Source organism: Zingiber officinale, chromosome 7A, assembly GCF_018446385.1.
Source record: "Zingiber officinale cultivar Zhangliang chromosome 7A, Zo_v1.1, whole genome shotgun sequence".
NCBI classification, from domain to species: Eukaryota; Viridiplantae; Streptophyta; class Magnoliopsida; order Zingiberales; family Zingiberaceae; genus Zingiber; species Zingiber officinale.
The window spans coordinates 20870822-21014322 of record NC_055998.1 but is presented as its reverse complement, the minus strand read 5'-3'; the positions used below and the strand labels follow the sequence as shown (position 1 = coordinate 21014322).

The 143501-nt window shown below is 40.8% G+C and overlaps 9 protein-coding genes across 17 annotated transcripts; 6 read left to right on the top strand and 3 right to left on the bottom strand.

The window, feature by feature from the left end:
* The first annotated feature begins 27582 nt into the window (after window positions 1–27582).
* Window positions 27583–28475, top strand: LOC122001130 (oil body-associated protein 2A-like). Its single transcript, XM_042555724.1, has 2 exons — window positions 27583–27864; window positions 27936–28475. Exons 1-2 carry the CDS (start codon window positions 27615–27617, stop codon window positions 28391–28393), a joined length of 708 nt encoding a protein of 235 aa, XP_042411658.1. The 5' UTR covers window positions 27583–27614; the 3' UTR covers window positions 28394–28475.
* Window positions 28476–28766: 291 nt separating this feature from the next.
* On the top strand, window positions 28767–48420 carry LOC121999261 (integrin-linked protein kinase 1-like). Its single transcript, XM_042553961.1, has 14 exons — window positions 28767–29197; window positions 30363–30437; window positions 30550–30645; window positions 32530–32615; window positions 32962–33082; window positions 33605–33684; window positions 33854–33916; window positions 34022–34140; window positions 35273–35358; window positions 35869–35990; window positions 38780–38888; window positions 39378–39466; window positions 42246–42349; window positions 48035–48420. Exons 1-13 carry the CDS (start codon window positions 28832–28834, stop codon window positions 42322–42324), a joined length of 1491 nt encoding a protein of 496 aa, XP_042409895.1. The 5' UTR covers window positions 28767–28831; the 3' UTR covers window positions 42325–42349; window positions 48035–48420.
* Window positions 39935–41663, bottom strand: LOC122001128 (GDSL esterase/lipase At5g45670-like). The gene is made up of 5 exons (XM_042555716.1): window positions 41402–41663; window positions 41113–41237; window positions 40759–41004; window positions 40386–40638; window positions 39935–40307 (listed from the first exon to the last, which is right to left on the bottom strand). The coding sequence occupies exons 1-5, from the start codon at window positions 41661–41663 to the stop codon at window positions 40084–40086; spliced, it is 1110 nt and encodes a 369-aa protein (XP_042411650.1). The 3' UTR covers window positions 39935–40083.
* On the bottom strand, window positions 41512–49195 carry LOC122001129. 7 transcript variants are annotated; one of them, XM_042555723.1, is made up of 3 exons: window positions 48681–49195; window positions 48416–48602; window positions 41512–41686 (listed from the first exon to the last, which is right to left on the bottom strand). In XM_042555723.1, the coding sequence occupies exons 1-2, from the start codon at window positions 49143–49145 to the stop codon at window positions 48438–48440; spliced, it is 630 nt and encodes a 209-aa protein (XP_042411657.1). In that variant the 5' UTR covers window positions 49146–49195; the 3' UTR covers window positions 41512–41686; window positions 48416–48437. The 7 variants fall into 7 exon arrangements, with proteins under 7 accessions (XP_042411657.1, XP_042411651.1, XP_042411654.1 ...); XM_042555717.1 differs by lacking the exon at window positions 41512–41686 and adding an exon at window positions 43276–43676; XM_042555720.1 differs by lacking the exon at window positions 41512–41686 and adding an exon at window positions 43276–43673.
* Window positions 49196–66647: 17452 nt separating this feature from the next.
* LOC122001123 (subtilisin-like protease SBT5.6) lies at window positions 66648–70390 on the top strand. The gene is made up of 10 exons (XM_042555708.1): window positions 66648–66765; window positions 66840–66934; window positions 67009–67106; window positions 67194–67358; window positions 67452–67563; window positions 68119–68683; window positions 68774–68874; window positions 68951–69308; window positions 69436–69649; window positions 69737–70390. The coding sequence occupies exons 1-10, from the start codon at window positions 66649–66651 to the stop codon at window positions 70258–70260; spliced, it is 2349 nt and encodes a 782-aa protein (XP_042411642.1). The 5' UTR covers window position 66648; the 3' UTR covers window positions 70261–70390.
* A 231-nt stretch (window positions 70391–70621) lies between these two features.
* LOC122001125 (MADS-box transcription factor 32-like) lies at window positions 70622–72934 on the top strand. Its single transcript, XM_042555712.1, has 8 exons — window positions 70622–71114; window positions 71190–71452; window positions 71597–71663; window positions 71761–71822; window positions 71897–72038; window positions 72132–72173; window positions 72567–72645; window positions 72742–72934. Exons 1-8 carry the CDS (start codon window positions 71061–71063, stop codon window positions 72750–72752), a joined length of 720 nt encoding a protein of 239 aa, XP_042411646.1. The 5' UTR covers window positions 70622–71060; the 3' UTR covers window positions 72753–72934.
* Window positions 72935–73075: 141 nt separating this feature from the next.
* LOC122001126 (VQ motif-containing protein 4-like) lies at window positions 73076–73882 on the top strand. Its single transcript, XM_042555713.1, has one exon. It carries the CDS (start codon window positions 73078–73080, stop codon window positions 73729–73731), a length of 654 nt encoding a protein of 217 aa, XP_042411647.1. The 5' UTR covers window positions 73076–73077; the 3' UTR covers window positions 73732–73882.
* A 360-nt stretch (window positions 73883–74242) lies between these two features.
* On the top strand, window positions 74243–78685 carry LOC122001124 (serine/threonine/tyrosine-protein kinase HT1-like). Of its 3 annotated transcripts, none has more exons than XM_042555711.1 (4): window positions 74243–74439; window positions 74607–75719; window positions 77067–77522; window positions 78194–78685. In XM_042555711.1, exons 2-4 carry the CDS (start codon window positions 74742–74744, stop codon window positions 78467–78469), a joined length of 1710 nt encoding a protein of 569 aa, XP_042411645.1. In that variant the 5' UTR covers window positions 74243–74439; window positions 74607–74741; the 3' UTR covers window positions 78470–78685. The 3 variants fall into 3 exon arrangements, with proteins under 3 accessions (XP_042411645.1, XP_042411643.1, XP_042411644.1); XM_042555709.1 differs by having other exon boundaries at window positions 74243–74443; XM_042555710.1 differs by having other exon boundaries at window positions 74243–74451.
* Window positions 78686–80582: 1897 nt separating this feature from the next.
* LOC121999260 lies at window positions 80583–83357 on the bottom strand. Its single transcript, XM_042553960.1, has 4 exons — window positions 82980–83357; window positions 82044–82778; window positions 81455–81980; window positions 80583–81100 (listed from the first exon to the last, which is right to left on the bottom strand). Exons 1-4 carry the CDS (start codon window positions 83355–83357, stop codon window positions 80583–80585), a joined length of 2157 nt encoding a protein of 718 aa, XP_042409894.1.
* Between the last annotated feature and the right edge of the window lie 60144 nt (window positions 83358–143501).

The following is a 143501-nucleotide window of genomic DNA, read 5'->3' as shown; positions in this document are numbered from 1 at the left end:
ACTGGAGACCGATCAGAAAGCGATCAGTGCGCCTCTGTGAGCTTACTGATCGGTCTGGGGACCGATCAGCATAGAGCCTGATCGGTCCCCACGACCGATCAGATCAGCCCCAGACCGATCAGGGTGATGCCTGATCGGTCTGGCCCTAGCCATTGAGAGACAACGGCTAGATTCTTCTGCTGTCTTTGGCCACTGTTCTTCTCGCAGGTGGATGCAGACTATAAAAGGGCTGAGGGCTTCTACAGTGGAGTCTCTCTCTTAGAGACTTCTTCTTCCTCCTCTGCACTGAGCTGCTGTTCTGTGCTCTTGAGCTTTGCTGAGCTCTGTTAGAGTGTATACTAAAAGTCTAGCTTTTGGTATAAACATTTATCTAGAAATAAGAATCACATTGGTCAAATGTCTACATTTATGATAAATGTAGTTATTCAATTAATTTATATTGTAGATAACATGGTGTGTGGTGTCACACACAGAGGATCATATTATCAGTATCTTATAAATTATAAACAGTAGCTCACGACCATAATGGAAAGGAACAAACCATTGGAAGGTCGTAGTGTAATTAGGTATCAGTTTATCTTGACTGTATAATTACACTAGTACACTCAGAGTGTATTGAGTAGGACCATTTGAGGTCGTTTCTTTTATACTGACTTTATAAAGAAACAAAGACCTCGGTTATTATGGAAGTGTGTGCTCTTAATCCTAATATAATAACAAGCACATATATTTGATATTTATTTCTTTAATTTATCAATGGGTGAGATTTAGTTCGATAAATCAATAAGCCCGATAAGTTGGGAAATTGTATCACTTATAGTGTGTGTTGTTGATTATAAAAGGAAACTGTGTCCTAGAGATACTAGGTTGATAATGTCCTCAAGAGGAGCTCATAAGGATTGTCATGTTAAACCTTGCAGGTGGACTTAGTCCGACATGATAATAAGGTTGAGTGGTACTACTCTTGGACTAAGATATTAATTAAATGAGTTGTCAGTAACTCACTTAATTAGTGGACATTCGATATCTTAAACACAGGGAGACTAACACACTCATAATAAGAAGGAGCCCAAAAATGTAATTTGGGATTGGTGCGGTAGTTCAATAATAGTTCTCTAGTGGAATGAATTATTGATAAAATTAAGTTGTGTGCGAACACGGGATGCTTAATTTTATCGGAGACCAAAACCAATTCCTCCTCTCGGTCCCTATCATAGCCTCTTATTTATAGAGTACTATACCCACCTATACCCACCTTCATACCCATGAGAAAGGGGCCGGCCAAGCTAGCTTGTGGTTCAAGCTAGGGCCGACCAAGCCTTGGTTCATGGGTGGCCGGCCCTAGCTTGAACCCAAGCTTAGGTGGCCGGCCCCCATTAAATTAAAAAGAATTTTAATTTTAATTTTTATTATGTGGAAGATATAATTTATTACAGAGAATTAAAATTAAAATATCTCTCTTTAAAAAGATCTACAAAAAGATTAAAAGAAAGAGATTAGATCTCTTTCCTTATTTGTAGATTGGAAAGATATTTTATTTTTTCTCTCTGAAAAATTATTCACATGTTGAAAATTAAAATTATAGAAATTTCTTTTTATCAACCATGAAGGGATTTTAAAAGGAAATTTTATTTTTTAAAATTTCCAAAGACAAAAAAGGAAGTTTTAATTGTTGATTAAAATTATCCTATTTGCTCTACATGAGGTGGCCGGTCACATACAATTAATTAGGAAAATTTATTTAATTTTTTCTTAATTAATTGTTGTCAAGGAAAGTTAAGGAAATTTTATAAATTTCCTTATTAGCCAAAGCCAAGGAATATAAAAGAAGGGGTAGGGGTGCCTTCATGGTGAACAACCTCTATTATTTTTCTCCCTCTTTTCTTTGGTGTGGTGGCCGGCCCTTTCCTTTCTCTCTTCTCCTCTTGTTGGCCGAAACCTATCTTCTTGGTGGAGCTTTTGTTTGTGGCCGGATCAAGGAAGGAGAAGAAGGAGAGAAAGCAAGTCTCATCTCTAGCATCCCTTGGAGCATTGGTGGTGGCCGAAATTATTCATCCTTGAAGAAAATTATTGTGGCCGGCCATCCTCTTCCTTTCTTCCTCTTTTGTGGTGGCCGAAACTTATCTCTTGCTTGGAGTTCTTGTGGTGGCCGGATACTACTTGGAGAAGAAGAAGAAGAAGGAGAGAAAGCTTGTATCCCTTGGAGCTTGGTTGGTGTTTTGTTCTTCGTCCTTGGTGAAGCTTCTTTGTGTTGGCCGAACCTAGCTAGGAGAAGAAGAAGGTGCTTGGTGGTTTCTCATCTCGGAAGATCGTTGCCCACACAACGTCCGAGGTTAGAAGAGGAATACGGTAGAAGATCAAGAGGTTTTTCTACAAGGTATAACTAGTAATTTTTCTTTCCGCATCATACTAGTTATTTATGGAAATAATACCAAATACAAGAGGCTTACGATTCTAGAATTTCGAATATGTTTTTCGATGTTGTGTTCTTTTGTTTTTTCTTTTCCTTGTGATTTGATTGTTCTTTTCGGTTAACCTAAAGTTATTTTAGGAAATTAAATATTAGCTTTCTATAAAAGGTTTTGTCTAGTCGGTGGTGGTTGCTCCCATATCCAAGAAGGTCGCGTGCCTCGCCACGTCAGTACTGGGAACCAATTATGGAAATTAATATTTAATGGAATTAATAACTTAAGGTGATTTGGGTCGAACGTGTTAAGTTCCGCAGGAGATCCAAGTCAAAACCTAAAAGAACAAATAGATTAAGTTTTGGATCAAACGTGTTAAGTTCCGCAGGCGATCCAAAATTTAATTTAAAAGAACACATGGTAGCTAGGAAAAGGTTCAGACCTTTGTACAAAATTTTTGTACAGTGGAACCTCTAGGTTTTCCGAGTAGCAACCAACAAGCTCCGAAGCTTCGGGTGAGCTTCTTCGACTGAGTTGCTTGTTGGCATTCGTCCGTGAAGTTGGTGCTTCATCCGGGACTTCAGTCGACGAGAAGGCAAGCGAGTATTTGTACATTCATTGTGTATTTTGTTCTTGCTCTTCTTTGTATTTCCATATTGCTGTTGCAAGCTATTGTGGCGAGGTTTCTCCACCCAGAAGGAGTTCTTATTAGCCGATTTTCCGGGGACTCATCTACCGACGGATTGATAGGCTTCGTCCACCTTACGGACACGCCGAGGAGTAGGAGTTTCATCTCCGAACCTCGTTACATCGTCGAGTTCGAGTTTGAGGTTTGATCTTTCCTTTTTGCGTTTCTATTTAGTTATTTCCGCTGCGCTAACCCTAATCGTAGGAAGAAACGAGCAATTTGGGGTCGGCTATTCACACCCCCTCTCTCTAGCCGAGTACGACGATCCTAACAAGTGGTATCAGAGCGTGGTCGCTCTTCGTCGGATCAACACCCGGGAGAGCATGAGCTAGAGAATGGATCGTTTTGGAGAAGACATCACGATCCCGCCCTTCTATGATCGCGACGACTTCGCGTTTTGGAAGGTAAGAATGAAATATTTTCTTATGACTAATCTTGAAAATTGGAGTTGTGTCCAAGTAGGTTTCGCTCCTCCAATGGATAAAGAAGGAAAACATATCGAGAAGAAAAAGTGGACGAAGGAGCAAATCCACCAATCAACCATCAATGATGAGGTAACGAAAATCATTGAATTTTCTTTACCTAATGATGTTTTGTGTAGGATAGGTGGATATAACGATGCCAAGGAGTTGTGGAATAACTTGGCAAAGTTCCATGAGGAGAACTCCACTTCAAGTCATGAAGAGGAGTCAAGTGAGCCAAGTAGCTCACATCATGGAGGAGAGGAATTAGAAGTTGAGGGCTACTCAACATCTAAGGAAGAAGAGGAGGAGAGTTCTTCTTCAAGAATGGAGCAAGAGGAAGAAGCTTCTACCTCCGGAAGGAATGAAGAAGAAAGTCTTCATCCATCCTCAACCCTAGGTAACTCAAGCATTTCAATTTCAAATAAATTACACATAATGTGCTTTGAGTGTAGGGAGTATGGACATTACAAGAGTAAGTGTCCAAGGAGGATTAGGAAGACTCCACCGGCACCAAAAGTCAAGGAAGCCGGAGTCCCGATATGCAAGGGCAAGGAGCACGTGGTGTGCTTCCAATGCAAGCGAAGGGGACACTATAGGAGCCAATGTCCGAGGGGGAGGCAACCTCACAAGGACAAGAGATCGAGCACATGTATAGGGGGAGCTAGGGCAAACCCTAAGTAATCTCTAAGGCACATTCTTGCAATTCTAGTAGGATGCATGCTAGTAGCCTTATTGCTATTGTCAAGAATGATAATCATGTTAATTATAGGAATCAATATACATGCTTAGGTGCCAAACATGTGAGCCTAGATAAGGATAACACTAGGAAAGCCAACCCTAGAATCAACCCATCTAAGGCTAAGGAAAACCTAGGTAGGAATCCCAAATCAACTAGACACATGCCTAGGAATGCCTCAAAGAAAAATGACAAATCAAGTCTTGAGGTATTAAAGAAGGAAAATCAAGTCTTGAGGTCAAGACTTGACATGTTAGAAAAGACCCTTAAAAATTTGGAAAAGTCAAATATAGGGTCTAAGGGGCAAAAACCAAAGCCCAAGGACATGAAAGGTTTGGGTCACAAACCTAAGTCTCAAGTGGTCAAACCCACTTATCACAATGTTCCATTAGATTATGGAACAAAATCTAGGGCAAGGAAGACCATCACCAAGGTCACAAGGGGAGTCACCCCTAGAGTTGATCTTGATGAGTCCCAAATGACCAAGGCTTCAAAGCCTAGGAGGGTCATTAGAAGGGTTGCTAGGGAAGTCATCCCTAGTGAATACTTAGTGAACCCAATGAGCTCAAATAGGTATTGGGTTCCTAGGAGCGTGATTTCATCACGCTAGATTAGTTAGGGTGTGCCAACCTTACTTGAATAGGTAGTTAACCTAATCATGGCAAAAGGTGGCACTTTAGGATTTTTCAAGGTATAATCAAGCCTTGAAAATGAAATTAAGAATTATTCCTAAGGTGATTAGAATGTGCCAATTAAATTTGAGGAGTTTTCTAGAGTCAATCTAATTGGCACATAGTGATCTAAAAATCTTTGGAATAAGATGCTAGGTCAATTACACTTAGGAATATAGAACCTATGGCAAAATGATCAAAATTATCAAAAATGGCAACTAAGACTAGAATTAGGTATTTTCTATACCTTTATGTGCTACTTGCCATATATTGTTTGTCATATGCCATGTCATGACATCATATTTATTTTATGATCATTTAAAATGTCATGATAATGCTTAGGTTAGTTAAATGTCATACTTTAGTTAAGTTTCATACTTTATGCCATGACATCATGACATTGGCACATGTTTCCATTTATGATACAATTATATGCCATGTCATCATTTTGTGCATTAATGATCAATGAAATTGATTTAAGGACTAAAACACAATTTGATATGGAGATCAAATTGTTATTTAGAAAAATGCATGAGAACTTAGATTAAGCTAACCTAAACCCATATCTCACATCAAAATTGACTTGGATGTGTTTGATACACCCTAGATGTGTGTGAGATATTAGGATTGTGAGTTAGGATCAAGGTGCATAGTTCTTGTACCTAGATGAGACTAATTCTAATTGGGGATCATAGGGAAAGCTTGTGTACAAGTCATGTACATTTAACCCTAAGATTGTGGTCCCAAATTAAAGGGTTTAAAATCATTTTAAAATTGATTTGAAAAACCTTGATAAAGCTTTTCTAGTGATAGCTCTCATCATTGAGCAAGTTGAAACAAAGTTGAGTTAAACTTGAACTATTTCAAAGTTTTTCGAACTTTGTATCAAGTTTTGAAAATGGAAGTTATTTTCATCGAAAATTATTTTCCCGTGATAATATATGTTATGAGGAATGTATCCTCAAAATTTTACAATTTTTAGAATTTTCTGTGATTTTCTAGAGGTTTCTGAATTTCGGAAGAAGAAATCAGAAATCAGAGGTCGTGGACCGATCAGGAGGTTCCCTGATCGGTCCAGGTCTGTGTGGATCGGTCACTGGACCGATCCAGAGGGAGCCTGATCGGTCTGGTGACTGATCAGGGCGTGCCAAATTGCTGAAATTCGACTGGTTGTCTGAAATTTCAGCTCGGGAGTTGGTATTTTGAAGGTTTGAAACTCTCCAAGACATTATTGGTGCAATGGTCAAGGGGGAGTTGACCTTTAGGGGGAATTTTACTTATTAGTCAAGGGGAGTTGACTTTTAGGAGGAGTTTTTACTCCTAAAGACTTGAGTGATATGGGATTATCACTAAGTTAAATTGTTGGACCTTAGTATCAAGGGGGAAATTAAGAGTTTCAATGAAAGGTATGGGACTTTCATTAGGAAGAAACTCTTGACCTTGATTCACTATTTTTTATGTGTGTCAAAAAGGGGGAGAGTAGAAAGGAGAATGAAGAATGTCTAGAGAATGTTCAGGGAAGAACATTGGAAAACCTAAGTTAGGTTATCGGTTTAACCTAACTTGATTATGGGTTTTGTCAAACATCAAAAAGGGGGGGATTGTTGGTGCAACCTTAGGTCAAGGTTGACCTGGTTGACCAGACTCGAGTTGACTTGACTCGAGTTGTGTTTTGATGTTTGACGAGTTATGTTTGACAATGTTTGACGTGAACAGAAAAGTTGTATCTTGATGTTTTACAAGGATACAAGCTTGGGAGATTGTGGGTGCAACCCGTGGTCAAGGTTGACCTGGTTGACCCGACCCGAGGTGAGTTGACCTGACTCGGAAAAGTCCAAGCAGGGAGCTTGGCACGGGAAAAGTCCAAGCAGGGAGCTTGGCATGGGAAAAATCCAAGTAAGGAGTTTGGCATGGTGAAAAGTCCAAGCAGGGAGCTTGGCACGAGAAAAGTCCAAGTATGGAGACTTGGCACGGAGAAGTCTAAGTATGGAAGCTTGGCACATGGGAAGTCGGAGAGGGATCGGTAGCTCGTTCTCCGGACTGTGGTCAGAGAGGGCTCGGGAGCTCGTTCTTTGGACCGGATGGAAGTCGGAGAGGGCTCGGTAGCTCATTCTCCGAACTGTGGTCAGAGAGGGCTCGGTAGCTCGTTCTCTGGACCGGATGTGGAAAGTCCTGGTGAGTGAAGCCAGGTAGTGGGAAAGTCCTGGTGAGTGAAGCCAGGCAGTTGGAAAGTCTTGGTGAGTGAAGCCGGGCATATTAGAAATCCTGGTGAGTGAAGCCAGGTGAAAACCCTAGTGAGTGAAGCTAGGTGAAAGTCCTGGTGAGTGAAGCCGGGCAAGGGAAAATCCAGATGGATCAAGGGTGATCGGACATCTGGTGTTGAGAAGGTCAAGTAGGTCAAGGGAGTGACCGGATACTTGACACGAAGAGAAAAGTCCAAGTGGGTCAAAGGGATTGACCGGACACTTGGTGGGGAGTCTTAGCAGGTCAAGGGAGTGACCGGATGCTAAGCATGATGTACCAAGAGGTCAAGGTTGACCGAATATTGGTTTGGACTTGGTTTGGGCAAAAACCAAGACCTGGATCGGTCTGGAGACCGATCAGAAAGCGATCAGTGTGCCTCTGTGAGCTTACTGATCGGTCTGGGGACCGATCAGCAGGAAGCCTGATCGGTCCTCGGGACCGATCAGGGTACGCACAGAGAGTTGGGCAACTCTCTGTGACTGCAGTCTGATCGGTCTGGGGACCGATCAGCATAGAGCCTGATCGGTCCCCACGACCGATCAGGGTGATGCCTGATCGGTCTGGCCCTAGCCGTTGAGAGACAACGGCTAGATTCTTCTGCTGTCTTTGGCCACTGTTCTTCTCGCAGGTGGATGCAGTCTATAAAAGGGCTGAGGGCTTCTACAGTGGAGTCTCTCTCTTAGAGACTTCTTCTTCCTCCTCTGCACTGAGCTGCTGTTCTGTGCTCTTGAGCTTTGCTGAGCTCCGAAGCTTCGGGTGAGCTTCTTCGACTGAGTTTCTTGTTGGCATTCGTCCGTGAAGTTGGTGCTTCATCCGGGACTTCAGTCGACGAGAAGGCAAGCGAGTATTTGTACATTCATTGTGTATTTTGTTCTTGCTCTTCTTTGTATTTCCATATTGCTGTTGCAAGCTATTGTGGCGAGGTTTCTCCACCCAGAAGGAGTTCTTATTAGCCGGTTTTCCGGGGACTCATCCACCGACGGATTGATAGGCTTCGTCCACCTTACGGGCACGCCGAGGAGTAGGAGTTTCATCTCCGAACCTCGTTACATCGTCGAGTTCGAGTTTGAGGTTTGATCTTTCCTTTTTGCGTTTCTATTTAGTTATTTCCGCTGCGCTAACCCTAATCGTAGGAAGAAACGAGCAATTTGGGGTCGGCTATTCACACCCCCCCTCTCTAGCCGAGTACGACGATCCTAACACAGACGAACCAAATGGGGTAAATTTTAATTATACTACAAAGTTTTTCAAAATAATTTCTTGCTTGAACAAAAAATTAACACAACTGAGGAACACACTAAACGTCTCCTTAAGGAAAATAACACCCTTAAGGAACAACTGAACTTAACCTCTTTAACTGATCAAGTTCAAGACAAAATTTCAACTCAAGTTACAAGACTTAGTAAGAAAACTCTGTCTTGAAAAGTCAAGTCAAAGAACTAAAAGATCAGTTGGAAAAGTTTACCTCAAGAACTAAGTATCTAAACATGATACGTGGATCCCAAAAAGCTATGTACAATAAATCTAGACTTGGATATAAGTCTAACTCTACCCTTAAATCATTTCTAACCCTAACTAAAAATAAAAACTAACTAAAGCTTGAGTTCCTAAAACTTATTTAACCAACAATGTAAGACAAAATCAATATTATGTATCTAAAGATAAAATTTATAATATTAAAAATAAACCTCAAAATAATTTAAATAAATCAAGAAATTTTTTAAGTAAACACATAAATCCAACCAAAATTACAAAACCCACAAACAAAACTATAATCAAGTTTACTATAACTATAAATCTAAACAAAAATTTAAAAAGAAAATGTATGATTCAGGGGGAGGCACCAAACTAGATGACACTTTCAAAATAATAGTTTACCTGGCAGGGTAATTAAAACTAGATAAATTAGGGGCTAATTTAATTTGACAAATAGTACTAGAAAAGTTTGGGATGATAGTAGGTTAAGGAAGCTCTGTCTATGCATATCTAGGAAGAATCATATGTGTTCGACCTGGTGCATTTATCTTAGTGGAACTAACTAAAACTACCCCTTACCAATTTAAACTGGTTAGACCAAAGTTTTATATTAAGTTCTTTGGGCAGGACTATTTGAAAAATCTTGAAGCACATGATTACTCAAATGATGTCCGTGTAACTCGCCATAACTTAGAAATTTATTCAAACAATGTATGCTTATTAACCCAAAGCTAAATTTGAATCTAACATAAGTTAAACCAACCCTTACAAATCCAAATTAACTCATCTCACAAAATGATAGATACCTTTATTTGAAAATGTAACGACCACCCTTCTTACTATACTATACTACTCTCTAAGGATGGCCGTTACTTAACCACTAACTCTACTTACTAGTGTTACTTATGCTATTATTAGCAACACTTAGATTTATCACGGCCCCAGAGAAGTTCCTACCGAAAAATTTCAGCAGAGTCTCCCCTGTACCGGCGACCATAAACATCAATACATACACAGTATACACAGCCACAGGTGGCTGGAACATATATCAAACAACTCACGCAGTAAATAATCCAAAACAAAAGAGAACTATACTAGAAATCATCACACAAGATCACAATTCATCTACTATGTCCTAATAACATCAAGATAACATATACCATCCCGAATACTTCTAACATAGCAAAAGGAAAAGAAAACTAAAAGAAACTCCTTTCTAGTCCCAAGGCTTCCATAGTCCAAGCATCGCACATCCACCACACATCTCCTTGTCGCCTTCCTTCTGACTATAGCTTCCCTTTACCTTTATCTGCAGTAGGAGGAAAAATAAATCTATAAGCGAAACGCTTAGTAAGTACTAATCTATCTCACAAAAACTCGAAAGTGCATAAGATGCAAAGGATGCTAAAACTGAAATGCTAAAAAGAAAAGCTAAACATGCTCATCTAATAGCAAAGCTCTAAAACAATCTGCATACTCATGATATACAAGAATTAATCTGCATACTGGAAATAAAGCTAATCATGCTCAATAAAACTCATAAGGAAAGCAAATGAAAACTAATACGGTATGCTTAGAATTAAAAGAGCTAAACTTTGCTAGTTCTAAACATAGGTGATACTTGTTTCATTTACTTATAGCCTTATACTTGAAATTAATATTTAACTTTCTTCTTCTCTTTCTTGGGCTCAGGCTTAGTACCATCTTATGCGCGCTCTCTAATAGAGACTGAGGTAGCGAGCTTCCAGTCCTAAGAGGATAAAGACCTCGGTCTTACCAGGGCCAAGACCTCGGAATTGGTCACCTGGATTTGTTTAACGACAACCTCGGAAGTCGGGTACTAGCCTCTTACTTTAATTTACTTGTTATCTTTTCTAACTAGACCTTGGTCTTTTTCTTACTTGTAGTTACCCATAATCCTCAAAAGGTTTAATAGGGCACTTAATCATTCCACTAAAATATATGGCTATTCATCTTATTAAAATAGCAAAAACAACTAACTATATGCTTTAGATTAAAGAGCTATTAAAAGCTAACTAACACATATATGCATATGTATCAAAACAAGAAACTAGAAACTGAACTAAAAATCAATACTGTTCATGCTATTCTAATACTGCAAGTGAAAAAGAATTAAGAACTAATACTGCTCGTGAATTTCTCATGCTTGTAAACAGCAAAACAAAGGAAACTGTTCATAACTGTAAATTAAACCATATTACACATCTCACCTAAACTGTCAATTTATCATAAGCAAGCAATGTGTCCTTTTTAGAACTTCAAACTATGCATCAACATTGAACCTATCCTAAGGAAACAATGAAACACTTGTTGTACAGAAAATCCAAGCATGGAAACAAAGCACACTAGCTGTACAGAAAATCTGAAGCATGGAAACAAAGCACACTAAAATCCGGACTGCAACAAGCTCCAAACAGGGCTGTTCTAAGCTCTAATAAAGCTGTTCGTGGTTACAAAAATGCCAACAAAACTGGGATGCTAGTTAAGGTAACAAGGAAATCTAAGTTTGATATGTTAACTTCAAAGGTTGTTCATTTCTGCAGCTCATACATTGGATCCGAAACTTCATATATATAAATTTATCACCCAACTGAATCACCACTAATCCCTCTGTCCCGTGCCACAACAAGGAAACCATAAGAAATCAAATTGCTCAACACACTTAACTTGGTCTTCTATTCCTTTCATGCTCAATAATGCGACACAAAAACTAAATTCATTTAAGGTCACGAAGAAACGTTCAAATCTGAGATGCTGATTATAAGGTCTACCGAGTGAAGCGCTAATCATAGAGCTTGCAGAAAACCACTACATGCCTGATCTAATGGCAGCATGCTTCAACATGATCTACACTGGAATTTAAACCATAAGCTTAAACTAAAACTAAATCTTTTTTTTCATGTTCAGTACCACAGCCAGAAGACAAAAAGAAACCAGTTGCTACAACAATTACTCTTCATGCTCAGAAAAAGGATTTTCTGAAATTTATCTACACGGCACAACCAATGGATCAAAACTGAGATCCGAACACTTCTAGAACTAACTATCCATTAAAACCCCTTCTCATCTTCCTATAAGAACTCACGGCAGCAAGCACCACCAACAAATCTTCACAGAAAATTCGAAAACAAGGAGAATCAAAAACCGAAAACCACTCCTACCGCAGGTGAGTAGTACTTACCACTTGTTCTTGGACTTACAACAGAAGGAAAGGCTGCTAGGGTTTTGGGAAAAGCTTGAGATTTCGGCTCTTCCTTGTACCTACGGCTTCTCCTTGACAAGAGGATCTCGGCGGTGTGAAGAGCTCACGGAAAAAGTGCTCGCCGGCCGCCGGAGACGAAGCCCTAACCGCAGCTTCGTTTCCGCCCGAGAGAATCGCCGTCGCACGCAAGAAAGAGGAGAAAAGGTTTCAGGTCGGGAGAAAAACCTAAACCCTTTTCTTATAACTAGGGTTTTTGATTAATTACTATACCTTAAATGTTATTCACTCTTTCCTTAATTAACACCGCCCGCTGGTACAGCTGGTCAGCCGAGTTTTGCTCGGGTCAAAGGCCTCGGCTTTGATCCCTCAACCGCGCACTTTTTATTTCAATCTATTTTAAACGTTCCTAACTACTGCTTATATATATTTCGTTCCATTGAACCAAACATATTAAAATTTAACATCACTTTATTAGAGCTCACGTCACTAAAGGAAACATTGAACTCAACTATGTTGAGTCCAAATCAAATCTGGCTGGCATCTTCACTAAACCACTACAAGAATATGAATTTAGTAACCTATGAAGACGACTAGAAATATACACAATAGACTAGGACTCTTATTATCAAATCAATTTTCAAGTGATTTGCAAATTCTAGGAAAATATATTACTTATGTTTTCTAAAAATTCTTATTTCCCTAATATTTTAAAATTTATTTTGGCCTTAGTCTAGGATAAATTCCTAGAAAGCATGATCCTAAGCATATTATAAATACACTAGGTCTTTCTTGATTATGTATTCAAAAAACTTAGAATGACATGAGATGCATCAACATTTTGCTTAGACTTTAGATGCTTATATTACTACATCAGCAGAAGTCTAGGCAAAAAATAAAATAGTACATCGATCAAGTTAAGTAATCCTTTTTAAGTAAATTTCTAACTAGACATTAGTAGTTAACTTGACTAACCAAGTGAATACTACTATATTTTGATAGTAAGTTAGTAACTAATAGTTAGACATTTAAGAATAATTTTTAGATGAATATTTTTAAGTAATATTAGGTTTGGGGGAGGGTATTTGAAAACTGCTTTCAAAGTATCATATTTTTTTAAAAAAAAATCCTTCTTGCTACTTTTTGCAAACTGATGGAATATCTTGAAACTTATTTAATTTTTTTATTTGTTTGAAAAAAAAATTGAATAGATATTTCAAAATTTAATTTGAAATGTTTACTTTCAAAAGTTGCACTAAAAATCAAACTTTAAAAATTACTTTACTTAATCTTTGTAAAAAATATTTTGCGAATTTTTTTAAAAACTTGCTTTGAAAAATACTCTTAAACTTTTTCAAATGTCTATTTTAAAAACTAAAAAAAAGTATTTTGAAAAATACTTTAAAAACTTTTTTGGTAGAAAATATATTGCAAAAGTATTTTATCCCTTTGAAAATTGTTTTGAAAAGTACTTTGAAAATATTTTGATAAGTTATTTTGTTTGAAAATTACTTTGAAAATAATTTTAAAAACTCCTTTTCAAAAGTTGTTTTGCAAGATCACACTTTAAAAATTACTTTTGACAAGTGTTTTAAAATTTCTCTTGAAAAATGGGTCAAAGAATTCTTACAAAATTTAGCTTTCAAAATATTTTATTTTTGCAAAATTTAATTTTTTAAATTTTAAAAACCATTTATAAATTTTGACTGTTCCTTTCAAATTACTTTAAAAAATTTTCTTATCATTAACTCCTCCTTACAATAAACCTACAAGTTTGTATGCTTACTTTGACAAATTTATTACTTGATATACTTACTTGTGTATTTTAACACTTCGTACTTTGGTATACTTATATGCATGTTTTTTTATGAATATCAAAGGAGGAGTGTTAGGATTTAAGATAGAAAATCTAAATAATTTAACTCTAAAATTGATCAAGAGAATAAAACTTGTTTTATGTTAGATTTCTCTTAAAGTCAATATCTATATATGTTTGCATATTTTTTTCTAACTTTAACTCAGGTTATCATTGCATCAAAAAGGGGAGATTGTTGGTCTAAACTTGTTTTGATGAATGACAAGCATATTAAAGTAGATGTGTTGTTGATCTAACTTTGTTACCGAGCGCATAGGGTTGACTAACTTGACGGGTCAAAAGGACCAACCATTGGGTAAGAAGTCTAGTTGAGATGTGTGATTCCTGATTGGCAAAGTTTCGATGTGGGATTTTGGAAGGAGGTTGGGATATTTGATTTTCGATGGGTTGATGCCCGAATGTACGATTTCGGTAGGAAGTCGGGATGTTCGATTCCCGATTGGCGAAGTCCGGATGTGCGATTCCGATAGGAGGTCGGGATGTTTGATTCCTGATTGGTGAAATCCGGATGTGTGATTCTGGTAGGAAGACTTGGTGCGTCATATTGGACATTAAGGAGATAACTTGACATTTGGTAAGTAGAGGTAAGTCACTAAAGGAGAGTGACTCAATGAGGATGCACCCCGTTTGAGGGGACAGTAGGCGTTGATCCAGTTTAGGTTCATTTAGGAAACCTAAACTGAGATCATGACTAGCTCTGGGTCTAGAGAACAGAATCTAATTAATAATATTTTTATTGTGCTAACTCCGTTTTACGGTCATTATTTGTTTTGGGCTAACATGAACTTGTAGGATCGAATTGTACAAAATAATGTCTCGGGTGAATAGTCCCCGAGACGCCTTCAGCCAATGGAAGGCCCCTTCAACTGGGCGATGGAAGGCACCTTCAGGGTCTTGGAAGGCGCCTTCAGTATTATAAAATTAGACTTCATTGATGATAAGAAGTGAGCTATTCGGGATATATAAAAGTTTGCCTATGGAAGGCGCCTCCAGTGCTATGCAACGTGCCTTCAACACTCAATGAAAGAAGGTTTCACCAAGGCTTCTTCACAACTCCTGCACAACTTTTCTATAAGCCTTTAAGCATTCGTTCAACACTCCGATCCCTCCAACTTCATGTTGCTGCTTTGCTAAGACGTTGTCGCGCCCGACTATTGCTGAGGAGCCAACCAACACCGAGTCTGATCTGATCATCTAAAGTGTTGGGTAACGAAAGTTTGATTTTGTACTTAAATATTATTTAAAAGGAAAGTGTAACTTATTACACTTATCCTCATCTTTTTGTACTTGATAACCCTCTTCTGGAAATTCTAAAAGAGATCATTAGTGATTATCCATCGATAGGTCCGCGAGACCTCTTGGAGTAGAAGTCGCTAAAGGCTCCGAACCAAGTAAAACTTCTTGCGTTCTTGTGCCTTCTTGTTTCTATTTTTTTTTGTTGCGTGTACTTTGTTTTTTAAAAGAAGAAAAAGAATTTTTTTAAAAAAAAACCATATGATTCACCCCTCCCCCCTCCCTCTCACATGAGTAACGATCCAACAGGAAAGACCAAGTGTGACTTGGTAAAGGTGAAGTCCAAGCATAGGAGTTTTGGCGGTGTAAGTCCAAGTTTGAGGCTTGGTCGTGTAAGTCCAAGTGTGACTTGACAAGGTGAAGACCCAGAGTGAGGGGCTCTTGGCAAGGATTGAAGTCTCAGAGCGAGAATCTCTTAGTAAGTGAAGTCTCGGGAGCGAGAAGCTTCTTGGCAAGGATGAAGACTCGGAGGTAAGAAGCCTCTTGGCAAAGGAAGACCTAATAATAAGCACAAGAACAAAGGAATCTCTTGAAGGCAAGACATGAATGATGGGGAAACATCCAAGGGATGCAAAGCTGATGGAGAAGGCTAACTAGAAAACAAGGTCAAGGTTGTGCAAGCGAGGACGAGTGCATAAGTAATTGTACTCGGGGGTAAACCCCTAAGTTAGGATTAACCAGTCGACTGGTGGTTGAAAAATAGCAATCCCAGAATGGAATTCTAAGGTTACCTATCTACTGGTCCAGTCGATTGGGAGTGAACAGAATGCTTTTGTTCACTCAGCCCATGAAGACTAGTCGACTGATCCATGGTGAGCAGTCAACTGGAATCAAGTCATTAGATTGTAATGGTCGAATTTCACAGAAGCCAATCGACTAATAAGTATAGTAGTCGACTGGTGGTGAAAACATAGCTTGGGTGTTTTCTCCCAAACTCTATATAATAGAACTCGAATTGGCTAGCTTTAGTGATGAAATTAGAGGTGGTTAACCCCTAATAAAGTCTCCAAAGCTTAGAGTAATCCAAGAATCTTGATCAAGTTTGTAGTGAGGTTTCTCTACCGACAGGGAAGATTGAGCTAGTCGAAGTTCCGGGGATTAATCAACCGACAAATTGAGGGAGCATCCACCTTACACATAGCCATAGAGTAGGAGCATCATCTCTGAACTACATAAACAAACGTGTTAAGGTTTGTTTTCTTTCTTCTTATCTCTAGGGTTAGCTTTCATATTTAGTTGTATGTATTTTCACTGCGCTAACAAGTATAGAAAGCGAATGAAATGGGTGACTATCTATTCACCCCCTCTAACCGGTGATAAAGGTCCCAACAAACCCCACATATCAAAGTGAATAATTTCTAAAGGAAAACTAAAGGTACAAGTAAAAGACACAAAAGTTAATTTATGAGATTTTGCTTTTATGCAAACTTTACATAAATAAGATGAGGAGCTAAAGAAATTGATAAACCATACTGATTAATAATATTCTAAACAAGATGTAGAGATGGATGACCAAGATATGTGTGCCAAGAGAATTTGTCAATGCGTTCTTAAACAAAAGCATTAGTATAGGTGAGTTGAAGATGATAGAGGTCGTCTTTAATGTTTTCTTAGAGTAGAATAGTTCCTATTGTGGGATCCTTCAAAAGACAATGATGAGAATGAAATCCAAAGAACACATTATTATCAAGAGCAAATTGACGTACAGAAAATAAATTTTTGATGATAGAAGGAACATGAAGAGTATTTGCATGTTGGGTCCATGATTGAAAAGATGTGTCAAGTCCATTCACTCAACCATATGAGTGAAAGGATGTGTTTCCAAGGTGAGTAATTTGCAAACCTGAGTCATTATATATTTGTACCATGTTGGGTCCATGATAAGGCGAAACTTCTATGAAAATATCATACTCCCGTGTAACATGATGAGTACTTCAGAATCTGGATGTCATCTTGGGTTCTTAGGAGTCGATGAAACTATATTAGGAGAGATAGAAAATGAGAATGTTCTATAATGAGATGACTGAGTTATAGATTGCCAAGAAGATGGTGGTTGATTTGAAGATGTAGGTTCATCTTGCGAAATAGTTGGTTGTCCTAATGCTACAGTACCACTAGTAAAATTTGAGTTAAATCTTTTAGGACATTAAATACCTATATGTCCAACTCTGAAATAAATTTGACATCTTCTCCAACTATAAGACCAATTAAATCTTCTGGAACAATGAATACCAGTATAACCAACGGTGCGACAAATATGACATCGGTCTGAACTTTATTTTTGGTCATCTTGATGTCGTTGAGTATCTGACATTGAAAATAAACAACTCGTCCCTTGATAGTAATAAACCTTGATGCAAATTAGAAAGAAAGTTGGCTTCTGCAGGCTACTACTCACAAACAGAAAAGAAGCAAATTGGCCAGAGTTAAACAGAAAAGGAAAAAAAAGTTGCCTTCTGCAGACTACCGCTCACGAATAGAAAAGGATCAAATTGGCCAATCTTACTGTCCGACGGCACACGCATGGAGATCTTCTCTCCTTGTTGATCGGCAGCGACAGCAGAACAGTAGCTACTGTTCGGTGGTTGGTCGAAAGGGTTGCTTCAGCTTCTACCTAGTCGATTGGGGAATTTCTAGTCAAAAGGTAGATTTGTATTGAGGAAGACTCAAATCACTTAATCCAGAACCAACCACTATTCAAAAGGTAGTTGATGGATGGCGGAAAAGGAAAATGAAAGAGAGAGATAAAGAAAATAAACAACAGAAAGAAAAGATAACAATCGTAGGACGTATATGATGGAAATAAGAAGAAACAAAGGAACGAAGTACATGAAAGAAATAGATGAAAGATGAGGGATAGAGGAAAAAAGAGATTAGAAGAAGTGCGATCAATGGAACAGATTAAGGATCATGACTCTGGTACTATGATAGAAATAAAGAAAATAGAGAATAATTATTTCTGAATGATTTTATTGATGAAGTCAAAATGCTTATTTATATAAATTATCTAACTAATAATGAAATTATTAAATATTAAATATGACATATAATCATAACTAGCGATCGTGCACATATGTGTAATATAATATATGAATACACGTGTGTAATATAATATATGAATACATATAAATTTTATAAAATGAATATTTTCTGTCAAGTAATTAAACAACATTATTCAATGATAATATGATTTATTCTCGAGTGTCGCATTTATATCTGTAAGAGACTCCCCTTCATAAAAAAAATTAATTTAATTCTTTATATCATATATTAAATTGATAAAAATAAATACTACACTTAATCTTAACTTAAAGGTCGCCCATAAATTGGGTAAGGTTGCCCTAGACACTTGAGAATCCCAACAGTAAGCTATTGTAACGAACTTCCCCTTATAAAAATTAATTTAATATCATACTTGATCTTAGCAAAAAAACTGAGAAAAATATACTTTCTAATGACCTGGCCCAAGGTATTTATAGAAGCTTCTCTGCTCGCAGTATTATTAATCTTAAAATGTGGGGCTAAAGAGAACTAGAGAAAATTACTCATGAGAAAAATTCTTAATAATTTAGTTTAGTTTTAAACTCTAAATCTCTGATTGATTAATGAAAAACTTTTCCAATAATACACCGCAGTTGAGGAGTCTTGAATTTTTGATCTTTGATTGATGTGTTTGTGGAAATTACTAATAAACCTTAAAATTATTTTCAGTGTAAAAAGAAAAAAATTAACATAATTTAATTTTGAGCTTCACTAAGAGTTAGTTAGTAAATGGTCTAGATTCTTAATGAAATAGTAAGATAATAATAGTAACAATGAATATAATAAATTTAGAAATATTATCTTTTACTGGTAATCTTTGATTATGATGTCAAATATGATAAATCTTGATTTATTAAAATCAATTCAAGATTATTTTTTATTTGGTTCTTATTACTTCTCACCGTCATTAGGCCTCCCAGGCTAAAGCCCGATAAACTATAACATGGCTCCGTCCTTGCAAACACTAAATATTAAAAAAAAAAATTGACCTACTAGAATAAAAATTTTGAGGAGATACATTTCAGCATAGATCATTATAAATATTGAATAAGTCTCTTCGGGGTTGTTATAACACCCGAAAAATTCTCAAAGTAATTTTAAAAATATTCTATTATTTTTATGAAATTTTAGAATATTTTTATAGAATTTTTAGAATAGCCGAAGTAGCGAAATTGAATAAAAATGTAAAATAGCCTAAGTGGGAATCGAACCCGAGACCTATTAGACTCTACGCCTTATAGATGACTCTAGTAACCAAGGGACCCCAGCAGGGGTGTACTGAAAGAGGAGGAGAATAATTATACTTAAAGTTGAGTTGGGGGTGTATTAATCACTTAATGTAAATAGGAAAATTAAGTAAAGAGTTATTATTTTGGAACGACACCTCTCCCTCAAACCCTCACTCGGCGCCTCCTTCTCTCCCGCACCCTCGCGGCACGCCAAGCCCAAGGAAAACCTAGGGTTTCATCCCTAGGGTCGTAGGAACACTTTCCGACGACAACTCCGGCACGAGAACGTTCCCCTCTGCGAGAAGGAAGCATAGACACAAGAGGATCGCCGAAACGGTCATCGTCTTCGGAAATCTAGCGATCGGATTGTAAGAATATCTAGCGCAGGATGTAAGTAACCCCTCACCTGTAGTATAAGTAGCTGATTGTATGTTTCTATGCCTTAGTTCGCATTTATGTTCTCAGTTTAGACATATGCAGAATTAGAGTACACCAAGTGCTCGATATAATGCCTAGAATAGTTAAATGCTACAGTAAGCATTTAAATAGCTCAGTTAAATGCCCTAGATGCATTTTAATTAGCAAATATAGCCTTGCTTCAGTGATATGGGACTACGGTCCAATGGGTGGGCTCCCACAGTCGCCTCTAGGTTCAGATAACCTAGTTTTGGGTTCAGATAACCTTGTAAAAAGCAAGATATGATAAATCAGTTATAAACAGTATTTTACTTTATCAGTGGCACTGTACTGGACTTCAGATGTCCTTGGGTTGGACTCCCATAGTCGCCCCTAGGTTTAGATAACCTAGTACCCTACTAGATTCGGGACTTGCTACCTCGGGCCTAGTTAGGGATGCACGCACAGCAAGTACAGTTGTCGGGCCCATCAGCAGCATGTTTAGTATTTTTTATCTATTTACGAAAATAGTTTCAACTTCACAAAACAGATAAGTGAATTCAGCTTAGCTTCAGTTCAGTTTTCTATTGATATAGTAGATAGCTTTATGTTTAGTTCTTGATTGCCATGATTTACATGCTCATGTGCCATGTTTTAGCATTTCTAGTATGATTCGCAGCTTGCATATCAGGATAGCATCTTTTAAAAAGGGCATGATTTTTGCAAATGCATGTTTTTGTGAGGTAGATGATTTCTTACTAAGCTCCCAAGCTTACAATTGCATTTTCCTTATACTGCAGATAAAGGTAAAGGGAATATGGAATAGCGGAGGCTGGAGGCAATGCGATGAAGGTGTGTGTGTGCAAGGAACTTGGAATGAAGATCTTTGGGGAAAACTAGCAAATTAAGAACTTAGTACTTCTTATAGTATTACTTTTCTGCACTTTTGGATGTTAAGTGTCTTGATTCATGAGAGTATGCACTATGTTATGCTTAGATTGTTATTTGCCATGATAGTAGATAGCTAACCATGAGTAATGGCATGCCCAGTAGTAGTGTGGTGGTTGTAGTCTAATTTCTAAAAATTCTGTATGAGGTCGGGTCTGATTTCTACGGAAATCAGAAACCCAATCGATCAGCCGATCGATTGAGCAGTCCTCAATCGATCAGCCGATCGATTGGGAGAAGTCCCCACATACAGAACGCTAGTGAGTCGATTAGCTGATCAATTGGGGAGCCCCGATCGATCGAAGTGCGATCTGTCGCGTACAGAGAGCTGATGAGTCGATCAGCTGATCGATCGGCCATGGATCGATCAGCCGATCGATCGGGAATTTAATTCAGCGAACAGAGAGCTTCTGGATCGATTGACCAGATTGGATCGATCAACCGATCGATCCAGTTTTGACCCTGTGCACAGTAGCGAGTTGAATCGATCAGTGGATCGATCAGACAACTCCAATCGATCAGCCGATCGATTGGAATGTCTGATTTCAGCCAGAAGTGCCAAAATTCAGATTTTGACCAAAAAGGAAGTTAAGTCCCCTCCTTTAGCATGTGTACAATTTTAGAAGTATACTCTAAGAATAATTTTCAGAGTTCATAGTAAATAGTAGAGACTTTTAATTAGTGCAGTCTTTTCCTTTTCCGCACAAGAATAGTTAGCATATTGTAACCCCCAGTCAGTAGGAGGTGGGGTGTTACAGTTGTTTCTGTTGGGAAGTTGAGAAGTCGAATCTGCCGGTGTGACGTATCTGAAATGTTGACCGCATCTCCATGACCTGGATGGTGGGTTGTCTTCTGTGTTGACCAAGTTGTCTGATGTCCTCTGGTCAGCACTACCTGCAGCTAGCGACCGGGTCGCCCCGGTCTCTGTACCCCGATGCTCGAGGCGGGTCCCACGAATATATAATCAGCCGAATAATAATAGCACGACTAAATAAATACAAGACGAGTACAGTGACGTACCCTGGCCCAGGGGGCAACCTCGGATGGGTCTATGAGCTGATCGCTTTGCTGATCGAGTCGTCGTGACCCTGAAAGATAGATGAACGTGCCAGCTGAGTAGCCGGATCTGATTGCTGGGAGTCACACGTGACTTGGATCCGGCAGACAACATGCCTACCGAGAGATAATAGCGGCATGCCGGTCGAAAGATAACATCATCACGCAGACCGAGATATAATATCGGCACGCAGACCGAACACACCACAGCGGCGCGCAGGCCAAAGTACAACGGTGGCTCGAAGGCCGAACACCTTATCGACTCGTAGGCCGAAGCAGATAAATACTGTGGAGGCTAAGAACTCGGGCGGCGCCTGGTCGGACGATGAAGACCGTGGATCAGGCGGCGACGACTGCCGCTAAAGGCGGCGAGGACGGTCGCTGTAGGTGGCTGTGATAGTCACTGGAGGCGACGACGACGGTGGTCGCCGAAGGCGGCAGCGACGGCGATGGCAGCAACCGCTGGACGCGGCAACGGCAACAGGAAGCGTCGGCGACCGCTGGATGAGACGGCGGCGGGCGCTGGAAGTTAGCGCGCTGGTCAGGGCGCTGGAGGTGGTGACCTCAACGCCAGAGACGACGCTCGGGTTGGCTGCCGGCAAGCGAGTAAGGAGAGGAAGAGGGAAAGGGAGCTGTGACTCACAGGCGATGAATGAGAAGGTCGTGACGGCTACGGCATGAAGAGGAGGTGGCGGCACTGGCGTGAGAGGATGGCAGCGGCGGCGACGGCGTTGACCTGGAGTGACCCAGAGGGTTGTGAGCTACCGTGTGCCAGTGGCCTTGAGCGGAGGCGGCGACGCCTATTCTAGCAGGCGATGGCGGGACCAGAACACAAAGGCCCTGCTCCTAAACCGGGCGGCCGGAGGTTTCGACCGGCAAGAGGAGAGGAGAGGAGCGGCGATGTCGAGGGTGTGGTCGGCGTGGAGAAGATCAGAGAGAGGAGAGGAGCGGGCGGCGATTTCGATGGTGCCTCCGATCATGGCATCCAGCGGGGAAGGTAAAGGAGAGACCTCGTGAGGAGCCGACGACGGAAGAGAAAACCCCTCCATCCCCCTTTGCGATAGAACCTTTCCCCTCCTTTTAGCCCTAAACAGTAAAAGGATGAAATTACCCCTCCTCCCCTTAATTCCTCTTAGATCCCTCCTGATATATCTGTATCACAAGCCTCCCCTTCAAGTCTAGTTGAAGGAGGCACAAGTCCGACTGACTAGACCAAGCCTAAAATAGAATCGCTACCGAACGCGCAATCAGATCACTGGGCTCGTCTTATCACATCGACTAAGTAGCTATGGCTTTGCCGAGCAAGTGACTCAAGTAGTATTGAACGAGCGACGAGAAATGGTGCGGTCCAGGCAACGGAGATAATGCTAATCAGGTAGAAAGACGAGTGATCGAGTCGAGCGCGCGCTCGAGAAGATGTCGATCAAGCAACCGAAAAAATATGAACCGAGTAATCGAGAGTGTCGCGCAAGAGATGTAGTGATGTCGAGCGAACTACGAGAAATAATACCAAGTCGACAACCAGACCGATGTCGAGCGAGCAGCAGAACGTTAAGCGAGCGACAAGTAAAATGATAGTCGACCGAGCGACACGCGGGATGGCGAGCAGACCGAGCGGACGGGCGATGTCGAGCGCGCGACCGCGAAGATGCTGATCGGGCGATCGGAAGGATGTCGATCAGGTGGATAAACGCCGGGCGGATGATGCTGAGTGTGCGACTGCGAAGATGTCGATCGGGCGATTGGAAAAATGACAATCGAGCCCCGAAAAATGCCGACCAGATGACTGTAAAATGTGATTGGGCGATCTCGAAATGTCGACATGGTGACCGTAAAGTGCCGACCTGACGACCACCAGGATGTCGAGTGAAACAAGCACGTGGCTAAGTGGACGATCGGGCAAAGGATCCGACGACCACCAAAGTGTCGACTGAGCGACGAAAAATAGTGTCGAGCGGCTGCCAAGCAAGTTCTCAGCCGAACGCTAAGTGAGTACATAAGCGAATACCGAGCGAGCGATGAAGCAATGTCGGAAGGAAGTGGAGCTCAAAAATGGAGCGGAAGCGTAGCCTGCAAAATCACATGCGCACAGAAATGGAAGTCGTGAGCCGAGCGGGAGCATCGCCTGCGAACTGAACGAGAGTATATCCCATTAATCGAAAGCGCACGCAAGCAAAAGTCGTTAGCTGAGCAAGTGCATCGCCCGTGAGCTAAACGGAGGTGTAGCCCGAGAATCGAAGATGCACAGAAGTAAAAGTCGTTAGCCAAGCGAGTGCATCGCCCGTGAGCTGAACGGAGGTGTAGCCTGGGAATCGAAGACGCACGGAAGCAAAAGTTGCTAGCCGAGAGAGCGCATCGCCCGTGAGATATTCTGGCCCTAAAGCAGTAGAGATACTCTTGTTCGCAGCCATTGGAGATAGCTCGACCCCGACGGAGAGAGATAAGCTGCTCTGATATGCTCCGTGACCAATGAAGACCTCTCGACCCCGAACAGGGGAGATATGAGATCCGAGGAGCTGGTCCGACACCAGTGAAGATCACTCGATCCCGAACGAGGGAGATAAGGAAATATAATATACTGATTCAAGACCGCTCGACCCCAAACGGGGGAGATAGAATATCTGATATGCTGGTCCGCGACCAGTGAAGACCGCTCGATCCCGAATGGGGGAGATAGGAGATCCAATGGTGACGATCGCTCGACCCCGAACGAGGGAGATAGAAGATCCGATGTGACTATCGCTCGACCCCGAACGAGGGAGATGAAATATTCGATAAGATGGTCTGAGACCAGTGAAGACCACTCAACTCCGAACGGTGGAGATAAGATATTCGCTAAGCTGGTCCAAGACCAATGAAGACCACTCGACCCCGAACGGGGGAGATAGCTGCTCTGATAAGCTAGTCGGTGAAGACACGGGTTTAAGATCGTCGCTCGACCGCCGGTGGAGACCTGGGTTTAACATCGCCGCTCAACGGTCTTCTAAGGCAGGGTTTAAGGTCACCGCTCGATCGTCGGTGGAGACCTGGGTTTAATGTCGCCGATCGACGATCTTCTAAGGCAGGGTTTAAGGTCATCGCTCGACCGTCGATGGAGACTTGGGTTTAACATCGTCGCTCGACGGTCTTCACATGGGTTTATAGTTGTCACTCAACTCTGGGGTTTATAGTCGCCGGTCGACTTCTAGAGCCTGTGGCTCTAATATAATTTAAACTCGGTCGATCGGCACGGGGACTTTGACAATGAGACTATGGCTCTAATATGATAGAAACTCGGCTGATTGGCACGGGGTCTTCGATAATGAGCCTGTGCCTCTAATATGATAGAAACTCGACCGATCGGCATGGGGTCTTCGACAATGAGCCTGTGGCTCTAATATGATAGAAATCCGCCCGATCGGCACGGGAGTCCGTGCTCGGAAAACTATAATAGATTCTATGACCGAAAGAGAATATAATGGAAAAACTGACCCGTCTACCGACAAAGGATCTGACTCAATTCTTCGACTCCCGAACACCAGTGGAATGAGGAGAGCAGAACATGCTCATCAAAACCCACCAAAGTCATGAGTATAACAGGATTTTCCGGTGTCGTCCATCTTCACGTTTCAGATCAGGCGAAGTTCCCACAGACAACACCAAATTTGTTCCTGTCGGGAAGCTGAGAAGACAAACTTGCCGGTGTGACGCGCCTGGAATGTTGACCGCATCTCCATGACTTGGATGGTGGGTTGTCTCCTGTGTTGACCAAGTCATCCGATGTTCTCTAGTCAACACTACCTGTAGTCAGCGGCCGGGTCGCCCCGGTCTCTGGTACCCCAATGCTCGAGGCGAGTCCCACGAATATATAGGCAACTGAATAATGATAGCATGACTAAATAAATACAAGACGAGTACAGTGACACACCCTGGCCCCGGGAGGCGCCCTCGGATGGGTCGGTGAGCTGATCTCTCTGCTGATCGAGTCGCCGTGACCCTGAAAGATAGATAAACGTGCCAGCTGAGTAGGCGGATTTGACTGCTGGGAGTCGAGCGTGACCTGGATCTGGCAGATAACATGCCGGTGGAGAGATAATAGCGGCACGCCGACTAAAAGATAACGTCAACACGCAAGCCGAACACACCACAACGGCGCGCAGGCCGAAGTACAACGGTGGCTCAAAGGCCGGAATAGCGGCATGAAGGTCGAACACCTTATCAACTCGCAGGTCGAAGCAGATAAATACTGTGGAGTCTAAGAACTCAGGCGGCGGCTGGCCAGACGACGAAGACCGTGGATGAGGCGGCGATGGCTGCCGCTGAAGGCGATGAGGACAGTCGCTGTAGGTGGCTGTGGTAGTCACTGGAGGCGATGACGACGGTGGTCGTCGGAGGCAGCAGCGACGGCGGTGACAGCAACCGCTGGAGGTGTCAGCGGCGATGGGAAGCGTCGATGACTGCTGGATGAGACGGCGGCGGGCGCTGGAAGTTAGCGCACGGGTCAGGGCGCTGGAGGTGGCGACCTCAACGCCAGAGATGACGCTCGGGCTGACAACGCTCGGGCTAGCTGCCAACAAGCGGGTAAGGAGAGGAAGAGGGAAAGGGAGCTGTGACTCACAGGCGATGAATGAGAAGGTCGTGATAGCTACGGCGTGAAGAGGAGGTGGTGGCACTGGCGTGAGAGGATGGCAGCGGCGGCGACGGCGTTGACCTGGAGCGACCTAGAGGGCTGTGAGCTACCGGTGTGCTAGTGGCCTTGGGCGGAGGCGACGACGCTTGTTCCAGCAAGCGACAGCGGGACCAGAACACAAAGGCCCTGCTCCTAAATCGGGCGATTGGAGGTTTCTGTCGGCGAGAGGAGAGGAGAGGAGCGGCAGTGTCGAGGACGTGGAGAAAATCAGAGAGAGAGGAGGAGCGACGACGACTTCGATGGTGCCTCTGATCATGGCATCCAGCGGGGAAGGTAAAGGAGAGACCTCGTGAGGAGCCGATGGCGGAAGAGAAAACCCCTCCAGCCCCCTTTGAAACAGAACATTTCCCTCTCCTTTAAGCCCTAAACAGTGGAAGGACAAAATTACCCCTCCTTCTCCCCTTAGGGGGTGTTTGGTTGATGGGTTTGGGAATGAGGGAATGGAATGATAGTAAAAGATGGTGTTTGGATTGTGAGTTTGGGAATGACAATTTGGGAATGATTTCTAGATTTATGGGAATCAACCAAACCCATATAACTAGGTGGGTTTCATTTCCATTCTCATTCCCATTCTCATTCCCATTACACCTTACTATCAAACCCATACCCATAGTCATTCCCATCATTTAACCAAACGCCCCCTTAATTTCTCTTGGATCCCTCCTGATATATCTATATCAAGGGTGATACAGTAGTTACTATAGAGTGATGGTTGAGACATGAGATGTTGTCATATGAGGTCTTGGAGTCTAAACTTGATGAGTCTAAACATGTCTTAGCCACTTATATTAATAGCTAGTAGTCACTTATGATTATCTCCTCTGTATTAATCTAAAGATGGATTGACAGACGTGATGGGCGAGAGAATCGTCTTTTACCACGTTATAAATATTGAATAATTTTTAGAAAACATTTAAATTTAATTTAATAATAAATTCTTAACTTTGTTAGATTTACATGATACCAAATATTAAATTATAGTTTTCTTATTTTTCACAGGAGTTGTTACGTGTAGCGCTGTGAATGAGACCCGTCACAGGACACATCGCCTGCATGCAGCTCGCCACGCCGACGCCGACGCCGACGACTGCAACCACCCCCTCCGCCGCTCTGCCTTTAATTATCACCAAACGCCCGCAGTTTGTTTTTACTGATCCATCAATTTCGCATCCTGCAGTGGCGAACCACAATTATCATCGCTATGGCTGATGGATGCGATATGCCGCCGGGGAAGCCGATGTCAGCCGAGAAGACGGTGATCGACAAGGGCGCGGAGATGCTGCAGTCGCTGAAGCCCTTGAAGCACTTCAAGCAGCAATTCTGCAGCTTCGCCCTCTTCTCCCACGATCCCATCCGCCAGATCGAAACCCACCACTTCTGCTCCCGCCTCAACCACGACTTCCACCAGTGCGCCGTCTACAACTCCGACTCCACCTCCGCCCAACTCATCGGTAAATCAAATCGATTACGAGCAATTCGACATTAACCGATTGGATTAGGATTAGCTAATTCACGGTCGCAGGTGTTGAGTACGTGATCTCGGAGAGTCTGTTCAAGACCCTGTCGCCGGAAGAGCGGAAGCTGTGGCACTCGCACGCGCACGAGGTGAAAACAGGGCTCCTCGCGTGCCCGCGCGTGCCGGAGAGTCTGTACAGGAAGGAGATCGCGGAGTTCGCGAAGACGTACGGCAAGTTCTGGTGCACGTGGCAGGTGGACCGTGGGGACCGCCTCCCGATGGGTCCCCCCGCGCTGATGGCGTCGCCGCAGGGGGTGAACTTGGGATGGGTGCGCCCTGACTTGGTGAAGAAGCGCGACGACAGGTACGGGATTTCGGCGGCGGAGCTGAGGGAGAAGAGAGCGGACATCGAGGAGCCCGACACGATCGAGGGATCGAACGCCGACTACTGGGTGAAGTGCGGGAAGGGGTTCTCGGTGGACGTCGTGGAAACGGCGATGAACCTCCGAGCGCCGTTCCCTTGACGGATCTCATCGCCGGTCTCTGAGTGTATAGGTTGAGGAAGGAGGGATCTCCTGTAATGATGCTTGAACCGATCAGTTTGAAAATAAGATCGTAGCCGCTCGTTACTGATTAACTGGTTATATATTCTTCGATGCATATTTATCTGAGCATACACTTAAATCTTGGACTTGAAGAGAATCTTCATTTCTTGATTAGTAAGTAAGATCTTGTTGTAATTTATCGAGGTGAAAAATAAAAAATAATGAATCCATTTTCAGTATATGAATATGGAGGGTAAATTGATAATACTAAAAATATAGAGACCTTGCTGAAAAACGAAGCTTTTAGGGGGCTAACTGAACTTAAATTTCCGCCAGACTGAACGGCCTCGAGTACGGAAGCGAGGGCGACGTCAATGGCGCTCCTCCGAGCCGGCGATCCTCTTCTTGTCCCTTTAAATGTCCCTTCCGATCCCTTTTTCAATCCTCTACGAGCCTGCAATCTACGATCGAGCAATGGATGCGGGGTTCTCCCGCGGGAAGCAGCCTTCCGTCGTCGGCAGCGAAGTGATCAGTGAGCGCGGCGGCGCCGGGCCTTCTTCCTCCATTGACCCAACTCTCGGCGTCCGTCTTTTGTTCCTCGCCTGCGAGGGTAACCTCGCCGGCATGGAGGAGATGGTTGCCGCCGGCGCCGATGTCAACTACCGGGACATGAACGGCCGGACCGCCTTGCACATTGTCGCCTGCCAGGGTTCCCTCGCCGTCCTCGATTTTCTGCTGAAAAATGGTGCTTTCGTCGACGCGGAGGATCGGTGGGGTGGTACGGTGCGTCGTAGTGCTCCTCCATTTTCTTGATAGAAATTAAAGTTCCTTTTTCGGATTAGAACCTTCCTTGCTGATGGTATATGAATCTTGATTTTCTTTTCGGATGATTTAGTGACTTAGGACCAACTCTTTAAGGGGTAATACTTCTTTTAAAGCTCTTTTGGTTTTTAAAATGGCATTTAAAAACAAGTTTGTTACAATGGGGGTAAAAAGAAGAAACTAAATAGCTTCTGTTTAAAAAATTCCATTTTAAGTAACTTTATTCTTCACAATTTGAAAATAATTTACACCAATTTCCAATAATCGTCTTAAACACGAGTATAAGCAATACTTTTTTGTAACTGTATTCAGTATTCTATTCTGTATTTCACTCTTCCCTTCATTTCAATTATACATCTATTGATATCTTTTTTTGGTGAGAATTATATTTTCAAGTAGACTTGTATTGGTTTCCTTTCCTTAAAAAAATTGAGATCTTGAAATGATGAAATGATACATTAGGCAAAACGATATCAATTCACTTAGTGTGCACAAGAATTAATTGGAAAAAGAATTAATCAATTATTCTCAATTAATTATTAATTAATTAATTGATTTTAGTTGATTAAGTAATCTATTAATGAAGTAATGTATGCATTAATCAATCAATTGATTGATTAATTAATTAAAATACTAACTAATTATAATTTATGCATATCTTGCAAAGGCGATTAATGGAAGATTTAATCATTCTCGTGACACCCCTATAAATAGATCCCTTCTCTTACTCAAATTCATAGAAGATTTAAGGTGTGAATTTTCCTTTTGAACTTTCTTCTTTTCCTCCCCACACTATAGTTTTTTAAGGTTTCGAGTATGCATTCAGAGTTATAATCTAAAGCTCTGCAAGAATATCTTTTTCAGCCAATTCTAGCTGGTCTTAACCGAACTTAGTTGATTTTGAATCTGGCTAAAATGAAAAGGCATTTGAGTTATCAAACTAAAGTGGGAAATTATTGAACAAATCTGCTCAAACCAATCTCTCTTGTCCAAAGATGGCCACCGGAAGACTTGTAATATTCATAAGTAAATTGATAATATATGGATATCAATAATCTTATTGTTTCAGTTAATTAAATACAATACAGTTAATTAAAGCCAATCTTCTCACTATTTCTCCTATCAGCCACTAGCAGAAGCATTACGTTGCCAAAATGATGAAGTAGTCAAGATTTTGAAGGAGTATGGTGCAAAGACACTGGTATATATCTAGAACTTTTTCATCTCTCTGGAAAATGAAAGTTGGGTGTTGCACCTTTTTTTCTCTCTCACAAACTTTGTCTTGATTTCTTTTTTTGTTTTTTTTAATGTAGATTGCTTCTATGAATGCATACATTGCTGCTATGGTTGCTGAATTTGAGATTGACCCCAGTGATATTGATTTAGAAAAAAGTGTTGACACAGCTGAGGTATAATTCACCTCACACCTGCAACTATGTAACAAGTTGGCCTTAAAATTCTCTTTGATAGTTTGATTTTTTTTTTTTGTTTTGTTGATTTTAGCTTAGTTGTTGCATGACAACTACTCTCATAGTTTATGCAATGTTTTGGGCCTTTTGGCAACATCTGTAGAATGCTTTGCCTAGTTAGTTATCCATTTATGCTGCTGTTGATTAATAAGATGCTACTATACTAGAGATTAATGAACCAATACAGCTTATTGGTGCTCAACCCAACTACATTATTGGTTGCATGATTTCCTTTCAACATTCGGCACTACTTAGCTTTATCCTATGTTACTTGTACTCATGTACTATTTGACATGGATATGAATCTCAATGCTTGACATTTTCTCAGAAAGTGTTTGAACGTGTTGATGCCCAAGTAGATTGGTTGCATAGAGATAAATATGGACCCATAGAAATAAGGACAAGAAAGGGTTTCAAGAATTCTATAGGAAAGATAAAGTAGACCTGATTGATCACACTTTGACTGGCAATATATTCCTCAATGGATATCACTTATGGGACTTGACTCATTCATGTGTCTAACCAAGTAGTATGATGTCAAATGCAATTTTAACATTTTGTATAATGATGCTTAAATTATTATTTTGTGTCGGAGTTTGGGTCTTCATCTGAAATGGTATTTTGTTTTTGCTACTATACTGACATTCACCTTGCTTTTGCATTTTTCAAAGTATTCCGAGATTAAATCAAATGAGTTGTAATCCTTCCGCTTGTTTACTGACAAATATAAACCAATAACAATTATAAAATCATTTGAATTAAAATTTTGAAGCAACAAGTTATAAAATTATTGCAAGCATCTCAACTAATCATCATACCTTAACAATACCACAAATGAGTGTTGTGCATCAGATGTAAACGTTAGTTTTTATAGCATGTTAGATTGACTCATAATTTTTTCAAGGTGTTTCAGAAAACAAATCTCAAGACATCTGATTTTGGATCTAACCTCGCCACACTTTATAAATATATCTCAATTAACTACTTAAAATTGAAGTTAGGTTGACACAATTGGAAATTTAAAATTGGAATAGGCATAGGTACATGATAATGAATGCATTTTAATCTGTTCAATTCTACTGTTACTCTTCTTTACTACTATTAGCTCAGATGTATACTTCCCTCCTCTTCTTTTATGGTGTTCTATTTCCTCATAATGGACACATGAAATTGAAGAATGTTATGGAAAGAGATTTTTCTTCTCTTGGCTGGTTTTGGATAGTATGTCTTAGACGGAACCAATCTTGATCAAATATACCATAAAAACTGTCAGCACAAGCAAAATAATGACATTTTTTATTGGTCAGGTCAGGTCCACAATGATACCATTCAGCCAATACCTTTGCCCAACACTTGAAATCATGTGCATAACCTTGCAGTCATTGCAACCGTGGAAATTTTTTTACAATTCATTTATGTCGTATAATATGATATGAATAGCTCTTACCAAATAACTTGCAGCTTTGTTGAAGTCAACACAGCGAGATAAATAAACCTGTTTTGAAATGATAGTGGATATCAGTTTCCGTCCAGACTTGTTTTGAAATAATTGTTGTAAAATATATATTTACTCTATCAAGTTCTTCCCTGTGTCTAATGTCTTTTCAGTTAATTTTGATGGATGTCCGTTGATGTGCACAACATATATTTACTATAACTAAAATGAAACTGACTGTTTATTTGGGCTAAAAAATTTTAAATTCTTATGTTGAAAGCTATTTATTAAAATTATTTGTTTTGTTGGTTTATAAAATCCATGTTTTTCATTATTTTAACCTGTACATAACAATCCCTTTCTTCTTCATTACCAATATTTTCTTCTAGGAAAAGACTGTACCAGCAAAATGGCGTGCACTTCCTGTCATTGTTAAAAAGTTCAGTGAAGACACAATAACTGATGTTGACAAATTGTGGGTTCCTCCTCTGTTTCTGGATAATTTTGATTTATTCATGCGTTATTACTTTCTAGACTTGTACATTTGTGCTTTGGTTAGTCGTTTCAATCCAAATCCAGTCACACTTAACTTTCTAAACACTTTGGAAGAAATTTGAAAATTTGGTCAATTGGTCTAGGTCATATGTGCTTTCATGGGTTGTCTCCATCTTTTGTTCAATTTTACTAGTCTAAATCTATCTGATTTGTATATTCAATACCTTGGGCCTATAGCTTTGTTTAACTAGTCAATTCCATCCAATTTTCAAACAAAAAGAAATTACCATTTTGTTTCTAATTTGGTGTCTTTCATATCTTTTTAGAAGGGCATTTAGAGATGAAGTTGCAGTGCTTCGACAAATACGACATCCAAATATTGTCATCTTCTTCGGTGTTGTTACTCAAAGCCATCCAATGATGATTATCACAGAATATTTGCCTAAGGTTTTCTTCTAACTGTAAAATAACCTTGGTATTTAGAAGGATTTGAAGCTTCCCATGAAACATCACAGTCACTCAAATATTTCCTTCTGCTGATCCGTTCCTCCTATGTAATTCATTGGATATGTATGATAATGTAATTATTAATGTTAAATCTGTTGAAAATACAATATCAACTTATCCATTTAGAAAACTAACTCAGCTTTTCATCCTAATCACTTACCCAAAATGCTTCACTTCAAGTTAATTTTCTCATTAATGCCTATAAGTTCCTTCATTAGCCCACAATTCCCTATGTGAGAAGACTATTTTTTGGTATTGTAATGTTTCCTATGCAAGATTTGATGTTCTTGGCAATATCCAAAATCCAACCCACAATGAAGAATCCTCTCTGGTTAGAATGGGTGCTAGAATGTTGACACCCTTGCATGATTTTGGTGTATTATATTTTTTTAAAAAAAGAGTTGGTTTACCACACTTAATTTAATGTGCATTTCAGATTATTCAGTTTTCCTCCATGTGCAGGGTGACTTGTGTGAATATCTCAGACAAAAAAAATCTATAAAACCATTATTAGCAGTTCGATTTGCACGGGATATTGCAAGGTTTGTCACCTTTTTATGCTTATTATCCTTCATTTTGCAAGGGTATTTTGGCGATGTCAATAAAGCATGCATGTTTCTAATGATGTATCCTTCATCTTACTGAACTTTTTTAGTTTTTTCTCGTTTTAAACTGAGCATAACCTAGTCCTTATTGAAAAAAAAATATCAGAGGTATGAACTACTTACATGAGCACAAACCAGAAGCTATAATCCATCGTAATCTTCAACCAGTGTAAGTTTTTGCAAATTTCATTCATTTTCTCTGTCAAACTCATGAACTTAGCCTAACATTTGCTACAGCCTTCTCTACTATCTAAATATTGTTGCACTATTTCAGAAATATTTTAAGGGATGATTCCATGCATTTGAAAGTTGCAAACTTTGGCCTCAGCAAGATGTCAAAAAGGTCCGAGACTCTAAAAGAGGAAAGACCATTTTCATCTCTAGGCATCACTTGTAAGTGCTGAAATGTTTTCTTAATCTCTTTCTCAATGTGTTAATGGAAGTTTTGTGTGCAAAAGAAAAGTACGGTCAAGTCAACTTGAACCATGAGTAATAAGTTGCATTAGTTATGCAATATCTATTCAGAAATGAGATGTTTCATATATTAGATTTTGTACTTGCTATAAAGATATCTCCCATGGTTTCAAGTGATGATCAATATTATTGCCGCCAATGCTGACATGATATTGGTGGTATCAGCTGATACTCTTTGGAATTAACTCAGACAAGAAGATTCTTTCTCATTATTCATTCTTTGATTTTGTCTGTTGATCACAAGGAGTTGCAATACTAAAAAGAGAAGGAACAGAACAATGAGATGCACTAGTGGATGACATTGACCGAGACAAGCTTGTATTTAATTCTATATAGAGGAGATAAACACTAATCAAAGAGGAGATACACCAATCAAAGAACTAATAGTAGTAAAAAAAAGTGACGCCAGAGTCAGATAAGTTATTCCATATTTAGTACCTATGCCTAATCCAGTTTCAATTGTGTTAGTCTAGTTCAACACCTGGTAGTTAACTAAAATATATATATGAATATATGGAGGAATCAATTCCAATACTAGTCCCGCGACATTATTTAATGAGACTTAGAAAATTATGGGGTTAATCATGATAGGATGCTACAAGGACCAATGCTTTAATCCAACACACAATACTCATTTAATATTAGGATTTAGGAAGGTGTAATCATTAGTCTTAATGCCTGTTATTTTTTTATGCTTTGTTGCTTTAAAATTTTTAACTTCATGTGCTTCAAAATTTCTATAGGTTTATATTTCGAGGTAAACATATTTCTATGACTCATTTGAGTTGATTTTGAAATACTTTGTTGTGTGTCAAACTTGCTAAGTATTGACATGGTACTTAAACTGGATTATTCCATTAGAAGGCCAAAACTTGGATATGGGATGGTATTTTAAACCTTGATATTACCAAATGAATACAGGCAAAAATAAATGACAGGTCTAGTTGGTTCACAACCATTAAAGGTTGGGAAAGCACCACCTTGTTGCACCATTCTACTCTTAAAATTTTGGTTTATACTTCTTTTTCATATTGTGACTTGCTACATGCAGGCAGGTATATGGCACCGGAAATTTATTTCAATGAGGAGTACAATACAAAAGTAGATGTCTTCTCATTTTCTTTGATTTTACAAGAGGTAATTTACTCACTTTCATTTCTTTAAGTTTATCTATTTGAAAGTCAATATGCCCTGTAAAGTTGCTGAACCATCACCCTTTTGAGATGCAAGTACTCAAATAAACTTTTTTTAAAAGTTGACACTTGATAATATAAATTTATTCCCACATACTATTTTTAACACACACAATTTATTTTGCCACTGTCTGTGAGATGGGGTCAATTATAAAACCTGTAAACCAAACCAGTCATCATGCCTCATTGTTCATTCATTCAACCAATTATACAGTTCTTGTTCTTCAAAAAATCTCCTCGTTCACAAGATTGTTAATAGAGGCAGGTAACCATGTGTAGTCAAATGGTATCAGAGACACACTTGTGCTTAACTGACTTTCACCACTTGAGACTATGGGTATAATTTCTGCAATTTGAGATTATGCTCTTTAACTCACTGGTTAGTTGTATCTACAGGATGTATATTCTCAAATTGCATTAATATGTTTAATTCTTTACCATTGTTCTTTTCTAGATGATTGAAGGATGCCCTCCTTTTCCTAGCAAACAAGAATTGGAAATTCCAAAAGCCTATGCAGAAAATATGAGACCACCTTTCAGAGCATCAACAAAGTTGTATGCTTATGGATTAAGAGAGTAAGACTTGTCCTCAATTTAATATTTTTTAATCAAAGTAGTCATGGATTATTGTACTTTTGCTGATAAATTGTGACTGGTAGCATTTGTTCAGCTTTTGATTGTAAAATCAGACATATCATTTAATACATTCACTTTGCTGTAGAATAATTGATAAGTTGTTCCTTCAGAGAAAATATTTCTTACTGTCTTGTACAAGAATGAATTGTAATTTGAAGGGTTATGGTAAAAATGCATTGACGTCAGCAACAATTGGCATTGCCTTTATTTCTCTTTTCATCCATTGGGATTTTGGGAGAATCTGCTCTTGAATAATCCCATTACAATAACTGATATTTCCACATAATGTGTTAGCTTTACTGCTATTGGTTTCCTCATTTATGGTTATAATAAAACTAAAAAAACCTTGGTTATGTTCTTATTTAGTTTAAACTATATTATGAATTATATGATCTACATGATTAGGTACATTATCCAATAAAACATAAAAAGAAATGAGAGAGAGAGAGAGAGAGAGAGAGAGAGAGAGAGAGAGAGCTTGATTCCCTAGAATAAGATAGCGACGACAAACAATAACAACCAAGTCTTATTCAATTAGGTGGGGTCGGCTTAACCACATAAGATAACAATCAGGAAAATTGATGGTAGTGTCTAGAACATGGTCATGGCCCATGGGTAAGTTAGAAACTTTTTTTTATGTCTAAGCTACCGGTATAGTACACAACATTTCATTCACCGGAGCTGAATTATATATTAGACATAATTTAGCTAGTAATTCAAGGAAAATCTGTAAGCTTCGTACTGATTTAATTAATGGAGAAAGTCTGTAAGCACCATTGATATGATGCAGGTTCAGTTGTGCATTGGCAATCAAGAGGGGTGACATTTCTAAGTTTGATGCATACCTCCAGAATAAATTAATCAACTATAGCAAATCATGCATTAACTTTAGTACCATAGAGGTTAGATAGTTGGCTAGCTCGAATATATTGTATGGCGATAAAGTTTTCATTAAAATGATAACTATTCTAACATTTGCTAATGTAATTGAGGCCCAATGTTTCTATACTGCTGCAACCTAAAAAAATCTTATTTAATGAGCCAGAATTGAGCAAAGATATCAAAGTTGGTGCCTTATTTGAGGAAATAGAAAGTTCAGAGGCTGATTGGAATACATTAACAAGGCAAGTGAGAGAACTTTTGCCAGGGACATGTAGTTGATCGACTCTTGCCCTGTTGCCCATCACAGTTTCAGAAACATAAGTTAGCAGTAACTTTGCACCATAGCATCTTATCCCTAGAACCAATTTTCCACCACAAATTTTGCTCCCGGGTGGTTTGTTTTATAACCTAAGTCACCTTCTGTTTGTAGCTACGTACACAAGAGCAAGGAGGAATGCATTTCAACCTGTTAGTGTGCTAAGGACCTAACAATATGGTCATTGTCTATTTAGTAATCATCCATGTAGGTAATTGAAAGACGCTTGTGCCATGAGGGAACAGCAGAAGTACAGTGTTCCGCGAGAAGATCAACCCTGCTAATGAGAAAAACCGAGCTTCCCAGAATTCACTGATTAGCATTATTAATAAGCATAAACTAGCTTGGAGAATTTGTGGAAAGAGTCAAAATCTCAGTAGGACTCGGTAAGGCCATCAAGTCCAGTGGATTTCTTCCTGTCAAGTAGGAGTATAGCAGATTGGTTGAGAGATTAGTGAGTCGAGTAATGAGTATTACTAATAGCATTCCATTGCAAGCCAACAATGGTTGTGTATCTGTCCCCATGATTGCAATTGAAGTGTGTTCCCATAGTTGCTAAAACTGATCTAGTTCTGACAATGATGTTCATTCACAATGGCATCAAAGAATTTGCTTTTATGGTCTCATAGTTTGTTCCATTAAGTTTGGCTCCAACATTTTCCCATCAATTATAGTGCCTTAACATACTTGAACATTCTCACTCTCACCAAAGATCAGCAAATATCATACCTTGAGAGGTTTTCTTATCCCCCATTTAGCTGAATCTGTTGAAGTCATTTGCAGAGAAAAGAGGGTCCTCAAATCTGAATGATGTTAAAGCTAGTCCTCATGACTTCTTAAAGTGATGAGCAGGCTCATATCTTACACATGGAAGCTGTGGTATCTCAAGATGAAGAGCAGATCACTTTAGATGTATTGAAGGTGTAAACATAAAGATTGGTTACTTTCCTAACAGCTCAAGCTTGGGATTGGTCATTAATAAATAAACTTCAACATGACATTAAAGTAGCAGATCACAATTGGTATACGTTGCTAAGAATATTGGTTAGTTCTAAAGGGCAAAAGATGGAATAGGTTGCATTTGGCTTTTTCTTTTAAAGATCGAGTGGGTGTGCTATGGATCAGAAAGGTGATAATGAAGATCCAGAGAAGCAAATTTCAAGTCTTTGAACACGAACTTGGGGGTAAAGCTATTGGACAAGAGGTGGCAGCTGTGATGGACCAGATCCAGTGCAAATTCCTCCCTTCTCCCTCTAGGAATGGTCAGGGTTGTCTTTGTTAAATATTTTGATTGTTCTTTTTTTTCTCATGTAGTTATCATCATTCTGCCTATTTTGTTGTTTGTCTGTTGTGTTTTGAACTCTCGTTTGTGGCCACTGGCCACAAAGAGACTGCATGAATTTGTACGTGTGCACAAAGAAAGAAATGTTAAAAGGTCACTTAATAAGTTGGTTTTCTGTAATACTATATAGAAATTCCTTCCTTTATCAGCAAGGATTGATTTGATGACATATATGACCTTTTCGTTTAGGTTAATTGAGCATTGTTGGAGGAGAAATCCTGCTGATAGGCCAACATTTAGAGAGATTATTCGACAGTTGACAGCTATAGAAGATAAACTTCACAGATTAAAAAATAAGGTGTTCATTAATTTTCTACTTTGCATATCAAGTTTCTTTTCTTTTAATTGACTTCTATATTTATTTGTTTTTCGGTTCATTTTGCACCTGTTGCACAAAGTAGAAACTAGAAACATGCTATTATTTTCTCTTCCACTTCATATTTTGGATAATAACTTTGCTATTCCCTTGAGGCTTGAGCTACCAAAATCTATTTTGTCTTTTCAATATGGAGCGTGGAGAAAATGCTAAAAATATTAGACACATCACCTTGCTCATAATTGTGCAAAAAATATTTTATCTTTTCATTCCATTCCATTATTACATATATTCCTAATCTTTGTCTCCATAATATAAGCATTTCATGCAAGCTTAAAATTACTCATTGTGGATTCGTATAGTTAGACATAGCTTTCCAAAATCCAATTTTGCTTACCATTTTAGTTTTATCATCCATATTTTTATTTGTATTTGCTGTAACTGTAGTCCTTCTGCCTTTTTCCTTATCAGGTAGGACTACTGAACTGTCTTCATAAATCTATCATTTGCAAGACAGATAGTGCAAGCGATTCATCCAATGCATCCAGTAGAAATTCATCGTGAGTTCTTTTCAGTTTACTTTAGAAGGTCAGAAAAAAAAAGTGAACTACAATCCCTTTCCTGAAACCACATTTACTTGTTTTTAGATCAGCTAATTACCTAAGCTTAGCTGTGATTTCTTTGTTTCTCGAGTGACAGAACTTTACTGAGAAGCAGTTTGCCATATGATCATCTTTTCAGTCAATATATACATGTTTGAGATTAGAATTTTTTTCTGCAATTTGAAGATTTATTCTTAATCAGACTAACTCGATATCACCATATGTTGGAAATATGGATTTAGCTGGGAAATCTTTCGACTGTCACACGTGCACCAACACACACACACTTTTGCCTTTGAACAACTAAAAGAGTGCATTGGAGATAATTTGAGAAGCTATGGCTGATACTTTGCTAGGTCATGGCCACCGATACAATTACAACAGTCGAAAGGCAACCAATATTTTATTGTCCAACCAACAGGGATCTAGTAAATAAAGGGTAATGTACTATCTTCAAAAGTAAACAATATCTCAAACAATTATTGATAATTATATCTTTATGGTTCCACTTAAAGTGCCAAGTTTATAGCAGAAATAGGACCATAACTCCTCTAGCATCAATAATCTAACAGGATTCATACTCGTACAAGGTGACTGATGTCCATAGGGTATGCATCAGAAGGTGATCCAGCTTTATAAGATCTCCTTCCAACGATGATATTCCCAGCTTCCGTTGGATGGAAGGCATCAAAGAACAAGTACTCCTTCCTGTTTGAGCATGGTGATTGGTAAGGCAGACATGTAATCTGCCCATTGTTCCTCCCCACCCCACAACATCCCCTGTTCGTAACAGTCAAACCTGAAACAGCAGATTTATCCCAATTAGACTAAGTAAAAAACTTTAAGTAATCTTCTTTGTTCATTATATAGGACCTACCGTAAGATCCAGCATTTTTGATAATGTCCTCAAAGATTCCATAGCCATTGATATAGATGAAATGTGCTCCGTCCATGGTGTTGAATTGGTCCACCAAGTTGATCAGCTTCCCATTGAAGATTTTGATGGCGCTGTTGATCTCCTCGACGCAGGTGACTCCATTGGGGCTGTGCTGAGCCAGCTCGTTGGGGGAGCACCCGACCTGGCCAACTCCTATCAACGCCACCTTTCTCGCTCCATAGTTGTACAGAGTCTGAAAGCACACGACAAGAATTTTAATCATTAACTGAGGGGGGATTAGTCAGGTAGATGCATAGTTGACATTCAACCCCAACATAATCTTGGCTGCTAAAGGAGACTGATTTATACTGACCCTTAGCTGTTGAGAATACTGTTGGATGAGCTCATCGGCAAATTGCTCAGGAGTGTACTGCTGGCCGGTGTTGTAGAAGGCCGGCATGAAGTAGTTGTTGAGGTAGTCATTGCTTCCCATGCCAACGGAGAAGATGCACTTGCTCAGGTAATTGGCTGCAGAGTCCTCGTCTCCCAGAATGCTCACCATTTCCTGCACTGCTGATTGGTAGTTCTGCAATTGCCCACCAAATGGTATTCTGCCACCCTGCAAACACCAAAATTTGACCGCATGAATCTCAAGGTTTAGGTTTGTAGAATTAGAGGTTTTGTTTATCATAATTTATTAGAGTCGAAGACGTGTTTAATGGTGTACCAGTTGCCGGCCAGTTTCTTCTCTGATTCCAGCAGCCGCGGAAGCGAAATTGGCGCCGGAGAGGAGCGCTCGGCCTCTTGTGGTTGCGTAGGGCGGTATTAAGTCGTTAAATCCCAGAAGTCGAGCTGCTCGGTCGAGGTTTTGATCAGAAACATCATAAACTTCTTGTTTGGAATTTTTATTATCTACTAACTAACTATTTAACATGGAAACAGAACGATGAAATGGCGACAACAGATTGAAGAATTAATAATTTACACACACACACACACAAAGTGAAAATCAGTACCGATAACGTCGACGGTGGTCAAGCCATTGGTGAACCGTCCGCTTGGACCATCGAAGTCGATGCCGTATGGCGGGTAGTTGGCGACCGCCAGCGACCCCATATCGTTGTTATTGCCATTGTCGACGAGCGAGTCGCCGAAGATGAAGTAGCACGGCACTTGCGGGTCTGCCTTCGCCGGCAACTCCAAGACCAACAGCAACACCACCACTGCCACCACCACCGCCATTGGTGCTTTGCCCGTCAGCTCGCCCGCGTGTGCCATTGCTGGGGCAGTTGGCTGAGCAGCTGAAATGAAAGGGTGGAATAAATAGGGGGAAGGAGGAGGAGATGGTGGGGGATCCGGCACATTAAAGTGCTGGCGAGGTTAACGTGGATGGCGTCATTGCCCTACTCTCACATACCAGTGCAGTCACTGCATGCTGCCTGTTTCAGTGTGAGGTAGGAATGCGCTGCCGCGCTGGTGGTTTAATGATGGTTTGTTGATATAAAATAGCATAGTTATATCTTTGGTTTCAGAGAGCAACTGGTAATTTGAATGAAAATATGCCATCTTCTATCACATTGTGGATTTAATAGGGTTCTTGTTCAATCTGCGATGAAATAAAGTTCTAGTGAAGGAGATGTGAAACTACGGTTTGCAGCTTTTACACTAAAATTTAATCGTTTCCAGAAAAAGTGCTATAGTTTTTCAGAATCCATATTGGAGTTTTGCTTTGGTCTTCTAGATACATTTTGCTGGCTAAGTTATAGTATTTTTGTTCCTTGTGAATTAAATGGAAGTTGAATCATCTATAATTGCCCTTATCGCTGAGCTCATGTGTCTTTTATAGTTCTTTTTCTTCAGTCATCAGGTTTTGGTAGATGATCTTGTTCACAGGCTGATGGTTAATCTAGAACAAGGGAGCTGGCATATCGGACTCTAAGAGGATAACTTAATCATGGATTAAGGTACATGTTGCTTTTAGTCGTTCTACTCCATCCAACGATCAATTTGCAAATAAGATTCTTGTTTATAAATTAATAGTGGTTTCCCCCATATAATTGATTGCACATTATGATTATATTTAACAAACAAATATTTTAGAATTTTGTATCCGCGTCGAATTGTTTGAAGGGTAATAAATAAGGGGGTGGGGTGCTATCCCTTCTGACCCTGTCACATTGCCTTCCCAATTTATGAGGGAAGGAATTGGGGATTGATCATCAATGGTGAGGTCCCTAGCAAACTTTTAACTCTTCGGCAAAATTGAAGAGACTGATGTTTGATTATTGTCAAATGGGCACCGTATAATTTATTGAATAGTAAATAATTTTCTTAAGTTAGTTGAATCATCTCAATCTTCTGCCTAATATTAGTGCTAGTGAAGTGAAATTATTGATTGTGCTTGCTAACAGCATGCAACCTTAAAAGCTCAACTGTACATTATTTACTACAACCATCAATTAGATCACTCGTCTGTCAAAGTTTGAAGGTTTCTTTCCAGCACAGAATTAATTTTGTTTTCACGTATGATATTTAAGATGGAACATAAATACTTTGCGTGTTAGTTTAGATTGTAAGGATTGATTTATGATAAAATTCATTGTGTAAAATATTAATTTTTAGGGAGTTATGATTAAGGAATAATTATTCTTCAATATTATAGCCATACATCTTTAAACATAAACCGATAGTTTTAAAAAAAACTGTGATAAAAAAAGATGTTCTTTCTAAAAATCTACAGAGGCATTAAGAATTTACATTCTAATTTACAAATGACAATCATTGTTGTATTTTATGAATAGTTAACACTCCATTGAATAGCTGTATTGTACATCTTTGATAATTTTAGTCATGTTTAATTGTTCTCAAATGGATCCATGGAATAACAATGTGATATGAAAGATGACACTGTCGGGTTAGAATTCAGTGTATCACAAGTAGAGACGGGGCATTTTTCTTCCCAGACAAGTCTCATGAAACCCCAATTCAGATAATGCTCTCACATGAATATTACTGAAGAAGAAACAACAACAACAACCATCATAATAAAAAACTTCCTCGAACTCTGACGCTGTCTGCCACTTCTCCATCACCAAGCCACATCCCGGCCTTGCCTCGTGCCACTCCCAACGCCCACCTAATTTTAGCAGCTCTTTATGAATAAGACCAGACCAACCAACCCAACCCTCATCAATGCGTGTTGACTCCAGCAAGGAATTAAGTCATGGAATTCATTCCATCTCCCCGACTGTCACAACAACTGCGTCAGTGGCACAAACCAAATCCCAGCTGCTGTATTCAATTCATCATTAGGGAAAGAGAAGCAAATGGGTTGTATACCACATTAATAAGTGATCTGATGAAGGAAACACAAATGTAGATAGAGAGAAGACCATCAAGGTGTTGTTGTAATGCATTTAGTTGAAATAATGGAAGTAGTAATTGCTACATCAAGGAAAGTTCAGATACAACTTCCAGAATATCTAGTTAGAGAGTTAATAGTTAGCATTAAGTGGCTCGTGAATGCCCTCCAATTCATAATGATGGTAGGCTTCTCATTTCATAATATGTAACAGATAGAGTAAATGTGAAGTGGCAAGTGACAAGGAAGGAACAAGTATGATAATTAACTTGAAATGATGCATACATGGCATGATATCTACATGTTAATGTTTATTTCTAAGTTTTCGCTGTTACCCTCTTTTTTTAATCTAAGGATAGGGCCATACTTGTATGATCATATTAACAAAATATGATAAATGTAGTGAGCTTTCTTCTACTTTAAATAAGAGACAACAAAGCTGATTCCCACCAAATTAAAATTTGATGTTGGCCAGAATTAGGAAGGTTTTTAATGAAGTGAACGAATCATTGGCCCAGCTGAAAGAATTATGAATGAAGTGGAGCTTCATAACTAGTCAATATCTCTTTTGATGAGTTGAAAGTGCCCATTGCTCGAGTAAAGCTTCTCAGAAAATGGGCCTATGAATCTTAGGGGGCGTTTGGTTCTCTCCAAGGAATCGGAATGAGAATGGGTATCATAGTATTATGGAATGGGAATAGGTATGAACTCGGGTATCATTCTTAAAAATGATGTTTGGTTGGTTAAATATTTTCAATCGGAATGAACTTAAATTTCCTTTTTTACCCTTATAGGAAAATAAGAGAAAAAATTAGATGGGAGAGAAAGTTGAATGTGAGAGAAACATATGATGAGAGAAAATGATGAGAGAGAAAGTGTATTGGTAAAAAATGAAGAGAGAGAAAGTATGTTGAGAGAAAATGAGGAAAGAGTGCATGATAGGAAAGATTGAGAAGAGAAGAAGTATGATGAGAGAGAAAATGTGATGAGAGAGAAAAAGTGATGGGAAAAAATGAAGAGAGAGAAAGTATGATGAGAGAAAAAGAGTGATGGGAAAAAATAAAGAGAGAGAAAGTGTGATGAGAGAAAATGAGAGACTGAGGAGAGAGAAAGTATACTAAGAGAGAGAGTGATGGGAAAAATGAAGAGAGAGAAAATATTACGAGAGAAAATGGAAAAACGATGAGAGAAAAAATATGATGAGAGAGAAAGTGGGTTGAGAGAGAGAGTGATGGGAAAATGAAGAGAGGGAAAGTGTGATGAGAGAAAATGAGAGACTGGGGAGAGAGAAAGTGTGATTAGAGAAAATAAAGAGAGAGTGTGATGAGAATAATGAAGAGAGAGAAAATGTGATGAGAAAAAATGAGGAGAGAGAGTATGATAAGAGAGATTGAGGAGAGAGAAAGTACAATGAGAGAGAAAGTATGATGAAAAAACAAGGAGAAAGTGTGTAATGGGAGAGAAAGTGTGATGGAAGAGAATGAAGAGAGAGAAAATGAGGAGAGAGTGTATGATGGGAGAGAATATAGAGAGAAAATGGTAGAGAATGTGTGATGAGAGAGAAAGTGTACTGATAAAATAAGGAGAAAGAAAATATTATGAGAGAGAACAAGGAGATAGTGTGAAATTAAAAAAAAATGAACAAATATACTAAGGATATTTTTGTCTAAAACTCAATTCACATTCCTATTCCATCAAAACCCAAGGGAGGGGGTGGGTTTCATCCATACCCAAATTTTTGGATTTCATTGCAAAATCTTGATTCCATTCCCATCAACCAAACACAAGGTTTGGGAATGAATCCATTCCCTCATTCCCAAACCCATAAATCAAATGCCACCTTATTCTCCATTAAGCCATCTCACTAGGGTATGAGCTTCTTAGAAGTGAGCTTATGGATATTCCACATCAAACCCTCTCACCAGAGCAAAGCTTCTCAGAAATGAGACAGTGGCTCTTATTCTTCCTTGGACCCTATTAAGAGAGAAAAGTTTCTTGGAAGGGTGGCACGTAGACTAGAGCATTTGCTCCCTCCACTTTAAGGGAATTACCTACAAACTCTTTAGGAAGCTAGAGATTTTCCTCCCTTTTGTTGGCATGGCTACCATCCCAGAATTGATACCAAGTTTTGCATATGGAACTGAGCTAGTCAAAGGAATACTAGTAACAATAAAATAGCCCCAACATGTGGTTTTATGTGATTCATATAGTCAAACTAAGGAAAGTTAGGACAATTAGGTTTCAGAACTTCTGAGAATTGGCATTTGTCTACTTTTATTTTCCTTTGGGAACACAGTACACAGTAGAGTCCTGATTGCTCACAAGCGAAGAAATGCAACAAAATAAAGCAACTTGGAAGTCTGAAGCTGAAATAAAGAACATTGTTTTAAAAAGTCAAAAGTTTCGAATTGTTTAGGTTGATGAGCTTGTGCAATGAGAGACTGCAATATGGAATATAATTTTAAAATTGCTTCAAAGTACTATTTAAGTAACACTAGAGATGCTAAAATTGCTTTGAAGAGTTTCAAGATACAAACTGAATAATAAATTACTTTTACATAATACACTTTAGTTCCGAGTAAAAAAATTCAATACACTTTTAAAACGCATTATCAAAACCACCCTATATCATCGGACTTAATATGAACATAGTGAGAGATTAAAAGGGCCACACAGAGAATATGGGGGACTGCATAGTGTTAAGCAAACTGATATCTTTCCAATTCACAATTAGAAGCTGAATTCAACTTCTACAGCATTCAACAACAATAATCTGTCATGATCTCATCCTCATCTTCCTATTCCTCCACTTCCTGTACCAATCATGAATTGAAAATTGTATATGTATGTTACCGAAACATGAACTTCAATTTTACAAGTTTGAAGAGGTTGTCCAGCTGTATCTTTTCATGGTCTGAAAGCACAACTTTGCAATGTATCTTAGTCCTTCATCCAGAATGCACACATCAATTAATCTTTCTCATAGTTATTAAAGGTACTCGTCTCGTTGTGCCTAGGCGCAGCCAAGCACTTCGTTGCCTTAAGTGTGGGCTTTGTGATAGGCAACAGGCCTGTCTTGAGTCGCTTGGTCTTGAAGAAATTGATGAAGATTTAGTTATACAAATCTGAAACATGTGGTGATGATGATAATGATATTATTGAGGAAAATGACGAAGATTTTGATGATTTAGATATATGATTTTTTTAAAAAAAATTGAATTGTGTGTAGTAAAATATTTATAGGAACAAGGATATAGTTTTGTTAGTAAAATATTTTACATAAAAATTTATACCCAAGGCACTTTACTTTGATAAGATGCGCGCCTCATCTTGCGCACTGCGCCTTGAATCTCATAGCACCTATGCGCTTTTACCCTATGTTTGGGAGGAGGTAAGTAAAGGGGAGGGAAGGGTAAACATGGGGAAAAAGAATTTTTATACTTGTTTGGGAGAGAGTGAGTCATGGAGGGGAAGGGGAGAGAAGGGTAAAGCTTCCCCTTGCATGCTCGGGAATCAGCGAAATTTCTTACACCCCAATTTGGGGTGTAAGGAAGGGGAAGAAGAAATTATTCCAATTTTATCCTTTTTTATTTTTTCACATGCAGATTTATTAAAAAAATAAGAGGATATTTTTGTAAATTTATATATTTAATCATCATTTCCATCCCTTTACTCTCAAATGAACTTTCCCTCCCTTCCAAACAAGGGTAAGATAGATATATTACTTTCCCCTTCCTTCCCCTTCCTTTCCCTCCCTTCCCCTTCCATTAATGAACCTTGCCCTACTCCATCCAAACAGAGGCTTAGGCGCATTAGGCCTTAAATAACTTGATCTTTCTAAATGAACTCAGAAAACACCAACTTTTCCATTATCTCATGGTTCTTGAAAGTAACATTTTATCTAAAAGTCACTGCTTTTCTGTCTGCTTTATGGCCTCATTTTGTTCTGGAAAGGTATATTTTTCTCCCTTTATCCATTTTGTTTTTGCCCAAACATTGGGTGGAAAAAGATGAGCCAATTACATCTGACTTAAATTTTGTAGAAAAAAGGAATATTTGTATACTTATGTCTTCAGTATAATTGTATTATTTGAATTTTTGAAACATAGAAAATAATAACATAATTATTCTATCCACCCACACATGCATCCAAAGGGATGACTAGAAAGCTGAAAATTGGTACATTGATTTTTTTTCTCTTTCTTTTTCATTGTCTGCACCTTCTTATTCATTCTTATAACCAAAAAGAAAATATCCCTTTATCTTGATCCAACAAAAGATCTAGCAGGTAGCTCATCAAAAAGCTGATAATTTGAGTCCTTTTTATACTATCGAAGAAGATAGAGAAGGCTGACAAATTGAGTAATTTTATAGTATGAAAGAGCATAGAGAGAACAGGCAAGGCTTCTTATCCACTCCACTGTAATGTTTTAACTCTGACAAGAAGTTATAGTTGCAAATGCCAAATGAAATGGGTCGACATGGCTAATAGAAGTCTGGCAAAGTTTGAACTACATTCAGTAGAACTGCTAGATATTGAAAATTCCCAACTTTATAAGCAAATTGATCATAGTCATCAGTATACTATGCAGTCCTATGCAATGCCAAAACTTCTTAGCACAAATGTTTTGTGAACTCAAAGAACAACTGAAGGGAGAAGTCAAATTACCGTGCCTTGAATGTACTTGATTCTAAAGCTCTGCTTCACTCAAATTGGAGGAGGAGGAGAACAGAAGATCCTTCGCTATTCGAAGTAAGCCTTCGAGATCTGCAGCACCAATTTCCAAACAATCCTTCAGAAGCTCCCCCTCCGCCGCCTCTTTCTGCAGTATCAAGACCATCTCCCTCAATGGCCCCTGAAAGAGTATAAAATCTAAAGCTTTATCAAAGTGTCAAACCCTATCCAATACAAATCAGCCCTAACGAGAGCATACTGATCTGGAGAAGGTTCGAAGTAGGCTTTTGAACAAAGGGTCAGCAAGTCCGACGAGCTCCCGATAATTGCGAAGCGCCCACCTCGCCCTTTCGGCTCCAGACTCAATCCTGCTCGCCTCTGCCAGAGCCTCCATCAGCCGTGCAGCGGCGCGGGAGACCTCAGCCGTCGGGATCCCTACGCCTCGCCAAGCGTAGTTCCAGGCGAAGTCCCATCCCAACGACCAGATACCTCCTCCAGAACCTCCTAAGAGGCGGAGTTTGTCAGCGATCCTACGAGCGCGTTCGGCGCCAGCGAGATCGCCCCGCGCGGCGCGAGCGTTAGAGACGCGGCTGAGGAGTGAATGGGAAAGGGAGACGAGCGTCCTCCACTGCCCTAGATAGAGGCCTTCGGAAACTGGAGAGGAGGGCAGGAGGATGACGAGGAGGAGGAGGGAGACGGCGAGAGGACGACACGGCGCCGCCATCGATGGACCTTCAGACCTTGTTTACTTCCCGGGAGAAAAAGGCTTGCGGGGAAAATGTATATGTATTTACTTCATAAATCTTTCCATTAATTTGAACTATTTTAAATTGTTTTGAGAATTCTTTAATTTTATTTTATTTTTCCCTTTCTTTTATCACAGTTTGCTCACATTTTAGAATGTATAAATGCCGTTTTAGAATGATAAATAAATTTACAGGACAATTAGTCAAAATTGATGATTTTTAAAACAATTCAAAATCACTTATATATTTTGATTTTAAAAGTAATATTATACATTAAGTGGCATGTATTTCTCTAAATTGTAAATATAAAACTAGTGTTTTTAATGAAATTTAAATTTTAATATGCATCTATGATATTAAAAAAATAAGTTTAGAGCCCGTCAAACTTAGAATTTAGATTATGCTTATATGCAGAATTTGTTGTGTGCTTGAGATGGTGCTAGACAAAGAAGATAAATAGAATAAAAAAAAAAAAAAATCCTTTCAAGAGGTCATGTATCTGCTAAGGGACCATTTGTACAGGGTGATTATTCATGAAGTTGAAACCGACGAGAGGGACTATGATTTGTGGTTCATGTATATTTTTAGCACTAGCAAGTTCTACTGTATCAATTCAACTCGCGTAAAATGTGCACTTCCGATCTCGTGTTGTATTTAGGGGTGAGCAGTCAATCCGTCAAACCGACCAACCCGTTTATACCGACCCGAATCGAATCGAAAAAAATGATCCGCCGGATATAGGGCCGGATGTAGGGTTCTAATATTGCATTATCTGATCTAGTAGGGCCGGATAGTGTTTTATCCCAATAACCGAACCAACCCGATCCGATCACCCCTACTTGTAGCAACTAATGTTGATAAGCTGTTACACGTTGTAGTAACTACTGCTGATAAGCTGCTATACGTTGTAATAGTTATTTCTGATTAACTGTTATAACGTGTAATGAGTAATGTCTATTATCATTTTAAAAAAATTTATTTTTTTTGTTATATTTATATTTATATTTTATATTTCATTGGATATAGGGTCGGATATCTAAATAACTGATAATCCGTCGGATGTCTGAAACATAAGAACCGCCGGATATAGGGCCGGATATAGGTCCCGATTTTGTATTATCTGATCTACTAAGGCCGAATAATTTTTTACCCCAATAATCGAACCAATTCGATTTATGATCACCCCTAGTTGTATTTGTAGGAGGGGTGTACCATTAGGTGCTCGGTTGGGCTTAGCCCTCCAACTAAAAAATTTAATATAGATATATTTAAATTCAATAATTAATTATCATTAAAATTTAAATCTGCACTTCAATCATTTAGTTCTTTACTTCTGTCTTCTCCAACATTCACCAGATGGTATTATCTCAGGTTCATCTTATATGCATATTTAATTACTATTCTTCTTTTTTCTTTTTATTTTTTCTTTTCCTTTTCCTTTTACACTTTTTTTTCCTTTTGATATATATTTTCATATTATTTTTTTACTTTATCTTTTTTCAAAGACAGCATTGAATGTAATGTGAATTTATATTTTATCATTTTAAGACCATATTTTGGTCGTGCATTTGTGTATATTTGTTTTATTTTTTTTAAATTTTTTTTGTTGAGGTTGATAAATTATTTTGCTCTGATTTATATTCAATTAGTGAATATGAAATAGTTGATTTTATTAAAAGAATTTGAAATTTGATTTAGACGGTAAGTAATTTTTATTTAATATTTTTTAAATTATTATGTTTATGTTTGTAATGATAGATAAAATTAAAAGGAATGTTAAAAAGGAATATCAAAAAGACAATGATGAAGTACCTGATTTCTTTGATCTATATCTCCTAAATACTAAATGTTATTGTCAATAGACAAATCATTTCATATTGGAGGAGTATTTGTGGTCCAAGGGATGTGCCACTCGTATTTGTAGTCGGATCGTGGTCACAATCCGGTCGTAAATGGTTGCGATCCTTTCTTGGGTTCACTCGCTCCTATCAGATTATAGTTTTTGTTTTGAGCAGACGACCGGAGGCTATCCGGAAGATACCCTTGCTTAGCGCCCAGTAACCTTACCACTTATCCACCACCGGAGACCTTCGGGCGGCCTCCGGCCTCCCACTCCGAACAAAAACTATAATCTGGTAGGGACGGTGAACCCAAGAAGGGATCATAACAATTTGTGATCGGATCACGACCACGATACCCTTGCTTGGCGCCCAGTAACCTTACCACTTATCCACCACCGGAGACCTTCGGACGGCCTCCGGCCTTCCACTCCGAACAAAAACTATAACCTGGTAGGGATGGTGAACCCAAGAAAGGATCATAACAATTTGCGATCAGATCACGACCATGATCCGACCGTAAATAACAGTGACACATCCCCTGAACTATAAAAAAATAGTTCAGAAGATCTGTGCTCGGTTGGACTTAGCCCTCCAACTAAAAAATTTAATATAGATATATTTAAGTTCAATAATTAATTATCATTAAAATTTAAATCTGCACTTCAATCGTTTAGTTCTTTACTTCTGTCTTCTCCAACATTCACCAAATCGTATTATCTCAGATTCATCTTATATGCGTATTTAATTACTATTTTTCTTTTTTCCTTTTACTTTTTCTTTTTCTTTTCCTTTTCCGTTTACACTTTTTTTCCTTTTGATATATATTTTCATATTATTTTTTTTTACTTTTTCTTTCTTTCAATGACAGCATTCAATGTAATTGTGAATTTATATTTTATCGTTTTAAGACCATATTTTGGTCGTGCATTTGTGTATATTTGTTTTATTTTTTTTAAAAAAATTTTGTTGAGGTTGATAAATTATTTTGCTGTGATTTATATTCAATTAGGGAATATCAAATAGTTGATGATCCGGTAGTAAGAGCGGACCCCCCTGCAAAGTCAACGCCAAGGGAAAGTCACCGGAGCAGCCGCCCATCCGGGGGAGAGTGTGGTCCGACCGGACGGACGGCCGTAAACGGCCGGTCCGACCGGACTGTCGGCCGGCTCGCACTTATGGTTGGAAGACACCCTGTCAAATCGGGGTTCCGACGCTCAGTTCAAAAGGTCATGGACCGAGCTGACCTTTTGACCGACCAAAGTCATAAAGCACCCCTGTTTATTAGTCTCCACAAAGCACAAGTAAACCACTGCGGATGTCCGGCCGGATGTTGAGGGAGCTGTCCGTCCGGACGACAAGTTTGGAGCAAGGGAAAAGGACAGGGGACTCCTTTCTCTGACAACCGGTAGGTTTCACGTGTGTGCCATGCTCCAAATCTTGTGACAGGGGATTCTGCTGTCCCATCAAGGGCATGCTTTGACTGTAGCGATATGGGTCAGGTAAGCTTTCTGACAGTCGCATACCTAGGAAAGGACAGAGGACACGTATGCACCTCGGTACAAGTGCCCAAACCCTTCACAGCTCTATATAAAGAGCCTCAGACTTCGCTGGAGGGGATTCTTTGGAAGGTATTCTGAGACTTTGGGAGCCACTTTGTTCATCGTAATTTACCTGACTTGAGCGTCGGAGGGTCGCCGTCGGGAACCCCCTTCCCGGCCCGACTTCTGTGCAGGTTAGCCGGAGCATCGCGCCACCAGTTGGAGATCTACACCAGTTGGAGATCTACATCAGCGGAGATCTACATCAGCGAGTCGGAGAGCGCCACGTGCCCAGCGTCTGTTGACTTCTGGTTCGGACAAGATCAATTTGGCGCCGTCTGTGGGAACGCACCTGCATCCGAACGGGAACAATGGACGAGGCTGGACGACAACACACGGTGACGCTTTCGACGGAAGAACTCGACGCTCTGGTCGAGATGAGGGCCGCCAAACTGGTGGAGCAAAAACAGAAAGCAGCAGCCGAGCGGCCGGAGCAACAAGCAACATCTGCGTCGGGTGGCCGAGCGGAAGCACCTCAAGCCACCGTCGCATTTCATCGGGCCTTATTTCGCACCCCTGAAGCCGTACCAGCTCGAAGAGATAGAGGATCTTCTTCAGACGAAATGCCCAGACGAGATGACAGAAAGGGGAAAGCTCCCCGAGCGGACTCATCTCCCGAGCGGATCAATCGCCAATTTTCGGAGGCTATTCTATGAGACCCTCTGCCCAAGCACTACGTGCCTCCGACGATCGGCGAGTACAATGGAACAACGGACCCGGATGATCATCTGGGTAAGTTTGATAACACAGCCACGCTCCATCAATACACCGATGGAGTAAAGTGCCGAGTCTTTCTTACCACTCTCTCGGGATCGGCCCAACAGTGGTTTCGGAGGCTGCAGGACGGATCCATCACAAGCTTCAAGGACTTCCGAACGGCCTTCCTCCACCACTTCGCCAGCAGTCGGCGTTATCAAAAGACAAGCGTCAGCTTGTTCGCCATCAAGCAAGAGCCGAGAGAATCGCTCCGAGCTTACATCCAGCGGTTCAACAAGATGGCAATGGATATTCCAACGGCTACCTCGGAGACGATGATGAATGCCTTCACGCAAGGCCTTGTGGATGGCGATTTTTTCCGATCACTCATTCGGAAACCGCCCCGAGATTATGATCACATGCTACACCGAGCCAATGAATACATCAACGTGGAAGAAGCGCAAGCGGCCAGGAAAAAAGAAACATCAACCGAACGGGCACCTCCCGCCGAGCGGAAACCCTTCTCCGCTCATCAACCGCCGAGGGGACCAAGGGCTGAAGCAATCCGCTCCCCTCGTGTAAGGTCCCAAGTACAAGAAGTAGCTGCCGCTCGAAGCAAGCCAAAGAAGAAATGGACCCCTATGTTCTGCTCCTTCCACCGGACGGATACGCACAACACAAGGGATTGTCGAAGTCTTCCCTTCGTGGCTAATCCCGTTCCCAGGAAGGCCGAAAGACGGTCTCCTTCCATCGACAGGAGGCAAAGGACCCATGAAGCCGACCGGACCCGCACCGAGAGGCGACATCAACAGACGCCCGATCGGCATCGATCTCCAAGGCAGGAGAATCGCCGAACGTCAAGAGAACGATCCCGGCCGTCCGCTCGGGAAGAGGAAAATAGAAGCAATACTTCCCGAGGCGAGATCAACGTTATTGCTGGTGGGCCGACCGGAGGAGACTCCAACCGAGCCAGAAAGGCGGGCGTCCGGCAGCTACAGATCTACGCAGTCGGTTGTAGCCAAGAACGGGCAAGTGGACCGGAAATCACTTTCGGGCCCGGAGACTTAGAAGGAGTAGAAGTGCCCCACGACGACGCTCTGCTCATTAAAGCGGTAATAGCAAATTATACTATTCACCGCATATTTGTTGACACAGGGAGCTCGGTCAACATTATATTCAAGAAGGCACTCGATCAGCTGCAAATTGATCGAGCCGAGCTGCTGCCCATGACAACGCCGCTCTACGGGTTCACGGGTAACGAAGTGCAGCCGGTCGGACAGATCCGGTTGGCTACCTCACTGGGAGAAGAGCCGCTCAGGAGGACCAGGACAATAAACTTCGTGGTGGTCGACTCTCCTTCGTCCTACAACGTCATTTTGGGACGACCGGCGCTCAGCGAATTCCGAGCAGTCGTCTCAAGATCAGCTAGCAGCTCGGCGGTGCTATATAGAGATGATCCGAGCAGAAGCCTGTTCCGCTCGGAAGGCGCCCCGGATCGAGGTACACGCCATAACCGAAAAACCTCCTGCTTTAATTTATGATGAAAAGGAGGAGGTTCAGATCCATCCGACCCGATCGGAGACCACGACTTTTATCGCCTCTGATCTGGAGGAGGAGCAGAAGGAGGAGCTGATCCAATGCCTCCAACGAAATCATAATGTCTTCGTCTGGTCGACACATGAGTTGCCCGGAATTTCGCCGAGCATAGCGCAGCATGAGTTGCATGTCCGACCGGACGCTCGGCCAGTGAAGCAGAGAAAAAGGGATTTCAGTGCCGAGCAGAATGCCATCATCCGGGCGGAAGTAGAGAAACTTTTGGAGGCCGGCCACATACGCGAGGTGCAGTTCCCGACCTGGTTGGCTAACGTAGTATTAGTCTCCAAGCCGGGCGGCAAGTGGAGAGTCTGCATCGACTTTCGGGACTTAAACAAAGCATGCCCCAAAGATTTTTATCCCCTGCCCCGGATAGATCAGCTGGTGGACTCTACGGCCGGCTGCGAGTTAATATATATGCTCGACGCCTACCAAGGCTATCATCAAGTGCCGCTCGCCCGTGAAGATCAAGAAAAAGTTAGCTTCGTGACTGCCGACGGCACATATTGCTACAATGTGATGCCGTTCGGATTGAAGAATGCCGGGGCCACCTATCAACGCTTGATGAACAAAGTGTTCAGGGAGCAGATCGGGCGGAATCTGGAAGTCTATGTGGACGACATTCTTATCAAATCAGTCCGAGCGGCCGATCTCTTCAAGGACATGGAAGAAACCTTCCGAACGCTACGCAAATATGGAGTCAAGCTAAATCCCCAGAAGTGCCTGTTCGGAGCAAAAGGAGGGCGTTTCTTGGGGTACATAGTGACCGAACGGGGTATTGAAGCAAATCCCAGCAAAGTGAAAGCTCTACAAGACATGCCGCCTCCAAGAAATACAAGGGAAGTGCAGCGGTTGACCGGTCGGATAACTGCTTTGTCCAGATTCATCTCCAAAACCGCCAACCGGAGCCTACCATTCTTCAAGATCTTGCGCAAGGCTACTAAGTTCCAGTGGGATGAAGAATGTGACCGAGCGTTCGGAGAATTGAAAACATATCTCAATTCTCTGCCTGTACTTGCCAAGCCGATCGGGGGTGAGTCACTTTATATTTATCTGTCGTCAACTGAGCATGCTGTAGGCTCAGCACTTGTGAGGGCGAGCGGCGAAGAGCAGCCGATTTATGCTGAATCTCGTTACACCGGGCTCGAGAAGTTGGCCTTTGCTTTGGTTCTAGCCGCTCGGCGCCTTCGACCATATTTCTTGGCTCACACCATCATTGTCCGGACGAACATCCCACTAGGAAGAGTGCTGTTGAATCCAGAAGCGTCCGGACGGCTCATCAAATGGACGACAGAACTAAGTGAATTTGACATCCAATACCAGCCCCGCTCGGCGATCAAAGCGCAATCCTTGGCTGATTTTGTGACCAAAGTGCAAAAGCCAGAGCCGGAAGCTCTGTGGAGAATATATGTGGATGGGTCTTCCACTCGGCTCGAAAGTGGGATTGGAATATTGCTGCTCTCGCCTCAAGAAGAAAAGATGCACTTATCCGTCCGGCTGGATTACAAAGCTACCAACAATGAAGCAGAGTATGAGGCCCTCATAGCCGGATTACAGGCAGCACGGCATGTGGGAGCTGTTCGGGTGACACTTTATTCAGATTCACAGTTGGCCGCTCAGCAACTATCTGGCACCTTTAAAATCAACAGCGCTCGGCTTAAACTCTACGCTGGGGCCTTTGACAAACTCAAAGCTAATTTCCGCGAGGTTCTTATTCAGAAGATTCCCCGAACGGAGAACCAGGCAGCCGATGAGTTGGCCAAACTAGCAAGTTCTATAACGCCGGTCATTATCCCGAAGCCAATTGAACAAGTATCTTTGGTGGCACATGTTGACCGGATGGAAGGCCTCATGTTTCCGGACGACTGGAGGACACCCATCATGGAGTTTTTGCGCTCGGGCACCACTCCTGCCGATCGGGATGAAGCCCAGCTGCTCAGGAGGAGGGCCGGTCGGTTCACACTCATCGGCGATCAGCTCTACAAGAAGGCTTTCTCTCGCCCGCTGTTGAAGTGTGTGAGCTCGGAAGACTCGGCTTATATCCTCCAAGAGGTACATCAAGGATCGTGCGGAGGACATCCGGGCGGACGATCACTAGCCAAGAAGATTTTGGTAGCTGGATACTTTTGGCCGACCTTACAAATGGACGCCGCTCGGACAGTATCTACGTGCCTTTCATGCCAGAAGTATCACAACTTCTCGCACCGACCGGCAGAGGAGATGAAGACATCAGCCGTTTCATGTCCGTTCGATCAATGGGGAATGGATATTGTGGGTCAATTTCCGATGGCGACTGGGCAGAGGAAATTTTTGCTGGTGGCGGTCAATTATTTTTTCAAGTGGGTGGAGGCCGAGCCACTAGCCAGGATCACCGAACATATGGTCAAAAAATTCATCTGGCAACACATCATCTGTAGGTTCGGTATCCCTCGCCGATTGGTTCCTACAATGGGCGGCAATTCACAGGGAAGGTGCTAGAAGATTGGTGCAAAAGCTACGGCATCGAGCAACACTTCACATCCGTGGCTTACCCCCAAAGCAACGGTCAAACCGAAGTAGCCAATCGGGAAATTCTCCGCATTCTGCGCACTCGGCTCGACCACTTGGGAGGAAGTTGGTCAGATGAAGTGCTGGACGTTTTATGGGCCATCCGGACGACTCCTAAGGAAGCAACGGGCGTCACACCTTTTCATCTGGTGTACGGCGCCGAAGCAGTCATTCCGGTTGAAGTCGGCGTCGAGTCCGTCCGGGTCCAATGTTACGATGGAAGCAACGCCGAGCGGAGGAACATGGAGCTGGATTTGGTTGATGAGGAGCGGGCCAAGGCATCCGTTCGGCTGATAGCGTACCGTCAACGGATGAAGCAAAACTACAACCGGCGCGTCATTCCCAGATCATTCCAGGTAGGCGATCTTGTCTGGAAGAAAGTCAAGCCGGTCGGCAACGTCGGCAAGCTTGAAGCTCCGTGGGCAGGCCCCTTCAAAATCATCGAAAAGCTCCGCTCGGGCGCGTATTATTTGGAGGATGAGGATGGCCGACAGCTAGATAGGCCGTGGAGCGCGAACCACCTCCAGCCTTACCGGGCGGGGTGAAAGGTGTGTCAATGTAAATCATCCTGTGTACTTTTTTCGACTGAATACTTGAAATGCAGAAATGAAAAATCAAGAGAACAAATACAAGGCGTCGTCAACGAGGAACGAAGGCCCCGCGCCGTTCGGCCGGAGGTAAATGGGTCGAGCCAAGCACTCGAGGAACGAAGGCCTCGCGCCGTTCGGCCGGAGGTAAATGGGTCGAGCCAAGCGCTCGAGGAACGAAGGCTCAGTACCGTCCGGACGGAGGTAAATTATCCGAGCCAAAATGCTCGACGAAGCAGACCCTGAGCCGTTCGGCCAGGAGTACGTTCTCCAAGCTGGGTGAAAGGGGCATATGGATTATCCGAGCCAAGCGCCCGAATAGCGAAGGCCTCCTAGCCGATTAGATTCGCAAGTAAATGACCCGTGTTGTTCGGCCGGGCATAAAAACTGTTCAAGCGCGAGATAAGTTATGAAGGCCAAGATCGCTCGACCTGGTAAGGAGTTAGTCTGGAAGACCGTCTAGCCCAGACGTTAAACCGTAGAGCCGCGCCGACCGGCTATAAATATCCGCGCCGACGAGCTCCGTCGTTAAAGATCGAGAGACGAGCCGGCGTCTATAAACCCTCCGAGCGGAAGAGCGTCGTGCCGGGACGGTGAGTAGTTGTCGGGGGCCGACGGGCTATTAATATCCGCGCCGACGAGCTCCGTCGTTAAAGATCGAGAGACGAGCCGGCGTCTATAAACCCTCCGAGCGGAAGACCGTCTAGCCCAGACGTTAAACCGTAGAGCCGCACCGACCGGCTATAAATATCCGCGCCGACGAGCTCCGTTGTTAAAGATCGAGAGACGAGCCGGCGTCTATAAACCCTCCGAGCGGAAGACCGTCTAGCCCAGACGTTAAACCGTAGAGCCGCGCCGACCGGCTATAAATATCCGCGCCGACGAGCTCCGTCGTTAAAGATCGAGAGACGAGCCGGCGTCTATAAACCCTCCGAGCGGAAGACCGTCTAGCCCAGACGTTAAACCGTAGAGCCGCGCCGACCGACTATAAATATCCGCGCCGACGAGCTCCATCGTTAAAGATCGAGAGACGAGCCGGCGTCTATAAACCCTCCGAGCGGAAGACCGTCTAGCCCAGACGTTAAACCGTAGAGCCGCGCTGACGAGCTCCGTCGTTAAAGATCGAGAGGCGAGCCGGCGTCTATAAACCCTCCGAGCGGAAGACCGTCTAGCCCAGACGTTAAACCGTAGAGCCGCGCCGACCGGCTATAAATATCCGCGCCGACGAGCTCCGTCGTTAAAGATCGAGAGACGAGCCAGCGTCTATAAACCCTCCGAGCGGAAGACCGTCTAGCCAGACGTTAAACCGTAGAGCCGCGCCGACCGGCTATAAATATCCGCGCCGACGAGCTCCGTCGTTAAAGATCGAGAGACGAGCCGGCGTCTATAAACCCTCCGAGCGGAAGACCGTCTAGCCCAGACGTTAAACCGTAGAGCCGCGCCGACCGGCTATAAATATCCGCGCCGACGAGCTCCGTCGTTAAAGATCGAGAGACGAGCCGGCGTCTATAAACCCTCCGAGCGGAAGACCGTCTAGCCCAGACGTTAAACCGTAGAGCCGCGCCGACCGGCTATAAATATCCGCGCCGACGAGCTCCGTCGTTAAAGATCGAGAGACGAGCCGGCGTCTATAAACCCTCCGAGCGGAAGACCGTCTAGCCCAGACGTTAAACCGTAGAGCCGCGCCGACCGGCTATAAATATCCGCGCCGACGAGCTCCGTCGTTAAAGATCGAGAGACGAGCCGGCGTCTATAAACCCTCCGAGCGGAAGACCGTCTAGCCCAGACGTTAAACCGTAGAGCCGCGCCGACCGGCTATAAATATCCGCGCCGACGAGCTCCGTCGTTAAAGATCGAGAGACGAGCCGGCGTCTATAAACCCGCCGAGCGGAAGACCGTCTAGCCCAGACGTTAAACCGTAGAGCCGCGCCGACCGGCTATAAATATCCGCGCCGACGAGCTCCGGCGTTAAAGATCGAGAGACGGTCCGGCGTCTATAAACCCTCCGGCCGGGAAACCGGGAGACGAGCCGGCGTCTATAAACGTCCGAGCGGAAAGCCGACGAGCCCCGTCGTTAAAAATCGAGAGCCGCGCCGACCGGCTATAAATATCCGCGCCGTCGAGCTCCGACGTTAAATATCGAGAGACGAGCCGGCGTCTATAAATGATCCGAGCGGACGAACCGACGAGCTCCGTCGTTAAAGATCGAGAGCCGCGCCGTCCGGCTATAAATATTCGCGCCGTCGAGCTCCGACGTTAAATATCGAGAGACGAGCCGACGTCTATAAATGATCCGAGCGGACGAACCGACGAGCTCCGTCGTTAAAGATCGAGAGCCTCGCCGTCCGGCTATAAATATCCGTGCCGTCGAGCTCCGACGTTATACATCGAGAGACGCATCGGCGTCTATAAATAATCCAAGCGGAATATCGTCGACACTGCAATTATCCGTATTCTCCGCCGATATTGTTAGACCGACGCTAAGTTCCGCTCAGACTCGAGGTATAAAGGTTCTGATCGGCTTATAACGAGCGATTCTTGCTAGCAACACAGAATGATATTCGGCCGAACGGAAGGGCTGGGGAAAACACTTGCAAGAATGCACCTCGAATGCCAAAGGTGTGATAGTAGACGAGCGGGCAACACAAGTATTAGCAAGGGGACAGTGCAAAAAGATAGAGTACACGAAAGAAAAGCATTTCATTGAAATTAAAACCTTAGGCCGAGTGGCCTAAGTACAAAAAGATGCATGTTCAGCCGAGCGGCGAAATTACATGAATTACTCGATGTAGTCGTAGAGGTCCCTCGGAATGTTGCTCAGGAGCTCCACCTGATCGCCGGCTGGAATATTGGTGGACTCCGGAAGAAGGCCCTTCGACTTCAGATAGGTCATAGTGGCCGTAATGGCCAAGTCGAAAGCTGAGTACATCCGCTCGCAAATTTTCTCCGAGAACTCGGGCGATCAGATATGGCTTTGTCGGAGAGCGGCAACTCGGCTCGGCTCGGCATCCTGGTATTCTTTGAAGGTCGCCTGGGAGCTTGTGAGGGCCTCATTCAGATGTTCAATCTTCTCCGCATCGGCCGAGCGGCCTGCCTTCTCCCGGTCGAGCTGCTCCGTCAGCTCCTTTATCTTCAACTCCAGGCCCCGGGCCAGTTATCTTTGTGTCAAGCGACTTGACTTGTCGCTCGGACTCGGCTAGGGCGTGGGCCTGGTCAGCTGTTTTCTTCTGCTCAGCAGCCAGCAGAGTTTGAGCTTTCTTCAGCTCTTTTTGCAGCTCGGAGTAGGAAGGGCCTTGGGAGCCGCTCGGACCGCCTGCCGCCTGCAGTTGCCTTATCTCCTCGTCCGCCATAGCCAGGCGGCTGGAAACTGCTATCTCTTCCACCCATCTCTGAAGCAAGAAGGCGCAGTTGTTAAAAGCCGAGCGGAAATATTCAGACAAAACAACAACAAACTTACCCCCGTAGCCGCTTGCATGTGGTGTTGGCTAAGTTCCGGAGGATCATTGCTACGGCGCCCGAGCGTCGGCCCACATCTCGGCGAGGGCCCTTTCAAAGTAATGGTGTGCTCGGGCACGGTTGGCTGGTCGGCTTCTGGTAGCAACTGCGGCCGTGACGAGGGATCGCCCGACCAGGATCGAAGTGGCGCAGAAAACCGCGAATGGATGGTCGAGCGTTGGATGAACGGCGAGCAGGGGGGAGAGTGTCGACCGGATTAGGCAGCTCGTCCCAGTCAGAAGGCCACGGAGGTAGCCGAGCGCAGCGGAGTCTCCACCCGGCGCCTCTTTTGCAGTGGCTGTTCCTCCTCCCGAACGGACCCTTCCTCGGGGGCCGTTGGTTCCCTAGAGGGGGTAGCTTCGCTGGCCACCTGCTGTTGAGAGGCCTGAGCGGCCGATTCAGCCTGGGTGCTGCTCTCTCCTTCTTGAGAACCGACCGGCTGAATACCCCGCGCCTCCATTTCCTTGGCCGCCGTGGCCTCCAGCGCCGCTGCCTTTCTCTTCAGAACGCCGGCCATCACCGAGTCCATGACGATGTCAGCTGCATGAAAAGAAGAAGAAATCAGTTAGCAATTAAAGCAAATGCTCAAGCAAAATTCTTACCGAAGCCGGTCGGAAGTGGGGTCCGTATAGGACTCAACCCAAAAATGTACATCACTCCCTCGTGAAGAAGTTTGTTGATGTCAAGCCGCAGACCGGCTAGTACATTGGCGACGTGAAAATAATCCGGTCAGGTCTTGAATTTCTTCAGCTCGGGAGTAGGAGGTAGATTGACCTGCCACTGGGTCGGAAAGTTTGGCTGACTGGGCATGCGGAGGTAGAAATAATAGTCCTTCCAATGTTTATTGGAAGTGGGTAGTTTATTGAAGAAGACCAGACCGGGCCGAGCTTGGAACATAAAGGTGCCCGGCTCGGCTTGCTTAGGGTAATAGAAATAAAAGAAGACCTCCGGTCGGAGGGGAATGTTGTGAATCTTAAACAAAACGACAACACCGCAGAGGAGACGGAAGGTATTTGGTACTAAACTTCCGAGCGGCACGCCAAAATAATTACAGACGTCTACTATAAAAGGATGCACGGGGAACCGCAGACCGGCGGTAAATTAGTCGCGAAAGACACAGAAACCGCCGCGCGGCGGTCTGTGTGGCCGAGCGGCGGGACCAGCTAGGCGAACTTCGAAATCCTCGGGGATTTCGAAATTGTCAGCCAAAATATCAAAATCTCGTTGTTCGAAACGGGACCCCATGGTAGTATACCATGGGCCTAGGGATTGTTCTTCGGGATGAGAAGAACTGGCCATGATCCGGACAGAAGAAATCAAAAAAGAAGTTTCAAAGACGAAGAACAGGAGTTTCAAAGACTGGAGCTAGGGGAAGAAATGCGAATTAGATACCGGAAAGGAAGAAGGAAAGATCTAAAACCTTACTGAGGGGAGAGGGATTGAGGAAAGGCGCCGAAGAGCGTCAGAGGGCAGAAACAAGATCGCCGGAGCTCCAAAGCGCAGAGGGCAACAATAGAGGTAACGGAGGCGAGTGAAGATGAGAAGGAAACGAAGAATTTATAGGGTGAGGGACGGGCGGCCTCCACCGTCAGATCCAGGTCACGGGAATCAAAGCATGCATCTAGCCGTTTATTTCGAATTGCTTCGATCACATCAAAATATCATGCCACCGCCTCCGTACTCTGATGGCATTGCTCCACGTGGCAGTCAATCATTCGGAGCATTTAATGAAGGTATGATCAACCTTGATGTCGAAGATTGGCGCAGAACGCGAAGTGATCCGGTGAAGGCCATCATTGATTCATTCAAGGATATCTCTGCGGCTGACCGGGCGCAGAGTACTAGCATGGAGGAGCCGTTCGGCTAGACTCATAGTCCAGTCAGTCGGACTATTCGCCTCCTTCGACTAGACTTGAAGGGGAGGCAAGTGATCCGGTAGTAAGAGCGACCCCCCCTGCAAAGTCAACGCCAAGGGGAAGTCACCGGAGCAGCCGCCCATCCGGGGGAGAGTGTGGTCCGACCGGACGGACGGCCGTAAACGGCCGGTCCGACCGGACTGCCGGCCGGCTCGCACTTATGGCTGGAAGGCACCCTGTCAAATCGGGGTTCCGACGCTCAGTTCAAAAGGTCATGGACCGAGCTGACCTTTTGACCGACCAAAGTCATAAAGCACCCCTGTTTATTAGTCTCCACAAAGCACAAGTAAACCACTGCGGATGTCCGGCCGGATGTTGAGGGAGCTGTCCGCCCGGACGACAAGTTTGGAGCAAGGGAAAAGGACAGGGGACTCCTTTCTCTGACAACCGATAGGTTTCACGTGTGCGCCATGCTCCAAATCTTGTGACAGGGGATTCTGCTGTCCCATCAAGGGCATGCTTTGACTGTAGCGATATGGGTCAGGTAAGCTTTCTGACAGCCGCATACCTAGGAAAGGACAGAGGACACGTATGCACCTCGGTACACGTGCCCAAACCCTTCACAGCTCTATATAAAGAGCCTCAGACTTCGCTGGAGGGGATTCTTTGGAAGGTATTCTGAGACTTTGGGAGCCACTTTGTTCATCGTAATTTACCTGACTTGAGCGTCGGAGGGTCGCCGCCGGGAACCCCCTTCCCGGCCCGACTTCTGTGCAGGTTAGCCGGAGCATCGCGCCACCAGTTGGAGATCTACACCAGTTGGAGATCTACATCAGCGAAGATCTACATCAGCGAGTCGGAGAGCGCCACGTGCCTAGCGTCTGTTGACTTCTGGTTCGGACAGGATCAGTTGATTTGATATTATTAAGAGAACTTATAATTTGATTTAGGCGGTAAGTAATTTTAATTTAATATTTTTTAAATTATTATGTTTATGTTTGTAATGATAGACAAAATTAGAAGGATATGCTAAAAAGAATATCAACGATTATTTTTCTCTAAAAGATAATGATGAAGTGCTTGGTTTCTTTGATCTATACCTCCAAGATACTAAATGTTATTGTCAATAGATAAATTATTTCACATTGGAGGAATATTATCGTTTTAATGTATTCAACATTATGGTTGATAAACAGTTGATGGAGTTGACCAACAGATTTACTGAAAAATTAATGGAGTTTCTCACTTTGTATGATGCCTTGAATCCTAGTGATGAATTCAAATCATTATATGAGAGTGCTATTTGTTCTTTGGCTAACAAATTGTAACCCTATGATTTTTTAGAGATGTCATGAAACATCAAAGAAGTGAGTTGAATTATTACAAGTTTGATATTTTTGAGAATCTGCGATTTAAAAATATTGATTCTCTTCCTAAATTTCTAAATTATGTTGATTACTAATCGAAACAAAGAAGTCAAAGTTTTACTTCATTATGGAACCGTCACATCAACGACCCCCTAGAGCCGGTCCTACGGATATGGAGGGAGGTAAATACAAGTACACAGGTGGAAAGTGCATGGCGGAGACATTAACCCCAGACAGTGATACCCCGGGGATCGACCCCTGGACCTTTCAACTATAGAATCATGTACTCCCCATCTGTGCTACGTCCTGGGGACGGTCAAAGTTTTACTTCATGATTGATAGATTGGTTCATTTAATCTTTAACTCTTTCGGTTTCTACAACAATAATATAGAGGGCATTTTCGAGAATAAATTAAAGCTTCTAGATACGCCCCTTGATTTATACCCAAGTTGACTTGTTAAACACTAGAAGGGTTGACCAGAAAACACCTAAAGTAAAAGAGTTCAATCCACAAATCCTCTAGAGATATTCTAAATGGAAGCTTTAAAAGCGTGCATGACTGAGGATGGAAGAGTTGTGAGGTGAAAGGAAGAAGAAGCATGCGTTGATCAATAGACATTGCAAAGACTAGATAGCTCGAAAGGAACAAGCAACACAAACATGACGGTCCACGCGATTACGAGAGGATCAAATTAGAAGAGAGGGATGAGTCAAAGTGAGGGGTCATGATCGATCCCACTTTGTGAATTTGACTAAGTGAGTCTACCTTATATGATGGGATTGGATTCGGATGGACCAACCCCGTGCCACTATTGCAAGGTAAGGATGGCAACAACCCAACCCACAACTAGCCGTTGCAACGAGTAACAACCGATGTTTAAAAATATTCCTTTTTTCAGTTTTTCTTTCTTTGGCATGCTTTTCTTAGTATGGTGATGATTAAGACAATGGGATTGCGGAGTTTAAAAGACTTGCTAGAGAGGGAGAAGAGCACAATGGGAATTTATGCGGTGCTGATCATCAGATTTTGATCTGTAAGTATTGTAGTGGTGTTTAAGCCGTTTAGCAATACTTTAATAGAGTCGATTTTTGGATCGAAATTCTTGGAACAATGTATGTGTTTCTGAATCTTTAATTAGGTGGATGTCAACATCTTGAAGGTTAAGATGCAATGTGGTATCTAATTCTAGGCATGCGCAACCAACACATTGTGGATTTTTGTGTTTACTATCTTGTAGCTACAGTTGATTGTAAAGTATTGATACTAGGACTTCTCCTCCAACTTATCCTCTTGGAAGAATTAATCATTCAAGGACACAATCTGTTTGTCTGATTAGTTCATCCCAATCACAGTGTTGTTCTATATTAATCTTCCAATATTTTCACCTTGCTTAAGGATTTTTTTAAAATATCTATTATCATCTATGCTTAAGGATCATTCTTTCCAAAAATGCTATTATTGGCAATTTTATTAATTCATGCCTTTATATAAAAATTAATGCTCAAACCATATTTCTCTATTCTGTTTCTAAACAGACTGCTTTTTATTTTTATCTTATTAAAATCATAGAGGAAACTAATGTATAAACTATTAATATAAAGTTAATCTCTTTTTGGTCTCTCACATTCTAATTTTGCAGAAACATCAAATTTTCACCATGCAAATTGCTTCCCAATGATTCCGAGCTGCATTTGCGAAGTGACAATTGGCAAGAACATGGTAAAAAATATAGATGGATGCGATTCAGTCAATTCCTCATATTGAGTGCCGGAAATGGTAGATAATCCAATAAAATTAATCACTGCCTTTTTATTCCCAACACAATTCAAAATCCCTTTCCTTAATCTTTTCCTTCCCTTTCCTTTTGTCCTATATAAAGCCAACCGCACCATTCCAAGAATGTCAAAATTCGTTCAAAGAAAGAAAAATAATATGAAATTTCCGCTTCTTCTTCTTCTTCCTCCTCTCTTCCTCCTCATCCTCTCCTGCTCTGCTTTGTCTGATCAGCAACGCAAGGTAACTTCAGTTTCTTCACTGTACTACCAACCTTTCCTCTAAAAACAGTATCAAACACGTTTTTGGGGTTTCAGGTTTATGTCGTTTATCTAGGAGAGCACAAAGGGCTCAAAACCAGTGAAGAAATCTTGGACGACCATCATTCCCTTCTCCTCTCCGTGAAGAACAGGTGATCAATTTAGCCTTATTGTGATGCCATAGCCTTTGATTCATGTTTAAGATTTATAACATTTTTATGATCAGTAAAGAGGAGGCCTTGGATTCCGTAGTGTACAGCTACAAGCACACCATCAATGGCTTTGCTGCATTGCTCACTGAAGAGGAAGCCAGGAAACTATCCAGTCAGTAACTATTCATTCTATCTCAATTTTTTTTTTTTTTGTATTTTCTTTCCAATCACTGGATTATATTCATCGCATCAAAAACAGAGATGGAAGGGGTGGTTTCTGCCTTTCCTAGCGAAGGCAGGCTCTCCCCACACACAACCAGGTCATGGCAGTTCATAATGCAGGAAGAAGGGTTCAAAATTTTCGACAGTACTGACTGGGTGCAAAAACCTAAAAAGGATGTCATTATTGGCATGCTGGATTCAGGTCTGTTGCAGTATCACGTTCCACAAGCCAATTATACAATCCAAAAATACATAAATATGTTTCTGAATAGTGAAGTGGGGTTTGGCTTGATAGGTATATGGCCAGAGTCTGAGAGCTTCAGTGATAGAGGAATGAGTCGTTCTCCAAAACACTGGAGAGGAGTCTGCCAAGAAGGAGATGCATTCAACTCTTCTCACTGCAATATGTAAGTCTACTACTACTCTATAGTCTATGCGTGCCTTCATGTAAAATGAAGAACAAAGAAGTGATATAAGAAATCTTCCATAAACGGTTTTAACTGCGGAGATTTTTACATATGAAAAAAAAGGACACGAAAAGCTAGGTTTCTTAATTATTTGCAGTCACTGGTTTTGGTTTTGGCCTGTTGGTGATGACGACGACCATGATTGGTTTCTTGTCCGATTTAGAGAGTGAGTGCAAACAAGGCGACAGTCTCGAACTTAGCGGCTTTTTGGCGCCAATGCATGTCCCTCGTGATCTTTCCAATATATATATTTATATATATTTATTGATTGTTGCACACGTGACTTTGACTTGCAGAACACTTGACCGTTCAAAGCTTAAACACCTACATATAAAATCAACTAGATAAGAGTTAAATATTAGATGTTTTATTTGATTTCAAAATCCAGTATGTTGATCATCGATTCGATTGTGGGTTGAAATTAGAAAGTATACAATTTCACACGGGATTTAATGGATCGTTAAGAATTGATGATGCGATTAACTGCCATGGCAGGAAGGTCATTGGAGCTCGGTTCTACGTGAAGGCGTACGAGGCGTACCACGGCGCGCTAAACCGCAGCACCGCCTTCCGCTCCCCCCGCGACAACGACGGCCACGGCACCCACACGGCTTCTACTGTCGCCGGCCGCGCCGTGGCCGGGGTCTCCGCCCTTGGCGGCTTCGCCCGCGGCACCGCCTCCGGAGGCGCCCCCTTCGCCCGCCTCGCAGTCTACAAGGTCTGCTGGCCCATCCCGGGCCCCAACCCCAACCTGGAGAACACCTGCTTCGACGCCGACATGCTCGCCGCCTTCGACGACGCCGTCGCCGACGGCGTCGACGTGGTCAGCGTCTCCATCGGCGCCGTCGGCGCCCCGCCCCCCTTCGCCAACGACGGCATCGCCATCGGCGCGCTCCACGCCGCGCGCCGCGGCATCGTGGTATCCTGCAGCGCCGGAAACAGCGGCCCGATGCTGTCCACCGTCACCAACCTCGCGCCATGGATGATCACCGTCGCCGCCAGCAGCATCGACCGCGCCTTCGATTCGCCGGTGCTCCTCGGCAACGGCGTCTCTATCATGGTACAAATTTATCCCAACCGAATCTATTCTAATTATTCTAACGATCAATACAAATTCCAGCAATTTATATGTTAATTAATTTCGTTGCAGGGCCAAACTGTGACGCCGTATACATTGAAGTCTTCAGTTTCTTACCCTTTAATCTTCGCCGGCGACGCCGTGGTACCGGGCACTCCGGCCAATGTTTCCGGGTAGATTTCTCCACCAAATACCAGAAAACAGAGCAACGGGTTCAAACTGATCATACCTTTCGATTTCATGCTTCAGGCAATGCCTGCCGAATTCTCTGGACGCCAAAAAGGTTAAAGGAAAGATCGTGACGTGCCTGAGGGGGGCAGGTCTCCGGGTGGCCAAAGGACTGGAGGTCAAGAGGGCCGGCGGCGCCGCCATCATACTCGGCAACTCCGTCCCCAACGGCAACGAGATCCCCGTCGACGCCCACGTCCTCGCCGGCACCGCCATCTCCTCCGACGGCGCAATCGCCCTCCTCGAATACATCAACAGCAGCTCCAACCCGACCGCCAAGATCGCCCCGGCTCGGACCGTCTTGCACGTGTCGCCGGCGCCCGTCATCGCCGGCTTCTCCTCCCGCGGCCCCAACCGGATCGCGCCCAACCTTCTCAAGGTACATCAATTACACCTTATAATTAATTAATCTTCGCCAACAGATCGATCGAGAGAAAAAGGAAAAAAAAAAAAACAAGAAACACAATCTAAAACTAACTTCTAATTTCGTACGCACGTACTTTCAGCCTGATGTAGCTGCGCCAGGGTTGAACATCCTTGCGGCATGGAGCGGGTCATCTTCTCCGACGAAGCTCGAGGATGATCGTCGGCGCGTCAAGTACAACATCTACTCGGGTACCTCGATGGCATGCCCCCACGTTTCCGCCGTCGCCGCCCTTCTCAAGTCCATCCACCCTAAGTGGAGCGAAGCCGCCATCAGATCCGCCATCATGACCACCGGTACGTTAAATCCACCCTCAGAATACTCAATAAACTGTAAGTAACGTCCGTTATTCCGAAAGAATTATATCGTTGTTTTCTTCACAGCCACAACCGAGGATAGCCTAGGCAACCCGTTGACCGATGCATCGGGCCAAATAGCGGGCCCATTGGTTTATGGGTCGGGCCACATCCGCCCTGAGCACGCGTTAGATCCGGGTTTGGTGTACGATGCCTCCTACGAGGATTATCTTCTCTTCGCCTGCGCCAATGCCGGGGCTGCTCCGCTAGACCCCGCCTTCCGCTGCCCGACGAACACAAGTGAATATCCCTTTGCTCTCAACTACCCGTCCATCGCCGTCGGGACTCTGTATGCGCCGGTGACGATCAAGCGAACGGTGACCAACGTGGGCAACGGCTCGGCCCTCTACCGCGTTTCGGTCGTGGAGCCCAAAGACGTCGCCGTGGAAGTCGTACCGACAGTGTTGAAGTTCAAAAAGATCAGACAGAAGAAGCGATTCACCGTTACCCTCTCTGCGAGGGGGCGTTTCAACGTCGATTATGAGGAAGGATCTTATACTTGGTCCGATGGCATCCACGTCGTTAGAAGTCCAATTGTCGTCTCTGTTTAAGCTTTCTTCTCCTTTCTTCCCTTTTCACTCTTTCTAATATATATACACATTGAAACTGGGAATAAATGGATGATTGGGTGGGTTCATTTGAATCAAATATTGCTGGTAATCAAAACCATTTTTTAATCAATTTTTCAGTGAGACGTCGTGTCGTGTGATTGCGAATCTGAAACCAGCGAAGCTTTGGATCTTTTCACTTCTCCAATATTTTCTATAAGTGGAAATCCCTCCAGAGCTACGTAATCTCGTTTCCTTGCTTTCGCTTTTGGAAATCCCGCTGCGTCGCTTCTTTTTGCAATTACTATTTAGCCTCTGGTTATTGAGATTTATTTTGGATACGGTTTTGTTGTTTTGTCATTAATTTAGCGAAGATTTTTATTCAAAGTTGCTAAGATTCCGTGACCGAGAAGCTTCGGGCTCGCTCCTCGCTTTACCCTGCAACGGAGTCGAGCAGACTGCGACAACACAATCCAAGCTCGAGCGTGTCGCGCAAACAAACCATCACCCATCATTTCTCTCAGTACTCACTCTGATCGCTCCATTTTTATTTTTCTTCCACTTCTTCTTCTCTTGCTTTGTATTTGGCTACTTGCTTGAAGCCTTGAACCTTCTCTCAGGCAATTAATTGCGGTGTGGAGTGTCTATATACCGACGGTTCACTCGGCGATGCGTCCTTCGCCTCCGGACAAAAGCAGACCATCAAGAGCTCCACCTGCAGCTGCCGCTAAGGAACTCTCACATCCGACATCACAACCGGCCGTACGCGCAACGACAAAAGACAAACGAGTTAAATATAAAGCATGGGAATCGACTCATGGAGCAAAGGCTGCCATGCACGCGCTTGCCCTCATCAGGTTGCATGCGACCTCTCTGTTAATTTAAAGTGAGCAAATGTTGCCAAATCCATGTAAGTTAGTTCGAGTGCCCAGGGCTGCTTGCACTGGAGAGGTGCTTCTTTGTTCGGAGGAAGAACCGGAGGGAGGGAGGGATCATATGATCAAATGGGGAGAGGGAGAACGGAGATAAAGAGGATCGAGAACCCCAACCAGAGGCAGTCCACTTTCTATAAAAGAAGGGATGGCCTGTTCAAGAAAGCAAGGGAGCTCTCTGTCCTCTGCGACGCCGACCTCCTCCTCCTCCTCTTTTCCTCTTCCGGCAAGCTCTATCAGTATCACTCCCCCTCTGTTCCCAGGTGACTCAGACTGCATCCATGTCTCCTTCCATTTCTATGCATGTGATGTAGCTTCCCCTTATTTAATTCCTAGCTCCGTTCATCTACGAGATGCCATTAATTCCCTTTTTGCTCCAATTTAATACTTGCTAATTCGGTTAAAAGTGCCAAGGAGCTGATAGAAAGGTATGAGTTGGCTACCCAAACAAAGATTTGGAGAGACTATGTCGTGGTATTTATTCTTAAAACATTATTCCTCACAATGTTTCAGCTTTGCGAGTTTGATTTAAATATCCATTCATGCTTCTGCATACAAAATCTATGTTTAGGACCGCAATGCGGAGATTGTGAAGGTGGAGCAACTGTGTGACGCTTTAGAAAAGCAACTCAGGTTAAGAACACAAAATGCGTTCTTCATAAGCTTCGAGATGATTAAGATTTAATGATCGCTAACTGTGTGTACAGGTTCATGAAGGTCGACGAGGGACAAGAGTACTCTCTGCCTGATTTGAGCAATGTGGAGCACAGCTTGGAGATGGCCATCAGCAAGGTTCGAGTTGAGATGGAGAGGAAAATAGGAGGGCAGATGAACAAGCTGGAAAGCATGGTTAGTTTGACTCGTTTCGATCTTTTCGATTATTATTATTTTTTTTTTGTCAAGATTAACCTTAATGTTGATGATGTTTTCACCATTTTTAAGGTAAGAGATCGGCAACAAGAAAGATACGGACTCTGTGATAAGGTATGCCTCCTCTTTATAAATCTAATCAGTTTGGATTTCAAAAAGTTTCAGTGGAGTTGCATTTAATAGATTGATGGTACAAAAGCTGCCATCCATTTGGGATTGTCAGTGGAAACTAGTAAAATTTAGACGACCTTGATGATGAAAGAATGCGAAAGTTGATCCTTTACGCTAAAGTATACTTCCCCATTTCACATTTAAGTGAAAGGGACCAGTTAAGACTGTCGTATAGAATAAAGATCATGTACTATCTATTGAGAAGACTTGGAAACTTTTTCTTTCTATATGAATTGAATTAATGCTTTCCATGGAAATCACTGCACAACTTTTTTATGAGTTGTCAAAAACAAAAACAAAGGAACATCTTTACGACAGATTATGATTATCTTGCAGCTTGCAAGTGTGCAGACACTTAAAGGGATAGAAGCAAATGGATATGCCTCATCGACCCCAAGACTGGAACTGAGATTGGGTACGCATCATCTTCTTCCATTTCTGGAATGAATGCCTTGGAGTAGTTTTTTATTACTAGCCACATCCTTTAACAGTCTTCCTTTCTCTCATGCAGGTCTAAACTAATCGACGTTTTGGAGGCAAATTGATTTTATTCTGGCTTCCTAGTTTGATGGAGGAAAACACAATGAATTCCTTGAATTAACTAATGCTGTATTGCCTAATCTGTTTTCTGTTATTAAAGTTGTGATTTGGGGAAGTTTGTATTTACTTTTATGCTCAGCTTTCGATCATGGAGCTCTAGACTATCCTTGCTGATTGTGAACTTTGCATGCCATTGCTTGAATAGTGCTTAAAATGTATCTTTCTGCTTTCTCTAAGTTGAGTCACTGTGCTTCACCATCAATCATCCCATGAGCCACTAAATCAATGCGGCAGAAGACTTTACTGAATGGAGACGATCATGGATGACATAAAGTCCACTAAGCCGGCAATCAGTGGAGACACCATCAGTTTCCTTTCTCGCCAAACTCCAACTGCATCCTCGCGTCTCTCTGTTTTTGACTTGAGGTCCTCAGTTGTCTTCTCGCTTAATTTCACAAACAGAGCAGCCATGTTTGATAGAAGCAATGGAGTGGCAGCGACCGGAGCAACGCCCGCCTCTTGGCCTTTATCTCTGCCTCCCAAACCCAGTTCATGTGCCACCTTCATCCAGGCCGACGCTGCTTCCTTCAAGCAAGTAGTCCAGATGCTCACCGGCTCCACCACCGGGTCGGCTTCGGCCAAGAACCCGGCCATCCGACTCAGGAAGCCTTCTTTCAAGCTCTACGAGCGCCGCGGCAGCCTCAAGAACCAAAATTCTCCGTCTGTTTCGTGGAGGAACACGCCGGAGATCCTCCATCCGTCGTTGACTCTTAGCCCCGTCACGCCGCTGATCGCTGATCCTTTCGGGCGGTCGCCGCGGCCTGCAGGCGCTGATTCGGCCGCAGGAGTGGCTGTAGCCGAGGGCGGGTTCTCCTTGCACCCTTCGCCGGCGAAGGGGAATCCGCCACGGCTGCTCCCGCTGTTCCCCGTGACGTCGCCGCCGAGAGTGCCGTCTGCTTAATTTGGATCATGAGAATGGTTCGATTGCATGATACCCGCTTCACTATTGCAACTTCCTTGCAATTTGCATCATCTCCTCCTCTTCCTATCCTGTTCCGCACAATCAATAATATCAGTAGAAATTTTTGCTCAAATGAATTCAAAGAGTTCTTTCTTTCTTTCTTTCTTATTCAAATTGATTAGTCGTGTATGATTACTTTTCCTTCTCTTTAAATTATCCGTGTTCGATATAGTTAGCTTCGAAGATTATTTTATAACTACACCAAAAATTCAATTGTGAAAATTAAAAGGAGGCTTTTACTTGGTGGCCCTCGGATTAGCCATATAAAGAGGAACATTTAAAAAGGATAAATTAAGGTTAAAATGTTCTTTTAATATTAATATTTTTTTAAAAAGGAATTATTTTTTAATTTTATATTTATACTATTAAAACGGACGGTCGTTATCTCTTCGGAAAGCATCACGGCAGCGTTATGATGCTCCGATCGTCATCGATTATTAAACTATATAATGGAGCACGGTCGAAAGTATACCGTGCGGCATCGTGTTCGCCCAAATCAGACGCAAGGAATACGACCGAGGACGAAGCCGTACCGGGCTTCTTCTCCTGCCCTTCCCACGAGACAAACGAGCGAATTGAACCGTCGCCATCGTCCTCTTCTTCTTCCCACGTTCCCTGGGCACAACCACGGCGGTCGAGGTTTCGTGCGTGGGTAACGATGTGCACTTTGATTCTAACCTTCGCTTTCATTTCTTTTTTGTTCTCTTTATTCATTTTTGTATGGATTAAATTATTTCCTAGATCGCTCGTTTGCTCGTCCTTCCTGGGATTCTGGAGTTGTTTTGGTTGATTGCTAATTGTCGATTGTGTGATAGGGTTGGCGGTGCAGGCTCTTGGATCCGGGAATGGCGAGATCGATTTGAGGCGACATCTTAGAAGACTAGAGGGCTTAAAAAAAAAAAAAAAAATCTGATTTTGCTGTCGGATCTGAAGGAATCGCCTCTGGAAGAATGGAGGAGGAGCACAGTTCTTGGGTGTTGAGGTCGACGTTTGGCCACATCACGCATCACGCCCGTACGAGATCGGTCTCCGAACGGGAACTTCTGGCCGAGTTGTCTAAGGAACCGGGTGATGCTATGAGTTTTCATTCTAATAGGTTTCCTCCCTGTGAGCTCCCGTCAAAGAGCTCGATCGAGCAATTGCAGACACAGAACTCCAGAAAGAGCTTGAATTTTCGACGCGGTGATCCATTGGATGGGAAGAGGCCGAGCAGCCTCAGTGCCGATAACTCTGATTTCTCCTTCTATCCTGAAGGAATTCCCGCCTTGATATCAGATGGATCGATATCTGCTGATATTACTAGTTCAAGGTTTCCACTTTACGATTTTAAAGCAGAAGGAAGGAGCTCTAAAGTAGTTGCTGCTTCTTCTAGTAGGGTGAAGTTAGATGCCAAACAACATTGCGAGCAACATTCAAAACCTAAGGAAAGGTCAATATCGCCTCTTCCCACCACCAATCTTTCCGAGGCCTTTAAGGAAGCTCGTTTGGTCAAGAAGAGGTCTTCAACCCCGCCACCTTCCAAGAAGAAGAATGATAAAGCCCGTGGAAATCATGAGGTTTTTTGGAGAAAAGCTTTGGAGAAGAGTCATCATACACATTCATCTTCCTTCAAGACTCTTGATAAGTCTGGGGCTCGGAAGGAATCTTCATGGGCAGGTTGCTTTGATCATGGAGGAGGGAGGGTTGCTGCCTTGGAGATGACAGAAAAGTGGAATGTCGATCTTTGCGAATTATATTTTGGGCTTAAGTTTGCTTCCGGTGCTCATAGCAGATTGTACCATGGTATCTATAAGGGTCAACCTGTTGCTATTAAGATTATTAGGCAACCTGATGATGAGGATAATGGATTGTTGGCTGCTCGACTTGAGAAGCAGTTCACTAGGGAAGTTTCAATGCTGTCACATCTCTACCACCGCAATGTGATCAAGGTGCATTCCATAATTCTTAACTATTGTATTTGTCTGTTACATATTTAATTGCCCATCAAATTAGTTCTTCATCAACCTGGTCATCATTGCTGATAGCAGTTCATGAGTTTCACAAAACCCTTTAAGCAATTCCAAAATTTGCTTTATGCAAGTTGGCTTTTCCCACAAATCAACTAAAATTTGAAACTATATATATATGGAACTTCACGTCATTTGAAATAAAGATCATAAAAATTATTAGTTTGTTAATTTAATAAACAGAGAGTAAAATCATCCACTTTAACAGTTTCATCGTCACTAGTTGTACCTACATGATTTGATCAGATGGACTTCTAATTCTCTAAGCTCTGATTACATGATGACATGCCTACGTCTGTTTCTAAAAGAAAATTCAAGTTGGCCAGTTGTCCTTTTTTATATTGCACGTCAAATTATCTTGTCATGGTTTTTGTTTTCCATCTCGTAGTTATCCTTTGTATCATTTTTTGCTCTATGACAAATCAAGATAGCATAGTCATTGGAAATTTACCTTCCTCCAGGATGACAACCATTATGTGGCACTTTGCTTAACTATATTTTCTGAGTATCCTGCCAATTAAATCCAATGCTATATTATGTCATATATCTTTTATGCTAGATGTCTGCTTTACATGTAGCTTGCAGACCTGTGATTATGTTATCCAGTGGTTGCGTTGGATCAGAATGGGATGATAATTTGATGGAAATAAGCTAATGATAGTTCATGAGAACACATGCCTGCAAGAGGAGGATGGGGGATGAAAAACTAGACTACTGTTTATGAAATGCTAGTAAATATGCTAGGCACACAACTCATTTATGAGAGTCCATCTTGAGATTATCAAAATCAACATTAACCTTGTGACTAATAAACAAAAAATTAACCAGTCAACATAACATTTGTTTTGGCTTTCCCTATTTTACATGCCATCCAACTATTAACATAAACTAGCACAATCACACTAGAAAGCAATCGGCTCTATCTAACTGTTTGTTAACACATGAACCCCCCATACTGCTTGAAGCAATGAAATTGGATAAGGCAAAATGTTTTTGAAATCTGAATATCTGCTTTTATCATACCTTCTATATTGCTAATTTGTGATTGCTATTTAAAAATTCACAAGAGGGAATTTGACTAGGTGACACTCTAACCCATTGTTAATATTATAAGTCAAAGTGTTTTTGAAATGTGAATCTGTTCTTTGAGCATATCCTATATTCCTTCTATATTGTTAGTTAGTTGTTGCTGCTATTTAAAGATTCATGAGATGGAATTTAACTTGGCAACACTCTAATATGGTGTTAATATTTTTCCTTTTCTTGCAGCTCACAGGGGCATGTAAACAACCACAGGCCTTTTGCATTATCACTGAGTATCTTCCTGGAGGCTCTTTAAGAGCTTTTATGCACAAACTTGAGCACAAATCTCTTGCTTTAGAAAAACTAATTTCAATGGCTTTAGAAATTGCACGAGGAATGGAGTACATCCATTCCCAAGGAGTTATCCACCGTGACTTGAAACCTGAAAACATTATTTTTGATCAAGATTTCTGCATAAAGATTGTTGATTTTGGAATTGCATGCGAGGAAGCATATTGTGATGCATTAACAGAGGATGATGGTACTTATCGTTGGATGGCACCAGAGATGATCAAGCATAAACCATATGGGCGGAAAGTTGATGTATACAGCTTTGGATTGCTCTTATGGGAAATGACAGCAGGGAAAATTCCATATGAGGAAATGACACCAATCCAAGCGGCTTTTGCAGTGGTTGATAAGGTTTTAATTCTATATCCTCTCTTGGTCCTTTCTTATTAATGGTCTTAAATATTTTGTCTTCCATCTAGAGGTGATACAATAGGATTTAGTCACCTTATCTAGAGATAATCATGACAATTTTACAAACTTGTTGAGAAATATTTTAGTACTCTATAGAAAACATATTATGGTGAATATCAAGTATATGAAAGCAATTGCATTTTGTAATGTTAATATAGCAAATGTTGAACCAGGTAACACCGAATTTGGGTGATCGGCCTGCCCCAGGAAGTTTCCCACCGGCCGAGTAATGTTAATATATTGATGCTAAATTAGGTGGATCTCATGAGCATTATTTACCATACACTCTTGAGCATTACTTTTAAAAATTAAAGTGTGTTTTACAATAATATTAAAATTATAACTCCAAATAGAAGTTTAATTATAAAATCAACATAGTTATTTAATCAAATAAAGTAAATCATCAATGACTTGTGACCACTGACCAAAGAGAATATCCAAATTACATTAAAGTGTACTAGAATTAAAAGAAAGTCTTTAGATCGTTTTCATTGTTTCATTTACTTGCAAATTTTAAATTATAACAAGGTGCTTTCTACAATGTGGCTTTCAGTGGCTTAGTGATATTCCAAAGGTCTTTGATGTTCACACTTCTTTTCTTAATTTCGTAGAACTTGCGGCCACCCATTCCTACTGATTGTCCTCGACCTCTGCAAGCCCTGATAGAGCAATGTTGGTCGATACTTCCAGAGAAGAGACCTGAATTTTGGCAAATTGTCAAGGTTCTGGAGCAGTTCGAGGCTACTCTATCCCAAGATGGAACTCTAAATAAGCTTCAGAACCTAAGCTGCCAGGATCATAAAAAACAATTAATCCATTGGATGCAAAAGCTCAAAACTCACTCGCACTCGGATAGCTCAGGTGCTTCCATGCCCAAACTTATGTAACTCATGTTCACGTTTGTGAATTATGATGTGTATCATCAATAGCTTGCTGACAGAAAGCCAAGAATGTTCTTAATGTTTTTTTTATATATTGAAAATTTTGTGTCGTACAAGGAGCTTGCATGCATCCTTGTGCATGATTATAAGTATATAAAAACGATGATCATTAGATGTATTGTAGTACCAGACAGCATGATTCTTGCAGGTTCATTTTGATTCCTTTCTTCTAATTTGTTGTTTTATGGATGGAAGACTCTGGAATTCCCTTTTATAGTTACATGAATGCAGTTTCAACAAACTTAAAACGCAGATGAGTTAATACTTATGTTAGATTTGCTCCGATGATTGAACCTTATATAAGAAGCAAACCAATTCAACTCTTGAAAGCCATAAAGAGGGAAGAAACTTTCTTGAGTTGTGATTGTGGAATCTCATATATGGTCATACAACTAGTTATCATTACAAAATGTAATCTAATACATTCTAAACCTAGGAAAATCAACTAGTTATAATTTTATCCTAATGAGTGCTAAAGACAGAAACTGGATTTAAGGGAATTAGTTCTGCATATGTTGCAACTTGCCTTCTTGTGCTTGTTTTTAAAGAGAACTTGGGGTTCTTGTGCTCTGATATATTTTCAAAGTTATGTTTTGCACAGCTAAAAGCCCTGCAACATTTTCAATAGCATTTTAGCATTCGTATAGTTTAACGACCTTTCACTTTATTGCACTGCATTGGTTTCTAATCTTACTCGTTGTGTCACAAAATTCTACTTTGTTGTTTGTTTTAGCTTGGGAGAATCCTAGAACAGTTGTATTCGAGGTTGAAAACAAATGAAATAACTCATGCTGAATTCACCTTGTTCCTGTTTGAAGTCGGTTAAGTTGATAGCTGATGAGATGACCTGTGTGCCGACCGCAAGAAAACCTCGAACAGGAAGAGTCCGAAGCTACCAACGGGCCTGCCATGTCATAAAAGACATGTTAGTGTAAGTCCTAAGAGTCAATCATGAGTTGATTGATTTAGAACATATTATATCATATTTATCAATAAAAGATAATATTTTGATTATTATATTTATTTCATGTTTATGCTAACTGAATAAATATAATAATTCCTTAGAATATTAGGTTTTAATGTACAACATATCGATTGTTGAATTGATTATAGGAGGCTGTCGACATATATTGAGAACACTATTCTTAATTATTCCTAGTCAAGCATATTAATATACAAGAGCAATATTAATATGCTGAGACTAACATGTAGGTTAATTGATGACTTATTCTCACAAGTCATGGATATAAAGTATCAAGTTGTCACATGGATATATATTAGAGAATTTATACTGAATTGATCCGCTATGTGAATATTTCATGGATTGTTATATGAGTGTCATAAATATTCTCATAGTGATTATTAGTATAAATAGTCCTTAGACCTGAAGTCACTATGGTTCCCTACATAAGGAGTTGTATATTTTAGTATCGACAAATGTCACCTGTAATAAAGTGGACTATAAAGTCGATCATTGGGTATGCAATAATTTATACAAAGGGATGTGAGTGATGTAGATGAAATACATTCCTTTCATATTGTTGAAGATCTTTGGTCCGACTAGAAGGAGGTTAAATAGCTTGTTATCTTGAAACGTTTTCTTCTCTATCAGAATAAAACTAAAACAATGAAAGCAATAAGAATGAAAATATTCAAACTCTAATATGTTTCCTTTTATGTGGTTCGGAGATTGTTTGCTCCTATTTCAGGGCTTATCCTTGAGGTGGACGAATCCTCAATCCGTCGGTGGATTAGTCCCCGACAATCTTCAGCTAAAGTTTACTCCTTCTCGGTGGAGTACAACCTCTCACAAAACTTTTTTCCTCTTTACAAGATGAAACTTAGGTTTAGGAGAAAGAGAAAGACTTGGAAGCTTGAGGGATGACTTAAGGAGTTTTTTAAAAATAAAAATCAGTAATCTCCTTTATCCCTCAAAGCTCCTTTAAATAGAGTGAAAATAGTTGATCACGAATCAACTCATTTCATGCACCAGTATACTGATCCATACACCAATCAACTGGTGTAGCTATTGGACAGAGCCAACGATACTCTATAGAATCTAAGATTCTGCCAACGACTTTCTACCAGTCGATTGGTCTTCACAACCGTTAGGCACAGAACCATGGAAAGCAAACACAATGGAAAGAAGCTCCTTTTCTGTCGTGGTGTAATTTGCTTGAGCTGAATCCAAGGTCTTTGATGCATAGTAGATCACATGTGGTGCTCCTTCTACTCTCTGTGCCAGTACTACCCCAATGGCAAAGTTCGAAGCATCACACATAAGCTCAAATGGTAATGTCCAATCTGGTGGCCTAATGATAGGTGCAGAAATCAAAGCCTCCTTCAATCTATGAAAAGCTTCCTTGCACCTCTGATCAAACTGAAACTCCACATCTTTCTGAAGAAGCTGAGACAATGGAAGAGTAATCTTACTGAAGTTCCTAATAAATCTCCTGTAGAATCCTGCATGGCCAAGAAAAGCTCGAACATCCCGCACGCATGCGGGGTAAGATAAAGAAGATATAACACTAATTTTAGCAGGATCTACCTCAATTCCTCTCCTAGAGACTATGTGTCCTAAAACAATACCATGCTCAACCATAAAATGACATTTTTCAAAATTAAGTACCAAGTCTGTCTCAATGCATCTATCTAAAACCCTAAACAAATTTTCCAGACATGCATCAAAAGATGAACCATATACAGAAAAATCATCCATAAAAACCTCCATGCAATGCTCTAATAAATCACCAAAAATACTTACTATGCATCGCTGAAAGGTTCCTGGAGCATTGCATAGTCCAAATGGCATGCGTCTATAAGCAAAAGTACCGAAAGGACAAGTGATGGTAGTCTTCTCCTGATCCTCTGGAGTGATGCAAATCTGAAAATATCCCGTGTAACCGTCAAGGAAGCAATAATGTGACTTACCCGCCAGTCTCTCCAACATCTGATCAATAAAAGGCAAAGGGTAGTGGTCCTTTCTGCTTGCCTGGTTCAGCTTCCTGTAGTCTATATAAACTCTCCATGAATTCTTCACTCTGATGGGTACTAACTCATTCTCTTCATTAGCCACTACTGTCACTCCAGATTTCTTTGGTACCACATGAATAGGACTTACCCATTTACTGTCAGAAATAGGGTAAATGATACTTGCCTGTAGAAGTCTCGACACCTCTTTCTTTACTACGTCAAGCACCAATGGGTTAAGTCTCCTCTGGGGCTGTCTCACTGGTTTCACATCCTCCTCCAAATAAATCCTGTGCATGCAAATAGAAGGACTGATACCAGGAATGTCTGATAGAGTCCATCCAATGGCCTTCCTGTGCTGCCTCAGAATCTCCAATAATCTGTTCTCTTGTTCTGGTTCTAGATTCTGGGCTATGATGACAGGTAGCTGCTGGTTCTCTCTTAAATAAGCATACTTCAAGTGTGGAGGCAATGGCTTCAACTCATCCTGTGTCTAGTCAACTGAAGGTGATCCTAGGGGTAATGCTGCTAAACAATCCCCTACACATACTTCTTCTCTTAGCGATCTTAGGGGTAGAGCTTCTCCTAAGCAATCCCCTACGCATAATTCATCTCTCTTACTAGGAAATAATCCACAAAACTCATCATCCACTCCCACGACTGAAATATCTCCCAAAATCGAAGATAGTACACCACTCTGGTCATCCACTACGAAATCTGAATCAAAACCTGGAAAAAAATCCATACTATCCAGCTCCTCTGAAATATCTAGGCTAAGAATAGAATGATCTTCTCTAGGATGCTTCATAGCGTCAAAAATACTGAACTGGACCACTGTATCTCCTATCTCCATAGAAAGTGTGCCCGCATGAATATCAATCTTAGTCCTTGCTGTCTTAAAAAATGGTCGTCCTAGAATGAGTGGAGATCTACTGGCCAAATAGTCTCCCTCCATGTCAAGGATATAAAAATCTGCAGGAAAGATAAGTTCTCTCACCTTCACCAATACATCTTCAATAACTCCAGCTGGGTGAGTCTGACTGTGGTCTGCTAACTGAATAACGACCCCTGTAGGTAATAATGGTCCAATCCCTAAAGTCTGAAAAACTGATCTTGGCATCACATTAATTGAAGCCCCCAAATCCAACATAGCATCCTTAAACAAACTACTCCCAATCTCACAAGGTACTGTAAACACTCCTGGATCTTCACATTTCTGGGGAACTGGTTGAATAAGAGCAGATACATTCTTTCCTAAGCTGATCAATTCATTCCCCTTCAACTTCTTTTTTATGCACACAAAGATCCTTCAAAAATTTAGAATATTTTGGAATCTGCTTGATCATTGTAAGCAAAGGAACATTTACCCCAACCTTGCTAAATAAATTCACAAGCTCTTGAAACTCCTTAGCTCTCTCCTCTTCTACATTCTTCCTTGGTTGAGTTTTTCGTTGAGGAAAAGGCAATGGAACGCTTGTCTCTAAACCTTCTTGAACAGAATTTTGAATTCTTGATTTCCAGATTTGCTGGAATTTGGCAATTCTGCTGGAAATTGTTCAGCTGGATAAGAGTTGCTGGAAATTTCTGGCATCAAACTCCCACCTTCTTGTGAATGCTCCAAGTCCAGTGGATCAATTAAATCTAGAATGGAACTCGAATTTGGAACATTCTGATCTTCTTGAATTTCTTCACTACCTTCACTGTTGGAATTAGACTGTTGTAATTCTGGAAAATTTTCAGCAGCTTTTCCTTCACTTGAAAATTCTGAAACTCTCCTCCCACTCCTTAAAGTTAAAGTGCTAACATTCCCTTTAGGATTAGAAGTAGTTTGTGAAGGCAATTGACTAGATCCTTGGGCTTGCATTTGATTAAGACCGGAAGCTAATTGCCCAATCTGCCTTTCTATATTCTAAATTGCTGAATCTGTCCTTTGCTGGTTTTGTTGCTGTTGCAACATGTATTGCATCAATTCTTCCAATCTAACTTGCTGTCCCTCTTAATTAGAAGAACTATTAGAAGCTCCTTGAGTTAAACTTAATCTCGAAGGTGCTGGGAGTGCATTCTGAACTGAATTCTGACCTTGCTGGAAATTTTGATTCTGAAAATGATGCCGTTGATTTTGATTTGGTACTTGCTGATAAGACTGGAATTGTCTCTGAAAAGGTTGGAACTGCTGCTGGAATCCTTGTTGAGGCTGCTGGAAATTCTGATTTAAGGGTGATTGTTGATGAAATGAATTGCTATATTTCAAATTTGGATGATCTTTCCAACCAGGATTGTAAGTGGAAGAATAAAGATCATACTTTTGAGAAAACTGAGCTCTAGAAAATGCTGCCAAAGACTCATCTTGATGAAGATTAGGACATAACTCTGAATTATGATCTTGGCTAGAACAAATACCACAAACTCCCCTTGATTGATATGGAAATTGTGTACTCTGTAAAGTGGAAGTTTGATTAACATTATTCCATGCCAATTGCTTCACCAAAGATGTCAACTCTAACAATGAATTCCTTATCTCCTTTTGTTCATCAAAAAACATTTGCACCTCTCTAACTCCTCTTATAGTTAACGCTCTACTTCCAAATTGTTGAGAATTTTCTGCCATATTAGAAATGAGTTCCCTAGCTTGTTCTGGAGTTTTATTCACCAAAGCTCCCCCAGCTGCCACATCTATCATACTTCGGTCCATAGGCAATAAACATTCATAGAAGTACTGAACTAGTAACTGCTCACTAATTTGGTGCTGAGGACAACTTGCACATAACTTCTTGAATCTCTCCCAATATTCATAAAGTGTCTCTCCCACCACTTGTTGAATCCCACAGATACTCTTCCTGATAGTAGCGGTCCTTGAAGCTGGAAAGTATTTCTCCAAGAAAGCCTTCTTCATATCAATCCAAGAGGTGATATATCCTGGTGGCAAATAATATAATCAATCCTTTGCTACTCCAGTTAATGAAAATGAAAAAGCCCTTAGCTTGATATCTTCTTCTGAAATACCCTATGGTTTCATGGTTGAACACACCACATGGAATTCATGCAAATGTCTATTTGAGTCTTCTCCAGATAACCCTTGAAATTTAGGAAGTAAATGAATTAACCCTGATCTCAACTCAAAATCTCCTGCTAAATTTGGATAAGTGATGCATGAATGCTTGAAAGCCTCATCAGGAGCTGCAAGTTCTTTCATGGTTCTATTATGATCAGCCATAGGAATATCTGAATGTGATAAGGTATTTTTAGAGCCTTCTGAAGCTTTCTCTTGAATTCTCAAAGCCCTGAAAGTCCTCTCAATCTCTGGATCTAACTCAAATAATTTGTCCTTCGAAGTCCTGGTCATGACATCAAAAATGAAATGAATATTCAGATAAGTCCAATGAAAGCAAATAAAATGCAAAACAAAGTAATCAGAAATTTCACAATCTAGAACAATCACACTTTTCTAGTTTTTCCCGGCAACGACGCCAAAATTTGGTGTAGGCCTTTTTGTATGTCACGAGGCACATCAAATTAATAAAGATTGGAAACTCATTAAAATCAAGACAAGTGTTGTAGCAACGAGTCCCAAGTCGTATTTTTTCCGAGAATTACTAGTGAGTGTGTTTATCTCAATGTGATCTTTATTTATTTTTTCATTTTTATTGAATGGAAACTTTTATTGTTTCATGCTCAGAATTGAAATTGCTACTCTCTCAAACAAATGCAATAGAATAAAAAGAGATGCATACTAAGCTTCATTTATTACCCGGAATTAAACTAACTAAGAATTAAAGAACTAATAGCATCTGTACTTAAGCTTGAATTCCAATTAAACCTAAGCAACTGAAACAAATCACTTGAAACCTAACTGAATGGAGTGCAATTTCTACAAAGATTAGAACTGAAGTTACAATTAGTCATAGATGAATCAATTTAAGGAAACAAAACTTAGCAAAAATTCTAAACTATTGAGATCCAAGAATCAAAAACTTCACTAACAAAATTGTATCTACAATATGAAGTAAAGGTTGAAACCTAAATATGAATAAAAACCCTAGCTCTTATCTCTGATTTCATTTCAAACTCAACCAAATTCTTTGACAGAAATTCAAATTAGAAATTCAATCATTAAATCTAACAGAATGCTTTTCAATGGGGTTTTGCTTGCAACAAAAAGGAAAACAAATGAATGCAACATATCTATGAATTGAAACTAAGAAGAAATGGAGAACATCACAACTCACATCAGTTTTCATGAACTGTCTCCATGCATACTTGCAGAAAAACTCTCGGAAACTCCCGTGAGTATTCACTAGATTAGTTCGGATTCCCGGTTAAGAATTAAGAAGTGCGCAGTTGGTAGAAACCTCCCTACAAGCTTAACATCTCATCAAAAGTTCATTGCACGAAGAACAGGGAAGGATGATAGAATCGCGATCGTCAATCGATCGATTGAATCGATGGCAAGTCTAAGTGCTTTGATTAGTTCAAAGAGTACGAGGCTGATGCGGAGAAATGTCAAAGTAAAAATATCGAGACACTATGGTGAGATCGTAGTAGCAAATACCTCTTGGGAGAATTTAGGAGTCACTTATCAAAAGTACGGATTCAATCCCAACTAACTGCACTTGGTATATCCCAACAGAATGGTGTAGTAGAAAGAAGGTATAAGGCTCTTATGGAATAATTAGATCGATGATGAGTTATTTAGAAAATTACCAAATTCGTTTTAAGGATATACACTGGAAACGGAAGTGAACATAGTACCTTCTAAGTCAGAACTCTCTACTCCCACAGAATTGAAGAATGGACATAAGCCTAGTCTGAAACATATTCGGATTTGGGTGGTCTAACACGTGAGAGACACTGAAAAATTGGACATGAGTTCACTTGTTTGTGAGTTATCCTAGAAAAACAAAAAGAGGTTTGTAGTCCTTAAAATCGGAAGGTCATTGTTGGCACCAATGCTCGATTTTAGAAAAGGACTATACTATAAACCACAAGCCATGAGTAAAAATTGTTCTTAAGGAAATTAAAGGACACGTCTAACCTAGTACCAACTGTACAAGATGAAATATCACAAGCAACTGCAACATGTATCACAAATGATACACAATTGCAGAAAGTAGCTCGTCATAGTGGAAGAGTTGTTAGGAAACCTAAAAAGATTTATGTTTTGGGAGAGTATTTGGACTCGATCCCTGGAGGACATGAACCTAATCTCCGGACATATGACGAAGCACTCCAAGATAAAGATGTAGCATCTTTGCAAAGAATATAGAATTAGAATATATGTATTCTAATAGAGTCTGGAAGCTTATAAAATCACTAAATGGTGTAAAAGCCATTGGGTAAAAATAAGTCTACAATAGGAAAAGAGGGATAGACAGGAAGGTAGAAACTTTCAAAGCAAGGCTTGTTGAAAAAGGAAACTTTTTACCAGTAGCCATGCTTAAGTCTACACAGATTCTTTTATCTATGAGATTTAGCAAGTGGATGTCAAGACAGCTTTCCTTAATGGAAGTCTTGAAGAAAACATCCATATAAAGCAACCAGAAGGGTTCATTGCAAAGAGCAAAGAGCATCTTGTGTGTAAGCTCAAACAGTCTATAGACTGAAGTAAAGCTTCAAGGTCTTGGTACATCCGGTTTAATAAAGTAATCCAGACCTATGGATTTATTTTATAACCGAATGAGTTTTGTGTATACAAGAAATGTGATGGAAACGTGGTGGTATTTCTTGTACTATACGTAGATAACATTTTTGGTAGTTGGAAATAATATCAAAGTGTTGTCAGAAGTAAGGGTATGGTTGTCCAAACAATTCGATATGAAGGATTTAGGAGAATGCATATATTCTTGGGATCAAAGGGATCGCAAAAAAAGAATATATTTTACTTATCCCAAGCTTCATATATTGAAACAATCCTTGCTCGTTTTAGCATGCAGAACTCCAAGAAAAGGTTTCTTACCTTTTAGGCATGGAGTAACTTTATCTAAAGAGATGACTCTGAAGACATTAAAGTAGATAGAGGAAATGAAGGCAGTTCCTTATGCTTCGGCTGTCGGAAGCCTAATGCTATGCACGAGATCAGAAATCTGTTTTGTCGAGGGCATAGTTAGCAGATATCTAAGTAACCCTGGACAAGGACATTGGACTGCGGTAAAGCATATATTAAAGTACCTTAGAGGCACTAGAGATTATATTCTAGCTTACAAGGCAGATAATTTGGTCCCTGTGTGTTGCACGAATTTTGACCTCCAATCAGATAGGGACAATAGTAAGTCGACCTCGGGGTTTTGTGTTCACTTTAGGAGGTAAAGTTATAACTATGGAAGAATGATAAGCAAAAGTGTTTTTTCGGACTCAACCATAGAAGCTGAGTAAGTGGCAGCTTCTAAGGCAGTCATAGAAGCTGAATGACTTAGTAACCTCAAGATGGACTTAGATAAGATTTCTGGTTTATCAAAAAATTATTACAATTTATTGTAATAATAGTGGTGCAGTAGCAAACTCGAAGAAACCATGAGTCTATAAGGCAAGTAAACATAATAGAGCGCAAGTACCACCCAATACGAGAAATCGTATAAACGAGGAGAAGTTGTTGCCGCTTAGATTGCATCAGATGATGACCTATAGAACCTTTCACTAAGGCCCTTAAGACAAGAGCTTTTGATGGACATGTTGAAGGGTTGAGAATTAGATGTATGACAGCAGATATGACAGCTTAGTCTTTTAGTATAAGTGGGAGATTGTTAGAGTGTATACTAAAAGCCTAGCTTTTGGTATAAACATTTATCTAGAAATAAGAATCACATTGGTCAAACGTCTACATTTATGATAAATGTAGTTATTCAATTAATTTATATTGTAGATAACATGGTGTGTGGTGTCACACACAGAGGACCATGTTATCAACACCTTATAAATTATAAACAGTAGCTTACGACCAAGATGGAAAGGAACAAACCATTGGAAGGTCGTAGTGTAATTAGGTATTAGTTTATCTTAACTATATAATTACACTAGTATACTTAGAGTGTATTGAGTAGGACCATTAGAGGTCATTTTTTTATACTGACTTTATAAAGGAACAAAGACCTCAGTTATTATGGAAGTGTGTGCTCTTAATCCTAATATAATAACAAGCACATATATTTGATATTTATTTCTTTAATTTATCAATGGGTGAGATTTAGTTCGATAAATCAATAAGTCTGATAAGTTGGGAAATGATATCACTTATAGTGTGTGTTGTTGATTATAGAAGGAAACTGTGTCCTAGTGATCTAGGTTGATAATGCCCCCAAGAGGAGCTCATAAGGATTGTCATGTTAAACCCTGCAGGTGGACTTAGTCCGACATGACGATAAGGTTGAGTGGTACTACTCTTGGACTAAGATATTAATTAAGTGAGTTGTTAGTAACTCATTTAATTAGTGGACATTCAACATCTTAAACACAGGGAGACTAACATATTCATAATAGGAAGGAACACAAAATGGAATTTGGGATTGGTGCGGTAGTTCAATAATAATTCTTTAGTGGAATGAATTATTATTGATGGAATTAAGTTGTGTGTTCGGGGCGAACACAGGAAGCTTAATTTCATCGGGAGACCAAAACCAATTCCTCCTCTCGGTCCCTATCATAGTCTCTTGTATATAGAGATTTATACCCACCACATACCCACCTTCTTACCCAACCTATAGGGGTCGGCCAAGCCAAGCTTGAAGCTCAAGCTTAGGGCCGACCAAGCCTAAAGGTTGAGCCTTAAGGTGGCCGGCCAATTGCTTGGAGCCCAAGCTTAGGTGGCCGGCTACATCATATTAAAAAGGGATTTTTATTAAAATTATTTCTTATGTGGATATCATGCTTTTAAAAGAGAGTTTGAAATTAAATCTTTCCTTTTATAGCTTTCTACAAAAGATTAAGAAAAGATTTGAAATCTTTCCATATTTGTAGATTGAAAGGTAGATTTTAATTTTGAGAAAACTTTCCTTTTTAACCATGTTCATGATTTAAAAGAGAGTTTAAAAATTAAATATTTCTTCTACAAAAGATTAAGAAAAGATTTAATATCTTTCCTTATTTGTAGATTAAAAGAGATTTTAATTTTTAGAGATAACTTTCTTTTTATCCTCATGTTTAAAAGAAAGATTTTAATTTATAAAATTTTCTTTTTGCAAACCACCATGAAGGGAAAAATTAGTGGAGAAATTTTTTATAAATTTTTGTAAGCAAATAAGGAAGTTTTAATTTGTGTTTAAAATTTTATTTGCTTGGAGATTTGAATGTGGCCGACCATTGTAATTGAAAAAAGGAATCTAATTTTAATTAATTAATTTTTTTTTCATGGCAAAAGAATTAAGGAAGTTTTTATTTAAATTTCCTTATTTGTCAAGACTAAGGATTATAAAAGAAGGGGTAGAGGTGCCTTCATGACGAACGACTCTATTCTATTCTTCCTCTCTTTTCCTCCTTGGTGGCCGACCGTAGCTTCTCCCTCTTCTCTTCTTCTTGTGGCCGGCGGCAACTTCTCTAGGAGCTTGGTTGGTGGCCGAATTTTACTTGAGGAAGAAGAAGAAGAAGGAGGCTTTGTTTCCTAGCATCCCTTGGAGCTTGGTGGTGGCCGAACCTCATCCTTTCATGGAGTTATTGTGGTGGCCGAATCTTACTTGGAGAAGAAGGTGGCTTAGGTGGATTCTCATCTCGGTAGATCGTTGCCCACACAACGTCCGGGATAAGAAGAGGAATACGGTAGAAATTAAAAGGTTATTTGCTTACAAAGAAAGGTATAACTAGTAATTGATTTCTGTATCATACTAGTTTTCTTTGTATAGTTATTTTTGGAAATACCAAACACAAGAGGCATATGATTCTAGAGTTTTTCGGATTTGTTTCAAATTTGTGTTTTCTTTATTTTCAAATTTGTGATTTGATTGTTCTTTTTGGTTAACCTAGAGTTATTTAAGGAAATTAAATATTATCTTTCCTTAAAAGGCTTTGTCTAGGTGGTGGTGGTTGCTCCCATATCCAAGAAGACCACGTGCCTCGCCATACAGTCCTGGAAGCTAATTTTGGAAATTAATATTTAATAGAATTAATAACATAGGTGGATTTGAATCAATAGTGTTAAGTTCCGCTTGTGATTCAAATCTAAACCATTAAGAACAGATAAGTTAAATTTGGAATCAATGATGTTAAGTTTTGTCTGCGATTCCTAATTTAACTTCTAAAGAACATAATAAGTTATTTAAGGAAAGGTTCGACACTTGTACAAAAATTTTGTACAGTGGAACCGGTACGATTTTCTTAGGACTAACCAACATCTTCAAGCTGCAAATCTGAAAAGAGAGAAGACCTCCTCTTCCATCCTCAAGACCCATCTCCACAAGAAATTCCTCAATACCTTGCATGCCATGTCACAGATCTTGAAGAGACTTCATTGAGGAAGCAGTGGATCTGGCGAAGGAGATGCATTGGGAGGCGACAAAGGCAAAGGGAAGGTGTCTTCTTCAAAAGGCAAAGAAAAAAGGGTGGCACGCGACGAAGGTAACGAAAATGAGTTCAATATTATTTTTAGAAATCATGAACAAAAAGCTAGATATGATATCCTTATCGCTAGAAAAATTACATGCACTAAATATATGGATCCCATTACTATGGATATGCTAGGAATTAGGGATGATGTAGATTGGATGATTAGTTCTTTAGATTGGAATGATATTATGTACGCTCATGCGCCGACTTACCCCCGCCTAGTCCTAAAATTTTTTAGCTCAATTGATGTTAAATTTTCTTCTGAGCATGACTACATAGGGGTCATAACTTTTAAGATGATGAATAAAGAAGTTCAGTGGACTTTTAATGTTTTCAATAATTGTTTTGGTTTACCCATTGGTGGTGCCCAGGTATTTGATGATGAAATAAGATGGAATGAATTTTGGACGTCAATAACTGGATCAAAAGACCCTTATGAACCCTCTAGAGCCAAGGCATCTCGCATGCAAAACCCGACCTTTAGAGACCTTCACCGAGTGATGAGCAAAACAATCTTTGGTCGAGGAGAGAGTGATGGGGTGGTTAGAAAGATAGAACTCTATTCTCTTCGGGTGATGTTGAATAAAGTTGATTTTGATTCTAGATTTCATTTCTTGCAAACTTTGTTGAGGGCAACTAAGGCATCTTCGGGGATGATAGTGTTTGGTGGATTGATCACCCAAATAGCATTCAATCTGGGTTGTGAGCTTGATGGATTAGAGGTGGTTCATGGTAATGACAAGATCGATATCGATTCTTGTCTTCCTATGAAGTTGATTTGTCGGGATGAGAATGAGTTTGCCTTCCCGAGGAACAATGGTTTTCCATTACCCCTTCCTTGCCCCGAGCGCACTTCAGTTCGTGACCCCCGAACTAGGTGATTACTGATTTACACCCCGAAATTGTACCCTCCATTATAGAAGAAACTGAGTATCACCAAGAGTCCTCGTCATCAGGATTCTTGCAGCCTTCTGGACATTCAGAACCTCCTAGGCACTCTTTTGCATATGGCACGGGACCCTCTAGGTTTGATTTTTCTGATTTTCGTGCCTCTTTAGACTCCCTTCATGAGAAGCAAAATACCCAATAACGATTGTTGGAGGGTCACTTCAAGTTATCTGACGACCAGTTTAGAGAGGTACAGGATCATTTTCAGTTTACTAGGGACTTCTAAAGTCAGGTGACAGGGTTCGTTCAGGATTATGAGGTTGACCAGGAAAGAATGAGAAATTTTATGGATGATATGGATATCACTAGACAACAAGTATATGCCCTTTATCAATATCATTAACATATTGGCTATCTCCCTAGTATGCCTAGATTTCCCCCTGGCACACATCAGGGACCCCCTTATCCCCTACCCCCACCACCGTATTGATTTTATCGGGACGATGAAAAGTTTAAGTCTGGGGGGGGGGGGGTGTTGTGTCTGTCTACACAACCTGAGTCGAGTCGAGTTTTCTTTTCTTTTTACATTTTATTTTATTTTGCATATTTTATTAGTCTGTTTTATTTATTCGCATTTTACTAGTTTCATATTTGCATCTCATTTACACTTTGCTTTGTTTATTCGCATTTTATGAGTTTCATATTTCTAGTTTTGAGGCATATTTGAGAACATCAAACCTTCTACTTTTTCTACTACTTGTCCGATAGCAAAATGACTAACATTTTTTTAGTTTATGTGTTGTCAAGATAGTGTTAATATGTTTGGTGTATCTCCTTTCTCTATCTCTAATAGCATGAAATAAGTTAAGTATTGTACGTAGTTTGGTATAAGTTTTGGCCTAACCTTAAGGATCTTATTTACACTACACTTGAGTACTTGAGCTTGAATAGTAGAAATACTTTTGGAATAGTTATGATTTATCCAAATTCTTATTTACATTTTGGTTACTGGATGACCTCAGATCATAGAATCTCATTTGAAAAAAAATCTAAATCCCAACATATGCATCCCGCATGTGTGATTAGTGCTACACTATAGCACCAAAAAAATAAATAAATAATAAAATGAATAAGGGATAAAAAAAATAGTTATCATGAGTGGAAACTAACAATTCACCCCTTTGAGACCAAGTTAGGTTACTGGGGAAATGAATGTTACGTTTCTCTTGATTCCAAGAAGTATCCTTTGAGACCTTGTGTAATTTAAGAAAAACGAACAAAGTGTGTGGCAAGTAAGTGCCTTTCACCGGGAATATTAGGAACTCAATTGTATGACGACTTAACTAGGACAAAGAATTGAAACTTGAAGAGTTTGAGCTACTTATTGCACCGAGCACAAAGAACTTATGCTTAGGCCATACTTAGGTAACTCCACAATCATACTTATCAATGAAACTAGTTGATAGAGTTAGGTGAATACACCAGGGATTATGAAACATTGCTAGGTGCTCATGAACATAGTATGTAGCGTTTTGCTTGAGGACAAGCAAAATTTCAAGTTTGGGGGTGTGATGTGCGTAAATATTATGATCGTTTATGCATGTTTTAACGCACATTCACTTGCTTTATATGTATATATTCCTTGCATGATCACCTCTTTTATCATGTATTCATTATATATACTCTTTTGTTCGGATATCTGCTCTTTGTTTGGTTTTGTATTGACAGAGATAACTTTTGGAGTGAAAACGATGATTGTCGATGCATCGGAACAAAGTAGAGAGCACGGTCGTGCAACCTTGCATGGTCGTGTGGCCAATCCAGAGAGGAATCAGAGCACGACTATGCCTCACAACCAGCAACCAAGCAAAAAACGGTCATGCAACCTTGCACGATCGTGCCCTCCCATGACCGCAACCATCCAGCACAAGGCCGTACAGCCCTGCACGGCCGTGTCCTAGGAGCCGAGCTCGGAGTTCACACGGCTATGCCAATTGGCACGGTCGTGCAGCGCAACCAGAGACAAAGAAGGGCACGGCTGTGCCATCCTTACACGGTCGTGTCACCGCAGCCGCACCCTAGCCTTTAAAAGGGGGTTAACCCTTTTCTTCAAGAGGGGAGAGCGGGGAAGTGAACCGTCAACAGGAGAATCACTTTGGTGCTATTCTACGCCATCCAGGACATCGGTCCAGCGATCTTTCATCACCACATCAACTCTAGAAGTAAAGGATTGGGTCCGAAGATCACTCGTCGTCGTTGGATAAGTATACTTCTTCTTTCTCTCTTCGTTTTTGAGGATTTTATGTTTAAATTCGCTATGTCTTCAGGTTTTTCTCCGACGTCTTTGGAGTAGAGCCCTTGTTCTAGGATGAGGGAGTAATTATGGATTGATTTGATGTAAGACTCTTATTATAGTTGCTTTACCTTCTAGTGAATGCATGCTGATAGACAATCAGTATAAGATAGCATGTGATACATCAATACCATCACAATGAAACCGAACTCCTAGAACTCTTCATAAACCAGGTTGATACTTCTCGTTGCTAGTTCTCATTTCCACTTCCCAAATCTCTTTTCTTAGATTACTTACAACCATCGATAGTGTAGCTAATCTTAAGTGTGCCATCACTAGTGCTTATAATAAGTCCTCGTGGGATCGATAATTTTTATTACTGACGACGAATCCGTGCACTTGCGAAATCGTAACACGAGGCACTCGACCTTCTTGGATATGAGATCATCCACCACTTCCTAGTTAAAACCTTTCAAAGAAATTGAATATTTAAACTCCTTACAGTAAACCCTAGGTTAAACTACAGAGACCTCAATCAAAGCACAAGATCGCTAGCCTCTTGTGTCGGTACTTCAAGATCCATACAAAAGAAAAATAAACTAGTACACAGTGGAAACAATTAACTAGTTATACCTTTCTTTGTAACTTAAAGACCTCTTGATCTTCTGCTGTATTCCTCTCCTCCTCTTGGACGTCGTGTTGGCGACGATCTACCAAGACACAAAAACCACTCAAGTCCTTCTTTCTTCCAAGACTTTTGGCCACCAAGGGATCAAAGCTAGGAACACCACCACTTGTTTTTCTTTCTTCCTTGCAACTCGCCAGCCACAAGATTGTTGAAGCCTCTTGATGCCGCCGGCCTTAGGTGAGAAAGCAAGGGGAGAATAAGAATATGAGGGGGTCGGCCACAAGGAGAATAAAAGAGAAATAGAAATTGTGTAGATGATTATTACCTCTAAGGCACCATCTATCCTCTTTTATAATCCTTAGTAAAGCCTAAAAAGGACAGATTTTAACAACAATTAAAATCTCTCTTTTAAATTTCCTATTATGGATGGCTACAAAAGGAAAGTTTTAAAATTAAAAATCCCCCTTTTAAACATTGTAGATGACTACAAAAAGGAAAGATTTTTAAAATTAAAACCTCTCTTTTAAATCATGATTACAAACAAGGAAAGTTTTAACAAAAATAAAATCTCTCTTTTAAACCATTGTAGATGGCTACAAAAGGAAATATTTTTAAATTTAAAACGCTCTTTTAAAACCATATGGATGACTTTAAAAAAGGAAAGTTTTTAAAATTTAAAATCTCTCTTTTAAAACTTTATAGATGGTTATAAAAAGAAAGATTTAAAAAATTAAAAACTCACTTTTAAACCCATCTTGGTTGGCCCCTTGCTTGGGCACTAAGCAAGGGTTGGTCGACCCCTTGCTTGGGCACCAAGCAAGGATGTGGTCGGCCATACGGATGACTTGGGTGGATGTGAGGCTTTATACATAGAGGCTACAACAGGGACCTAGAGGAGGAATTGGTTTTGGCCTCCTGATGAGCTTGAGCTTCCTGTGTTCGACCTGAACACCCAACTCAAGTTCATCAATAATAACTCATACCACTAAAGAGTTATTATTGAACTACCGCACCAATCCCATATTACATTATGAGCTCCTTCTTATCATGAGTGTGTTAATCTCCCTGTGTTTAAGATATCAAATGTCCATTAATTAAATGAGTTACTGATAACTCACTTAATTAACATCTAGCTCCAAGAGTAGTACCAATCAACTTCATTGTCATGTCGGAACTAAGTACACCTGCAGGGTTTACATGACAATCCTTATGAGCTCCTTAAGGGGGCATCATCATCCTAATAAATAGGGCACAGTTTCCTTTTATAATCAACAACACACCATATAAATAATATTATTTCCCAACTTATTGGGTCTATTGATTTAACGAATAAATCTCACACTTTGATAAATTAAAGAAATAAATATTAAGTACATGTGCTTGTTATTATACCGGGATTAAGAATACATACATCGATAATAATAGAGGTTTTATTTTTTTATGCAGTCAGTATAAAAGGAACAATCTCAAATGGTCCTGCTCTATACACACATAGTGTACTAGTGTAATTTAATAGTCAAGATAAATTAGTACCAAATTATACTATAACCATTCCAATGGTTTGTCCCAATCCATCTTAGTTGTGAACTTCTATTTATAATTTATAAGGAACTGATAACATGATCTTCTGTGTGACACTACACATCATATGTAACGCCCGCCCCTCTGCTAGGGCGGGGTTACGGGAAAACATACATGCATATTAATCTATTTCTAAAGCAGCGAAAGTATAACTAATTATGATCATATGAGCATGTTAAGCATAATTTGAAATTTAAAAAGTCATGATATCAATTCCCAACATAAGCATGAATAAGTATTATGTAATCATGCAAAACATAAGCATAAGGTAGACATGGTTCATGACATGCATAAATTAACATAAGTAGATCTTTTTCCTTAGCCGAGCCACCACACACACACATCTCTTGCCCCTCCTGCTGCTCCCTTAGTTTATCCATCCTTTACCTTTATCTGCGGTACAAGGAAAATAACTATAAGCGCACTGGCTTGGTAAGATCCTTTCTTACTCACAAAGACCATGTATCATAGCATAATCACATAAACATATAGCATGGAGTCATAAACATCTAAAACATCATATCATGTAAAAGTGCATCATAACATATCATATTATTCTACAAACCAAAACATTAGGTCATATCATATCATAAAAAAGCATCATGTCATATCATATCATATAAGAACATCATGTCATATCATATCATATCATATCGTAAAAGAGCATCATGTTATATCATATCATATCATAATGAGTATTATGTCATATCATATCATAATGAGCATCATGTCATATCATATCATAATGAGCATCATTTCATATCATATCATAACATAAAAGAATATCATGTCATATCATATCATATCATAAAAGTATATGCAAGATGTCTTTCAAAAACATGCGTCATGTCATGTGCAAGATGTCTTTAAAATAATATTATATAATACTTAAATATAATTTCAACATGAGGGCCTGACTATATACCACATAACATAAATGCGCGAAATCCCTAGGACGGGGTAGCAAATCCCGAACCTACTAGGGATACTAGGTCCGTACTACGTCCGTCGACCTAGGGGCGAACTAAGGAGCCCAACCCTTGGACACTAAGGTCCTGGTACAAGCCACATAAAAAGTAAAATAGCATGTTTTATTTATTTATCATATCATGAAAAGTGCTCTTAGTCCCAACAAGAAGGGAAGCAACTCTTAGGCCTTTACTTGTCATATCATAAAGAGTGCTCTTAGTCCCAACTACTAGGGAAGCAACTCTTAGGCCTTTGCTTGTCATATCATAAAGCATGCATAATTAAGCATATAGCCCATCATAAGATTCATTATCATACAAGATTCATAAACATACAAAAGGGAGCATATGACATATCATAGGGAAAACATAATCATGCATGGAAATCATTAACTAGCATCTCCTAATTCATATCATAGCATGTGAGACACATAGTAAATCATGATTGGGTCTCTAATCCTAATTCCATAAAGTGGTCGAAACTTACAAGTATTGAATCTAGGTTACAAGTAACATAAAAACATGTGAACCCTAAACCAGTTTCATATCATATACCATAAAGAATATCATGAGCATGTTTAGGTTAAGTTCCAAGCTTCCTAGGTCCTTGGTCTTGTTATGGCCGAAAGTTACCAAGCCTAGCCCTAGGTTACAAGCAACATAAAAGCATGTGAACCCTAAACCACTTTCATATCATAAACCATAAAGAACATCATGAGCATGTTTAGGTTAAGTTCCAAGCTTCCTAGGTCATTGGTCTTGTTATGGCCGAAAGTTACCAAGCCTAGCCCTAGGTTACAAGAAACATAAAAGCATGTGAACCCTAAACCAATTTCATATCATAAACCATAAAGAATATCATGAGCATGTTTAGTTTAAGTTCCAAGCTTCCTAGGCCCTTGGTCTTGTTATGGCCGAAAGTTACCAAGCCTAGCCCTAGGTTACAAGCAACATAAAAGCATGTGAACCCTAAACCAATTTCATATCATAAACCATAAGGAACATCATGAACATGTTTAGTTTAGGTTCTAAGCTTCCTAGGTCTTTTAATCTTGTTATGGCTGAAACTTGTCAAGCATGGATCTAGGTTACAAACAACATAAAAGCATGTGAACCCTAAACCAATTTCATATCATATATCATAAGGAACATAATGAACATGTTTAGTTTGAGTTCTAAGCTTCCTAGGTCTTTTAATTTTGTTATGGCCGAAACTTGTCAAGCATGGATCTAGGTTACAAACAACATAAAAGCATGTGAACCCTAAACCAATTTCATATCATATATCCTAAGGAACATAATGAACATGTTTAGTTTGGGTTCTAAGCTTCCTAGGTCTTTTAATCTTGTTATGGCCGAAACTTGTCAAGCATGGATCTAGGTTACAAACAACATAAAAGCATGTAAACCCTAAACCAATTTCATATCATATATTTTAAGGAACATAAAGAACATCTTTAGTTTGGGTTCTAAACTTCCTAGGTCTTTTAATCTTGTTATGGCCGAAACTTGTCAAGCTTGGATCTAAGTTACAAACAACATAAAAGCATGTGAACCCTAAACCAATTTCATATCATATATCATAAGGAACATAATGAACATGTTTAGTTTGGGTTCTAAGCTTCCTAGGTCTTTTAATCTTGTCATGGCCGAAATTTGTCAAGCATGGATCTAGGTTACAAACAACATAAAAGCATGTGAACCCTAAACCAATTTCATATCATATATCATAAGGAACATAATGAACATGTTTAGTTTAGGTTCTAGGCTTCCTAGGTTCTTTGATCTTGTTATGGCCGAATGTTTAAGGAGCATGAAACTAAGTCTAAGCAACATACAAGCATAAAAATATCAAGCTAACTTCATATCATATCATGAGAAAGAAACATGAGCATATCAAATTTGATTTTAAGCTTCCTTAAACCCTTAATATCATCATGGCCGAAACCCTAAGTGGGATGCATCTAGGTTCCATGCAACATGCAAACATGAAAACACTAAGAAATCTTCATACCATATCATAAGGAAAGTCATGAGCATGATGGATTAAATTTTAAACTCTCCTACGCCTTCATTTCTATCATGGCCGAAACCTACTAGGCATAGATCTAGGTTATAAGCAACATAAAAACAATAGAATTCTAAACATAACTCATAACCTAAGTTACATATCATAAGGGACATCATGTGCATGTTTAGTTAGGTCTTAAGCCTTTCTAGATCTTCTTTTCATGCCTTGGCCGAAAGTTTAAAGAACATGAACCTAATTTCTAAGCAACGTACAAGCATAAGAACACTAAACAAATCTCCTATCCTCGGGTACATATATCATAAGAAAAATAGTGAGCATGTTTAGTTTAGGTCTTAAGCTTCCTTAAGTTTTTTTTTTTTGTACTTGGGTGGCCGAAAGTTTCAAGAAACAACCCTAGGTTTTTAAGCAATCTAAACTAATGGAAACACATGAACAACTTGTACCACAGGTGAGGGGATACTTACTTCTTCTTGCTTGGTGTTTTTCTTAAAAGAAGGTACCCTTGTGAAAAGGAAGAAGAAAGCTTCTCCTCCTAGTTCTCCTTTTTGCTTCTCTTGCATGTAAGGAGTACATCTTGAGGACTCCTTCTTGTGGATTAGTTTTCTTAGGGAGAAAACCTTAGCTTGGATTCGGAAATGGAAGAGGGAAGAGTCCTAGTCTCGGTGGAGGAGGAAGAAGGAGAAAGAAGGAGGAAGAAGAAGAAGGAGGAAGAAGCTAAGTAGCCAAACTTTCTTTCCCTTCTCTTCTCTCATTCCTATTTATTCTCAATGAGTATGAAAAATGTCCCAATTCATCCCCTTGATTCCTCTATTCCCTCACCCTCATTCATTCCCACGAAAATGGAAAGAGGAAAGGAGAAAAAGACAACTTGTCTTTTGCTTGCTTCTTCTCTTAACCAAGAGGAAGAGGAGGAAAGCTACTTGATTTTCTCTTGCTCCCTTACTTAATCATACTCTTACTTTTAACTACAATTTCCATTCTTTTCTATTCATATATCATTCATGACTCTAGTGGTTATCATACACCAATTTAGTTTTACCTATTATGAGAGGTTCATGGTTCAAGCCTTAACTTCTCTTTCTTTTTATTTCTTTTTGGTTCTATTTTCATTTCCCTTTTATTCTAAAAGAGAATACCCATATGTATAGCTTAAATATTTCGTGGGTGTTACAGTACCCCATACCTCATAGAAAGTTCATCCTTGAACTTAAAATAGCGACATCAGGTGGCACAGGTCTTCCTGCTGAGTGCATCGACCACTTTGTTCGCTTTTCCTAGATGATAAAAGATCTCACAGTCATAGTCCTTGACTAGCTCGAGCCATCTACGTTGTCTCATATTCAGGTCTTTCTGTGTGAAGAAATATTTCAGACTCTGGTGGTTAGTATAAATCTGACACTGGGCTCCATATAAATAATGTCTCCATGTTTTGAGAGCAAAGACCACGGCTGCTAGTTCTAGGTCATGAGTGGGGTAATTCCTTTCATGCTCTTTGAGTTGTCTAGAGGCGTAGGAAATGACCTTGCTGTCTTGCATGAGTACAGCTCCAAGTCCTAATATGGAAGCATCGCTGTACATATCGAAGCGTTTGTCACTTTCCGGAAGAGTAAGGATCGGAGCATTGGTCAGTCTCATTTTCAATTTTGTGAAACTCTTCTCGCAGTCATCCGTCCATTCATACTTTTTGTTCTTCTTGGTGAGAGCGGTCATAGGGGCTGCAATTTTGGAGAAGTCCTCTACAAACTTCCTGTAGTAGCCTGCTAGCCCGAGAAAACTTCTGATTTCACTGGTATTCTTTGGCCTGCTCCAGTTACTTACAGCTTCGATCTTGTTCGGATCTACCATTACTCCATCCTTGGAGATAATATGACCCAAGAATGATACTCGATTGAGCCAGAACTCGCATTTGGAGAACTTTGCATATAGTTGTTTCTCTCGAAGAATCTGTAGTACGGTATTCAGGTGTTCAGCATGCTCTTCTTGGGTTCTTGAATAGATGAGGATATCGTCAATGAAGACGATCAAAAATTTATTTAGATATGCCGTAAACACCCGATTTATCAGATCCATAAATACAGCAGGAGCATTTGTCACTCCGAAGGGCATAACTATGAACTCATAGTGTCTGTATCTCGTTCGAAATGCCGTCTTCGGTATCATCCTATTTCACTTTCACTTGATGATAGCCGGACCTTAGGTCAACCTTAGAGAAGACGATTTCACCCTTTAATTGGTCGAACAGGTCGTCGATCCGTGGAAGAGGGTACCTGTTCTTGATTGCCACATTATTTAGCGCTCGGTAGTCTATACACATTCGCATAGACCCATCCTTCTTTTTCACAAACAGTACTGGAGCACCCCATGGAGAGTGACTCGGGCGAATAAGACCCTTGTCGAGTAACTCTAATAGTTGTCCCTGAAGTTCCTTCAACTCAGCCGGTGCCATACAATAAGGTGCTTTAGAGATCGGTTTAGTACCAGTAATCAATTCGATCTCAAATTCTATTTCTCTATCAGGAACTAACCCTGGTAGCTCATCGGGAAACACCTCCGGATAGTTGCATACCACCCTGACATCTTCTAACATCTGGTCCTTGGTTTGACTTGTTTAGACCACGTGTGCTAGAAATTAGTACATCCCTTATCTAATATCTTTTGTGCTTTTATGGATGATAGTAATCTCTCAGTTTCTTTGCTTGGTTCCCCAACAAATTCGAATATTGGTTCAGCTTCAGGTCGGAAAACTATTTTTCTTTTACGACAATCGATCGAAGCACCGTACTTGCTCAGGAAATCTATGCCCAATATACTATCATTATCCTGCATGTCAAGCACTATCAGATCACAGTAGAGTTCTCTGCCTGCGATTTTGATGGGCACGGCCCGCAACATATGAGTAGATGACATTACTTCTCCCGAAGGCAGGGTTGTTAAGAATTTGCCATTTAAGGCTTGTGGTGGCATCTCCAACTTCTCCATGAAGGGTGTAGAGACAAACGAATGTGTCACCCCAGTATCAAATAACACAGTAGCATACTGACTAAAAATAGGTAGCTGACCTGTGACAACTGTAGAAGCACTCGCCACATCCTCTTTGGTGAGAGAGAAAACCCTGGCATTCGTCGTAACGGGCGGGGCTTCCAATCTCCCTTGGCTAATCGGAGTCCCTTCTATGGAAGCTTGCATCTGGTGTAGCTGTGAGGGGGCACTCCTGTTCTGGTTATACTGCTGGGATGGTGTCTGGGACTGGGTAGGGCAGTCTCTAGCCATATGTCCTTCCCGTCCGCAACTGTAACACTTTCTCGTACCCTTGTGGCATACCCCGGAATGCTGCTTCCCACAAATGGTACACTGAGGGTACTTAGGTTGCTTATTCACTGGACCTCTTTTAGTGTTGTTCCATTGCTTTCTCTTTCCATTAGGGCTTCCTTTCCAGCTTGCTCTGGTACCTAGAGGTTTCTGTCCTTCTATCTGTGCTTGATTCTTACTCTCGTTCATCACCTTCTGATATTGTTCGGTGATTAGGGCACTGCTGACCAGTTCTTCTGTAGTCTTCGGTCTATTAATTCCGCCGGTCACATTCAAAGCTATCTCGGGTCGGAGCATTTTCAACATCAGTCTGACCCTTTCTCTTTCTGTGCAGACCAACTCTGGGCAGAGGTGTGTGAGACAGTTGAAGCGCTTCACTGCTTCGTTAACTGATAAGTCACCTTGTCGGAACTCGGTGAACTCGTCGTAATGCCGGTTTGTTACTCGCATATGGAAAAACTCCTCGAAGAACTCTGCTTCGAAGTCCGCCCAGTTCATCTGATTAACTTATCTCTTGACCTTAACCCTTTCCCACCATATTCTTGCATCTCCAGAAAAGCAGAATGACACACACGTGATCTTTTCTGGTACGGGCCAGTCCAGCAGTTCCACTATACTTTCCTCCGTCTTGAACCATGCTTGGGCGTCCCATGGCTCACAAGTACCCGCGAAGTTCTCCGGCTTCATCCTTAGCCACTGTATTAAGTAAGTCTCCTGTTGGACCACTGGGGCAGGGGCTACCGATGGTACTGGTGCAGCTGTAGGTATGACGGGTAATGTATTTTGATTTGCTAGTGGGGTGATAGGGTTTCCTTGATTATTCATCAAGGTAGTGATTACTTATTGTTGTTCCGTGATCTGACGCCGGAGGTCTGTGACTACCTGTGTCAGATCTGGTGGAGTCACTGTCTCATCGGTCATGTTACCGCGTCTTCTATCCATATCTATCTTCATAAATGACAATAAGGCTAGCATAAGTCCATGGCCATCCCTACTTATATCCGTGCATATTAAAACATCGCTTATCATACATGAAGACAATTCATATCAGTTATACTTATGTTCATGCATACTAAAAGCATTTCTTATCATGCATAAAGAAAATAGAGTAAGTACAGAGATTTTTACTTGGAGCAGCAGGATGGAGGCTTGATGTGTGTGTAGTGGGAAGGCTAACCTCACTCTGATACCAACTTGTAACGCCCGCCCCTCTGCTAGGGCGGGGTTACAGGAAAACATATATGCATATTAATCTATTTCTAAAGCAGTGGAAGTATAACTAATTATGATCATATGAGCATGTTAAGCATAATTTGAAATTTAAAAAGTCATGATAACAATTCCCAACATAAGCATGAATAAGTATTATGTAATCATGCAAAACATAAACATAAGGTAGACATGGTTCATGACATGCATAAATTAACATAAGCAGATCTTTTTCCTTAGTCGAGCCACCACACACACACATCTCTTGCCCCTCCTGCTGTTCCCTTAGTTTATCCATCCTTTACCTTTATCTGCGGTACAAGGAAAATAACTATAAGCGTACAGGCTTATTAAAATCCTTTCCTACTCACAAAAACCATGTATCATAGCATAATCACATAAACATATAGCATGGAGTCATAAACATCTAAAACATCATATCATGTAAAAGTGCATTATAACATATCATATTATTCTACAAACCAAAACATTAGGTCATATCATATCATAAAAGAGCATCATGTCATATCATATCATATAAGAGCATTATGTCATATCATATCATATCGTAAAAGAGCATCATATTATATCATATCATATCATAACGATCATCATGTTATATCATATCATAACATAAAAGAATATCATGTCATATCATATCATATCATAAAAGTATATGCAAGATGTCTTTCAAAAACATGCGCCATGTCATGTGCAAGATGTCTTTAAAACAATATCATATAATACTTAAATATAATTTCAACATGAGGGCCCGACTATGTACCACATAATATAAATGCGCGAAATCCCTAGGACGGGGTAGCTAATCCCAAACCTACTAGGGATACTAGGTTCGTACTACGTCATATCATAAAGCATGCATACTTGAGCATCTAGCCCTTCATAAGATTCATTATCATGCATGATTCATAAGCATACAAAAAGGAGCATACGACATATCATAGCATAATCATGCATGGAAATCATTAACTAGCATCTCTTAATTCATATCATATCATGTGAGACACATAGTAAATCATGATTGGGTCTCTAACCCTAATTCCATAAAGTGGCCGAAACTTACAAGTATTGAATCTAGGTTACAAGTAACATAAAAGCATGCGAACCCTAAACCAATTTCATATCATATACCATAAAGAATATCATGATCATGTTTAGGTTAGGTTCCAAGCTTCCTAGGTCCTTGGTCTTGTTATGGCCGAAAGTTACCAAGCCTAACCCTAGGTTACAAGCAACATAAAAGCATGTGAACCCTAAACCACTTTCATATCATAAACCATAAAGAACATCATGAGCATGTTTAGTTTAAGTTCCAAGCTTCCTAGGTCCTTGGTCTTGTTATGGCCGAAAATTACCAAGCCTAGCCCTAGGTTACAAGCAACATAAAAGCATGTGAACCCTAAACCAATTTCATATCATAAACCATAAAGAACATCATGAGCATGTTTAGTTTAAGTTCCAAGCTTCCTAGGTCCTTGGTTTTGTTATGGCCGAAAGTTACCAAGCCTAGCCCTAGGTTACAAGCAACATAAAAGCATGTGAACTCTAAACCAATTTCATATCATAAACCATAAGGAACATCATGAACATGTTTAGTTTAGGTTCTAAGCTTCCTAGGTCTTTTAATCTTGTTATGGCCGAAACTTGTCAAGCATGGATCTAGGTTACAAACAACATAAAAGCATGTGAACCCCCTAAACCAATTTCATATCATATATCATAAGGAACATAATGAACATGTTTAGTTTGAGTTCTAAGCTTCCTAGCTCTTTTAATCTTGTTATGGCCGAAACTTGTCAAGCATGGATCTAGGTTACAAATAACATAAAAGCATGTGAACCCTAAACCAATTTCATATCATATATCCTAAGGAACATAATGAACATGTTTAGTTTGGGTTCTAAGCTTCCTAGGTCTTTTAATCTTGTTATGGCCGAAACTTGTCAAGCATGGATCTAGGTTACAAACAACATAAAAGCATGTAAACCCTAAATCAATTTCATATCATATATCTTAAGGAACATAATGAACATCTTTAGTTTGGGTTCTAAACTTCCTAGGTCTTTTAATCTTGTTATGGCCGAAACTTGTCAAGCTTGGATCTAAGTTACAAACAACATAAAAGCATGTGAACCTTAAACCAATTTCATATCATATATCATAAGGAACATAATGAACATGTTTAGTTTGGGTTCTAAGCTTCCTAGGTCTTTTAATCTTGTCATGTCCGAAACTTGTCAAGCATGGATCTAGGTTACAAACAACATAAAAGCATGTGAACCCTAAACCAATTTCATATCATATATCATAAGGAACATAATGAACATGTTTAGTTTAGGTTCTAGGCTTCCTAGGTTCTTTGATCTTGTTATGGCCGAATGTTTAAGGAGCATGAAACTAAGTCTAAGCAACATACAAGCTAACTTCATATCATATCATGAGAAAGAAACATGAGCATATCAAATTTGATTTTAAGCTTCCTTAAACCCTTAATATCATCATGGCCGAAACCCTAAGTGGGATGCATCTAGGTTCCAAGCAACATGCAAACATGAAAACACTAAGAAATCTTCATACCATATCATAAGGAAAGTCATGAGCATGATGGATTAAATTTTAAACTCTCCTACGCCTTCATTTCTATCATGGCCGAAACCTACTAGGCATAGATCTAGGTTATAAGCAACATAAAAACAATAGAATTCTAAACATAACACATAACCTAAGTTACATATCATAAGGGACATCATGTGCATGTTTAGTTAGGTCTTAAGCCTTTCTAGATCTTCTTTTCATGCCTTGGCCGAAAGTTTAAAGAACATGAACCTAATTTCTAAGCAACGTACAAGCATTAGAACACTAAACAAATCTCCTATCCTCGGGTACATATATCATAAGAAAAATAGTGAGCATGTTTAGTTTAGGTCTTAAGCTTCCTTAAGTTTTTTTTTTGTACTTGGGTGGCCGAAAGTTTCAAGAAACAACCCTAGGTTTTTAAGCAATCTAAACTCATGGAAACACATGAACAACTTGTACCACAGGTGAGGGGATACTTACTTCTTCTTGCTTGGTGTTTTTCTTAAAAGAAGGTACCCTTGTGAAAAGGAAGAAGAAAGCTTCTCCTCCTAGTTCTCCTTTTTGCTTCTCTTGCTTGTAAGGAGTACATCTTGAGGACTCCTTCTTGTGGATTAGTTTTCTTAGGGAGAAAACCTTAGCTTGGATTCGGAAATGGAAGAGGGAAGAGTCCTAGTCTCGGTGGAGGAGGAAGAAGGAGAAAGAAGGAGGAAGAAGAAGAAGGAGGAAGAAGCTAAGTAGCCAAACTTTCTTTCCCTTCTCTTCTCTCATTCCTATTTATTCTCAATGAGGATGAAAAATGTCCCAATTCATCCCCTTGATTCCTCTATTCCCTCACCCTCATTCATTCCCACGAAAATGGAAAGAGGAAAGGAGAAAAAGACAACTTGTCTTTTGCTTGCTTCTTCTCTTAACCAAGAGGAAGTGGAGGAAAGCTACTTGATTTTCTCTTGCTCCCTTACTTAATCATACTCTTACTTTTAACTACAATTTCCATTCTTTGCTATTCATATATCATTCATGACTCTAGTGGTTATCATACACCAATTTAGTTTTATCTATTATGAGAGGTTCATGGTTCAAGCCTTAACTTCTCTTTCTTTTTATTTCTTTTTGGTTCTATTTCCATTTCCCTTTTATTCTAAAAGAGAATACCCATATGTATAGCTTAAATATTTCGTGGGTGTTACAGCACCCCATACCTCATAGAAAATTCATCCTCGAATTTAAAATAGCGACATTAGGTGGCACAGGTCTTCCTGCTGAGTGCATCGACCACTTTGTTCGCTTTTCCTAGATGATAAAAGATCTCACAGTCATAGTCCTTGACTAGCTCGAGCCATCTGCGTTGTCTCATATTCAGGTCTTTCTGTGTGAAGAAATATTTCAGACTCTGGTGGTCAGTATAAATCTGACACTGGGCTCCATATAAATAACGTCTCCATGTTTTGAGAGCAAAGACCACGGCTGCTAGTTCTAGGTCATGAGTGGGGTAATTCCTTTCATGCTCTTTGAGTTGTCTAGAGGCATAGGCAATGACCTTGCTGTCTTGCATGAGTACAGCTCCAAGTCCTAATATGGAAGCATCGCTGTACATATTGAAGCCTTTGTCACTTTCCGGAAGAGTAAGGATCGGAGCACTGGTCAGTCTCCTTTTCAATTATGTGAAACTCTTCTCGCAGTCATCCGTCCATTCATACTTTTTGTTCTTCTTGGTTAGAGCGGTCATAGGGGCTGCAATTTTGGAGAAGTCCTCTACAAACTTCCTGTAGTAGCCTGCTAGCCCGAGAAAACTTCTGATTTCTCTGGCATTCTTTGGCCTGCTCCAGTTACTTACAGCTTCGATCTTGTTCGGATCTACCATTACTCCATCCTTGGAGATAATATGACCCAAGAATGATACTCGATCGAGCCAGAACTTGCATTTGGAGAACTTTGCATATAGTTGTTTCTCTCAAAGAATCTGTAGTACGGTATTCAGGTGTTCAGCATGCTCTTCTTGGGTTCTTGAATAGATGAGGATATCGTCAATGAAGACGATCACAAATTTATCGAGCTATGCCGTAAACACCCGATTCATCAGATCCATAAATACAGCAGGAGCATTTGTCACTCCGAAGGGCATAACTATGAACTCATAGTGTCCGTATCTCGTTCGAAATGCCGTCTTCGGTATATCATCCTGTTTCACTTTCACTTGATGATAGCCGGACCTTAGGTCAATCTTAGAGAAGATGGTTGCACCCTTTAATTGGTCGAACAGGTCGTCGATCCGTGGAAGAGGGTACCTGTTCTTGATTGTCACATTATTTAGCGCTCGGTAGTCTATACACATTCGCATAGACCCATCCTTCTTTTTCACAAACAGTACTGGAGCTCCCCATGGAGAGTGACGCAGGCGAATAAGACCCTTGTCGAGTAACTCTAATAGTTGTCCCTGAAGTTCCTTCAACTCAGCCGGTGCCATACAATAAGGTGCTTTAGAGATCAGTTTAGTACCAGGAATCAATTCGATCTCAAATTCTATTTCTCTATCGGGGGCTAACCCTGGTAGCTCATCGGGAAACACCTCCGGATAGCTGCATACCACCCTGACATATTCTAACTTCTGGTCCTTGGTTTGACTTGTTTCGACCACGTGTGCTAGAAATCAGTACATCCCTTATCTAACATCTTTTGTGCTTTTATGGATGATAGGAATCTCTCAGTTTCTTTGCTTGGTTCCCCAACAAATTCGAATATTGGTTCAGCTTCATGTCGGAAAACTACTTTTCTTTTACGACAATCGATCGAAGCACCGTACTTGCTCAGGAAATCTTTGCCCAATATACTATCATTATCCTGCATGTCAAGCACTATCAGATCACAGTAGAGTTCTCTGCCTGCGATTTTGATGGGCACGGCCCGCAACATATGAGTAGATGACATTACTTCTCCCGAAGGCAGGGTTGTTAAGAATTTGCCATTTAAGGCTTGTGGTGGCATCTCCAACTTCTCCATGAAGGGTGTAGAGACAAACGAATGTGTCACCCCAGTATCAAATAACACAGTAGTATACTGACTAAAAATATGTAGCTGACCTGTGACAACTGTAGAAGCACTCGCCACATCCTCTTTGGTGAGAGAGAAAACCCTGGCATTCGTCGTAACGGGCGGGGCTTCCAATCTCCCTTGGCTAATCGGAGTCCCTTCTATGGAAGCTTGCATCTGGTGTAGCTGTGAGGGGGCACTCCTGTTCTGGTTATACTGCTGGGATGGTGTCTGGGACTGGGTAGGGCAGTCTCTAGCCATATGTCCTTCCCGTCCGCAACTGTAACACTTTCTCGTACCCTTGTGGCATACCCCGGAATGCTGCTTCCCACAAATGGTACACTGAGGGTACTTAGGTTGCTTATTCACTGGACCTCTTTTAGTGTTGTTCCATTGCTTTCTCTTTCCATTAGGGCTTCCTTTCTAGCTTGCTCTGGTACCTAGAGGTTTCTGTCCTTCTATCTGTGCTTGATTCTTACTCTCGTTCATCACCTTCTGATAGTGTTCGGTGATCAGGGCACTGCTGACCAGTTCTTCTATTGTCCGCGGTCTATTAATTCCACCGGTCACATTCAAAGCTATCTCGGGTCGGAGCATTTTCAACATCAGTCCGACCCTTTCTCTTTCTGTGCTGACCAACTCTGGGCAGAGGCGTGTGAGACGGTTGAAGCGCTTCACTGCTTCGTTAACTGATAAGTCACCTTGTCGGAACTCGGTGAACTCGTCGTAATGTCGGTTTGTTACCCGCATATGGAAAAACTCCTCGAAGAACTCTGCTTCGAAGTCCGCCCAGTTCATCTGATTAACTTGTCTCTTGACCTTAACCCTTTCCCACCACATTCTTGCATCTCCAGAAAAGCAGAATAACACACATGTGATCTTTTATGGTACGGGCCAGTCCAGCAGTTCCACTATACTTTCCACCGTCTTGAACCATGCTTGGGCGTCCCATGGCTCACAAGTACCCGCGAAGTTCTCCGGCTTCAGCTTTAGCCATTGTATTAAGTAAGTCTCCTGTTGGACCACTGGGGTAGGGGCTACCGGTGGAACTGGTGCAGCTGTAGGTATGACGGGTAATGCATTCTGATTTGCTAGTGGGGTGATAGGGTTTCCTTGCTGATTCATCAAAGTAGTGATTACTTGTTGTTCTTCTGTGATCTGACGCTGGAGGTCTGTGACTACCTGTGTCAGATCTGGTGGAGTCACTGTCTCATCGGTCCTGTTACCGCGTCTTCTAGCCATATCTATCTTCATAAATGACAATAAGGCTAGCATAAGTCCATGGCCGTCCCTACTTATATCCGTGCATATTAAAACATCGCTTATCATACATGAAGATAATTCATATCAGTTAAACTTATGTTCATGAATACTAAAAGCATTTCTTATCATGCATAAAGAAAATAGAGTAAGTACAGAGATTCTTACTTGGAGCAGCAGGATGGAGGCTTTATGTGTGTGTAGCGGGAATGCTAACCTCGCTCTGATACCAACTTGTAACGCCCGCCCCTCTGCTAGGGCGGGGTTACGGGAAAACATATATGCATATTAATCTATTTCTAAAGTAGTGGAAGTATAGCTAATTATGATCATATGAGCATGTTAAGCATAGTTTGAAATTTAAAAAGTCATGATATCAATTCCCAACATAAGCATGAATAAGTATTATGTAATCATGCAAAACATAAACAGAAGGTAGACATGGTTCATGACATGCATAAATTAACATAAGAAGATCTTTTTCCTTAGTCGAGCCACCACACACACACATCTCTTGCCCCTCCTGCTGCTCCCTTAGTTTATCCATCCTTTACCTTTATCTGCGGTACAAGGAAAATAACTATAAGCGCACAGGCTTATTAAGATCCTTTCCTACTCACAAAAACTATGTATCATAGCATAATCACATAAACATATAGCATGGAGTCATAAACATCTAAAACATCATATCATGTAAAAGTGCATTATAACATATCATATTATTCTACAAACCAAAACATTAGGTTATATCATATCATAAAAGAGCATCATGTCATATCATATCATATAAGAGCATTATGTCATATCATATCATATCGTAAAAGAGCATCATATTATATCATATCATATCATAATGATCATCATGTCATATCATATCATAACATAAAAGAATATCATGTCATATCATATCATATCATAAAAGTATATGCAAGATGTCTTTCAAAAACATGCGCCATGTCATGTGCAAGATGTCTTTAAAACAATATCATATAATACTTAAATATAATTTCAACATGAGGGCCCGACTATGTACCACATAATATAAATGTGCGAAATCCCTAGGATGGGGTAGCTAATCCCAAACCTACTAGGGTTACTAGGTTCGTACTACATCCGTTGACCTAGGGGCGAACTAAGGAGCCCATCCCTTGGACACTAAGGTCCTGGTACAAGCCACATAAAAAGTAAAATAGTATGTTTTATTTACTTATCATATCATGAAGAGTGCTCTTAGTCCCAACAAGAAGGGAAGCAACTCTTAGGCCTTTACTTGTCATATCATAAAGAGTGCTCTTAGTCCCAACTACTAGGGAAGCAACTCTTAGGCCTTTGCTTGTCATATCATAAAGCATGCATAATTGAGCATATAGCCCATCATAAGATTCATTATCATGCATGATTCATAAGCATACAAAAAGGAGCATATGACATATCATAGGGAAAACATAATCATGCATGGAGATCATTAACTAGCATCTCCTAATTCATATCATAGCATGTGAGACACATAGTAAATCATGATTGGGTCTCTAACCCTAATTCCATAAAGTGGCCAAAACTTACAAGTATTGAATCTAGATTACAAGTAACATAAAAACATGTGAACCCTAAACCAATTTCATATCATATACCATAAAGAATATCATGAGCATGTTTAGGTTAAGTTCCAAGCTTCCTAGGTCTTTGGTCTTGTTATGGCCGAAAGTTACCAAGCCTAGCCCTAGGTTACAAGCAACATAAAAGCATGTGAACCCTAAACCACTTTCATATCATAAACCATAAAGAACAACATGAGCATGTTTAGGTTAAGTTCCAAGCTTCCTAGGTCCTTGGTCTTGTTATGACCGAAAGTTACCAAGCCTAGCCCTAGGTTACAAGCAACATAAAAGCATGTGAACCCTAAACCAATTTCATATCATAAATCATAAAGAACATCATGAGCATGTTTAGTTTAAGTTCCAAGCTTCCTAGGTCCTTGGTCTTGTTATGGCCGAAAGTTACCAAGCCTAGCCCTAGGTTACAAGCAACATAAAAGCATGTGAACCCTAAACCAATTTCATATCATAAACCATAAGGAACATCATGAACATGTTTAGTTTAGGTTCTAAGCTTCCTAGGTCTTTTAATCTTGTTATGGCCGAAACTTGTCAAGCATGGATCTAGGTTAAAAACAACATAAAAGCATGTGAACCCTAAACCAATTTCATATCATATATCATAAGGAACATAATGAACATGTTTAGTTTGAGTTCTAAGCTTCCTAGGTCTTTTAATCTTGTTATGGCCGAAACTTGTCAAGCATGGATCTAGGTTACAAACAACATAAAAGCATGTGAACCCTAAACCAATTTCATATCATATATCCTAAGGAACATAATGAACATGTTTAGTATGGGTTCTAAGCTTCCTAGGTTTTTTAATCTTGTTATGGCCGAAACTTGTCAAGCATGGATCTAGGTTACAAACAACATAAAAGCATGTAAACCCTAAACCAATTTCATATCATATATCTTAAGGAACATAATGAACATCTTTAGTTTGGGTTCTAAGCTTCCTAGGTCTTTTAATCTTGTTATGGCCGAAACTTGTCAAGCATGGATCTAAGTTACAAACAACATAAAAGCATGTGAACCCTAAACCAATTTCATATCATATATCATAAGGAACATAATGAACATGTTTAGTTTGAGTTCTAAGCTTCCTAGGTCTTTTAATCTTGTCATGGCTGAAACTTGTCAAGCATGGATCTAGGTTACAAACAACATAAAAGCATGTGAACCCTAAACCAATTTCATATCATATATCATAAGGAACATAATGAACATGTTTAGTTTAGGTTCTAGGCTTCCTAGGTTCTTTGATCTTGTTTTGGCCGAATGTTTAAGGAGCATGAAACTAAGTCTAAGCAACATACAAGCATAAAAATATCAAGCTAACTTCATATCATATCATGAGAAAGAAACATGAGCATATCAAATTTGTTTTTAAGCTTCCTTAAACCCTTAATATCATCATGGCCGAAACCCTAAGTGGGATGCATCTAGGTTCCAAGCAACATGCAAACATGAAAACACTAAGAAATCTTCATACCATATCATAAGGAAAGTTATGAGCATGATGGATTAAATTTTAAACTCTCCTACTACTTCATTTCTATCATGGCCGAAACCTACTAGGCATAGATCTAGGTTATAAGCAACATAAAAACAATAGAATTCTAAACATAACTCATAACCTAAGTTACATATCATAAGGGACATCATGTGCATGTTTAGTTAGGTCTTAAGCCTTTCTAGATCTTCTTTTCATGCCTTGGCCGAAAGTTTAAAGAACATGAACCTAATTTCTAAGCAACGTACAAGCATAAGAACACTAAACTAATCTCCACTCCTCGGGTACATATATCATAAGAAATATAGTGAGCATGTTTAGTTTAGGTCTTAAGCTTCCTTTAGTTTTTTTTTTTTTTTTTGTACTTGGGTGGCCGAAAGTTTCAAGAAACAACCCTAGGTTTTTAAGCAATCTAAACTCATGGAAACACATGAACAACTTGTACCACAGGTGAGGGGATACTTACTTCTTCTTGCTTGGTGTTTTTCTTATAAGAAGGTACCCTTGTGAAGAGGAAGAAGAAAGCTTCTCCTCCTAGTTCTCCTTTTTGCTTCTCTTGCTTGTAAGGAGTAGATCTTGAGGACTCCTTCTTGTGGATTAGTTTTCTTAGGGAGAAAACCTTAGCTTGGATTCGGAAATGGAAGAGGGAAGAGTCCTAGTCTCGGTGGAGGAGGAAGAAGGAGAAAGAAGGAGGAAGAAGAAGAAGGAGGAAGAAGTAGCCAAACTTTCTTTCCCTCTCTTCTCTCATTCCTATTTATTCTCAATGAGGATGAAAAATGTCCCAATTCATCCCCTTGATTCCTCTATTCCCTCACCCTCATTCATTCCAATGAAAATGGAAAGAGGAAAGGAGAAAAAGATAACTTGTCTTTTGCTTGCTTCTTCTCTTAACCAAGAGGAAGAGGAGGAAAGCTATTTGATTTTCTCTTGCTCCCTTACTTAATTATACTCTTACTTTTAACTATAAATTCCATTCTTTGCTATTCATATATCATTCATGACTCTAGTGGTTATCTTGCACCAATTTAGTTTTATCTATTATGAGAGGTTCATGGTTCAAGCCTTAACTTCTCTTTCTTTTTATTTCTTTTTGGTTCTATTTCCATTTCCCTTTTATTCTAAAAGAGAATGCCTATATGTATAGCTTAAATATTTCGTGGGTGTTACACCATATTATCTACAATATAAATTAAATAGACAACTGCATTGAACTAAATGCATACATTTGACCAATGTGATTCTCATTTCAAAATAAATGTTTATACAAAAAGTTAGGTTTTTAGTATACATTCTAACAGTAATAAGGTACGCATTCAACGCTTTTCCAAGAAATACATTGTGGGCATCAATAGTAGATGCCTACAAAGTTTCTAAGGATTTGTCTTTAATTAAACTAGACATGTTATTTTCTGAATTCAAATTGCACGAATAGACTAATGCACGTCCAGCCGAGAAAGGTATTGCATTGGTTGCATGTACAAGCAAGGGAAAGGAGGCGAGAAAAAAAATCAGATTAATCCCGAGTCCAAAGATGAATCGAACTCAGAAGACGACAATGAGATTACTGTCGAACTAGTAAAACTTGTACATAAAATGTGCAAAAAGAAGAAGGTGACTCAATAAAATTTAAAGGCCAAGAGAGGAGTTACTTGCTACGGCTATAACCAGAAGGGGCACTACAAGCCGGATTGTCCAAACCAGAAGCAACGAAGAAAGAAGGTGTTGAAAGCAACATGGTCCAAGTCATCAGACGAATCCAAATCCGACAAAGAAGAACAAGCAAGCTTCCTCGCTCTACCAGTACAAGCACATGTTGTCGAAATTGAGTTTGACTCAGAAATCGAGAGTGAATCAGAAATCGAGTCTGACTCAAAAACCGTGAGCGAATCAGAAATCGAGTCTGAGCGAAGCCACGGATTTGTATCAGTTTCTGAAGGGTCTAACCCCACTATAAGCTCTCTAATTTCTATCACTAATATAGGTAATTTAGATAATTTAGTTTTTTACTTATTAAAGAAATTGGCTAAATCTAATGTCCGGGTCAAGCCACTCCAAAAGGAGGTAATAGCCCTTAAGGAAGTGACTAACTCGAGTCTTTTGACTGAGACAGTTCAAATTGGAAGTTCAACTCAAGTCCAACAACTTGAGAAAAAAAATTCTGATTTGAAAACTCAAGTTAAAGAACTTAAGGACATGTTGGAACGGTTCATGCTGCGTTCCAAGAACCTTGATTTGATTCTTAGAAAATAGTGAGTCGTTTGTAACAGATCCGAACTTGGATTCAAGGCTAAAAGAAAATACAAGTCGTATTTATCTATGGTTAATAGAAATAATCCCAAATTAGTCCAAGCATGGGTCCCCAAGTCAAACTTGGTTAATCAAGTTGGACTTGGATAATATTGGGTCCCCAAGGATTAAGTCCATTACCTTGATAGACCATATTGAGGTTATGATCCAGGGGGAGCCAATAGGAAGACCATTTTTAGAATTGTTTGATGATTGTGTTTTCTACTTTTATTATACATGCTTAGATTAGGCTAGTTAAGGACTTAGGCGTAATTTACACTTGACTAGTTAGACCTAGAGATTTCGAAAGGAAAATTAAATATCCAATTTTTTTTTAGAGGCTTTGTCTAGAAGTGATGGATGATACCATACCCAAGAAAACCTAGTGCCTCGCCACAGCCTGGAAGCAAATCTTTGAAATGTGTATTCAATTGACCAATTGAAAAACCTGAGTCTAACCCAAATATAAATTAATCCTTAGATATAACTTAATTCAAAGATTAAATTAACCATCTCACAAAACTATTAAGATTCCCTGATTGATAACTTAGAAGGGGTGAGATGGGCCTAGGTTTAAAGTAGTTCCAAATTAATTCAATTCAATTAACTTAATTAATTTAAAAAAAATTAATTTCAAAAGGTTAATCTTAATTTCAAAATTCAAAATCATTATTTACAAAATTATAATTAATTTTCAAATCATAATTAAATTTCAAATTATTAAATTTTCAAAATCAAAATCTCAAAATCATATTTAATTTTTGAAAAAAATTAATGATAATTAATTTTCAAATCATATTTAATTTTTTCAAAATCTTAATGGGTAAGATTTTAATTTCAAACTTAATTAATATATTTTCAAAATCTTTAAAAATTTAAATGTTTACTCATATTTTAAATTCAAACTCATTGGAAACTTAAACTTAGATTTTAAATCTCAATTTCAATATTTTTAAATTTTGCTAAAATTGAAATAAAGTTAACTCTGTCTCACACTCACTCATAAGCCGAATATGCTTGATAACATAGAATGAGTGAGATGGAAAATTAAGAAAATAAATATAAATAATAACATTTTTTTACATACTTTGATTAAGGGGAGTGAAAAGAAAATTAAAGACATTAATTTTTTTATTTTGTTAAAACATTGTTTTAGTTAAAAAGTTCAAAACATTTCTGAAAAAGGAAGTTCTTTTAGCTAAGTATTTCCTAAAGTTTTTTTTTCAAAATAGTTTCAAAGTTTTGTTTTTATCAATTTTTTTTGGCTAAAGCTTTTATCAAGTTAAGTACTTCTAATTAAGTTTATCAAAGTTTTTTTAAAAGCTAAGTTTTGAAAGTTAAGTACTAAATTTATCAAAGTCTTTTTAAAAGCTAAGTACTAAATTTATCAAAGTTCTTTTTAAAAGCTAAGTTTTGAAAGTGCTAAATTTATTAAAGTTTTTTTAGTATTTTCAAAACTAAAAATATTAGCTAAGTTTCTTGGAAAGGCTATGACAACTTCAAAACTTACGTTTATCTAAGTTTTTTTTAAAAAAAGCTACGTATTTTCAAAAAAAAAATATCTCTAATTTAGCAAAGTTTTTTTTTTAAAAAAAGCGAAATTATTTTCAAAGCTAAATGTCTCTGAGTGCTACCCTTCAGGGGAGCTTAAAATTATATATAATAAATTTGTTTTTTCTCTTCTTAGTATGCTTTTTGATTTATGTCAAAGGGGGAGAGAAAAACCAAAGTTAAGCAGTTAAAAAGTTAAACAAATTAAGAATTTAAACATAATGAAGGGGAGCATAAGTTTTTTTTAAAAATTATTGCATAGATGCTCATGTTTAACTTTCTTTATTTATTGTTATATTTTTACATAACTTTGAACCATTTTGCCATAATAAAAAAGGGGAGATTGTTGGTGTAGGAAGCATCCGACGATCAAACCTATATTTTGATTATGTCAAAGGGCCCAAAGTTAAGATGTTTTGTTATCTGATAAGGTTAAATGAGATTGTAGAAAAGTCCTAAATATACTTAGGTAAAAATCCTAGCTGCGATTAGGCAAGTAGAAAACCCTAGGGGGTGGTAACCCTAGGTCCTAGGGGTGGTAACCCTAGGTCTTAGGGGGTGGTAACCCTAGGTAAGGAAAAGTCCTAGCTGTGGTTAGGCAAAGGGAAACCCTTAGGGGCGGTAACCCTAGGTCCTAGGGGGTGGTAACCCTAGGTGGAAAGACTTGGTAGGTCGAGAGCTTCGGGAAAAATCCTAGGGGTGGTAACCCTAGGTTGAAATCCTGGTATCGCGAACCGGGTGGAAGTCTGGGCGGGTCATGGAGCGGATGTCTAGCATGAAGACCAGAAGCTGTTGGTGCGGGAAGCATCCGACGATCGAACCTTAGTTTTGATAATGGCAAAGGATTCAAAGTTAAGTTAGTGTGTGATCTAACATGTTTGAATGAGTGTTTCAGGAAAGTCCTAGCTGCGGTTAGGCAAGGGAAAAACCCTAAGGGGCGGTAACCTTAGGTCCTAGGGGGCGGTAACCCTAGGTGGCCTTAGGTCCTAGGGGGCGGCAACCCTAGGTGGAGAAAAACCCTAGGGGGTGGTAACCCTAGGCGGAAAGTCCAGTCGGTCTGGAGGACCAGACTGGCATCAGGTAATCTCTCTTGAGGAGAGTAGATGAGGACGCGTTCCCCGTAGAGGGAACAGTAGGCGTCGGGTCGACCTAGGGTTTCCGTTTGGAAATCCGAAGTCAGACTCAGACAGTCCGAAGACTGTCAATTATTCGTTACTATGTTTTGTCAGATTCTAACACTGTTTTGCAGGGTATTTGCTCGGACTAACCTTGTGTTGCAGGTGAGGAACTTGCTGGAAAAAGGTGGTCCGGGCGCCCGGGACCAAAGTTTATCCCCTGCGCGACTTCGCCACGTGGAGCAACCTGGTTGGATGGCCACGTCACACTCCAGGCGCCCGGAAAGGTCCCAGGCGCCCGGAGCCTCATATAAAAGGAGGGTTGAGGTGCAGCTTCAAAAACAACAATCATCTAAGCAATCTCCTTGCGACAAGCTGCTAACGACTCAATCCAGAAGTGCTGCAACGACACCCCGACAACCCCGGAGCTTCGGATTTAATCTTTTTGTTGTCGGTATAATCTTTTTACAGCTTTGAATTGTAAATTCTCCGTGTTCTCTGTGTCTGTTTTTATTCCGCTGCGTTACTCAAGTTCTTACGATTCCGAGATTTCAAAAAACAAAATAGCCACGAGCGCTATTCACCCCCCCTCTAGCGCTTTCGATCCATCAATTGGTATCAGAGCGGGGTCATTTTGAATCGGTGCAACCACCATTCAAAATATTTTTTCATGGTATTTTTTCGGAGTCGATTAGAATTTAGCCTCATAGCTATACTCTAATTCTCTTTCCCTCGAATCGGTTTTTCTCGGAATTGGTGCAACACCAACCGAGTTCGAGATCCATTTTTTTTTCCTACCGCACTACTAAGCCAGGACCAAGTCCTTGGACATTCTCCTTTTGTTTTTTCGAGTTAGGTAAAACTGAAATGGCCCTTCAAGAAGGCTACAGTACTGCCCGCCCTCCGCTATTCACCGGAGATGACTTCGGGTATTGGAAAGGTCGGATGGAGGCATATCTCCAGACTCATTTTGAAGTCTGGATGATTGTCAAAACCGGATTCCAACTACCATCTGACAGCGCCGGGAAACCACTACCGTACGAGGACTGGGACGCATCCTTAATCAAGAAAGTGGAAGCTAATGCCAAGGCAACCTGCACCCTCCAGTGTGGCCTATCAAAAGAAGAACTCAACCGCGTCGGCCCCTTCAACAGCGCCAAAGAATTGTGGGAGAAGCTAATTGAACTTCACGAAGGGACATCTGACACCAAAGTAAGTAAAAGAGACTTAATTTTTAATAAATTATTTAACATCAAATTGCAGGAAGGTGAAACAGCCGCCCAACTCCATGCCCGGATTCAAGATCTGCTCAATGGTCTTCATGCGATTGGACAGAAGGTAGACAACCGGGACATCATAAGGTATTCTCTAAACGCCTTTCCAAGGAACACCTTGTGGGCATCCATGGTAGATGCCTACAAGGTCTCCAAGGACTTGTCTACCATTAAATTAGATGAACTGTTTGCAGAATTCGAACTTCACAAACAGACTAATGCACGCCCGACCGAGAAAGGGTTGGCTTTGGTTGCAGGAACAGGGAGATCGCGTGAGTCAAAAATCAAGCGGAGAACCGAACCTGAGTCAGAAGAAGAACCAGACTCAGAAGACGACGATGAACTTACAACCGAGATAGTCAACTTAGTTAAGAAGCTCTGCAAAAAGAAGGGCTTCAACAAGAAGGATCTCAGAAAGGCCATCCAGTCTAAAGAAGCCCAGCCAAGCTCGAAGGTTAAATTCGAAGTGACCTGCTATGGATGCAATCAGAAGGGTCACATCAAGACAAATTGCCCGAACCAGAGGGATTCAAAGAAACCCAAAAGAAAGAAGGCATTAAAGGCAACATGGGATGAATCTTCCTCCGAGGAATCCGACGACGAAGAACAAGAACAGACGAACTTTCTTGCCTTGACAGCCCGGGACTTCACCAAGGGATCCGGAAGTGAGGATGAATCGGAAGCCAAGTCCGAGAGAAGCCACGGATCCGCATCCGTTTCCGAAGGACCGAACCCCTCTGTAAGTAAAAGTCGTTTATATAGTTTAATTAATTATTTAATGCATAAAGTAGCTAAGTCCAAGATTCGAATCAAAGCGCTTCTAAAGGAGGTAACACTCCTTAAAGAAACGCCTAACAACGAATCCTTAACTGATCAAGTTCAGACTGGAACCTCAACTCAAGTTCAAAAACTTGAGGAAGAGAATTCCAATCTGAAAAGTCAAGTCAAGGATTTGAAAACAACCCTAGAGCGATTTTCCTTGGGATCCAAGAATCTTGACTTGATTCTTGGAACTCAAAGGGCAATCTACAATCGAACTGGACTAGGATATAAAAAGAAATATAAATCTTACCTATCCTTAATAAACAAACCAAATAGAAAAGTGGTCCAAGAATGGGTTGCCAAGTCCAACCTGATCAATCAAGTTGGACTTGGAATTATTGGGTTCCTAAGGATCAAATACATTACCTCAATAAACCTTATCGAGGCTATGATCCAGGGGGAGCCAAAACAATTCAAAATTCGAAATTAAATTCAAAATTCTAAACTCAAAAATTAAATTCAAAATTCAAAATTCAAAATTCGAAATTAAAAATTCTAAACTCAAAAAATTAAATTCAAAATTCAAAATTCGAAATTAAATTCAAAATTCAAAACTCAAAAATTAAATTCAAAATTCAAAATTCAAAACTCAAAAATTAAAATCAAAATTCAAAATTCAAAATTCAAAATTCGAAATTAAATTCAAAATTCTAAACTCAAAAATTAAATTCAAAATTCAAAATTCGAAATTAAATTCAAAATTTAAAATTCGAAATTAAATTCAAAATTCAAAACTCAAAAATTAAATTCAAAATGCGAAATTAAATTCAAAATTCAAAAATCAAAAATTAAATTCAAAATTCAAAATTCGAAATTAAATTCAAAATTCAAATTTCAAAACTTAAAATTCGAAATTAAACTCAAAATTCAAAATTCAAAATTCGAAATTAAATTCAAAATTCAAAACTTAAAATTTGAAATTAAAATTCAAAATTCAAATTCAAAATTCGTAATTAAAAACTTAAATTCAAAATTCGGAATTAAAATTCAAGATTCAAAATTCAAAACTCAAAAATCAAATAGAAGGAGGGTCCAGAATAACTGGCAACTCCGAAATCTATTTACCCGACAGGGTAACCGAACTTAATCTACCCGAAATGGGTAAACAAGAGTAGATTACCCGGATGGGTAAATAAGGATAGATTAAAAAGGGTTAAATTTTAACTTGAAGCACAGTACTGGTGAAGTTTTTGGATGATAGTACGTTGGGAAAACTTGGGCATCGCATGTCTAGGAAGATATGGCTTCAACCTGGTGCATTTGGCAAAGTGGAACTAGCCGAAGCTACCCTTAAATGGATCCTAACTAGTTAGACCAAGGTTTAGTATTAAGCTCAATGGGTAGGACTATTTGGGAAACATCGAAGGCATGGTTACTTTAATGAGCTCCTTGTGACTCACCATAGCCCAGAAGTTTATCCAAAGAACGCTTATTTGTTGAACCCAAAGCTAAATCCGAATCTAATGTAAAGTTAAACAAACCCTAAAAATTGAACTAATTCATCTCACAAAATAATAGGATCCCCTGATTGAAAAACATACATCGGGTGAGATGACTAAGCAAATTAAAATTTAAACATTCCTCCAAATTACTTAAACATCTTCAAATCAAATTAACTTAACCAATTTCAAAATTGAATTAATTTAAAATAATCCTCAATTAAACATGTTTAAAATCAAATTTACTTAAACATCTTTAAGTTAATTAATTAAAAAAAAAAACGAACATACAAAGGTCAAAAACCAGGGGCGGGCGCCCCCGGTATTCAGACCCCGAGCGCCTGCAGAGAACCCGGGCGCCCGGAACAGGTTCGGGCGCCCGGACTCCCTTATATATAGGGGGCAGGAGGTGCCCCCTACCCTTGCACCCAAGTCTTCCTCCTTAAAGCTTCTTAGCTTACCTGCGAAGATTTTCAAAATTAAAATTTTCCGCGGTTGATACGGAGTCGTGACTCAACCGAGGTCGTCAGTTCTAAAATTTATTACAATGGCTCCTTGGTAAAATTTTTATCCCCTCCTAAACTTGATTTCTTATAATTTTTTTCTTAGTGTAATGTTAGTTTGAAATTTAGGAAGCGTACTAAATCTGGTGCTGGGCCCTCTACACCTAGCATTGACCCTAGGTTTCCCACCGAAGAACTTAGGATTAAGTTTATGTCCACAAATTACATGGCCATTAGAACCAAATGTATAGATAGATCATTCTTTCTACGCTCTTGTATTCCAGTCTCCGAGGCTATAAACCACTATAGGCTGCGAAACCTAGTTGAGTGCACCAGCCCAGTAAACATAAGTTTATGTGCCGAATTTTACAACAACCTAGTGAAAGTAGACTACTACTCCTATACCACTAGGGCAGCTGGCATGGATATCACATTATCTCCCACCACCATTCGTGAGTTTCTAGGGTTACGAGAGTCACCCTGCACCTTTTATGCTATCCTCCTAGGGAGCTACCTTTTGGAGATCCCTACTCATATATTACCCTCGATATGATCTATTCGTATTTCTTTGAGGACCAGCGTGATCCCACTGAGACCCAGTTTAGGTCACTTAACCTTAGAATTCAGGACTACGCCCTTTATAGGGTTCTAGTACTTTGTATTTTACCGCTGACCACTCACGACATTGCGGTGATGCGTCCATTTCACTCCTTTCTTGTCTATGCCATGTGTCAGAGGTTAGACATAGACATCAGCCTACACATCTTTTCCACTATTATTTACGCATCTGGATACGTGACCAGCAGACGAGTACATATGCCTTACTGTCACATTCTGACAGCTTACATGTCCTCATTGCACATTGATGTCACCGAAGGTGACATCCGTCACATGACCAAGTTTGACATCATAGGAGCTAGGAACTTTTCCCTAGCAAATATCCATATAGACGATGAGGGTACCATGTCCTGGCGTAGGGGGGCACAGCACCAGCAGGCGGAGGAGGCAGAGCATGATGAGTTCATGTTGGCACTATTTCCTGAGGAGGCTGCTCCTGCCCCACCACCACCTCGAGCACCACACCCAGCTCCCCGCACTCTAGCTGATCGAGTTTCCGGACTAGAGAGGGCTATGTCAAGTCTCCAGCACGAGAGTTCCGAGTTTCATCAGTCCATGCGGCGAGAGGTCTCCGATCTTCGACGAGAGGTCCGACAGGAGGTCTCCGACTTACGACGAGACGTACGGCAGGAGCTCTCCGATCTGCGCCGAGATCTACGAGAGGATGATCGGGCTCGTCACACTGAGCTCCTGACACTACTCCGGTCGCTGGGTTCCGGACCACCTCCCTCATCATCTCAGTAGCTCTGACTGTAGCTCTATTATGACTCTAGTACAGCATGTAGCAGCTATATTGTGACTCTTTTATCTATGTCGACTGTTTAATCTAATAGACTGTTTCACTTCAGACTTGATTGACTATACCCTAATCTAATAGTTTAGTCTTTTTATCACATTTTTTTATAACTTCTAGGCAAAACTTGATTTTTCAAAATCCCTACTTTACTAGACTTTCAAAAGTTGGATTTAACCTAGGATTTCCCCCTAGAAATCATGTTCCCCCAGGATTCAACCAGAGCATCTCACAAACACCTAGGTATACCTTGATTGTGTTTGTAAAACATAGAACGGTGTGAGATACATAGGGTACAGCCTGGACTTGAGAATACTTATTTCTGTGCATCAATATGAGTCTGGGCGTTAAATACGTGATTAAAAGTAATCAAATCAAGTCTTCCAGCCTTAGTCAAATCTAACTGGATCTATTGACTTGACTTGACTAACCAAGTGAACACTGTTGCCCTCTAGGCAATCAGCAAGTAGCTAAACGGTTAGACAGTTGGTGAAGGAAATAATAAGGTTATAAGTTTAAGCATGTCTGTACTTAAAAGATCTGATACCTGATCAAAACAAATCTTGACTCATGCTTGGACTTTAGGGCTCTGATACCTTACTAAAACAAACGGCAAGCTATTTAAAAATAAGGTCATCGCTTCTCCTTTGCCTTAAGTATTCTTGAAATACATTTCAAAAACATGCCTTAAGCAGCTTTCTCAAAAACTTTCTCCAAATTTAAAACTTTCAAGTGTTCTCTACTTTAAAACTTTAAATTTTTTAAGTATTATTTTCTTTAAAACTTTTAAAAACTTTTAAGTTAAAAATTTTTAAAGCAGTATTATTTAAAACTTTGAAATTTTTAAATTAAAAAATTTTTTTCTTGGAAATTTTCTTTAAACACCTGAATATTTTTCTTGAAAATTTTTGAAGTTGAAAATCTTGTTTGAAAATTTCTGAAGTTGAAAATTTTGTTAGAAAATTTCTGAAGTTGAAAATTTCTCTTGAAAATTTTTGAGAATCTTGTTTGAAAATTTTTGAAGTTGAAAAATTTTGTTTGAAAATTTTCTGAAGTTAAAAATTTCTGTTCCTTGCTCCTTGCCTAAGTTAAAATGGTTTCTGCTAAATTTTGTCTTGAAAAATTAAGTTTTTTTAAAAACTAGCTCATTTTTGATATATGGCAAAGGGGGAGAGTAGAGAAATTCAAAGAAAGAAATAAAAATAGAAATTCAAATTCAAAGAAAGAGTAGAGAAATTCAAAGAAAATAGTTTAAAGGGAGCTTGTATTAAGGGGGAGCTATGTTTATCTTGCTATCACGCTTATCCTGTGTCTTGTGCTTATACATAACAGCATATTTCTTGTACTTAACATTGAATTTCGGTTGCCATTATCAAAAAGGGAGAGATTGTTGGTGCGGGAAGCATCCGACGATCGAACCTTAGTTTTGGTAATGACAAAGGATTCAAAGTTAAGTTAGTGTGTGATCTAACATGTTTGAATGAGTATTTCAGGAAAGTCCTAGCTGCGGTTAGGCAAGGGAAAAACCCTAAGGGGCGGTAACCTTAGGTCCTAGGGGGCGGTAACCCTAGGTGGAGAAAAACCCTAAGGGGCGGTAACCTTAGGTCCTAGGGGGTGGCAACCCTAGGTGGAGAAAAACCCTAGGGGGCGGTAACTCTAGGTCCTAGGAGGTGGTAACCCTAGGCGGAAAGTCCAGTCGGTCTGGAGGACCAGACTGGCATCAGGTAATCTCTCCTGAGGAGAGTAGGTGAGGACGCGTTCCCAGTAGAGGGAACAGTAGGCGTCGGGTCGACCTAGGGTTTCCGGTTGGAAATCCGAAGTCAGACTCAGGCAGTCCGAAGACTGCCAATTATTCGTTACTATGTTTTGTCAGATTCTAACACTATTTTGCAGGGTATTTGCTCAGGCTAACCTTGTGTTGCAGGTGAGGAACCTGCTGGAAAAAGGTGGTCCGGGCGTCCGGGACCAAAGTTTATCCCCTACGCGACTTCGCCACGTGGAGCAACCTGGTTGGATGGCCACATCACACTCCAGGCGCCCGGAAAGGTCCCAGGCGCCCGGAGCCTCATATAAAAGGAGGGTTGAGGTGCAGCTTCAAGAACAACAATCATCTAAGCAATCTCCTTGCGACAAGCTGCTAACGACTCAATCCACAAGTGCTGCAACGACACCCCGACAACCCCGGAGCTTCGGATTTAATCTTTTTGTTGTCGGTATAATCTTTTTACAGCTTTGAATTGTAATTAGTTTGTAATACTTTTAACGAACTTATAGTCGTTACCCACCGGAAGCGATCAAGGATCGCGGGCCTTCGAGTAGGAGTCGTCACAGGCTCCGAACGAAGTAAATTCTCCGTGTTCTCTGTGTCTGTTTTTATTCCGCTGCGTTACTCAAGTTCTTACGATTCCGAGATTTCAAAAAATGAAATAGTCACGAGCGCTATTCACCCCCCTCTAGCGCTTTCGATCCATCAGAAGCTTCGGACGTTGAGTAAAAGTCTAGTTGGTCTGGAGGATCAACTAGCAACAGGTAAACTCGCCTGAGTGGAGTAGGTGAGGACGCGCCCCCGGTGAGGGAACAATAGGCGTCAGTTCGACGTAGGGTTTCTGGAGGAAATTCAAAATCAGAACCGGGCAATCCGAAGGTTGTCAACTTATTTGATTGATATTATTTGCTGCTTGTCTAACTCTATTTTTCAGGGAACTAATGATTCTGCAGGGTCGAACTTAGCCTTAATCGGTTGACCGAACGTCCGGATCAGTCGACCAAACCCTGTATAATCGACTTAGATTTCTAGATTGTAGGCTGGGTTCGATCAAGGGATCGGTCGACTGAACTAAGGATATGAGTTGACCTAATCGAAGCGGGGTGATCGGATCGGATGAAGAGGAGATCATCTGATCGATCGACCGAACGTGGGGATTGGTCAACCGATCCGCTTCAGGTCAAACCTGATCTCGAGTTTTAGGATCTGGATCAGATCTAAAGAGGTTATAAAAAGTAGCCTCGGGCAGCACTTCGAAGATAACTAAACACATAACAACTTGTGCTCCTGTGCACTGCTCCGAACGCCTTAACAACGCTTTGCTGTTTCGACAATCGATGACTACTTTCTTCATTTTGTATTGTCGGTATAATCATTCTTTAGTCTGTACTTGTACTTACATTCCTGTAAAGAATTTCAGATCTATAGTGATTGCCCAACGAAAGCGATCAACGATCACTGACCTTGGAGTAGGAGTCGCCACAGGATCTGAACCAAGTAAAAGAAACAGTGTTAGCGTTACTTCTATGTTTATTACTTTTCTGCTGCATATTTACTCGATAGTTTTTAGAAACGAAGGAAATAGCCACGATCGCTATTCAACCCCCCTCCCCTCTAGTGCTTTCGATCCAATAGTAGTGTCTAATGATGCATTTGGTTTATATGAATATGAAGCTTATAGAAAATTAGGGAATAAACTCAGCAAGTTATGATGCAGAATAGACTCAGCAAGTCATGATGTAGAAAATTTGGTTATAGACTATTGACCTTGTAGGAACTGAAGCTGTAGTTGTTCATGATATAGAATGGACTCAGCAAGTCACTCATGTCAAATTTATTTAGGCAACCAAAAACCAAAGTAGTGCGGATTCAGCAAAACTTATCAGCAACAGGATGCAACACCAGACAAATCGGATATTACAATTGGAAAATAAGCAATTAGAAAGTGCATTAAGTTTCCTACTTCATATTATTTACTCAAACACTGCAACCAAATCCCAAATCTAGTGCAACAATAAGAGAAATGGTGGGAAAAAAGTAGTAAAAATTGATGCAATAACTGGAAAAATATGGAAAAAATCGACGCTCAAAGTGACCAATCGAAAGAAAAGGGTCGATCAAGACCTAAAAATGAATGGATCATGTTGGTGCAGGAAGCATCAGACGATCGAACCTATGTTTTGATAATGGCAAAGGGTTTAAAGTTAAGGTTACTTATTGTCTAACAAGTCCGAATGAGCGTGCAGGAAAGTCCTAAATGTACATAGGAAAAAATCCTAGTGAATTCTAGGTGTTAGAGTGTATACTGAAAGCATAAGCTTTTGTAGACATTTATTTTGAATAAAGAATCATATTTGGTCAAAATTATCTACATTTGTTTGTAGTTGTTCAATTAATTTATATTGTAGATAACATAGTATGTGGTGTCACGTACAGAAGATAATGTTATCAGTACCTTATAAATTATAAACAGTAGCTCACGACCAAGATGGAAAGGAACAAACCATTGGAAGGTCGTAGTGTAATTAGGAATTAGTTTATCTTAACTATATAATTACACTAGTACACTAAGAGTGTATTGAGTAGGACCATTAGAGGACATTTCTTTTATACTGACTTTATAAAGGAATAAAGACCTCAGTTATTATGGAAGTGTGTGCTCTTAATCCTAATATAATAACAAGCACATATATTTGATATTTATTTCTTTAATTTATCAATGGGTGAGATTTAGTTCGATAAATCAATAAGCCTAATAAGTTGGGAAATGATATCACTTATAGTGTGTGTTGTTGATTATAGAAGGAAACTGTGTCCTAGTGATCTAGGTTGATAATGCCCCCAAGAGGAGCTCATAAGGATTTTCATGTTAAACCCTGCAGGTGGACTTAGTCCGACATGACGATAAGGTTGAGTGGTACTACTCTTGGACTAAGATATTAATTAAATGAGTTGTCAGTAACTCACTTAATTAGTGGACATTCGACATCTTAAACACAGGGAGACTAACACACTCATAATAAGAAGGATCCCAAAAATGTAATTTGGGATTGGTGCGGTAGTTCAATAATAGTTCTCTAGTGGAATGAATTATTATTGATAAAATTAAGTTGTATGTTCGGGGCGAACATGAGATGCTTAATTTTATCGGGAGACCAAAACCAATTCCTCCTCTCGGTCCCTATTGTAGCATCTTATTTATAGAGTACTATACCTACCTATACCCACCTTCATACCCATGTTATAGGGGCCGGCTAAGCTAGCTTGGGGACCAAGCTAGGGCCGGCCAAGCCTTGGTCCATGGGTAGTCGACCCTAGCTTGAACCCAAGTCTAGGTGGCCGACCATTAAAAATACAAAAGGAATTTTAATTTTAAATTTTTTCTTATGTGGAATACATGATTTAAAAGAGAGTTTAAAAATTAAAATATTTCCTTTTATAAGATTCTACAAAAGATTAAGAGAAGAGTTAAATCTCTTTCCTTATTTGTAGATTAAAAGGTTGATTTTAATTTTTGATAAAAACTTTACTTATTTATCATCTGCATGTTGAAAAGATAAATTTTTAAAATTATAGAAATTTCCTTTTATAACATCAACCATGAAGGGATAATTAAAGAGAAATTTTATTTTAAAATTTTTCCTGAAGCAAATTAGGAAGCTTTAATTTTTCTAGCGAAAAATTTCCTAGTTTGCTTGTGTTGATTGGCCGACCATATACATTAAGAAAAGAATTTTAATTTTAATTAATTAAAATTTTATTTTTCAATGGCAATAGAATTAAGGAAGGTTTTATTAAATTTTCCTTATTTGCCAAGGCTAAGGATTATAAAAGAAGGGGTTTTGGGTGCCATTGTGGTAACAACCTCTATTATTTTTCTCCCTCTTTTCTTCCTTGGTGTGGCCGACCTCTTCCCTTTCTCTTCTCTCCATCTTTGTGGCCGAACCTCTTCATGCTCTTGGTGTAAAATACCGAAAATAGGCGAATATGAATAAGGGAATTTTCCGGAATTTTTGGACATTTTTCGGGAATTTTTCGGAGCTTGTACGGACGAGTTCACGGGGATAAAAACGAGGCCCCGAGAAAGCCTATTTGGGCTACCCATTTAAGAGAGGAAAAGATTTATTTATTTATCTCTTTTTCCTTTTCTTATTTATTATCTTATTTCTTTTATTTTCTCTCATTCTCGCCGTTCTCTCTTATCTCCCCGACGCCGGCGAGCCTTCTCCTCCTCCTTGCCCTAACCGCCGGCCGACGGTTTCTTCTTCCCGAACGCCGGCGACCGGTTCATTGCCGGAGCCCTAGCACCGCCGCCCGACCGCCTGCCCGAGCCAAACTCCTCTCCTCTGTGCCCTAGACTCAGCCCCGACGCCACCACAGCGCGTCTGTGCCCCAGTGCCGGCGCCACCGTGGACCACTCGGTGCCCTAGCCACCCGGCGTTGCCCGACCACTTTTTTTTCTCTTCTCCTCTGGTCCGACAAGCCACCGCCGGACACTCTTGCTCTCGGCCTTATCACGGTGATCAGTAGCCACTGCCTACAGCCGACCCTCTCCTTGTTGCCACTTTAGGTCACGGATTTGGTGGGGTTTTTGTGCTTTGAGGGGTGTTTCTAATTACCGGCAGCCTTCAAATCAGCATCAGCAGTGGCTTTGGATCAAGAACAGAGGATTTGAGATTGAGGTATGTGTAGGGTGATTGATACCTGATGTGTAGTAAGTTTGATACCAATTGGTTAAGTTGAATTAGGCTTATGTGTAGGTATTTGATCTTGGTTGTGGATCATAGTATCATTTTGAATTCATGATCATATGTAGGTTTTTGATTACATGATCACGTGTAGCATTGAATTAGGGTTTTGTCCTAATTCAGTTTTGGGAATTTTATTTAGCTATTTCATTTGGATTTAGTTAAATAAAATATATATATATACTGTTTTGACGCAGGACTCTGATTCGAGACGGGCGTCTCGACTTGGATTTGCTAGATTGGACCATTTTATCGGAGGCGGGTACTTTTGACTTTTGTTGTCTTTGATATGCTTAGTAATGGAATTAACATGTTTTCATTAATTATGTTTCTTATCTATTCCGGTTAATCACTACCCAAATCTTGGTACATGTTTGATTGATTGATTTGTTTTACATCCCATGTATACTTTACCTGTCTATACATGCTTATAGGGGGTAGTGATATGCCATGCTTGACCATGTTCAGGACCTAGGTTTTTATACCTTCTGTGTACCTTGATTTGATATGATTCTTTGACCTAGGGTGCACATTTCTTTATATATGGATTAGGTCAGGATGTTTATATGGTTATTGCCATGCATCATTTGCATGATTGCATGCTGTGCGATAGTCTGCTCCATTATTATTGAGCACATCGCCAGTTACATGGATCTGCACACACCACCACTCATGGGTTAGTGGTCGATTCAGGCTGAGTGTGTTGCAGCAGGGACTCTGTTAGGCACCGTTGGTCCGCTCATGGGTAGTGTGACACAACGTGTTATCCGGCAGGGATTCCTCCCCGTCTTTGAGTACCGGGAGTTGAGAGCATTGCGCTCCCCCATCTATGATTTGGAGTAGGAGGATAGGTGTACTCAACAGCATCCCGTCCACTCGGTCACTCATCGGGAGTAGTGACGACAGAGTGCACGGTTGTAGCCCTACCCACTCGACCTCACTTTTGTATGAGATGATCGACTGGCGTCAGGGGTGACCAGGACGCATCATTGGCATCATATGCATGATGCATTTATTGTTTGTGTTTGTGTTTGCTGCATTTATATGCTGCATATTGTTTGGATACCTATGTTTGACATGCATACAGGATTTCCTTATCCCTCGGACTGTTTGACCTTATACTCAGGACCTGGTTAGTACAGTATTCTCCTGTTTATTTCAGATGCATTCTTATCTTTCTTATCAGGAGACTGTACGCATGATTAGTGCTAGGTGTTGTTTCTTTACTTTGCATATCAACTGTACCTGCTGAGTGTTGGACTCACCCCGCCTCCATTGTTGATATTTTCAGGTTGATGCTGTCAGGAGGGAGTTCCAGTCGCTAGTCCTCGCTGCACGTAGTGCTGGTCCTGTAGACCTCCAGGATATGTTTGGTTTTCTTTGATTTCTTTCTGTTCTAGACTGTTTGAACTCGTTATGTTCTGGATTTATTTGCTTATGGACATGATATAGATTTTATTATATCGATGGATTTGGATTTGGTTTTTATTCTACTACATGCCTGCCTGGAGGGCAGAAGAGGTGAGTTCGTCGGTTTTGAGCTTTACGAGTGTAGTTGAGTAGGGTGGTTTTTGAGTCAGAGTATATAAACTGCGTGGTGATTGATTTTTATTATTGTTATGATTCCAGCCGCCTGTGGCTGAGTATTTAGTGCTTGTAGAAAATTTTTGATTGTCCGCCGTACAGGGGAGATGCTGCCGAAATTTTCTCGGACAGGGACTCTTCTGGGGGCGTTACAATTTAGTGGTATCAGAGCACAGTTTTACGATCTTTTGTTTCGTATTTTGGATTTTCGGGATTTATCTGATACCAATTTATTGGTATCAGAGCAGGTTATGGATACTTGCTTTTGGTTTTTGGAGATTTATCGGATACCTGTTGTTGGTATTCTGGATATTTGGGTTAGCCAGGTTTGCGAGTCAAACTGGGCATTATCGGATTTTCGATATGGTTATGTTTCGGATTTCCGTTTCGGATTTATTTGGATTTCCGGCGATATGTACGTTCGGAATTTTGAGGTCAAATTGGGGACTGGACAGCGACGGAACATCTCCAGACAGCAAATAGGTATGTTGTTATTTTATGATTTTTATTCTTGTAGTAATATCTGTAATTTAATTTAACAGATATGAGACGATCTACTCGTATTGCTGCGAGACGTGGTGCTGGACGACCACGTGCGAGGACCACGGGATCTCTGGATATGCCAGAGATGCCCACTGTAAGTGAGCCTGTCAGTCAGGGGATGCAGCGGGAGCATCGGGCTCTCAAATCCCGATAGCTCCTGTAGAGATACCTATTTTGGCCACACCGACGGTATCCACGCCTACCCTGTTTACAGTACCATCAGGGGTACCATTGGTGTACCCGACATCTGCTCCAGCGCAGCCTACGACGTATTCAGTGCCACCACCACTTGGATCTACAGTGTATCCTATACCAGTGGCACCTGTACCCCCAGTGCCTACAGTACCCAGCCACCACTTTTGTTCCCCAGGCAGTACCACCGACGGCTTATGCTCCGGTATATACAGCAGCACCGGGAGTTCCTCCTCCGGTTTATTCCGCGGTACCACCTGTAGTATCAGCTCCAGTGTTTCCGCCAGTTCCTGCAGCCGTCCCGACACAGCTCACTGATATTGTCGCTGCACGAGCTAGGATTCCAGCACTGGCCGAGTCGATGAAGACTCGTTTCACTCTTTTCCGCGGAGATCTCGATCCGAGTATGGCTCTGTCATGGATAGAGACTATGGAGCAGACTTTCTTCTATATGGCTTGCTCCGAGTGGGAGAAAGCAGAGCTGGCTGCTTACCATTTACGGGATGAAGCTAATGCCTGGTGGGTTACTCAGCGTTCTATTATTGGTGAGCGCAACGTCACATGGACCAGGTTCAGAGAGGCTTTTGAGAGCCGTTTCTTTCCACTGTCCTATCAGATGTCTCGCCGACAGGATTTTATGAGTCTGAGGCAGAATAATCGCTCAGTGACCGAGTATAATACTGAATTCCTCCGGTTGGCTCAGTTTTGTCCAAAGTTAGTTGCGGAGGACAGAACTCGCATGATGCAGTTTATACAGGGATTGGATGGTTATCTGCATGTACAGCTTGCCGGATTAGGGATTTCATCTTACTCTGATGCATTGAATCGAGCTTTGATGATAGAGTTAGCTCGGCAGACAGCATATCCGGACAGGAAAAGGAAGCATACGGGTCAGACATCGGGGTAGGTCCAGCAGACTCAGGCGACAGGACAGCCTCAGAGTACTTCTGGGGCGTCTCGTAGGCCTCAGAAATCAGGGCGGTCTTCTTCAGGACGTTCCCGGTTTTCTCAGTAGAACCGACAACCACCTTCCGGTGATACACATTGTTTCAGATGTGGATCCAGAGATCACCTCACCCCAGCTTGCTCTCTGGGACAGTCAGTGCAAACTGCCGGGCACCAGAGCCGAGATTGTCAGTCGAAGGCTCAGCTCCGGAGGGTCGGGTCGAGGGGGCAGTCTAGTCAGTCAGGGGCATATCAAGGAGGCGAGCCCAATCTTCACAACGTCAGCAGCGCAGCAGCATTTGGCATGCTTGGATAGGAGTACTCCAGTGCTTCCAAGAGTTTTGCTCCAGACCTTATTATCCGACTCAGGCGATGAGACTCGGTCCCCACCAATGTCAAGATCACCATCCTCTCGGTCTTATCCGCACATAGTCCAGCGCGCCTCGATGGCGACCGGGCAAGATTACCACCTCCTCCTCCGCCGGAGACCGGTCGTGTTCATGCTATTACCAGAGAGGATGCGGGCCGACGGATCCGTTTTCCGCGGTACGATTTCTATTTATGCATTTACTGCTGATATTTTGATTGATACTGGTAGTTCACACTCTTTTATATCCCGTACCTTTATGCGGGAGATTGGTAGATTACCTACTGTTAGGTTACGGCGATTGACTGTCTCCCTACCGTCCGGTGATACTTTAGACGTCACCCAGGAGATCAGAGGTTGCCCGTTAGACTTTGGCAACATGATAGTTATGGTAGATCTTCTAGTATTGGAGATGGTCGAGTTTGATATCATTCTTGGTATGGATTGACTATCAGTATATCATGCTACCGTTGATTGCCAGACGAGGGTGGTCACCTTCCGGCCTCCGAACCAACCCTCGTGGAGTTTCACTGGCATCAGAGACGACGACATCTCAATTATTTCGGCGATTCAGGCGCAGAAGCTGCTGTCTCACGGCTGTCATGGTTTTCTGTTGTCGTTGATCAGTACTGAGGATAGTAGTAGTTCGTAGCTCTCCGACGTTCCTGTTGTCCGGGAATACCCAGATGTATTTCCAGAGGAGCTGCCAGGTTTGCCTCCCAGAAGGCCAGTGGAGTTCGCTATTGAGCTGATTCCGGGAACCTCACCGACATCGAAAGCTCCGTATCGTATGACACCAAAAGAGTTGAACGAGCTGAAGGTTCAACTCCAGGAGCTTTTAGACAGGGGATTTATTCGCCCTAGTGTTTCACCATGGGGTTCTCCAGTTCTGTTTGTCAAGAAAAAGGATGGTACTATGAGGTTGTGTATTGACTACAGGCAGCTGAATGTAGTTACCAACAGAAATAAATATCCATTACCACGGATCGAGGATTTGTTTGATCAGCTCAGAGGTACATCAGTGTATTCTAAGATTGATCTGCGATCCGGATATCATCAGTTGAGAGTCAGAGATTCTGATATTCAGAAGACAGCATTCCGTACCAGATACGGTCATTATGAGTTTTTGGTAATGCCATTTGGGCTTACCAATGCTCCAGCGGTGTTTATGGATTTGATGAACCGCATCTTTCTGGAGTATCTGGATCAGTTTGTTATCGTTTTCATTGATGACATATTGGTCTACTCTCGTTCCGAGGAGGAGCATGCACAGCATCTTCGCACAGTCTTGGAGATTCTTCGACGACATCAGCTGTACGCGAAGTTCAGCAAGTGTGCATTCTGGCTATCCTCAGTCGGTTTTCTGGGACACGTGGTTTCTAGCAGAGGTATTTCAGTTGATCCTCAGAAGATCGAGGCTGTCACCGGTTGGGAGCAGCCGAAGTCAGTTCAGGAGATTAGCCGGATATTACCGACGTTTTGTCGAGGGCTTCTCGCGTATTGCTATGCCACTGACACGTCTTACCCGGAAAGGCGTGAAGTTCATATGGTCCGAGGATTGCGAGACCAGCTTTCAGGAGCTGAAGCGGAGATTAGTGTCGGCTCCAGTTTTGGTTTTACCTTCTGGAGAGGATGGATTTGTACTTTACACCGACGCATCTCTTCAGGGTTTGGGCGCTGTTCTGATGCAGCACGGCAGAGTAGTCTCTTATGCTTCTCGTCAGCTGAAGGAGCATGAGAAGAACTACCCAATTCGTGACTTGGAGTTAGCTGCCATCATCTTTGCTCTGAAGCTTTGGCGTCATCATTTATACGGTATCACATTTGAGATTCTCACTGATCATAAGAGTCTCAAATACATTTTCACTCAGAAGGAGCTTAATCTCCGACAGAGGAGATGGATGGAGTTCCTGAAGGACTACGATTGTACCATTAGCTACCACCCGGGGAAAGCTAATGTGGTTGCAGATGCACTCAGCAGGAAGTCCAGAGGGACTTTAGCTTGCCACCGGATTTCGGTTACGGATTTGATTCAGAGTTTTTCTGAGTTAGACCTGGAGGAGCAGGGACCGACAGAGCAGGGTATTCTGGTTACCATGGTTGCTCAGTCGTCGATCAGGACGAGGATCCGAGAGGCACAGGCCAGTGATCAGCATTTGCAGTTTATTAGCAGTCAGATAGCTTCCGGACAGCAGACCGAGTTTACACGAGACGAGGAGGGTATTATATTCTTCCGAGGCAGATTATGCGTACCTCAGTCTCATCCGGTCTTACAGGAGCTACTACAGGAGGCACATCGTTCTCGGTTTGCGATCCATCCAGGCGGAACCCGTATGTATCGAGACTTGAGACGTTCCTATTGGTGGAACGGTATGAAGAAAGACATCGCGGATTTCGTAGCTAGATGTCTTGTTTGTCAGCAGGTGAAGGCTGAACACCAGAGACCTGCAGGATTACTTCAGCGGATTCCTATTCCTGAGTGGAAGTGGGATCACATTACCATGGACTTTGTGGTAGGGTTGCCGAGGACACGACGAGGCCATGACGCGATTTGGGTAATCGTAGATCGATTAACCAAATCCGCGCACTTCTTAGCGATTCGGAGGACTGATCCCCTGGATTGATTAGCAGATTTGTATTGTCGAGAGATTATCAGACTACATGGTGTTTCGTTGAGTATCATTTCGGATAGAGATCCACGGTTTACGTTTCGTTTCTGGCAGAGTCTGCAGCAGGCCTTGGGCACACAGCTCCGTTTCAGTACAGCTTTCCATCCACAGACAGATGGACAGTCAGAGCGGACCATTCAGACTTTAGAGGACCTGCTGAGGTCATGTGTTATGGATTTCGGAGGCAGTTGGGAGGACCATCTGCCGTTAGTAGAGTTTGCCTACAACAACAGCTTCCATTCGGCTATCCAGATGGCACCGTTTGAGGCGTTGTATGGTAGACCTTGTCGGACACCCGTCCTTTGGGATGAGGTTGGAGAGGCTCAGTTGTTGGGACCTCAGAGAGTTCAGCAGGATGCAGAGTTGGTCCGTACTATCAGACGGAGGATGTCAGAGGCGCAGGACCGTCAGAAGAGTTACGCTGATCGGAGACGCAGGCCACTAGAGTTCTCTGTTGGTGACCATGTATTTCTGCGAGTTTCACCCACGAAAGGGGTGAAGAGATTTGGCCTCAGAGGTAAGCTAGCTCCGCGGTATATTGGTCCTTTCGAGATTTTGGAGAGGATCGGAGCAGTAGCTTATCGATTGGCACTACCACCGTCCCTGTCAGGCGTCCACGATGTATTTCACGTGTCTATGCTGAGGAGATACGTACCTGACCTGACGCATGTGCTGGCTGATATTCCAGTTCCAGTTCAGCCTGACATTACCTATGAGGAGGTTCCGGTACGGATTCTCGACCGGAAGGAGCGTCAGTTGCGGAACAAGACTATCCGGCTGGTTAAAGTCGGATGGCAGCATCATTCGGACGAGGAGGCTACTTGGGAGCTCGAGGATACGATCCGAGCTCGATATCCCCATCTTTTCACTTGAGGTATGTGATTTATTTATCGTTCAGCATTTATACTCTATATCTGTTGTTAGTACTTGCTGATGGTAGATAACGAAATTTGGGGACCAAATTTTTATTAGTGGGGGAGAATGTAAAATACCAAAAATAGGCGAATATGAATAAGGGAATTTTCCGAAATTTTTGGACATTTTTCGGGAATTTTTCGGAGCTTGTACGGACGAGTTCATGGGGATAAAAACGGGGCCACGAGAAAGCCTGTTTGGGCTACCCATTTAAGAGAGGAAAAGATTTATTTATTTATCTCTTTTTCCTTTTCTTATTTATTATCTTATTTCTTTTATTTTCTCTCATTCTCGCCGTTCTCTCTTATCTCCCCGACGCCGCCGAGCCTTCTCCTCCTCCTTGCCCTAACCGCCGGCCGACGGTTTCTTCTTCCCGAACGCCGGCGACCGGTTCATTGCCGGAGCCCTAGCACCGCCGCCCGACCGCCTGCCCGAGCCAAACTCCTCTCCTCTGTGCCCTAGACTCAGCCCCGACGCCACCACAGCGCGTCTGTGCCCCAGTGCCGGCGCCACCGTGGACCACTCGGTGCCCTAGCCACCCGGCGTTGCCCGAACACCTTTTTCTCTTCTCCTCTGGTCCGACAAGCCACCGCCGGACACTCTTGCTCTCGGCCTTATCACGGTGATCAGTAGCCACTGCCTACAGCCGACCCTCTCCTTGTTGCCACTTTAGGTCACGGATTTGGTGGGGTTTTTGTGCTTTGAGGGGTGTTTCTAATTACCGGCAGCCTTCAAATCAGCATCAGCAGTGGCTTTGGATCAAGAACAGAGGATTTGAGATTGAGGTATGTGTAGGGTGATTGATACCTGATGTGTAGTAAGTTTGATACCAATTGGTTAAGTTGAATTAGGCTTATGTGTAGGTATTTGATCTTGGTTGTGGATCATAGTATCATTTTGAATTCATGATCATATGTAGGTTTTTGATTACATGATCACGTGTAGCATTGAATTAGGGTTTTGTCCTAATTCAATTTTGGGAATTTTATTTAGCTATTTCATTTGGATTTAGTTAAATAAAAAATATATATATATATACTGTTTTGACGCAGGACTCTGATTCGAGACGGGCGTCTCGACTTGGATTTGCTAGATTGGACCATTTTGTCGGAGGCGGGTACTTTTGACTTTTGTTGTCTTTGATATGCTTAGTAATGGAATTAACATGTTTTCATTAATTATGTTTCTTATCTATTCCGGTTAATCACTACCCAAATCTTGGTACATGTTTGATTGATTGATTTGTTTTACATCCCATGTATACTTTACCTGTCTATACATGCTTATAGGGGGTAGTGATATGCCATGCTTGACCATGTTCAGGACCTAGGTTTTTATACCTTCTGTGTACCTTGATTTGATATGATTCTTTGACCTAGGGTGCACATTTCTTTATATATGGATTAGGTCAGGATGTTTATATGGTTATTGCCATGCATCATTTGCATGATTGCATGCTGTGCGATAGTCTGCTCCATTATTGCTGAGCACATCGCCAGTTACATGGATCTGTACACACCACCACTCATGGGTTAGTGGTCGATTCAGGCTGAGTGTGTTGCAGCAGGGACTCTGTTAGGCACCGTTGGTCCGCTCATGGGTAGTGTGACACAACGTGTTATCCGGCAGGGATTCCTCCCCGTCTTTGAGTACCGGGAGTTGAGAGCATTGCGCTCCCCCATCTATGATTTGGGGTAGGAGGATAGGTGTACTCCGACAGCATCCCGTCCACTCGGTCACTCATCAGGAGTAGTGACGACAGAGTGCACGGTTGTCACAGCCCTACCCACTCGACCTCACTTTTGTATGAGATGATCGACTGGCGTCAGGGGTGACCAGGACGCATCATTGGCATCATATGCATGATGCATTTATTGTTTGTGTTTGTGTTTGCTGCATTTATATGCTGCATATTGTTTGGATACCTATGTTTGACATGCATGAGTTTCCTTATCCCTGACTGCTTGACCTTATACTCGGACTGGTTAGTACAAGATTCTCCTGCTTATTTCAGATGCATTCTTATCTTTCTTATCGGGAGACGTACGCATGATTAGTGCTAGGTGTTGTTTCTTTACTTTGCATATCAACTGCACTGAGTGTTGGACTCACCCGCCTCCATTGTTGATATTTTCGGGTTGATCCGGAGGGAGTTCCAGTCGCTAGTCCTCGCTGCACGTAGTGCTGGTCCTGTAGACCTCCAGGATATGTTTGGTTTTCTTTGATTTCTTTCTGTTCTAGACTGTTTGAACTCGTTATGTTCTGGATTTATTTGCTTATGGACATGATATAGATTTTATTATATCGATGGATTTGGATTTGGTTTTTATTCTACTACATGCCTGCCTGGAGGGCAGAAGAGGTGAGTTCGTCGGTTTTGAGCTTTACGAGTGTAGTTGAGTAGGGTGGTTTTTGAGTCAGAGTATATAAACTGCGTGGTGATTGATTTTTATTATTGTTATGATTCCAGCCGCCTGTGGCTGAGTATTTAGTGCTTGTAGAAAATTTTTGATTGTCCGCCGTACAGGGGAGATGCTGCCGAAATTTTCTCGGACAGGGACTCTTCTGGGGGCGTGACACTTGGAGTCTTATTTGGTGGCCGGATCTTAGCTTGGAGAAGAAGGAGAGAAAGCTTGCATCCCTTGGAGTTTGGCTGGTAGAAAAAGATCTTCATCCTTTAGAAGTCTTGCTTGGCTGAAACTTAAAGGAAGAAGAAGAAGGTGCTAGGTGGTTCTCATCTCGGAAGATCGTTGCCCACACAACGTCTGAGATTAGAAGAGGAATACGGTAGAAGATCAAGAGTTCATTATCTACTAAGAAAGGTATAACTAATATTGTTTTCTGCATCATGTTAGTTTTATCTCCATGTAAAAATACCAAATACAAGAGGCATGCAATTCTAGTTTTTCGAATTAGTTTTCGAAATTGTGTTCTTTTGTTTTTTTTTCTTTTCCTTGTGATTTGATTGTTCTTAGAGGTTAACCTAGGGTTACTATGGGAAGGTTAAATATTTAATTTCCTTAAAAGGCTTTATCTAGTCGGTGGTGGTTGTTCCCATATCCAAGAAGGCCATGTGCCTCGCTATGCAGTACTGGAAGCCGATTTTGGAAATAGATATTTAATTGTCTTTGTGACCTAGGTGATTTGGATCGAACGTGTTAAGTTCCGCAGGAGATCCAAGTCTAAACCTAAAAGAACAAATAAATTAAACTTAGGATCAAACGTGTTAAGTTCCGCAGGCGATCCAAATTTAATTTAAAAGAACACATGGTAGCTAGGAAAAGGTTCAGACCTTTGTACAAAATTTTTGTACAGTGAAACTGTTAGATTTTCCGAGTAGCAACCAACAATTGGTATCAGAGCTAGGGTTTTGCATCTGTGTATTTGGTATTAGTTTAATTATGCACATGTCATACATAATTTAGGTAGGATAATACTAGGATGTGCTAACTTTGTGGATGCAGGATCCAACTATTATGGCTTATAGTTATTATGTGTGTGATTGAACCCTTGGACATGTCAAGGGCATTTTATTATGTGTGCATGATTGTATTATAAAATACAGCAGGAGCTGTATTTAGTTTTATTAGGATTTTATTTTTTGATCTAGATACATGTACATTCCTTCGAGGAATATAGGATCGAAAAATGTAAAATTCTATTTATGTCGCGAATCGAATCTTACAAGGCGTGGAACCTTTTGAGGACCAGAGACGCAGCGGAACAATGAGCAAGATGGATGCGACAACTAGATCCGGTGGCGGTGGCCAAAAATGGCAGCAACTAGGGATGACAACACTCGGAGGACAACAATAGATAAAAGCCATAATAGTTGAAAATTAGTTTTGTAACGACCACCCTTCTTACTAGTACTACTCTCTAAGAGTGACCGTTACTTAACTACTAACTTTACTTAACCGGTATGATTAAAAACAACATGGAAACCCTACCGAAAAATTTCGGCAGAATCTCCCCTGTACCGGTGACCTTAAACTGATATACAAACATAATATACATCAGCCACAGGCGGCTGGAATATATATATCAATCACTCACGCAGTTAAATAAGTGACAACACCAAAAATGCATACTTACTAAACAGAACTCATCTCCATGCAATCTAAAAAAATTATCTCAAATGACATGAACTTAAAATACAACTTCAAATGTTCATTAATTACTAAAATGCGGAAACTTAATAATATCCCAAGTCTCTTCCATAGTCCTGGCATCACACACCATCCGCACCTCCTCGTTGTCTTCCTTTATCTGCAGTAAGAGGAAATGCATCTATAAGCAAAATTACTTAGTAAGCGCTATCTAACTCACAAAACTCGAGTATGCATGTAAGCCGAAAGAAATCTAGAAACTAAATGCTCATCTAATAGCAAACGAAACATAGCATACTGAAATACTAAACATGTAAGCAAATCTAAACAATATGTCAGTATATAAGAAAGCTAAACTTGCTGAATTTTAAACTTATGTGAAGCTTATTTCTTTTGTTTGAAAACTTATACTTTGATACTTTAAAATAATAATCAACTTTCTTCTTGGGCCCGACAACTGTACTTGCTATGCGCGCATCCCTAACTAGACCCGAGATAGCTGGTCCCGAATCTAGTAGGGTTTACTAGGTTATCTAAACCTAGGGACGACTATGGGAGCCCAGCCCAAGGACAACTGAGAGTCCTGCATACTAGGTTATCTAAACCTAGGGACGACTATGGGAGCCCAACCCAAGGACAACTGAGAGTCCAGTACAGTGTCACTGATAAAAGTAAAATACTTGTTATCTTTTAATACTTCTAATATATAATGTCTCGACATTTTAACGAGCACCTTGTGTGCCAAAATTCCTAAAGTCTTGACTTTGGGATCTACTTAAGGCCTTGACCTTTTTTTTTTCTTTATATTTCTTATACTTGTTAATACCTCTAATAAAAGAATGCTTCTTTAAAAACTGAAATGTTTAAACAAATTCTAATTTTGAAATGCATAAACAAAAATGTGCATACTATGCTAATCAAAATTCTGTATACTATTCTAATCAAGATTCTGCATTCTATGCTACACTATGTCTGCATACAATGCAAACATAAAATATGCACTATAAGCTTAATTAAAATCTGCACTATAAGCCTACATAAAAATCTGCACTATAAGCTTAATTAAAATCTGTACTATAGGCTTAATTAAAAATCTACACGATAAGCGCTTAATTAAAATCTGCAATATAAGCTCTACATAAAAATCTACACTATAAGCTTAATTAAAATCTGTACTATAGGCTTAATTAAAAATCTGCACTATAAGAGCTTAATTAAAATCTGCAATATAAGCTCTACATAAAAATCTGCACTATAAGTTTAATTAAAATCTGTACTATAGGCTTAATTAAAAATCTGCACTATAAGCGCTTAATTAAAATCTGCAATATAAGCTCTACA

Bases quoted from the DNA above. Each gene is read 5' to 3' on its own strand.
- LOC121999261 (XM_042553961.1), top strand. From the start codon at position 28,832: ATGTCCCTTCCGATCCCTTTTTCAATCCTCTACGAGCCTGCAATCTAC. The intron at 29,198-30,362 runs GTGCGTCGTAGT...TTCTCCTATCAG, and splicing joins AGGATCGGTGGGGTGGTACG to CCACTAGCAGAAGCATTACG. The intron at 33,917-34,021 runs GTAAGTTTTTGC...GCACTATTTCAG, and splicing joins CATCGTAATCTTCAACCAGT to AAATATTTTAAGGGATGATT.
- LOC122001128 (XM_042555716.1), bottom strand. From the start codon at position 41,663: ATGGCACACGCGGGCGAGCTGACGGGCAAAGCACCAATGGCGGTGGTG. The intron at 41,005-41,112 runs GTACACCATTAA...TGGTGTTTGCAG, and splicing joins AAGAAACTGGCCGGCAACTG to GGTGGCAGAATACCATTTGG. The intron at 40,639-40,758 runs GTCAGTATAAAT...GTGTGCTTTCAG, and splicing joins AGTATTCTCAACAGCTAAGG to ACTCTGTACAACTATGGAGC.
- LOC122001124 (XM_042555711.1), top strand. From the start codon at position 74,742: ATGGAGGAGGAGCACAGTTCTTGGGTGTTGAGGTCGACGTTTGGCCAC. The intron at 75,720-77,066 runs GTGCATTCCATA...CTTTTCTTGCAG, and splicing joins ACCACCGCAATGTGATCAAG to CTCACAGGGGCATGTAAACA. The intron at 77,523-78,193 runs GTTTTAATTCTA...TTAATTTCGTAG, and splicing joins CTTTTGCAGTGGTTGATAAG to AACTTGCGGCCACCCATTCC.
- LOC122001125 (XM_042555712.1), top strand. From the start codon at position 71,061: ATGGGAATCGACTCATGGAGCAAAGGCTGCCATGCACGCGCTTGCCCT. The intron at 71,453-71,596 runs GTGACTCAGACT...TTCGGTTAAAAG, and splicing joins CACTCCCCCTCTGTTCCCAG to TGCCAAGGAGCTGATAGAAA. The intron at 71,664-71,760 runs GTATTTATTCTT...ATCTATGTTTAG, and splicing joins TTTGGAGAGACTATGTCGTG to GACCGCAATGCGGAGATTGT.
- LOC122001123 (XM_042555708.1), top strand. From the start codon at position 66,649: ATGTCAAAATTCGTTCAAAGAAAGAAAAATAATATGAAATTTCCGCTT. The intron at 66,935-67,008 runs GTGATCAATTTA...TTTTATGATCAG, and splicing joins CTCCTCTCCGTGAAGAACAG to TAAAGAGGAGGCCTTGGATT. The intron at 67,564-68,118 runs GTAAGTCTACTA...CTGCCATGGCAG, and splicing joins AACTCTTCTCACTGCAATAT to GAAGGTCATTGGAGCTCGGT.
- LOC121999260 (XM_042553960.1), bottom strand. From the start codon at position 83,357: ATGCAAGCCCAAGGATCTAGTCAATTGCCTTCACAAACTACTTCTAAT. The intron at 81,981-82,043 runs GTATGTGTAGGG...GACTAGACACAG, and splicing joins TAAGATCGCTAAGAGAAGAA to GATGAGTTGAAGCCATTGCC. The intron at 81,101-81,454 runs GTAAGTCACATT...GTATTGTTTTAG, and splicing joins GATGTTGGAGAGACTGGCGG to GACACATAGTCTCTAGGAGA.
- LOC122001130 (XM_042555724.1), top strand. From the start codon at position 27,615: ATGGCTGATGGATGCGATATGCCGCCGGGGAAGCCGATGTCAGCCGAG. The intron at 27,865-27,935 runs GTAAATCAAATC...TCACGGTCGCAG, and splicing joins CACCTCCGCCCAACTCATCG to GTGTTGAGTACGTGATCTCG.
- LOC122001126 (XM_042555713.1), top strand. From the start codon at position 73,078: ATGGAGACGATCATGGATGACATAAAGTCCACTAAGCCGGCAATCAGT.
- LOC122001129 (XM_042555723.1), bottom strand. From the start codon at position 49,145: ATGGCGGCGCCGTGTCGTCCTCTCGCCGTCTCCCTCCTCCTCCTCGTC. The intron at 48,603-48,680 runs GTATGCTCTCGT...ATACTCTTTCAG, and splicing joins TTCGAACCTTCTCCAGATCA to GGGCCATTGAGGGAGATGGT.